The 141,423-nt window shown below is 51.7% G+C and overlaps 1 protein-coding gene and 3 long non-coding RNA genes across 5 annotated transcripts; 3 read left to right on the top strand and 1 right to left on the bottom strand.

The window, feature by feature from the left end:
* The first annotated feature begins 40,326 nt into the window (after positions 1 to 40,326).
* LOC125111554 (uncharacterized) lies at positions 40,327 to 47,933 on the top strand. The gene is made up of 2 exons (XR_007130888.1): positions 40,327 to 40,438; positions 46,855 to 47,933. It is a non-coding gene; the product is annotated as an uncharacterized LOC125111554 (long non-coding RNA).
* Positions 47,934 to 60,303: 12,370 nt separating this feature from the next.
* Positions 60,304 to 107,642, bottom strand: UBE2QL1 (ubiquitin conjugating enzyme E2 Q family like 1). Its single transcript, XM_047767395.1, has 2 exons — positions 106,746 to 107,642; positions 60,304 to 61,570 (listed from the first exon to the last, which is right to left on the bottom strand). The coding sequence occupies exons 1-2, from the start codon at positions 107,547 to 107,549 to the stop codon at positions 61,439 to 61,441; spliced, it is 936 nt and encodes a 311-aa protein (XP_047623351.1). The 5' UTR covers positions 107,550 to 107,642; the 3' UTR covers positions 60,304 to 61,438.
* Positions 79,282 to 82,743, top strand: LOC125119902 (uncharacterized). Its single transcript, XR_007133213.1, has 2 exons — positions 79,282 to 79,688; positions 80,992 to 82,743. It is a non-coding gene; the product is annotated as an uncharacterized LOC125119902 (long non-coding RNA).
* A 25,478-nt stretch (positions 107,643 to 133,120) lies between the features above and the next one.
* LOC125111550 (uncharacterized) lies at positions 133,121 to 140,154 on the top strand. Of its 2 annotated transcripts, XR_007130886.1 has the most exons (3): positions 133,121 to 133,182; positions 133,542 to 133,681; positions 139,989 to 140,154. It is a non-coding gene; the product is annotated as an uncharacterized LOC125111550 (long non-coding RNA). The 2 variants fall into 2 exon arrangements; XR_007130885.1 differs by having other exon boundaries at positions 133,133 to 133,681.
* Positions 140,155 to 141,423: the final 1,269 nt, after the last annotated feature.

The following is a 141,423-nucleotide window of genomic DNA, read 5'->3' as shown; positions in this document are numbered from 1 at the left end:
TACCTTCAGAAAGTATGGTGTAGGAGTTCCCGTTGTGGCGCAGTGGTTAACGAATCCGACTAGGAACCATGAGGTTGTGGGTTCGGTCCCTGCCCTTGCTCAGTGGGTTGACGATCCGGCGTTGCCGTGAGCTGTGATGCAGGTTGCAGACGCGGCTCGGATCCCACGTTGCTGGCTCTGGCGTAGGCCGGTGGCTACGGCTCCGATTCAACCCCTAGCCTGGGAACCTCCATATGCCGCGGGAGCGACCCAAGAAATAGCAACAACAACAACAAAAAGACAAAAAAAAACGAAAGTATGGTGTGGTCCTTGTCACCTGGCTGTCACAATTATTACAGTCTTACTAACACCCCTTCTTATTGCCCCACCCCACCCCTTTATTCTGAAGTAAATCACGTCTACCAACATATCAAAATGTAAGGACACGTTTTTTTTAAAATAAAAACCAATAACTTCACCTCAAAAATGGTAGCAATTCCTTAATGTCAGAAAGCTTATGGGAAAATTCTGTGCACTGAAAACCATAGCACATGGATGGAAAAAGTCGAAGTGAGTTCCCTGGTGGCTCAGTGAGTTAAAGATCCAGCATTGACAATGCTGTGACTCAAGTTGGTGCTGTGGCATGGATTTGATCCCTAGCCCGGGAACTCCTGCATGCTAAGGTCATGCCCCCCCCAAACAAAGAAATTGAAGACACAAAGAAGTAGATATTCCATGCTCATGGGTTGGAAGAAGTAGTATTGTTAAAATGTGCACACTTCCCAGTGATCTTAGATTCGATGCAAGCCCTATAAATATTCCAATGGCATCATTCACAAAAGTTGGAAAAAAAAAAAAACAACCCTAAAATGTATATGGAACTACCAAAGACCCCGAAGGCCAGAGCAACCTTAAAACAATAAGCTATAAGCACTGCATTCCTAACTTTGAACTGTGTTAAAAAGCTGTAGCCAGACAGCATGCTATTGGTATAAAAGCAGACGTGTAGATCGGAGTGGAAAGCCGGGAATAAATTACTGTGCACATGGCCAGTACTTGACCAAGGAAGCAGGACATACAGTGAGAGAATGCTGGTCTCCAATAAACACACGGACCCTCATCTTATATCATATACGAAAATGAACTCTGAATGGACTTGAGTGGAAGGCAAACCGAAACTCCCAGAATGAAACATGGGTGAGCTCCTTACAGGTGGGACTCCCTCAATGAAAAAAGCAGAGGAAACCCTAGAATGAAAAGGCAGCCTGCTGCGTATTTGCAACCACATAGCTGATAAGGGGTTAATATAAAAAACACACAGGGAACTCATATAACGGAAATAAAAACAAACGAACAAACACCATTATGGGTATAGGACCTTCGTGGGCCCTTTTTGAAAGATGACATCACCCGTCCTCAGGGAGATGCAAATCAAAGCCACGATGGCACCTCCCAACCTGTTCGGATGTCTGTTAGCAAAGAACAAAGGCCATGAGGACATGAGGAAAAGAGAACCCTAATCCTCTGTTGGCGGGCGTGGAAACTGGTCCAGCCACTGGGAAACAGCGTGGAGGTTCTTCAAGAAATTGAAAATAGAACCATGCGGTGATGCGGCGGCAGTCCTACTGGTGTTTATCCAAAAGCTGCCTCCAAGAGAGGACCTGCAGCCTCAGCTTTACCATAACGTGTGATAGCAGGATAGGGCAACAGGCCCAGTGGTTAACGAATCTGACTAGAAACCATAAGGATGCGGGTTCGATCCCTGGCCTTGCTCAGTGGGTTAAGGATCTGGTGTTGCCATGAGCTGTGGTGTAGGTCGCACACACAGCCTGGATCCCTCGTTGCTGTGGCTGTGGTGCAGGCCAGCAGCTACAGCTCCAATTCAACTTCTAGCCTGGAAATCTCCATATGCTGCGGGTGCAGTCCTAGAAAAGACAGACAAAAAAATAAATAAAACAGGAGAAATTCCGTTCTGTAGCACAACAGAATTGGCAGTGTCTTGGGAGCGCTGGGATGCAGGTTCCATCCCCAGCCAGGCACAGTGGGTTAGAGAGCCTGTGTTCCATGGCTGTGGCTTGTGTTGCAGCTGTGGCTCAGATCTGATCTCTGGCCCAGGAACTCCGTATGCTGTGGGATGGCCAAAAAAAGAAAAGAAGAGAAAAAAGAAAAATTAAACTCGTAGAAAAATGATTGCTGGGATGGGCAGAAACGAAGACTAACCCCCCGTCCCACAAATAGCTTAGTTTGATGTTCATATTCGCTGAACCTCAATTTGTTTTTTTGTTTGGTTTAGATGGACAGACCACACATTGCGTTTGGTTGATTTATCTGCTAAGTCTCTTGATTTTGAAATACTTCCCATCTCAGTAGGGAACTGCTATTTACCCTTCGTCTGAATTCCTGTGTGTGCCTGTGTTTCCGGATCATTTGAGTTAGTTGCAGACATGTTTTGTTACCCCTTAAAAGTTCAGCAAGACTTTGCCCAAAACAAAGGCACCGCTTACGTACTTGCAGCCCAAGCATTGCTGTCGAGACAAGGTGCCCCGCTAGCCCCTAGACCTCGTCCTGCCGGGTGGCCCAGCGCCCCTTCCGGGTCAGCCGTGCGCTGCGATTACGCTGTCGCGTCTTGAGTTCCCTCCCACCTGGAGCGGTCCTCAATCTGTCTTCTGAGGTGCTGACATTTTGGGGAGGGGTGTCGGGTCAGCTTACAGAGTGCTCTTGAGCTCGGGCGGGTCTCCTGTGTCCTCGTGACATTCGCAGTTCTGACCCGAGTGCTCAGCGCTGTTCCCCATCCCTTTCGCTAGAATCCTATCAAGAGGTCATGATGGGGCTGCGGCACTCTCTCCGTGATGGCACGTTGTGCTTCAGGAAAACCGCCTGTGCCTTTCTTCCCTTAAAAACTTAGTAGACATTTGCAAGGAGCTGCTTGAGGACTCTGTGTATACGCCTCTTCGTGACCAGCTTTCACTCTCGGCTTTAGCATCTCTTGGTAATTTTTCCGAAACCAGTTTTCACGGTGAGAGTTGCAGAGGCATCATTTCCAATCGTCTCGTTCCTCTACCTGACGAGTGTGTGTTCTCCGTTAAGTACGTCTCCCTGTTCCCTGTCTACTTCTTTGTTCATTCATTTATATCGTGTGCATGCGAGGATTCTTACTTTATTCGGGAAGGTATGTGCTACTGTCATTATTTTCCCGCCCACGCTGTCCTGGAATTGGCTGATGGGCGCTGCTTCCGGCCGGTTCTCGAGTCCTCTCACACGTCCCCGTCTTGCTCCTTTCTGGCACAATGATGCGCCAGTCCTGGAGTCACCCCTGGAGCCCTGGCTCCTTTGCCTGGAGCCCGGTGGTTAGAAACCAAGGTCTGGGGTTGCACGTGCTCAGTGCTAGTGGGGCATCGTGTCTCAGAGACCCTCTCAGCAAAGGGAGCTCAGAAATAAACGTGCGGGTGCACACGCCCTGCGTTCCTACATCTCTGCGTGTCCCTATAAATTGCTTAAAACCATGTCGCTCCAGCTCCTCCTCGCATACGAACCCAGCACCCGGTCCTCTTACACTTCCCGTCGTCTCTCCCCTCCACTCTCTCCCATGTAAGCAGCATAGCTCTGGTTTTCCTCACCGATTTTATTTGTTCAACCTTTGAAGGTACAGATTCCTTCTTTCATTGGGGCTGAAAGCCTCAGGCCCTGGCCCTTCTGACCCTCAGTGGCTGGGCCAGGGCCACCTCACCATCCTTCACCCTCTTCCCTGAAGACCCTTGCGGCCAGTGTGGGCATGAACTTCTCCACCAACCAAAGGGAAGGACGAGCTCTTAGTTCCCAAAGTTTCTTCTCCAGAGCTGCTTTAAAATGCAGGTCTTGGAGTTCCCGTTGTGGCGCAGTGGTTAACAAACCTGACTAGGAACCATGAGGTTGTGGGTTTGATCCCTGGCCTCGCTCAGTGGGTTAACGATCCGGCGTTGCCGTGAGCTGTGATGCAGGTTGCAGACGCGGCTCGGATCCCGCGTTGCTGTGGCTCTGGTGTAGGCCGGCTGCCACAGCTCCAATTCGACCCCTAGCATGGGAACCTCCATATGCCGAGGGAGCGACCCAAGAAATAGCAACAACAACAACAACAAAAAAGACAAAAAAAAAATGCAGGTCTCTCGGCCGACTCGGAGATTTGATTCCTTCCTTCCTTCCTCTCTCCCTCCCTCCCTCCCTCCCTCCCTCCCTCCCTCCCTCCCTCCTTTCCTGTTTAGGGCTGCACCTGCAGCATATGGAGGTTCCCAGGCCAGGGGTTGAATCAGAGCTGCAGTTTCGGACCTCCAGCACAGTCACAGCAACATAGGATCCGAGTTGCGTCTGCGACCTACGCTATAACTCACAGCAATGCCGGATCCTTAACCCACTGAGCAGGGCCAGGGATCAAACCTACATCCTCATCGATACTAATCGGATTCATTTCCACTGAGCCGTGACAGAAACTCCTTGAGATTCTATTTCTCATGGCTGGGGTGGAGTCTAAACCCCGTAGGGTCTGATGTGTGGCCAGGGTGGGGACTGTTGGTCTGCATAATCTTAGCTCATCTAATAATACGATACTGTGAAGACAAATAAGGATGCTTAGTGGATTTTTGTTTGTTTGTTTTGGGGTGTTTGGGGTTTTTGTTTTTGCACTGAAGATGGCTAACCTTTGTTCATTTGAGGTACGTGGCAAACATTCTGTGTATGTGTAACATACAGGTGTGTCGAGACCCGTGTGGAATGGCAGAGTCAAGATTCAAACCCAGGTCTGTCCACGCTGCATCATAGTTAATTACATGGACCCATTGGTCAACAAAACTCCCTTGAGTGTTTAGCCAGATTGTGTCTCGATGTGCCGTAGAAGCAAACCAAGGCCTAGGTAGTAACAGCCATCTAGCCGGGCAAGGTCTGCCCTTTACGAGTGATGTTTAAGTGGTTTATGTATATTGACTCACATCAGGTGCGACTGAGAAACCACATTGCAATTTAAGTGAGGAAAACTTTTTTACGATTTTTATTTTTTCCATTATAGTTGGTTTACAGTGTTCTGTTGATTTCTACTGTACAGCAAAGTGATGCAGTCATCCATCCATATACATATATATATATATATATTCTTTAAACTTCATGCGAAGCATTGCTCCCTGTAGGAGGGTAGGGGTGGTGAGGGGTGGGCCGGTGAACAGTGAGGAGCGTGCTGGAGGATATGGGCATGCCAGGAGGAAGAGCTAGCGCTGAGCTAGGGCGCCTCAGGGAGAACCCGCCACCCCGCCCGGGATTTGTCGGCGGGGCGGTGACCATGACTCACTGAATGGCAGAGAGGCTGCTGTGGTTCTGCATCGCTGGGACCCGCCGGAAATCTGCTCTCCAGGCAGCTGGGGAAGAGTTTTCACGGGCGGTACCTCGACAGAGCATCAAGAGGGTGCCGGGGAGGCTGCTGCTGCAGGTGCCACTGGCCATGGGCACACGGCAGGAGCCGGGCACCAGCAGTGCCACACATGGGGCAGCTGGGGATCCAGGGCCCCGGATCTTTCTGTGGCGTCTCTCTAGTGCCCTCTGCTGACAAAGACTAACAGCGCCCTCTGGCAAAATTATTTCAAGGGCTCAGATCTGTTTTGGCAGAGACGGCAGTGACAGGTGAGCTTGCAACGAGGAAACAGCAAATGGGACACTGACATGTGACTCATTCAGGGCAACAGCTTGATGGGGGCATTATTGCCCCTGCTTATAGATAAAGAATAGATAAAGCAAAAATTAAGCAGGTACCAGACATCACACAGAGGAAGTGACGAAGCCAGGACCCCACTTCTGTCCTGTCCCCTGCTCGACCAGTAGGAGCAGAGCCAGCAATCCTGCTGTGATTGGGGGTCTCCATTGAAGGAGTCCCCCCCACCTTTTGAATGGACAGTTGCATGGCAACAACTGCCTTTGAGTGATGGCACTTTCCTGATTTTAGCAGCTTTTCAAAATTGCCAGATAGGCGTGAACCTCCCGAGGGGCAGACACAATCTTAGCGTGGATTAGAATTAAGACCCTTTGAAACCTCTAGACTTTTTATTTCGGTCAGATATAAACTTACGAACTTTTCTCAAGACATGGGTTGAATCCAGGCATCTAATTTCACTGCTCCCCGAACCCTAGAGAACCTGTGGTAACCACATCTTAAACAGAAGCAGCGAAGGGAGTGCAGAAGCAACACAGTTTCAGAAGCAGGAAGGCAAACAGGTGTGATGAGAAAACCAAGACAGCAAGCCCCCGAGCCAGCAGTGAGACCGCCGAGCAGCCGTCCACCAGCCGCTGGCCACTTGTGGCCCTCCCTCGACTCCAGCACATTTGGGGCAGCCAGGCCTCAGTCTCTTGGTGAGAGATTATTCAAAGATTCTTCTCTGGAACCTGTCCAGCTCCAGAGAAAAGCTCTAAGGCTAGTGGCCTCTTGGTTCCCAAGAACGGGCCCCTCAAGTCACCCTCAGATGTGGCGCGTCTCCCCTGCGGTGCCGTTGCTTTGCCTTGGGGCCCTGGCTTAGTCGAGAGAAGACAACCTCGGACCCCAGGCAGCTGGAAACAGCCCCTGGCAGGGACCAGAAGGATCAAAGCAAAGAGGAAGCAGCAGCCAGGAAGGAGCACAGACTCTACAGGGAGAAGAAAACATCTCTTAAAAATCCCTTTTATTAAAAATAAACCAGATGATGATGGTGTAGGGCTGAGACTGATGAAAGCGTTTCAAGACCAAAACTAAAAACTAAAAAAAGGGTGTGCTTAATGTGAATGCTTGCACTGCAGGCTTTTGGCTGCGCGTCTCATCAACACTTGGATGAGGGTTTTTTTGCTCTGAAATGAGGGCGTCGCAAGAGAAGAGACAGACCAGGCTGGGTTTCTGGCCTGGACGCAGACACGCCTGTACGTACCCAGCGGGCATCTCTGCCCGAGACCCGCCGTCCCGAAGTGGCAGTTGCTTGGCTGCTGGTGAGACCACCTGGGAGAAAGAGTTTTCGCCTAAAAGTCTCCGTTTCCTTTGAGCTTTGGAATACCCCCTCGGAGAGGATGGAAGGATGCATTCCCTAGAAATGAACGACAAATGTGCAAGCCTGACCCGGCAAGTCCACTTCCGACACTTGCAAATGAGCAGAGGGCGGTGTCTATGTATCATTTGATGCAACATCACCGATGACAGCAGGAAACTGGGAAAACACGTGAAGGCCACGGCTGGGGGCTGAAGTTCGTGATGCCCAGCCACGCGGAGACACCGCTGCCGTTGGAGAGGCCAAGGAGCTGGCTACGCCCTGGAACACAGCGACCGCCCAGAAATGCAGTTAGAGATGTGTTCTTTCTGCTGCTGTTGGTGTAAAGAGGAGGAAACACACACACACACACACACACACACACACACACACGAGTGCTTTTGAATTTATGTAAGATAACCAAAGGATGGAGAGGAGACGGACGATGGGTTGTCTCCGGGGAGGGGATTGAGGTGGGCCGAAGCCAAGGCCAGGGGAGAGGTTTTGCATCTTGAACTTGGGTGTGTTGGACCCCATCCGTAAACCAGCGAGTGAAGCAAGAGGAGGCGTGTATGTGAGTTTGAAGGGCACAGGGCACTTTGGTGAGGGACGTCCCTGACCTCTGGATCATGTATGTTTCACATCAGTGGCAGAAGCCACAGGAAGGCAGCGGTTCAGGCCACTGCCTGCATAGACAGTTGAGGCTCAGTGAGGATGGGGGCAACACTCCTGAGACCCAGGTCCCCAGAGGCCAGGCTGGCATTCAGGCCTTTCTGAGGACAGCAGTCTCAGCCCTGCTGTGTTCGCTCTTTCCCGCCCACCTCCACCTGGCTTGCTTATGTCATGGTGTGACCGCCACGAGAAAGGAGCAAGGGGCTGAGGGCCAGCCTCTCAGGTGACACTGGACCCTCCAGGTGGGCTTGGAAGCCTGTCCTTCCTTGAGAGGACTGAAGCCTCTCAAGACACTGTGACACTGGAGATTCAGCAAAGACCTGGATTCTTGACCAGCAGAAACCACGAGACAATAAAGGTTTCAATCCACCGAATCCTGGGGGGGCTCGTTACACAGCCGTAGATCACTGACGAGGCCCTGACCAACTGCCTCTGTGACCCCAGGCAAGTGCCTTAACATCCCTGGGCCTCTGTTGCTTCATCTGCAAAATGGGCATACTGATGAGAGCTACCTGAAAGTCCTGAAGGCGCGATGGCGCAGGACATGGGGCAGCCCTTGACAGCAAGTGTTTCAAGGGGCTGCTTGGTGAGGCTGACAGCACAAGGCATTCCCTGGAAGCCCTTGTTTCTTTTCGCTCTTGGGTAAAACCTTGTGATCAGGGCAGGCAAACCAGCTGGGTGAAGTACAAGCTTCTTAAGTTGTGTGTTTTGTTCATACGTTCTGCAGCTGCAAAAGTTCTCCGTCTCAGGTGTGACAGACGGAGGCAAAGCCACATAGCATCACCTGCTTCATATACTCCTGCTCTCACTTTTTTTTTTTTCTTTTTGGCCGCCATGAGGCCAGGGATCAGATCTGAGCTGCAGTTTTAACCTATGCCACAGCTGCAGCAACACTGGATCCTTTAATCCACTGCACCAGGGGTTGCCCCTGCATCCTGGCTCTGCAGAGACACCACTGATCTGATCCTGTTGCGCCACAGCGGAAACTCCTCTCATGTCTTTTTATGGCTTCCGTGAGGGGGTGTTTCACCTCAGGGGTAGACAGCTCAGGAACTGGTTGCAGCAGGAAATACGGAACTGCTCGCGTGACCCAGCTCTGATTTCAAACACCAGTTTCCACCCCAAGCTCCTCCCGTCCTCAAAGCCGTGCTTTAATATTGAAGGTTGTTTTAAAGTAGTGAATGAAAAACTCACAGAAGCTGGAAAACATCGGCCTTTGCGTTAAAAGTGTTTGAGCACCTGGGAAATTATGCAAATTTTTCTAATTAGATTATTGTAAGATTGTCTTCGGTGTCGGGAGATGACTACACTTTTTAAACTAAAAACAAGTCTCTGCGGTTTGTTTTTCCAGGTGGATTTTGGTTGCAACCCAGAGCATTTCCCAATAACGAAGTGTCTCCGCACTTCAGCCAGTTTTAAACAGTGACAGGTACAAATAATATAAAGGGTTCAGAGGCTGCACTAACGCGACACAACCAGCACCAACGTTCACATGTGCCTCTGATAACCGATCGTCTTTGATTATTAGCACTGGACCGTTTGCACGGCCCAGTTTCGGGAGAGGCAGAGATGGGAAGTACATGTAAATCTGAAAGCGATCCCAGGCCTCGCCCCGTGGGTTAAGGATCTGGCATTGCCACAAGCCACAGCGTAGGTGGCAGGCTTTGCTTCCCAATGACGTCAGCAAATCAAGCCTGGTGGGGAGGGAAGGTCGGGCGCTGAGGGCCTGTCCTGCGTGGGAGAGAGGTGATGGTCAACTAAGGCTGCTCGGGCAATGTATGGCAATGCACGTCTGAGCCGGCCTCCCTGGGCGACGGCCCGGGGCTGGAGCTTTGGGTGGGAGGCCCTGGGAAGCAAGCAGGGCGGGGCCGTGTCGCAGGCACGGAGGCGGGCATCCTGCCTGAGGACCGGGCATCTCCCAAGCCGCTGAAACGTGTTTATCAACATGGTAGAGAAGCAAAGCGGGGACAGCGACTTCCTACCCACTGGAGGAAAAAGGTAACAAGACGTTACCAGTCTAAGGAGAAGGGAACGGGAGAAAGGATAGAAATGGCAAGAAAACACAGACACAGAAAACAAAACAGCTCAAAAAACGACAATGAGTTAGACCCAGGCAGACGCCCATGAAGGAGGGGGGTGTGAGTGTTTCGTTTCATTATTTTTTTAAGAGTCCAGCATCTGCGGCACTCGGGGCGTTGGGTCGGAATTCAGTTCAGATCAGCAGGTCCCCGCCCCCACCTCAGCCCCGCCGCCTTTCTCCTCTGGGCCGCCGGCAGCAGTCGTTTCCTGTTTATCCTTCCTGAGGTTTCCCCGACGGTGTTTTCTCCCTTGTACACAAATGTGACTTCTCTGTGGAATGTTCTGCTCCTAGCATTTTTTAAAAATTTAGTGAGGCAGCTTGGGGAGCTCCCGCTGTGGCTCAGTGGGTTAAGAACCAGATTGCGACAGGTCGGGTCGCTGTGGAGGCACGGGTTTGATCCCTGGCCCGGTGCAGTGGGTTCATGTATCTGCCGTTGCTGCAGGTGCATCTTGGATTCACTCCCTGCCCCGGGACCTTCCATGTGCCCAAGGTGTGGCCATGAAAAATAATAATAATGTCGCTTGGAGGTCATTTCCCATCACTGCATCAGGAGTTTCGTTCTTTGCTAAGGTTCAGAGGATCCCCCATTAGCCAAACCCTTGTGAACAGATCCTTGCGTTGTTTGCGGTCCTTTGTCACTGCTCCAGCGCCTGCAGGAAGAACCTTGTACCTTTCATTTCAAATACTGCGTGTGGCCTGTAGCTTAGAATAAATTCCTAAGGAGCAGTGATATTTCTTGGTCAGGGAGTATGTGCATTTTACATTATGGCAGATGTCAGATGTGTTGAGATTGATATCCAATAAAATAAAATTTGTTGCAAGACACATTAAGGAAAAAGAGAAATATATGTAAAAGAAATAATCTACCAAAAACCTAACCTAACAGCCTTTGACCTTAAAGCACCTTACAACTAAATACTGAAAAAGCAGAGTTCCTCTTGTGGCTCAGCTGATTAAGAACAAAACATAGTGTCTGTGAGGATGGCGGTTCGATCCCTGGCCTCGCTTAGTGGGTTAAGGATCTGTCATTGCTACAAACTGCAGTGTAGGCTGCAGATATGGCTCTGGTCCAGCATTGCTGTGGCTGAGGTGTAGGCCAGCAGCTGCAGCTCTGATTTGACCCCTGGCCTGGGCACTTCCGTATGCTGCAGGTGCAGCTGTAAAAATAACCAAAAAAAAAAAAAATTGAAAAAGCAAAATATGTTACCAATACAAGAAGCGATGGACAAATCCACAGTTTATATAAAGAAATTTTAATAACAGCATCTATCAGAAATTGACATGCAATGTAGAATTTAGGAATTTGAGTATCAGTGAACAAGCTTGAGCAAACACAAAGTAATGAAGGAGAACACATACTCACTCATTAGGGGTGACTGATAATTCAAAAGCTTTTGGAAGAGACAGATCTTTGGTAACTGCTCAAGGAGGAAAGAGACAACCATGGGGTTCCAGCTGTGGCGCAGTGGGTTAAGGATATGGGGTTGCTGCAGCTGTGGCGTAGGTCAGCTGTGGATCAGATTCAGTCTCTGCCTGGAAACTTCCACATGCTGTGGGTGCGGCCAAACAAAGGAAAAGAGGCAAAAAAGCAAGAGACAGTGAGAGAAGGCCGTTGCACTACAGCGTCAGTGTGCAAGGAGACACCTGTTGCTCTCGTGCCGGTGGATTCGAAGCTGTGGGTGAAATGAATACACGCAGGAATCATGTCACTGGCGTTGTTTCAAGAAGGGGAGAGAGGCCGCAGCAGGAATAACAACCACAGGCAGAGGGAAAGGCCGTGAGAACACGGTGGAGGATGATGTGAGAAAAAGGATGTATGTGCATGTGTGACCGGGCACTGTGCTGTGCAGAGGAAATTGACAGAACCCTGTAAGCCAGTTATAATGGAAATAATAAAAAATCATTATATGTATTAAAAAACAGGCAACGAGAGATGTGCCCACCGCCTCGCCCCAAACAGGCACAAGGCCCTGGGCGCTTTTCAGGGGAGCTTTGTCAGGTTTTTAGGAAAACACCTACTTCCTTTGTTAAATTCGTTTTGTTGAAAAGGTTAGACCATTTCCCCAGTCACTCCATGCTGGGGTACCCAGGAGACCCCAAGTGGCCCAGGGCACCTATAGAAAGGAAACCTGCTGTGGACACATCACTGCCGCTGATGGGAAAAACCTCAGGGAAAAAAGATGGGCAGGGAATTAAAATAGGAGGCCAGCCATGATGGATTCACAGGGCACAAGGATTTATGTTCTCTATATAATTTGTATTTTATTATATGTGGTAGATATTTATTATGTATTTATATGGTAAAATGCATTCTATATGAAGCTATTTATTGAATGTAATGACAAGGAATCATAAGGAATATTAAGAGATGAAAGGAGAATAATTAAAAATTGATGATAAAATTTAAGACAAATGCCTTACTTTAAAAATAACAGGAGTTCCTGTCATGGCTCTGCGGTTAACGAATCTGACTAGCATCCAGGAGGACGCAGGTTCGATCCCTGGCCTCGCTCAGCGGGTTAAGGATCCAGCGTTGCTGTGAGCTGTGGTGTAGGTCACAGATGTGGCTTGGATCCTGCATTGCTGTGGCTGTGGCTTAGGCAGGCAGCTGCAGCGAGCCTGGGCACCTCCATATGCCACGATTGTAGCCCTTATTAAAAAAAAAAAAACACCTCAGAATAAAAGGAAACTAATCTAACTTGATAAAAGGATACTTATCAGAAATCATGTATCAAACATCATACTTAATGGTAAAAACATTAGAAACGGGAACCAGGCAACAGACACTGTTACTGTAACAGATGCTCTTCGCCATCATCCCGGTTAATTCACACTGACTCCGGGCCACACGGCGAGGCCAAGGGAAGCAACGTGGGAATGAAGGGCCACCACTGCCATGATCTGCAGATCAGATAATCAACGCTGCATGAAAATCCAAGACCGGGAACGAGAAAGGTATAAAACCCCAGTTAAATAGTTCAGTCATTTGCTAAAGGTGAAAGAGCTCATAAAGATTTCTGCAGTGACCCATTAGGAGAAAATATTTGCCATATTTGTATAGATTACCCATCAGCTCCATACGCTGCGAATAGCTTCTTTGAATCGATAAGAAAAAGACGAACGCTTTAGAGAAAAGCAGACCAAGGAGGGACACGGTCATTTGCAGAAAAAGGCGTGCGAGAGACACGAGGCAGCCCGGCTCAGCTTACAAAATGAGAAGCGGCATCAGGGCATTTCAGTGCTGCTCTCACCTCAGGACCGAAGTCGAAGGAGTGATAATCCAAGGATGACGATGGGGAGGGGGCCTTCACGTTAGCCCCAGGGTCTTGGGAGGTGGGCTTCCTGTGCTTCTAGTTTGAGTCCCGCAGAGCCGAGTGCCTGTGACCTTGGGTTAAATGAGGTCGGAGTCAAGTGCAGGGATCTAGGTGGATCTCAGTTGCCCCAGGACCTGGCTCCCAGGAGCTGCAGAAAGCCAGGCGTCCGATGGATGAGGCTCTTCCCCGCCCTCTCTCGGGCTGGATGGTGGTCAGGTGTGTTAGGAGGGGACCCTGCAGAGGTGACAGTCCTGGGTCTTCACCAGCATCCTGTGCACAGGGAATCAAAACAAAAGCCACAACGGCGGGGTCAAGTGTCACCCGGAGTCTGAGAGCTGAGCTGTCCCCCACCTCCCTCAGCAGCGGAGGCCGAGGGGCTCCTGCGCTGTCACAATGAGCCCTGAGGGGGCGTTTGCACCTTCCCTCTCTCTGCTGGTGTGCTTCACTCTGTCTGCCTCCCTGCAGACAGCAAGCCCCACGCAGACAGGGAGCTCTGTCCCTCTCCCCAGTGCCTGGTGCCCAGAGAGCATTGCTTGAATGAATGCTGGTGAGCAGCCAGTAGCAGGCGTCCTGGGGGATAAATGGCGGCCTCTCGAGGGGACGCTGACTTCTGCATCCCTGCCTCAGGGTGATGGTTTGGAAAGAAGTGGACAGACTCTCCAGTCATCTCTAGGGTGCGGGGGTCTCAGCTTTGCCCAGCTGGTCACAGGACCCAGGGAAGGAGCTGGACAAGCCCCGCCCCTGCCCTGGGACACCAGCCTGTTGTTAAACTCAAGGAGTGGAGCCTGATTCAGGTGGGCGACTCCCCCTGGGTCCCCAACTCATCGCCTAAACAGCATCTGCTGAGTGCTTGTTGCCCCCTTCCCACCGTGGAGACCTGCTGCCTGGGGGCAGGATTGTCCAGCACGATTTAGGACGGGGAAGCGGGAGGAAGCTCTCAGAGAGCTTCTTGCTCAGGGACAGAGCTGGAGTTTCTGCCCTGCCTCACAGGGCAGCCCGTGGAGGGAGGAGAGACCCCTTCTGGGGTCTTGTGGGGAGGGAGTTTAAATAGCATGTCTACGCAGCATTATGAACATGAAGTTTACCCCTGAGCATGACACTGAGAACATTTAAAAACCATTCGTTGCCTAAAATTAAGCTCATCTGAATCTTGGCAGGTGGAGCTATGTAGAAGACTCCCTGCTTCCCAGCTTGGGGACCCCCCACCCTTGCACACAGAGTGTCAAAATCTCCAGGAGGGGGAGGGGCGAGGTGCCAAGTTTCAGCCACGGGGTGTAACGCTTCCCCCAGAGCTGCAGGAGGAAGGCTGGGTGGGTCTCAGGCATCCTGGAGCCCTTGACAGTCTCTGCCATCTGGAAGGGGCAGAATGGGGCGTATACACGCGGGACAAATGCTTCCACGTTTCTGTGAAACCTGCTGCCTGGGATTCCTACCCGTGACTGACCTGCACAGACCCGCCGCCTGGCCCCTCCGGTCAGCGCGCAAGTACAGTGGTAACTGGTGCATCTGCCAAACCCCACATCTCTGCGAACCAACGACAGCACCCGGCCGGGATGCTGCGGAGGCTGCCCAAAGGGCTCAGGCGAACGTGCTGCCCACGCGCCTGCTGGAGCCCAGGCTTGGCTTTCCCGGGCCAGCACCCAGGTTCTCAGCCCAGGGGACAGCAGGGGGCAGCTCTGAGTCGCGGCGGATGGGCTGCATTGGAGGAGGGACCTGTGCGCCAGAGGCTTCGGGGCTGCCCGTGGGGAGATGGGGGCAGGGTGATGGGGAGAAGGTCATTCAATTGATTCTTAAGTAATGCAGTGCCTTAGGCTGCATGTTCTAGATGGGAAAACTGAGGTCCCAGTTGGCTGGACCTGTGCTCTGGCCTTATCACGTGACTAGGGACTGCCTGATCCACCAGAGCAGTGACGACAGGCGGCCGACAGCACCCTCTCTGCACTCTGGTGCTTGGAGGCTGTGAGCTGAGCCCAAGGGGAGGCAGGAGGGCCCTGCTGAGAAGAGAGGCTCTGAGCCTCTAAGTGCAGGAGCCACCTCAACTCACCTGCCGACGGGCACCTGCCTGTGCCTGGACTGGAGCCACACTCTGAGATGCTGGCTATGAACTCAACAAATCTCAGGTGACATCTGGCCGGCAGGAAGGATGACCCCAGGGGTTATGCCCCAAGTTTACCCCAGACCTCCTCCCCGGCTGACTGCCCATCTCTGTTCCCCAAACGCTCGGTAAACCAGCTTCACCCTCCTGCGCCCTCTCATTGCCAAGTTCAGTGAATCCTCAATGAGTCGTTGATCTGTGGTCACTACCTCCTTGTCTCAGAGTCGTGTTTTGAAAGTTTTGGAATTAGACTTGGACCTTATGATGGTACACGTGTGCTCACCTGTGTAGAGCTAATCAGGCCATGCTTTTCATAAAAAATATTCAGCAAAAGTCTGACATTGTGAGTAGTCTACAAGCTAATATTTGTCCTCCAATACCTGCATTATTTTTATTTTTTAACTTGGATAGCAAGTTTAATTTTTTATTTTTATCTATTTATTTATTTATTTGTCTTTTTAGGGCCGCACCCACGGCATATGGAGGTTCCCAGGCTATGGGTCGAATCGGAGCTATAGCTGCCGGCCTACACCACAGCCACAGCAATGCCAGATCCTTAACCCACTGAGCGAGGCCAGGGATTGAACCTGCATCCTCACGGATGCTAATCAGATTCATTTCTGCTGAGCCACGACAGGAACTCCAAGTTTAATTTTTTGACTTCAAGTTTCAGCTCATTTCTTCCCTTTTTAAAGTTTTATTGAAGTCCAGTTGATTTACAACGTTGTGGTCACTTCTGTTGCATCTGCAGAGTTTGCGTATTTCTCTGCTGATGATCTTTTTCTTTCTGATTTGGAGGCACACTCTGAAAGAATTAGCCCTTGAGGAGTTCCCGTCGTGACGCAGTGGTTAACGAATCCGACTAGGAACCATGAGGTTGTGGGTTCGATCCCTGGCCTTGCTCAGTGAGTTAAGGACCCGGCGTTGCCATCAGCTGTGGTGTAGATTTGGCTCAGATCCCACGTTGCTGCGGCTTTGGTGTAGGCTGGTGGCTACGGCTCCGATTCGACCCCTAGCCTGTGAACCTCCATATGCCTCGGGAGTGGCCCTAGAAAAGGCAAAAAGACAAAAAAAAAAAAAAAGAATTAGCCCTTGAACTTGGTATGCCTTTCCATTTATCTCTGATAATTTGATAATTGTATAGGGGTTTTTTCCCATACAGGGGACTTTTATGTAGTTGACTTTATGAATCTTTTTTTCATGTTTCTAGGTTTGGGATCATCTTTTTAAAAAATCTTCCTCACCCCAAGATTATAAAAATCAGTTGACTTTAAATGCCCCCCCCCCACACACACTAGCGCACACAAACACACACACAGAGGCACACACAGGCACGCGCACACACACATACACACACACATACAGACACACACACACACACACACTATACTGTGTTAAATGTAAGCGTATGCAGTCGCTTTGCTTCATCTGCACCCACACCACTGCTGATCTTCAAAGCTGGACAGAGATCAAAGGTCAAAAGGTCGGGCCCCCCTGTTTCAGCAGTGAGGGGGCTGAGACCCTTGGCAGGACTGTCATCACCCGAACTCCCCAGGTGAGCTGACCACGTGGCTGTGTGAGCACAAGTCACAGGAAACCCACCCCCCGGGGCCCCTCCCTGGATTCTCCCCGCCCCGATCCACCTCCAGGCCCAGGGGAACCAGGGAAAACCTGAAGTGTGGCTTCCATTTATCCTCACATCCAGTTTCTGGCTGAAATTCAATTGAGTCTTAGTTAATGCAATGCCTTAGGCTGTGGGCTTGGCAGGAAGTTCGAGATACAGGTAAAATTCCAGGGAGCTGGGCCTTCGGTGACGCTCCCCTTGGTCCGTGTTGGTTCTGGAAACGCCCAGTGATATTTCAGGTGTTTACTTCTCTGGGCGAAGGGCTGTTCTGGGTACTGGGGGGGCAAAGACACCCGGACCCCAGCCCTGCTGCCCCGAGCCCTCGAGCTCCCTGTGGAGGCCCAGGCAGGGGCAGGTCCCCACCCAGCGTGGGAGCTCACGTTTGAGGCGGGTCATAACGCACGTAGTTTCCAAGTTCAGGGTCTTGCCGGAGGCCAGCTCCAGAGGCCAGGGAGTGTACACTTTCCCAGAGGAGAGGGACGGACGTCGGCTTTTGCATCGGAGACAGCCTCTTTGTCCCTTCTTCCAGGGCGCTGGACTGCTCAGATTTTATTGGCAACAGTGGTTGATTCTATAGACAGTTTTTCACTACAGATGACATCGCAGTGTTAAAAGCACATTGGTTAACTATTACATGGTACAGCAGCTATGCATCCTGTTTTAAGATCTTTGTTTCAGCTAAACTTAGTGGGTACAATTTAGGGGCAATTAAGTACAATGCATCATGTGGAAAGGAGGAGACTCAGTACAAATCATCCCATGGCCAGCCAAGTCTTCACAAGTTGAAGAGGTCACGGACACAAGAATTGGGCATTCACAAATCTTGTTTTTAGACTGGTGCTTATCTTTAAAGCATTGTGGCAAGGAGACAGTGTAAGTAAATATAAACCAACTTAACTAGCTATCACTTAAAAGCTTCTATAATTCATAGCTAGGTGTCTTTTGGTCAAGAATAATATATGTCTAACTTTTATGAACCTCATTAAAATCCTAACTCTGAAGTTTATTGTATAACTAGTTAGTAGCTAAACACTATGTTTTAATTAAGTTGGATTTGAATAGGGGGAAAGTCCTTCAGGATGAAATTTTTATTATATCATTGTTGTAATTTTGTTAAATCACAACTCACCACAGGAAAATAAGAATGGGAAATAAGAATAATAAGTAAATAATAAGGAGAGACTGAGGAAAACTGAATAACAAATAAAACAACAGGAGAGACGAGGTCACCCAAGAAACAGTCCATGTTCTCCGGCGCAAACATGGAAATTGTCTCCCCAGGAAAGCCCCAATTCTCCCCATCAGTATCAACGTGAGAGCCGTGCAACCTGAGGCCCGCCCTCGGCCTGTCCCGTGCAGGCAGGCTCTCATCCTGACCAGAGGCCCACCTTCGGCATGCACCGTTCAGGTGAGCTCCCTTCCTTGGGTAGGAACCTGCCTTCAGGTTTTTCTGCCATCAGGCAAGGTCCTTTTTTTTTTGTCTTTTTGCTATTTCTTGGGCCGCTCCCACAGCACATGGAGGTTCCCAGGCTAGGAGTTGAATCGGAGCTGCAGCCACCAGCCTACACCAGTGCCACAGCAACGCGGGATCCGAGCCGCGTCTGCAACCTACATACACCACAGCTCACGGCAACGCCGGATCGTTAACCCACTGAGCAAGGGCAGGGAATGAACCTGCAACCTCATGGTTCCTAGTCGGATTCGTTAACCACTGCGCCACGACGGGAACTCCAAGGTCCTTTTTTTTTTTTGAGTCCTTGCATCTCCTCGGCTCCCCGCAGGGTCTCATTCTGTAGCCCTGCTCTGCACTGCTTCCAACTCAGTGGTGTCTCCCAAAAACATGCAAGTTTTAATTGATGTCCTGTTCCTTTGTCTCTTGATTCATCAGTTTAAACTTTTTATTATGGAGAATTCCAAATGTACAAAAGTAGGGAGAATGGACAGTGACCCCTCCCTGGGCAACCTTTGCTCAATTCCACCAAGTCACACTGGGGCTTGTTTTGTCTGCAGACCCCTCCCCCTGACACACGTGCTCGCGCACACACGCACGCACACACCTCCCACCCCAGATGAGTTTAAAGCAAACCCAAAACCGTCTATTCATTCATAAATTTCCAGGAGAAAAAGATGTGCTTTCTCTTAACACACAGGGATACAATTTTCTCACCTAAAAAGTGTAAGAGCACAGAGTTGAATCCTTGTGCTCCAGTTTTAAAAAAAGCCAACAAAACCCAAAAAAACCCAACAGCCAGGATCTGAGCAGCTTTCGGGACATGTTCTGCCGTTGTCCCCAGGCTAGAGGTGAAATTAGAGCTGCAGCTGCAGGCCTACCTACCCCACAGCCACAGCAACGCCCGAACAGCTTGTGACAATGCTGGATCCTCAGCCCACCGAGAAGGCTAGACCTGCATCCTCATGGATGCTAGTCAGGTTCTTAACCCTCTGAGCCACAACCAGAACTCCCCCCGGGGGATCTTGTGCACAACTGGCCGTGTCTCTGGAGGCCACCCTCGAGGGCTCTTCGAGTCCTCGTCTTCTGACACTGACACCCCAGACACAAGCCACCCTGCCCCCGGCCCTTTGAAGGAAACCAGTTCTTACTCAGCTGCCTTCCCACCTCCTGGGGGGCCCCACTTCCCGCTCTAATCCACTGAGTACCCTTGTGAGCAGATCAGCTCGAGTTCTCATTGTTATCTTATCAGAGCGTTTTCCCCAAATGATTATCTACGCCAGTGGTTCTCCGCCCGGGCCGCCCGTAAGCACCAGCTGCGCAGCGCCCAGAACATGCTGGAGGATGTGACGTGGCCGGTCTGGGTGGGTGAGGCCCAGGCACAGGTTTCTTAAGGACACCCAGTGGCTCCCAGGGGCCGCCTCCCGGCACTGGCAGTGTCCAGAGCAGATGGTCAGCAGAGATGACTGTTTCAAAGGCCTGAAAACATGCATTTGACCCAGATTTTTACCTTCAAGTCCAGGCAACAGCTGGAGCCAGATGCTTAAGCCGGCAAAGCGCAGCTAATTGAAAACCACACGGGACTCCCTTTCCCGGAGGGAGGGAGAGGCTCACGCTGGCCGATCCAGCCGCCTGGGTCTTGCAAAGGATGCTCATGAGGTCTTCAAAGCAGGCTGGGCCCTGCAGAAGCATAAAACCTCATTTTCCTTATCCCTTCTAGGTCTCACAAAAAAACTTCCCGGGAGGCTCTACAAGCCAAGCGGAAAACCTCAGTGGAGCCACCTGGTTATTGTAGATTAAAACAGATTCTAGTGGTATTTCTAGTATGCGTGGGCAGGGACGGCTACTCTTAAGATGACCTGAAATTCTCATCCCCTGGTGGCCGTGCCTTTAGACTCCTCCTGCCCCCAACTGCAGGCAGAAATCGTGACTCTGATGGGATTCATGCCTGTGAGCAGGTTACTGATCGCTGACCTTGAGTTAATCAAGTTGGGGGGCGGGGAGTCCTGGTGGGCCTGGTCTAATCAGGTGATCCCTTCAAGGGCGTGGGCCCTTCCTGGAGTGAGAGGTTGGAAGTGTGAGGGGGCCTGTGGAGGGGGCCACATGGCAAGGACCTGAGGGCCAACTCTAGAAGCTGAGGGTCTCCCCTCACTGACAGCTAGCAGGACTCTGGGAACCCCAGTCCTCCTATGACCGCAGGGAAATACGTTCTGCTAACAACCTGAGGGCGGTGGAAGAGGAGCCTCCCAGTCAAACCTCTAGAGGAGAGCACAGTCGGCCAACAGCTTGGTTTCAGCCTGGAAATCAGGGACTCTGCTGATAGGCGCTCGTGCTCATGGAACCGTGAGATAATAAATTGGGGGGTTCTGTTTGTTTAGGCTTATTTTTGGTTAAATATATGTAACATGAAGTTCACCATTGTAATCATCTTAAAATGATTAAATTCATTGGCATTAAGTACATTCACAGTGCTGCGCAAAGATCACCACTACTTCCAGGAATTGCTCGTCGTCCCACACTGAACCTCTGCACGCATTAAGCGCGAACTCCCCGTTCCTCCCTCCCCCAGGCTGGTGACCTCAGTTCTGCCTTCTGTCTCTAGGAATCTGCCTTGCCTAGCGTCTCAGATACTGGAAATCCTACAGTATTTGTCTTTTTTGTGTCTGGTTGATTCCATTTAGCATAAAGTCTCAAGGTGCAGCTCCATGTCGTAGCATGTGTCAGAATTTCATTCCTTTTTAATGGCCGAATAATATTCCAGGGTGTAGAGAGATGGCATTTATCCATTTATCTGCCAATGGACGTTTGGGTCGTTTCCACCCGTTGGCTACTGTGAGTAATGCTGTGGTGAACATGAGTATACACGACTCTCTTTTTTTTCCCTTTGTCTTGTTTTTTGTTTTTTGCTAGGGTTGCCAGCCTACACCACAGTCACAGCAGCACCAGATCCAAGCCACATCTTTGACCTATGCCACAGCCCCAGCAATGCCAGATCCTTAACCCACTGAGTGAGGCCAGGAATCGAACTCATGTCCTCATGGATGCGAGTTGGTTTCTTAACCCGCTGAGCCAAAACAGGAACTTCAAACATCACAAGCATTTTGAACTCAAAAGGAGAGTTTGCTCCTAGAAACTATTTCTGCAATGCACGCCCAGCTGGCCAGCGGATGGCTCTGACAGCTGCCAACATTTCTACAGTAAATTTCGAGGGTGTCAGGTTGGCTTCAGAAAATCGAGCCCCTTTCTGGGCTCAGTTCGGAGCCTCGAATGTACCCCTCTGGATCCAGGAAGGGCAGACAGGGCACTGCCTTCTCCAAGCACCTTCCACCCAAAGTACTTGGCAGAGGGCACCTCCTGGACAGTGTTCTCCCCCCAGTCTCGGTGCACGCGCTGCAGGTAGCGGAGAGCCAGGGCGGGGCTCTGATCAGAGACCGCACAGTCAGGTGGGCAGTTTGGAAAGGTCGCAGCTGCAGCATATGCAAGTTCCCAGGCTAGAGGTCGAATCAGAGCTACAGCTGCCGGCCTACACCACAGCCATAGCAAGGCTGAGTCCAAACCATGTCTGCGACCTACACCGCAGCTCAGGGCAACTCTGGATTCTCAACCCACTGAGCGAGGCCAGGGATCAACTCTGCGTCCTCATGACTACTAGTTGGGTTCTTAGCCTGCTGAGCCACAGCGGGAACTTTGGTGGGGCTAATTGGTGCCCCATACCTCTGTGTCTCACATCCCTGCGAGTGGGGACAGCAGTGGCCTCAGTGGGTCAGCAGGTTCCGAGGCCCGGGTGTCTGGGCTCAGAGCCTGGTCTTGGTGACTGGCCTGCAGATGAGCGGAGATTGAGTTTGCAGCAAGTCAGAGAAAGTCTCGTCTCTGCTGTGGGCTCCTATCCTTGTTTATGTCAGTGCGTCCAGCCGCTCCGTCTCCTTGGGCCGTGCTGGCCAGGACAGTTAAGTCAGGCTCGTGAGGACAGCTTGGTAGTGGCAAAGATGAGGGGTGGCAGCCATCCTTCCAGCCGCAGGCGCCGGAAGCAGGAAGGGCTCTGGGTCCTGGTTCTTCATCTGACTTGCCAGGAGCCCACCCTTCCAGCACCCCCGCTCCCCACCGCTCGGCGGACTCCCCCTCCTGCTCTCCTGGACCCCGAGCCTGGTCCTTGCTGTGGTCCTAAGTGCCTTGTGGCCCTCTGCCCACTGGAGATGCTGAGGTTTCTGGCACATCTTCAACAGGGGTAGGTAACACTTGACATTGTATAGCGCACATTTGCTGAATTTTTTTTGATGCAACAGGTACTTTTCTAGAAACATCTGCGGTTGTTCTGTTATGTCTCCGTTTATAAATAACAAGCTAAGCCTTGAGGTTTGCCAGCTTTGCCCAGAGGGACGGCACAGGATTCAAAGACTGTGTGGTCCTAAGTCCAAGGCCCTCCACAGCAAGCTAGAGCAAAAGGGACCAAGCTGAACCATGTTCTCAGAGAGGGGGCGAGACGGGCACCCAGAGAAGGGGCTTCCCCTGAACTTGGGTCCTGGGTCTATGCCTGACTGATGGCCTTTAGCTCTTGAGGGGGTGTGTGCTGCCTGCCGAAACTGGAGCTCACAAGCGGATTTTTCCTTGTAACAAAAATGCCAAATAAAATAAGCTACTCTGTAACTGTCCCATCATATTTTGCCTTTTTTTCCTTTGGCTTAAGGACTTCCTGTCACAGAGTGAAATACCATTGTGCACCTCCGTTTGGCAAAATGATGAACTCCGATAGTGCCAAGTACGGGAGAGGAGGCAGCTCAAGAAATACTGTCTACCTGCTGGTGGGAGTGTAAATTGTTACCACCACTGTGGAAATCGATCGTGTAAATTTGAACGTGCGCCTACCCTACACTCTGGCAGTTCTCGTCTGAGGAATCGTTGAGAGATGCTTGTTGATAGACATTTAGGGTGTTTCCATGTGTTGGCTATTGTGGATTGTGCTGCAGTGAACATGCGAATGCATGTATCTTTTTGAATTCTAGCTTTGTCTGGATATATGCCTGGGAGTGGGATTGCTGGGTCTTGTGCGGTGGCTGTATTTGGCTGCCTGAGGAAGCTCCGTACTGTTCTCCCTGTGGCTGTAGAAAACAAGGTCCTGCCATATAGTCCAGGGAAATATATGTAGTCTCCTAGAATAGACCGTGATGGAAAAGAATGTTTAAAAATGTATATATTTATGTGTGACCGAGTCACTTTGCTGTACGGCAGAAATTGGCACAACATTGTAAATCAGCTATAATTAAAAAAGAGAGAGAGAGGGAGGGATGCTTGCAAACACATATAAGACTCAAGGAACAAAAATGTGCATATAGCAGAGCTGTTCCCAGTCGCAAGACACTGGAAGCATCCCAACTGCCTGTAGAAACCGGGGTCTCCTCGCACAGACTTCTGTAGAGGGATGAAAACGGAAGGAGCTAGAGTCACAAGGAAAACCCGATGCTTTGTGATGGTGTCGCGTTGCGTGAGAAAGCAAGTGCCAGAAGACTTCGTATAAGAGGAGAGCCTTTCCCCATAGCTTTTAAAATGCACAGCTGGAGTTCTCCGGTGGCTCAGCAGGTTGAGGATCCGGTGTCGTCACTGCTGTGGCGTGGGTTTGATCCCTGTCCTGGGAACTTCCACATGCCAGAGGCATGGCCAAACCCCCCCCCAGGTGCACAGCTATACAGAATACTTAGTTCTACATGTATGTGTCCTAAGTTTTTTAAAACACAAAGTAATGATGAAGCCCAAATTCAACTACGAGACAGTAGTTGCCTCTGAAGAAAGAGGCAAAATGCCAGCGGGAAGGAGCACAGATGAAAGCATTAGTCATCCGCAGTGTCCTCATGCTCGGGTCGGCGGTCAGGTGCAGGATGTTTTTCATAGCAGACAGACAGACAGACAGACATAGTAAAAAGGGCCATGCGTAGATGAACCACTGATGAGATTATAACCTGAATCTGTATAAGCTCTGTGTGTCTGAGGTCCAATTTAAAAAAAAAAAGAAGAGCGGAGAAGAGAAACTTTAGTTGAGTTACCACATGTCAAGAAGCCTAGGAACAAATGCATTGTTTATAAAATCTTGGGGTTTGGCCTCAGGTTCCAGATCCACCTGCCAATGTTGAAAGACACCCTTGACTCGGGGGTGTGTTGGGAAAGATCGAAACGAGAGATCATTGAGTCATCAGTTGTCAAGCTGGTGGAGTAGTTCAAGGAGCCAACCTGAAGGTGATACCCAAGCCGCGTTATTGACCCAGGAGACGTGTGAGAGGCAGAGGAGGGGCTGGGTAGGCAGCACCAGGCGGGGCTCAGGTGGCTCAGCACTGCCTGGGAGCATCCTCCTACGGCTGGGAGCCCTGAACCTGGAGGGCCGGGGGCTCAGGAAGGAGCGGGGAGGGCCAGGAGTGGAACAGGGTGGAGTCGCAGTGGAGACCAGAGCCTCAGACAAGCCCCCGGTAAGCGGCCACCGAATGGGGGGCTCTTGTGCAAGAGCGTGTCTAGCTTAGGCGGGGCTTCAGCCCTGGGCCGCTGTTCCCTCCAGAAAACCGCCATGCACCAGCTGGGCACCGCGAGACTGGTATGGGGACGGGTGCACCCCCCGTGACGCCCACCTGCCTGTGGTCTAGTCTGAGGGACCACGCTTAGGATTTTGGCCTGAAAACAGACCCTTCGGACACCAGAGCCAGCCCCCCATCAAGTGAGGTGATGGTGGGGGGCACGGAGGAGGCCCGGAGCAGGGCTGGCGGGCAAGACCCAGGCTCCTCTCCACGAGGGGCCCTGCTCCCTCCTCTGGGGCTGCGTCCACAGCCCCTCGTCCTCGGACATTAGTCACCGATTCACTCCCTCCCCACCCGCACCGCACGAGCTCCCCCAGCGCCCTCACCTGTGCCGTGTGAGTCTCTCTCTCAGTGTCCTGAGAGGGCAGACGGCCTTCCCTGGGCGTCTAGGCTCTGATCTCTCTCCTGTTCCCCGTTTGCAACCTGAGGTCACTGCTGAAAAAGCTCCACACTTCCGGTGTCCCTCTCGGCGAAGGTGGGGGGTGTGGACCACCCCAGAGAGGAAGACAGGCCACCAGCCCCTCCACCAAGTGCCACTGGGCCCCTGGGCCCGCACTCTCGGCTGGCAGGGCTTCAGTCCAGGGGCCAAGGCAATGGGCTCCTGGGCACACATCCGCCTCCATTGCTCACAGAGGGAGGGAACCCAGTCCCTGCGGGCTTTTGGCGACTGGTCAGGGTTCCCTTCCTCATAGTGTGCCCTTGTGGACCATGAGCCAAGGTGTGATTGCCAGGGAAGCCAGGCATCCGAAGGCTTTGCTGCAGGGGAATCCTTGCGTGCAGGTGGGTTTCAGCGTTAATTGCCCTTCAAAGTGTCACCTGGCTGGGCCGAGCGGCAGGACGGCGGTTCTCTTTCGTCCCTGCCAAGAAAGCCACAAGCTCCTTTAGAAGAACAGCTCATGTTGGACAGAGCCTGGCATCTAGACAGCGGGCTTGCCAGCACCCTGGGCCTGCATCAAACAGAAGGAAGCGGGTGGCAGACGGGTTTGTACCCCGGGTGCCCTTGGCGCAGACCCGCCGGTAACCCTGCCTGGTGGCCTGCCTCCTCTCTGGGGAACAGGTGCCCTCCACCCATCTCTGCTGGACACTGGCTTAGACAGGAGGGGGCTCAGACCCCCCCCCCCATGTTAGCAGGAAGCTTCTGGACACAGGCTCCTTTGGGGCTCAGCCAGAGCCAGCTTTTCTGGGAGCCCCCAGGAGGCTGGCTTCCCAAGGAAGGGGTGCAGGTAGGGAGCGGCCGCTCCGCCGCTCTGGACCACGTGGATGGCAGAGGAGGCAAGAGTGGTCCTGGGGGCTGGGACTCCGTTCCCTCCCCAGCTCCCCCGGCTGCCCCGCGCTGCGCTCAGCTAAGGTGGCTCTGTGCCCCTGTGGGGACCAGTCTCCTCTTCCTCCAGTGGGAGGCTTTGGCCTGCAGGGAAGTGGGGAAGGGCCTTTGCCCTGAAGACCCCAGCCCCCTTTCCGAGGCTGACCTTTTCCTAAGGGTCCCACAGTGTGCCCAGCAAGAGGCAGAGCTGTCTCAATGAGGCCATTTGCAGGCTGGGGACAAAAGGCCCCATTCTCGTCATGGAGTGCCACCGTGGGGGGGAGCCAGTTCGCAGCTGGGACAAGACCTGTCCCGCATGGGCTTGTCCATGTCCACAGCTGGGACAGCCCTCAGCCACATGGCCTTGTCCCTGTGGTCAGCTGCCTGCAGAACTGTGGGGAGGGTGTGGGGTCCCAGCAGGCCCACCTGAGCAGAGACCCCCTCTGTCTCCAGCCCCTGGCTTGCTCCCAGGAGAGGCAGCCTCTGTACTTCTTGGCCTCCAGCCTGAGCTAGGAGGGGCTGCAGGAGCAGCTGGCAAGTTCTAGAACAGCAAGGAGTCAGTCTTGACCCTCCTTTCCTATGGTCCCCCGGCACAGGATACAGAATTGGGTAGGGACACCACAAACCTCAGCTGATGTCTAAACCTCAGCTGATGGACTCCACGGCGTCGGTGTTAATCTCCAGGTGACAAGAGGCCGAATGTCCAGGTCGTTGACTATGTAAAGGAGACAGACAATGTCCCACTCGGGGGCCACTGGGCCCAGAGCCGGATCCAGATGGTGCTGGAGTCTCCGGGGGGTGGGGCAGACGGCCTGTTGGCACGAGGTCACCCCTAGAACTTGAAGTGTGTGGTGGGACCAGGGGGCAGGGTGCTGCGGGATTAGGGAGCCATAGACCTGCTCCCCTGGCCTGTCCCATCCTGTCCTGCAGGACTTGGCCACCTCTGTGTCCTGTCCAGGCCGTTTGAAGCATGACACCTCCGGCCCTTTTCAGCCCCTTTGATTCCCAAGGAAGCAGGATGTGCCTCATTCTGGCTCCATCGGACTCTGCCCGCCAAGGCTGATGCCTCCCTGACTCCACGCAGGCACGGAAAGCTCGGCCTGTTCTGGCTCCCTCCCCTGATGGGCTCCCAGGACGTCCCCCTTGCCATGGAGCCGAGGGTCCCCTCTGCTCTGCAAACGCCATGGGGGCTGCTTCACCGGTGCCTCGGCTCTCTGCCTGCCTCTGCCCAAGCCACTGAGTCTCCTCCTCACCCCTCAGGTCATGGCACCTGCATTCTTCTCAGGTTCTCAGCCTTGACCTGCAAACTCCCATCTCGGTGGGGACCCGTCGTCACCGACCCCCGCTTCCCCCGGCCCAGGCCCTTGATTCACGTGTTAAATGTTCACATTCCCAGCCGATCCATGGGTCTGGTCTCCAGCCTCGGGTGTGCGGTAGCCCCGTGTCATGTCGCTATAAAACTAGCTGCTCCCTAAGCTTCGGGGAGCCCGAGTTCTCTCTGCTCAGTGCTCCCGGCCACTCTGCCGGTCGATAAACCTGCGTGCGATCTCCCTGCTCCTGTCTCTGCCTCCTTCTTCCCTCGCTATGTCTGACACCCGGGAGTGGGTTCTGGTTTTCAATGGTTTAACCTATGCGCTGTTTTCCATTGCGGCTGCACCAATGTACATGCCCACCAGCAGCATGCGAGGGTGCCCCTTTCTCCACGCCATCCCTGCATCCTTTCTGGCATCTTTCTTATCTCTCTTTGTTCTTGTCGCACGTTGGAAACAGGTGGGGAGCTGGCCTACAGGCCAGGCCAAGGGCAGACATGGTCTGCAAGCTCCAGACGCACAGGCCCCTCTTCCTTGACACGTGAGAAGAAAACAAGACGCCAAGATGAAAGCTCCGGCTTCTGTGTTTCCTGCAGGGTTTCTGTCCCTAGCAGCGGGATCATGAGCTATTGATCACTGCTAGGCCTTCCCCTCCACCAGTGTCCAAAGGGGTTCCCAGGATGAGGAGTGAACATCCAAAGAAAGCTGATTTCCTAGGAAAAAACGTTTTTCCCTTGACTTCCTAAGCTGTGTTCATAGCTGCACGAGAAAAGGAAAAGTACTCAATTTGGAAGATGTTGAGGAAAAATTCCAATTATGCTCCAATTATCCAGTTTACCCTAAAAGTTTTCTCTCTCCTTTCCTCTGCTGCTGCTCTGAAAAATGTATCATTGGAGCGGGCCCGGTGTGACCTGATGTGGCCATTTTATTAGCATTTTTCAAAGTCATTGACAGATACTAATGCTTTGTGATGCCTTTTTCATCACATTCTCAGCACAAACATGTTGTGGGTAGACCCGCTCTGAACACTCATGTACACCTTTTTTTTTTTTTTTTCTTTTTATGGTTGCACCTGTGCATTTGGAAGTTCCCAGGAGAGGGGTCAAATCGGAGTTGCAGCTGCAGCTGCAGCCACAGCATCACCGGATCTTGTGACCTACACTGCAGCTTGCAGCAATGCTAGAACCTTAACCCACTGAGCAAAGCCAGAGATGGAAACTCGTGGACATCGTGTTGAGCTCTTAACCCACTGAGCACAACGGGAACTCCACAGAGATGTTTTTGCATGGACACATGTTTTCATTTCCTGGTATACACACACCCAGGAGTGGAGCTCCTGCGTCCTAGGGTTAAAGGAGTAAACTCTATGTTCACTCATTTAAAGACCACCGGATGGTATTCCCATGTGGCTGTACCATTTCCATTCCCACCAGTGGTATATGAGGGCTCCATTTTCTCCGAAGTGACGTTTATGTATGTATGTATTTATTTATTTATTTTTTGGTCTTTTTAGGGCCACACCTGCAGCATATGGAGGTTCCCAGGCTAGGGGTCAAATCAGAGCTGTAGCCACTGGCCTACACCACAGCCACAGCCACTTCCACAGCAACACGAGTTCCAGGCCTCCTCTGCGACCTACACCACAGCTCACGGCAACACTAGATCCTTATCGGACCCTTAAACCACTGAGCGAGGCCAGGGATCGAACCCAGGTCCTCGTGGTTACTAGCTGGGTTTGTTGACCACTGAGCCATGATGGAAACTCTCCAAGAGCTGACTTTTAAATACATCAAATACTCGTGGCCTTGGCCAGTGTCTGAGTCACAGTCCTCCGACCTCGTGCTCAGGCGCCTTCCCCGCCATCCTGCTTCCTGCGGCTCCGGGGGCCTTTCGGCTGATCCCCGCCTGCCTCTCCCCGCTCCAGTGTGTGACCCACTGAGCCTCCGTAATCTAGGCCAAGGTCACCCCAAAGCTTCCCTTCCCACCCCGCCTCTTCCCGATGTGAATCTTCACCCCGAGTCCATCCTCACACTCCCTACGTGGTGTGGTGCGCGCGGGCACTGAAGCCGTCGGGTCTCCGGTCCCCCCACAACAGCCCCCTTCAGTGAAGACCGCGGCTTACAGACACCTTCCTCCTGTCCCGGTGACGCAGAGTGAATGCAGTGAGTCTGGAGTTGATGTGAATTGAGTTGGATTTCACCAAAATGAGCTCATGTCACCCAGGAGAGCCCCAGACAGAGCCCGGTCAGAGGCCACTAACATGGCCAGGCTGGACCTAGAGATGGCCGCATGACGTGAAGTTAGTCGGACAGTGAAAGACAAACCTCCTATGATGTTACTTATATGCAGAATCTGAAAAAAAGGAAGCAAGCAAACTTATTTGCAGAACAGAAAGAGGCTTACAGACTTTGCAAACAAACTCATGGTTGCCACAGGGGACAGGTGGGGCGGATGGACTGGTTTGGGGTTGGCAGCGGCACACTGAGCTATGTGAGATGACTGGCCACTGGGCCCCGCTGTCCAGCACAGGGAGCTCTACCAAGATTCTGTGGTCGTCTATGTGGGGAAAGGATCGGAACGAGACCGCATGTGTGTGTACGTATGAATGAGTCACTGTGTTGTACAGCAGGCAGGATCACAACCTTGTCCATCAAGGTGACTTCAGTAAAACCTGAAAAAAGGAAAAACAGCGGGCGGATCTGGGAGCGCCTCCAGTTGTGGCGATGCAAAGGGATGTGGGAAGGGGTTCACATCTGTGCTTAACCCTCCTCTATCTTCCGCGGGGCTGAGACCCAGCTTGACCTCCCCGGCTCAGCCCAGATCACACGGCAGCTCACCACCACCCCCTGCAGGAGCTCGGGACATGTGCTGACCCCCCTGAGAGCCACCAAGGCCATCCAGGCGCCCTGCCCGCCTTCTTGCTCCTCCAGACCCCCCCGCAGGGTCAAGTCCAGGCTTGTGGGACAAAAGGGATTCTGGGAAGGATGCCAACCACTCCCGCACCAACAGTCACAGCGACTTGGCTCCTCGCAGGAAGAGCAGGTGAAGCAGGTGAGGCCGAGAAGGATGCTTGTGGCCAGCTCACAGCTGCAGGGACACCCTGCGCCCAGCGTTGGCACGTGGCTTAACTCCTTTAACACGCATGGCACACAGATGAACTTCCTTATGTGCACAGTGGTTCCAGGCAGGGCTCATCTCAGCTGCTCTTACAAATAAGGGAGCTGAGGCACGCAGAGGCGCAGGCACAGGGAGCCTTTAGAATACTACCCGGCCCGCCCTGCCTCAGACCTACCTTCCTGGGCCTGGGAGAGGCCTGGGCATCAGTATTTCGGCCAGGACAGGAGGCGTGGCTGCACAGACCCTTGGCCCCGCCAAAGCCGCAGTTAAGACACTGGGCCAAATTTTCCATCATCTGGAAAACGAGGCGGCTTCCCCAGGTTGGGTGATCTTGATTGGCAAGGGAGAAACATCAATTTGCTTATTCAACCAGTATTTATCAGCCATCTCTTAGAACAGAGCCCTGTGCTGGGGCTCAGCCTGGGAAGCACAAAGTGACAACCGGTGTCCACACAGGGGTGCCCACCGGGGGGTCCGCTGGGTCCCCTCCACAGCCCCAGCGCTGTCATCCCCACGCCCCCACCAGGAAACTGGGAAATCCTGGGGAGTTCAGGGCCAGCCACAGTGAACCCAGGGGCAGAGCCGGTGGGTCAGCAGCTCCGCTCCTCCCCCCACAGTTGACAGCTCAGTAGAGACGGGAAGGTGACTCCAGAAGAATTGCCGACAATCTGCAGGGAGTGTGGCGTTTATTTTCCTGAGACCACAACCCTCCAGCCCCTGGTCCGATGGGAGGATGGCGGGAGGAAGGGAAACCGAGTGGGAGGGAGGGAAGGTGACCTGAGCTGGCCTGGCAGGGTCACCGAGGGAGCAGCCGGCCCCTCAAACAGCAGGAGCCCAGGGACTGGGTCTCTGAGCTGCCGCAGCCTTCAGGGCTGAAGGGGAGGTGCCTGACCCCAGAGGAGTGGAGACTGGCCCTGCCTCCCAAGTGGATGCGAGGCCTCTGGTTCCCCAAGCCACACCCCTCCTGCACCCCGCTCCTGGCCCCGCCCCCGCCCCCTCGCCGGCTTTTGACGCTCAGAGCTCTGGATGACTCAGCGCGACTCTCAGCCAGACAGCCTACCCCCCTCCCCGCCCCCAGGGCACTTCTGCTCCAAGGCTGGGCTCCCAAAGTTCTGCTTCACTTGTGGGTGTCCAAAAGGTACAAGACGCTTTTTCCATCCAAATCCTGAACCTCTCTTCCAGGGCCAGACCAGGGCCCCTCACCTGGCTAACCCTGAGACACCTGGGGAGAGCCCACCCCACTTTTGATCCCTGGGTAGGAGGAGAGGGGGCTGGGGATGGAGCCTGGGAATGCCCAGGGGGCTTCGAGGGAAGGCAGGCCACACTGCCCCCCACAGGGCACTGTCCTTAAAATCTGCCCCTTCCCCTAGGGTGGGGAGGGGAGCATCAGGTGCCCCCCGGAGCTGAGGATTTGTTCTGTCACTGTGCCCTGAATCAGCCTGAGCCTGGCAGGGGCGCTTCTGAGCAGGTTCCCCAGGGGTATGGAGTCGGGCAGGGGACCTAAGCCTTGGCAAAGATCACTTGGGATTTCACTTTCCTCTAGAAAGCAGCAAAGCAGCCAAAGCAGGCGGCAATACACGAGGTTCCCAGCACCACTGCTGGTAGCAGCCCAAAGCGGGGAGAAAGCCAAATGTCCACCGACCCCCGATGGGCAAGTGGACAAATAAAACGCGGTCCGTCTACACAATGGAATAGCACTGGGGGTAAAAAGGAAGGAAACCCTGATCCAATGTAAATGAACCTTGAGAGCTCTGTGCTCGGTGAAGGAAGCCAGACACGAAAGACTATGTATAGAATGACTCGTCACACGAACCATCCAGAAAGGGATGGGGGGTGGGGGGAGTCTATGGAGGCAGAGGGTACATTAGCAGGGGGTGGCGTCGGGGGCGTGGGAGGCCAAGGGCATGGGGTGTCCTTTAGAGGTGATGAAAATGTTCTGGAATTGGCTGCAGTGAAGGTTGCACATCACTGCATACACCAAGGCCCCGCAAAGTGTGGCACATAAAGGAGTGGATGGCACGCATGAGAATCCATCTCGATCAATGCTAACGAACAAACCTGCGAGCATCTGGGGCGCAGTGCAGTCTCCGCAGCTCAGTCCGATTCCTCAGCTTTCTGTCTACACTTCCAGCACCACCGATCCCACAGGCCCTCACAGGACAGGAAGATGGGGAACTCTGGGGTATGGGGGTGAGCCTGCCGGCCCCCTCGCCCATCTGCACCTGCAGAGTGGAGACCCACGGAGCTCCTGGAGGTTTCTGGTCACTTAAAGGGCATCCTCTCGCCATTCCTTCCAGTGTTACTCAGGGCCCACCAGGGCCGGGGACCCACCCTGCCTGCGTTTTGTTCCAAAGCTTTGTGTCTGGAAGCCAGGTGCACAAGCGGGGATCCTTCAGTCCCCGCATCTCCACTGAGAGCCCCAGCAGATACTCCGCTCAGCTGCCCGAGGCCCTCGGGGAACACGCACGATTAGACACCCGTAACCCTCTCTGCTTCTAAAAGTAAACTGAGGACCGTGATCTCAGGGCACAGTCTCTGAGCAATTAGCCTGCAGCTTCAGAATACACAGAAAACGGGGTCTGCCATAGATGATACACCCCCAACAGTGAACAGCAGCAGCAGTAATGTCACTTGACTAAATAAAAAATTCCTCAGAGGAAGTTCCCGTGTGTCTCAGTGGGTGAAGGGTCCGGCGTTGCTGCCGCGGTGGCACAGGTTGCAACTGCCGTGCTCAGTCAGTCCCTGGCCGGGGAGCTTCCAGATGCAGCGGGTGTGGCCCCAAAAAATTCCTTTGAAAAGGGATATGCATGTTGGGGGAACACAGGACCCCTGGTCGTGTCCAGGCTGGCGGCCATTCCCACCCCTGCTCCCTGGCCCAGGCCCTGAGGCTCCAGATCTCAGCAGAGGCAGCGCCTGGAGGCCACAAAGACAAACCTGCCAGCTTTACATGGTGGGATTCAGCAGCCGTGAGGCTGGCAACTGATTTCTGAGGTGGGAAATACAGATCCAGGTAGAGAATTGAGGTGGGTGAGGGCAGGGGGCGGGCAAGGCCTCATGGAGCAGGTGGGCAGAGCTGTAAGGGTGAGACAGGAGGCTGAGGAGTGCCAGGAAGAGAGCAGAACAGCCATGGCAGCAGGGATGAGCCAGGGATGGCTCAGCAATAGGGTGGGGCCTCAGAGGCGGACAAATGTGCCCTCAGTCACTGGCAGCGGCACAAGACACAGCTTCTGATGTAGGAGGTTAATCACGCTCCGTTCTCCAGCCCAGGTGGGCAGAGGCCAGAGGTGTCTTGCCCTGAGCTAGCTGAGAACACTGCTGCTGGCGCTGTTGCTGTTGCTGCTGCTGCTGCCACTAATGATGGTGCTAATGATGTGCTGTTGATGCTGATGCTGATGTTGATGCTGATACCGATGCTGGTGCTGGGTTGATGCTAATGATGTGCTGTTGATGCTGATGCTGACGTTGATGCTGATACCGATGCTGGTGCTGGGTTGATGCTAATGATGTGCTGTTGATGCTGATGCTGACGTTGATGCTGAGGGTGCTGGGTTGATGCTGCTGCTGCTGTTGATGAAGACGATACCATTGATGTTGGTGCTGCTGCTAATGATGATCCGCTGCTGATGCTTGTTTTGTGTGTGTGTGTGTGTCTGTTGCTTTTAGGGCTGCACCTGCAGCATGTGGAGGTTCCCAGGCTAGGGGTCGAATTGGAGCTGTAGCTGCCGGCCTACGCCAGAGCCATAGCAACACCAGAGCCGGATCCGAGCCGTGTCTTCAACCTACACCATAGATCACGGCAACACCAGATCCTTAACCCACTGAGCAAGGCTAGGGATCAAACCCGCAGCCTATGGTTCCTGGTCGGATTCATTTCTGCTGCGCCTCAATGGGAATTCCTGTGTGTGTATTTTTGACATAGATGAGTCCCCCCAGCTTTTACTCAGAGCCTGTTTATGACTTTGACTTCTCGTAAATTTCTGATACGTGTTGCACACTGCTTTTTAGGCTACCACAGGCTGCATGCTGGAAATCAGAAGGGGACAGAGGAGGTAGATTCAGACCCCAAGTTGCAACGAGACATGAGATCCTGAATCATTCAAAGCAGACCAAGAACTCAAAAAGTTGCAGCTGCCTGTGTGCCAAGGCAGCTGCCCACAGAGCGCCCATCACTGGAAGGTGGGATTTGGGTGGTGTTGGGACAGAATTGTGTGAGCAAATAAAGTCAGAATTCTAGCGTGTGGCCAGGAGCAGCCTGTTTGCGAGCCTACATCCAGGATACCTGAAATCCTTAGAGTTCTGTCTCAACATTATTCAAGAATTTTTCTGGGAGTTCCCATTGTGGCTCAGCGGGTTAAAGACCCGACTAGTATCCATGAGGTTGCAGGTTCGATCCCTGGTCTCGCTCAGTGCGTTAAGGATCAGGCATCACTGTGAGCTGTGGTGTAGGTTACAGATGTAGCTTGGATCTGGCATTGCTTGGCTGTGGTGTAGGCCAGTGGCTACAGCTCCGATTTGACCCCTAGCCTGGGAATTGCCATATGCCACAGGTGCGGCCCTAAAAGGGAAAAAAAAAGATATTTTGGGGGAGGGAGCCCTAGAAAACCACTTCTGTGTCTCAGTTCGATTTGCAATGATGCTGAAAAATAAGGGGTCATTGAAGGTGAGCTCAGAGCTGGTATACCAGGATAAGTCCAAGGCTGCCCTGGTGAATGTTCCCGTTTCTGGAGGAGCCCATGATTCCCTGGTGACCCCTGAGGGGTGGGAAGGCCAGCGTAGCCCTAGGAAAACTCAGCTGCTGTGACTCCCTTTTCCTAGCCAGACTGACTCTGGTCTATACCAGGGAGTCCTGAGTTCTGTGGCCACTTGGATTGTGTCTGCAGCAGAGCATGGCCCATGGCCCATGTCCAGTCTCTGTCCGCCTGCTTCCCCGTCACCACTCTGCCATAGACCTGCGCCCTTGCGCAGGTGCACAGCAGCACACACGTGAGCCACCGTCTGCTGCCGTAGGCAGGTGCCAACAAGATCCACTGAAGATGCCAGCACTGATCTGAGAGACCAGAGGGCGAGCGTGGAGAAAAGAACCAGAGTCCAGAGTAACTGGGTTTCTTGGGCCACCCACACGTCTATGCATCATCTATCTATCTATCTATCTATCTATCTATCTATCTATCTATCTATCTATCATCTAGTGAGAATCTGCTCGGCCTGGAAATTAGACAAGCTGGCGTTTTCTCATTTCCATTAAACAACAGGGGAAACAGGGCCTCTGGTGCCCTCGGTGACTGTACATCCTCATGAAGCCAGGCCTGGATAGGGAGGTTGGAGAGCTGGGCCCGAGTGCTGCCTGTGGACCACACGTTCTCCGTGGGGCACGCGGTCACAGAAAGCAGGATGCTCGCGCTGTAGAACTGCCAGCCGGTGGTGGCGCAGAGGCCCTGCTGTGGCTCAGGGGCCCGCTGGTCCTCTGCCCCCAAAGACTGAGTGATGGAGCTTGTTCAGAGGCCCTGGTGTTGGACTCAGGCACCCAGGCTACTCAACCAGACCTGTGTGTTTCTTATTCAACCCAATTTGGCTGAATTTTTCAATTTCGAATGAACTCAATATGCTCACCACCTTCTTGTGATGACTCATGATTCATTTATGCATTTAATAAATATTCATTGAACATCTCGGTACTGTGTGTGGCACCAGGGTGATAAAAGGTGGTCAGGCATGGGTTCCGTCTTCTCTAAGGAGTCAGGTTCATGAATAACTTGAACAGAAGACCAGTGATTACAAATTATATGATCATCTTACAAGAAAAACCAAGAGAATCAGAAAACGATCGCAATAGAAGAAAGTTAAGCAATGTTGCTGGATACCTAAGTTGACAAAAATCCGTGTTTCTGGAGTTCCCATTGTGGTGCCGTGGAAATGAATCGGATGAGGATCCATTAGGATGCGGGTTTGATCCCTGGCCTCGCTCAGTGGGTCAGGGAGCCGGTGTTGCTGTGAGCTGTGGTGTAGGTTGCAGAGGAAGCTCGGATCTCGCGTTGCCATGGCTGTGGTGTAGGCTGGCAGCTGTAACTCCAATTCAGTCCCTACCCTGGGAACCTCCATGTGCTGTGGGTGAGGCCCTAAAAAGCAAAAAAAAAAAAAAAAAAAAGTATATACGTGTGTGTGTGTGTGTGTGTGTGTGTGTGTATACACACCTATATATATGTATATATGACTGGGTCACTTTGCTGTACAGCAGAAATTGTCACAACACTGTAAATCAACTATACTCTAAGAAAAAATAAATTAAAAATGAGAAAAAACATTTCTTGACATCTGAGATAATCAACATGGAAATGTAATTAAAAAGCAAGACATTACTTGCAATAGTAATAACAAAAACTATAAAGTGGGTAGGAATTATCTAAGGCTGTATGAAACTTCTATGGCAAATACTTAAAACTCTAGTGAAAGGCCTAGAAGTTGCTATGAATAAATAGGAAACCACCCAGGCACCAGGATGGAATGACAATATTACAAAGAAGACGTTTCTCCCTAAATTAAGCCATACGCCTATTGCAAGCCCAATCACATTTGCAGTGGAATTTTTTTTTTTTTTTTTGTCTGTTTAGGGCCACACCCAAGGCATATGGAGGTTCCCAGGCTAGGGGTTGAATCGGAGCTGTAGCTGCTGCTTACACCACAGCCACAGCAACGTGGGATCTGGGCCGTGTCTATGACCTACACCACAGCTCACTGCAACGCTGGATCCTTAACCCACTGAGCGAGGCCAGGGATCGAACCCTCATCCTCCTGGATACTACTTGGGTTCGTTTCCGCTGCGCCAAGACAGGAACTCCTCTTGAATTTTTTTTTTTTTCCTGAGGTAATTGATAAACTTACTCTAAGTTTTGTTTGGAATCTCTAAAGTCTTCAAAAAAGAGCAAAAGGAAGGGAGGATTTGTCTTACCAGACATTCTTCGAAGATGTAGTAATGAAAACAATGCTGTATTTTCGAGGGAAAGGAACAGTGAAACAAGACAGAGCTCCAGAGAGACCCGTGTACACGTGGGACTACTGGATAAAGTTGGCATCTCCTGAAAGCAGCAGGAGTATCTTAGTAACTAGAGGTGGAGTGTTCTTATTAAATAAATCCCCCATATACTGTAAGACAAAATAGACTGGTTTATTTTTTTGTCTTTTTAGGGCTGCACTCATGGCATATGGAAATTTCCAGGCTAAGGGCCAAATGGGAGCTACAGCTGCCAGCCTACACCACAGCCACAGCGATGCCAGATCTAGCCACATCTGCAACCTACACCCCAGCTCATGACAATGCTGGATCCTTAACCCACTGAGCGAGGCCAGGGATCGAACCTGCGTCCTCATGGATACTAGTGGGGTTCGTTAGGTGCTGAGCCACGATGGGAACATCCAAAATTAAGTACTGATGAGTTTAGTGAAGGCTTGATAAAGATTTCTGTTCCGAGCTTGTGAGAAAAGATGTTTATCATGGCTAAACCCAGAAACTGAAAAATAAATTATACGAGGAAGCACTGAAATTAATAAGAAAAGGTCAAGAACCCCAATAGAAAAATGAACAAAAATGAGGCAATTTACAGAAGAAGGAACTTCAAAGACTTAGAAAAATCGAGTTGTGCTTACCCACTTACAATGAAAGAATCGCACGTTGAAAAACACCATCGCTTTGCACCCAGGAAATCTACCACTCAGCACCCATCAGACTTGCAAATATTTGAAAAGTGGCTAATACCCTTTGTGTCTGGGGATGTGCCTTTGCCCTAAAAAGATGAAAAAAAGGAATTCTACCTGTGGACAGACAGCCGCTCCAGCCAAATCCAGAGCTCCTGCCTCCCTTCCGGGCAAGAGCCCCACAGCTGGGTGAGCCAGCTCCTTGCACTGACTCTCTTCCTGTGTATGTGTCTCCTGCTGGTTCTGATTCTCTGGTGGAGCCCTCTCCGTACACACACCACCAAGGCGCTGAGGCAGCCAGAGGCCACAGAATGTCTCTGCACATGGCTATGGGTCCTGACGACAGAGGGCTGGATGGAGAAGTAAGAATCAGCACGAGACTCTCAGCCGAACACACTTAAGAAAATGGCCTAAGAATGCGTACCACCAAAACATCCACTGTGTCTTACTGGAGCCTGCAAAGGACAGGATTGCATCACTTACACGGGACTGTCTGCCTGTGTATGTGTGAGAGAGAGAGAGAAAGAGAGAGGGAGGGGGACAGAGGGAGAAGGTTACGAGGATGATCGGAGGTAAATAAACTCATCAAATAGGACAGGTGCTTACCTATGATGGAGAGAGTGAGCCAGGCGCAGGTCTGCACCTGAGATCCACGGAGTGGGCTTAGGTGCGGTGGGAGTGGGCTAGAGGGAATGGCGGGGTGAACGGACAGGCAGGAACCATGGAGGGGGCAGGTGGGGAGAGGGGAGGGGACGAGACCAGCCAAGTCATGTCGCGTCTGCATGTCCAGTGAAACAATGGAGAAAGACAGAGACAGAGACAGAGAGGGAGAGACTGAGACAGAGGGAGAGACAGAGACAGAGAGAGAGAGAAAAACAGAGAGGAATAATTTTACCTGCCCTTTTCCCACCCCCCGGGACACAGTTCATGGGAAGACACACATCTCCTGGGCACGCCCAGGTATAGATTTGTGCCTGCTTCTCCAGGTAGGCATCTAACTAAACTACCCATAACTCTAATCTTTTGTTTCTTTCTTTGAAAAAAACACAAGGCCCTTAAATATAAGCTGAGTCCTTCATTCTGATGCTCAGTTGAAGAAAACTACAATGGCTGATTGCTTCCCTAGATCTAGTCTCCCCTTCTCCCACAGTGACAGACCCTGATTTTGTTTGGGGCATTACTAAAAGACAAACAGTGTCAACTTCTATTACAGTCATGTTCTGGACCATAAGATATAAATTGAAGTCTTATGTGAAGTGTCCAGGGACTATCTTTAAAGACAGGAAACATATCCTTCTTTCCTCTCATCTTTCCTATCATCTGGAATGTGAATGTGATGGCAGGAGCTTAAGCAGCTATTTTGGAATATAAGGTAAAGTACTGAGGACGATGGAGAAACTAGAGTTGGCTGGTCCCTGACACCCATGAGGTCACCATATCCACCCCCCAGATAAACTTCTGGTGTGAAAGATCCAGACTTTTGATGCCAGAAACTAAGTTTGGACTTCTGCCGGAGACTAAACCTCTTAGAGTTATTATTATTATTATTATTATTATTAATCAGAAAGAAACCTCATGTATCATTTTTGTTGTTTGGAGGCTTTTTGTTATATGTAGCTGAGCTAAACCCAAACATGCTTAGAGAAGGGAGATTAAGACTGGTGGTGATACATCCTGGCAGCACAGGACACAGGTCTTGATGACTAATTGCTGTAGGAGGTGTAAGGAAAAGAGAGAGAGGTTTGATGACAGGTTTTATGCCTTAGTGCTGGGAAGGCGATGGGAGGGGCACATTAGGAAAGATCCCAAGTTTGATTTGGGGCAGAGAGCGCCCAGGCTATTGGAGACGGTGGTTTAGATACTAAAGGACGGGCTGGGAGAGAGGTTACAGCAAAAAAATTAGGTGGAATCATGATCAATGGGAGGACCCCAAGCGCTCAGAGGACTTTAGGGGTGAATCGTTGCAGCCAGCAAGCAGGAAGGGGAACTTCAGGAGGGGAGCAGAGAAGCAAGAGGGGGAGGGGCAAATGGACAGGGAGCCCGGAAGCCTGGGATGGAGGGACTGGGGACCCGTCAGTGACATGGATGCAGCAGTTATAATCAGCTGACCAGGTTATGTCACTTTTATTTTCTAGCAAAACCCCAGAGCCCCAGGGAGTTACGGAGAAGAGAGACGAGTACCGGAAACCAGGGGAAACGCAGAGCCGCCGAGGTGCTGCTGTCAAGAGCGGAGCCACAAGGTCTCGGGTGCAGGTGAGTGGGGAGGAGGGTGCAGCTCAAAGGGGCCCAGGAAGAGGGTGTCCCGAAGGGCAAAGGCTGGGTAGAGGGTGATGCAAGGATGGGACCAGGGTCTGCGGGCGGAGAGGGAGAAGGGGGTGGGTGGAGGTGTGCAGGGTAGGTCTGGGCTCCGAGTTCCAGAGCTTAGAAGTGGACACTGGTGTGGCCGCCCAAGCCCAGGGCTGTGCCTGGCACCAAGGAGGGAGGCCGCGGAGAACTGGCTTCTTTTCAGATGCCGGAGATCAAGGGCATTTGGGGGAGGGGGTCGGATCAGGGGCAGGTTGCCCCTCTGGGGAGCTGCAGCCGCAACTGGGAAGGCCACTGCCTTCCTCTCAGTAGCAGCCGTTCGTTCAACTAAAAACTCATTTTTCCAAACTTTGTTTTGTGGAAATGTCAGTCCCTCATAAAAGCAATAAGAATCGCAGCCCTGGCAAGAACGTGGTCGGGCCTAGAGCCTCCTCCCCGCCTCATCCTCGTAGTCAAACCCCGCCGCCACCCGGGTGAGGGCTTCACGGGCCACGCCCTCAAGCCTAGAGCATCACGGACCGAAGCTGCTGATTTCATGGGCTGGTTTTTTTGTTTGTATGTTTGTTTTCACCTTTTATTTATTTTTTTTTTCTACTGTACAGCATGGCAACCCAGTCACACATGCATGTACACATTCTATTTTCTCACATTATCAGGCTCCATCACAAGGGACCAGACAGAGTTCCCAGTGCTGCACAGCAGGATCGCATTGCAAATTCATTCCAAAGGCAATCAATAATTTGTATCTATAAATCCCAGACTCCCCGTCCATCCGACTCCCTCCCCCTCCCCCTTGGCAACCACATGGGCTGTTCTCCAAGCCCAACAGACTGACCCTGAGCGGCTGTGGAAGAAACTCATCACAACAACTTGTATCCTAATCTCTTTGGTGCCACAAACTGGGCTGCTCCTTCCTCCTCCATCCCTGCGCCTCTCTCTTCCCCAGGGCTGGGCGTCTCCCTCACTGCCCTCTGCTGCCTCAGGCCCTCTGCGTGCATCTAACCCCTGGCTCTGACCACTGAGCCGCCTTCCCCAGGCCACATGGGTTTTCCCAGCTGGACCTGTGACCACGCTGACACCAGCCCAAGCCACACCGGGTACTGACCCAATGCGATTTTGGTGGGAGGGGTGGCATCTTGTCGTTCGATCTCCAAAAGGCTGGCGGGTGCCAGGCACTGCCAGCCGGGCCAGCTTTGTGTGTGCTCAGCGCTGTGGCACCAATGTTAAGAGGGAACTGTGGCCAGAGTGCTTTTTAAAAATATCTTTGTTGAGCCATAACACAGACCACACAGGCTGTCATTTAAAGCGGGTGTCAAGGGTGTGATGGAGAATTTTTTGTAGGGAAGGGAGCACCTCGAGCCAGATTGAATTCAAGCCACAGCTGTGGCATCACCAGGTCCTTCAATCTTCTGCTCCAGGCTGGAGATCAAACCCCAGCCTCCCCAGCAACCCAAACCACTGCAGTCAGACTCTTTTTTTTTTTTTTTTTCTTTTCAGGGCTGCACCTGCAGCACATGGAGGTTCCCAGGCTATGGGACTAATCTGAGCTGCAGCTGCTGGCCTACACCACAGCCACAGCAATGCCAGATCCTTAACCCACTGAGCAAGGCCAGGGACTGATCCCACATCCTCATGGTTCCTAGTTCTGTTTGTTACCGCTGAGCCACAACGGGAACTCCTGCCGACAGATCTGTAATCCACTGTGCCACAGTGGAAACTCCTGTGACGGACAATTTACATCAGTTTGGCTGGGCCACCATGTCCAGGTATGTGGTCAAAGATTTTTCTGGGCATATCCGTGAGGGTTTTTTGGGGGGGGGGTGAGATTGATATTTAAATCTGTTGAGTAAAGCAGATTCCTTAAAATAAATCTCTCTCTAAAAAAGACCAAAAAAAAAAAAAAAATAGGAGTTCCCGTCGTGGTGCAGTGGTTAACGAATCCGACTAGGAACCATGAGGTTGCAGGTTCGGTCCCTGCCCCCGCTCAGTGGGTTAAGGACCCAGCGTTGCCGTGAGCTGTGGTGTAGGTTGCAGACGTGGCTCGGATCCCGAGTTGCTGTGGCTCTGGCGTAGGCCGGTGGCTGCAGCTCCAATTCGACCCCTAACCTGGGAACCTCCATATGCCGAGGGAGTGGCCCAAGAAATAGCAAAAAAAGACAAAAAAAAATCTCTCTCTGTATTTCCATGTCCTGCTGCTTCTGTTCTCTGGAGAACTCTGACTAACACAAGTGGCTTTTGGTATATTCATGGGTATGTGCCATCATCACCCCAGTTTTAGAACATTTCACCCCCCCCAAAAGAGACTCTGTACATTTTATTTTATTTTATTTTATTATCTTTTTAAGGCCGCACCCCCTGTATGTGGAGGTTCCCAGGCTAGGGGTCAAATCAGAGCTGTAGCCACTGGCCTACACCACAGCCATAGCAACCCAGGATCCAAGCCACATCTGAGACCTACACCACAGCTCATGGCAACGTGGGATCCTTAACCCACTCGGCAAGGCCAGGGTTCGAACCCGTGTCCTCATGGATACTAGCCTGGTTCATTAACTGCTGAGCCATGACGGGAACTCCGAGACCCTGTAATTTAACTATCAGCTTTTCAGGTTCCCTAATCCTCGCCAGCCCCTGACAACGCCTCATCTCTTTTCAGTCTCTAAGTTTTCTTATTCTGGACATTTCCTGCGAATGCAGTTGTGGCCCGAGTGGTCTTGTGAGGCTGGTGGCGTGTTTGCATGGTCCACTCATGTTTTAGCATCCTCAATAGTTCAGTGCTTTTTGTTGCTGAATAATGTTCCATTGTATGGACCTGCCGCTTTTTAACTTCATCCATCATTTGGTGCATATTTGGGTTTTTTCCACCTTCAGCTCTTAAGCACGGTGCTGTGAAATGTTTTGCATGAGCGTGTGGTTTCACTTCCACAGGGGGTAGACGCAGGAGTGGAACTGCTGGGCCGCTTGGTGACTCTGTTTCACTCTGAGGAACTGCCGGACTGTCTTCCCAAGTGGCCGCACCCTTTTATGTCCCCGCCTCCCCGGCAGTGGATGAGGCCAGACTCCTAATGACAGAAGAGGCCCCGAGGATGCCCTTGGGTTCAAGTGTCACTAAATTACTCCTGAGAAGCCCATGGTGCCCCAGGATGTGTTGGGGTATGTGTGTGTCAGGCTGTGTGTGTATGTTGGCGTGTGTGTGTTGGGGTGTGTGTATGTTTTGGGGTGTGTATGTGGCATCTGCTGGCATCTCCGCTCCTGTCAGTGCCTCGTTGTCCTGGGGCCCCCTTATGATGGGACTTGCACTCTGCACACGTCCCCTCCATGGAGCTGAACTTGCTCATGGTGAGGCCAGAGCACTCAGGGTCAAGGGGAGAAACCTGAGTGGTGACACAGCCTCCCACCTCCCGGCAGGAGCATCCCAGGTAGGAGGCGTAATTGAGGGCTTGGCAGTTCCAGACAGGGCGAGGCACCTAACTGAGTTTAGTTGTCTTATTGTGACCATGACACCTGTGACCCCCCAAGATGCTCACGGCGGCATCTTGTAGCTGAGGGGCTGCTGCAAAGCCATGGCTGTTTCTCATGCTCCATCTCATGGCCATGCCATGCCTTGGCCGCCTCATCACTCTGGGAGCCAGAGCTCAGGGCAGTGTCTGCACCCATGGCCTGGAGAATTTAAGCCCAGGCAGGCCAAGGCCAAAGGCCGCAGACCAGAGGCACCTGTGTTCTCATGTGGCCTCCGGGGGAGGGCTGTTATCAGTCAGCTGTCACTGTGTAACAAATTACCCTATGACTTCGCTGTTTCAACATGCTCTTAATCTATGACAGTCTCGTTGGCTGAGAATCAGCAAGGCCTCAGTCACCTCAAGCTTGACATGGAGAAGGACTGGCCCCCAAGCAAGCACCCAGGGCGGTGGTTGGCAAGGTCCAGTTCCTTAGGCTGTTGGCCAGGGGCTGCCCTCATGGCCTCACCAGGTGGGCTCCTCCAGAGCCACAGAGAGGCTGCCCGCGAGATGGAGCCATAGACTTTTGTGACCCAGTCATGGCAGTGACCTTCCCACAGTGTTGCTGAATTCCTCAAAGTGATCGCTTGAGGGAGGGGTTACCCTAGACCACGGGTCCCCCGCAGGCAGGCATCTTCAGACCATCCGCGAGGCTGCCGCCTCGAGCCTTAGGGCAGGGCCGTCCATCAGAAAGACAATGCAGGCTGCATATGTGTGACTGTAAATTTTCCTTAGCTATGCTACACTAAACTGGTAAAATTAATTTGAATAATATATTGTATTTAATTGAATGACTCCAAACATACGATTTCCACATGAAATCAAGGTAAAAATCGCTAAAGGGCTATCTGACACTCCTCTTGGCAGCTCCGTTTGGACTGGGCCTGTGTGGCTCACGGCTGCTGCGCTGAACTCACATCGGGCTTCTTCCAGGGGTGAAGTGGTCAGTGGGCTGAAGTGGGATCCAGGGGCCCGGGAGAGAGCCCAGGCCCCCAGTCCCAAGGGGTCCCCGGCCTGGGAGAGCTCACTCCTGACCTTGGCCTCAGGCACCCACACCAGCCCCTTGTCCATGAACTTACCTGGCAGGTGCTTACACCTCTTGGTGGTTTTGGCCTAATTGTTGCTCTCTGCTTGGTGGCGACTCCCTTCCTTCTGAGTTGGAGTCACCTAAAGGCGCAGGCGGTCCTTGTGACAGTGGGACTCTTCCCAAGTCAGCCTCTTGGCAAGACTCTGGTGTGCTAACCTGCTTGGGTGGCCTGGGCCAGTTTACCTTTCAGGAAAGGGTGTGATGTGGTTCTTAGTTGAAACAGCATCACACTTGTGATGGAGGCGCCAGGATGTCCCGTGTCTGGGACCTGCTGGTTCTTCCTTCTCCACCTCTGGGAACCAAGTCCGCCTCTTCTGTCCAGGGGGAGTCCCCATCAGGCCACCTGGGCCCAGCAGTCCTGCTGCTCGAAGTAGGCACCTGGCCCTGCAGGGTACGTCCTGGCACCTTCCCTGGCACTCACGGTTGCTGTGGAGTTTGGCAAATGCTTTCCTGATATTTACTCTGTCGTCCCGTCTCTCTGGGAGATCACCAACCTGCCCAGAGGGTGTCAGAGGTCTGAACAAAGTCCGCCTTTCACGGTGCCACCCGAAACCCGGGGTGACTCCACCGAGGATCCCTGCCCTGGGTGGCCCCCTGCCCTGCCCTGTCCCTTTGCCACTAGCCCACCCAGCTTCTCTCTTCCTCACGCCTGTCTACACTGCCCCTTCTCACTGCACCAAGGAGAAGAATGTAAAATTGAAGTTCCAGAAGCAAAGGCTCCAAAAATGCCAGAGTCCGTGGGCTCTGCCAGCAAACTCCCTTGTCCTCGTGTGCCCAGAACCACAGCATCTGGAAATCTGGGAATGGATGGCTGTCGCTGACGGACACTGGGGCACATGGGGCCTTCTTAGACTCTGCATACATTCTTCTTAAAGTAACATAAAATCATCTTTTTTTTTTTTTTTTTTCTTTTTTGGCCGCCCCTGTGGCATATGGAAGTTCCTGGGCCAGGGATCAAATCCGAGCTGCAGCCATGCTGGATACTTAACCCACCGTACTGGGCTGGGGATTGAACCAGCACCTCCACAGAGACAAGCCTGATCATTAACTCACTGCGCCACAGGCAGAACTCCATAAAATCATCTTTTGTTTCCATCGTAGGGTGTGACTACATGTCATTAACTCAGCGATGGTGACATTCACAAAATTAAATATCCAGTTTTCTCTTTGGGTCCAAGTGAAGGTAGGCTGATTCCCCCCAGAGTGTCCCAGGCTACGGGCCCCTGGTTGTAGCGGCCTCTCCCTCGTCCTCCCTCTGGCATCTCCAGCTGGGTGCTGCTGTCCCAGGGGGTGACAGTCCCCCCCGAGTAGAGATGCCCAGGACAGAGCACGATGGGGTTGTTCTAAGATGCTTCTCTTCTCCAAAGCTCCCATGAGAGTGATGTGGAGATTTTTATCATCATTTAATATTATGTCTCTGTGCCAATTACAGAACAAGGAAGATGGATTTGATACTGCGAAAGAAGGATAAATAGGAACCCACTCACACACACACACACACACACGCACACACACAGAGCTTTATTGGCAGCTCTTCGCTCAGCTGCAGTGAGATAGACCTTATGACGGAATAGTACTCAGTCATCAAAAATGAAATAATGTCATTTGCAGCAACATGGTGGCCCTAGAGATTCTCATACCAAGCAAAGTAAGTCAGAAAGAGAAACACAAATGCCACATAATCTCACTCGTATGTGGAATCGAAACTAGGAAACAAATCAACGCATCTATGAATCAGGCCAGTTTCCAGGCGGTAGTCTGAGGCCAAATTCCTTCTTTTCAAGGAGGAAGAATCCCAGCCTTTGCTCCGAGACCTTCATTTGACCGCATGAGGCCCCATTCGGGAGGGCGACCAGCTCTACTCAGCGTCCACTGCTGTAAATTTGAGTCGGATCTAAAATACCAGCAAGACTGAGTCTGGTGTCTGGTGTCTGCTGTCAGGATGGAGTCTGGTGTCTGACGAAACAGCTGGGCCCCACAGCCCTGGCAAATGGAGGGAAGCAGAAGCCGCTTTGAAAGCCTCAGGATTTCCATCCATTATCTCACGTTCTCTGTTCTGCTCGCGGCTTTACAGACAGCGGGGGCCACGCGGGTCTAACCGCGTCTGCATCGTCTGCATCGTCACTCACCACCCCTCCCTCAGCAGCCCCGCCCCTGGACACACCCTCTACGCTGCTGACCAATCATCTTTCCTTTGACCCCGTCCTCTGTCGCGCCGGGCCCCGCCCTGAGCCCCACATTCTCTGGGAATCGGGCTGTAAATGCACTGGTTTTCGAGACCCCTCTAAGCCTGGACACCCCTTCTCCTCTCCCATCCCCACGTCTTGTGCACCTGTGGCCCTCCCCCACCGACGATGTGGGGTCCTGCCTCTTGGTGATGGCGGAGGCCTCAGGCCCACAGTGGAAATCCATCCGATGGGCATTCCTGGCGACCCAGCAAGCTCCAGAATGCCCTGCTCCCCCTCTGGTGCCCTGGGTGCCCACCCAGTGTCTGCTGGCTGGCCCGGCCCGACTCCTGTCCCCGAGGACCCTGCTCCCTCCCTGCCGCCCAGCAGGTGTCTCTCCACGTCTACCAGGTGGGTTCTCCTCCTCCACCTGTACCTGCAGCTGGACACCTCCGGGGACAAGAATTATCAAGAGTCCTGGGGTGACAACACTGGCCTAGGGAGCTCTGCAGCCACCAGGCAGGTGGGAGCTCAGGAGCCACCGGGCAGTTCTGAGCTCTGGAATGAGTTGCAGGCTGCAGATCCCAAGGGGCCCTGGAGGCATGGTTCACTCACGTCTCATTTCCCAGGTCGCCCTCTCCCACTGCTCCCGACTCTGGAAGGTTCCCTGAGCCAACATGAAGGCTCTTTGGAGACCCTCACTCTCAGAGTGCTCTGGCGACATGAGGGTCCTGCTGGGAGGCCCAGGGAGGGGCAGACCAGCTTGACACTGGGTGTGGGGACTGGAGAATGCGAGGCCGGGTTCCGGGGCTCCGGGGAAATCGCACCCACTCCGAGCCAGAAGAGGCTCAGCCTCATAGCTGCTCTGCTCCCGGAAGCTGCAGAGGCTTGGCTGCCCATCTCCTGCTGGATCCCAGGGCCGGGGGTCTCGGCCTTTCCACTGAGGGGGCACGGAGGTAAGGGTGGGAAGCAGGGCTGGTGCCTGTTCTTCTCAGCCCACCAGGCCTCCTGCTCCCAGAGTCGTGAGTCATTCTCCTGAGTCATCCCCAACCGCGTCTGAGAAGCACTTTCATCGGCTGCATGGGTTTTTGTTTTGTTTTTTTAAACAGAGGTTAGGGACTTGCCATGAGTCCACATCCTAGAGGCGCCGGCTTCCCTGGCCCGTGACCCCTTCCTGAGTCACCCCGGCTTCTGCCTCTGTCCTCACATCTCCTCTGACCCTGACCCTCCTGCCTCCCCCTTATAAGGACCCTCGTGATGACATTGAACCACCCCTATAGCCCAGGGTCCTCTCCCATCTCAGGGTCCTTAACTGGATCGCACCTGCAAAGTCACGTGGTCACGGGTCAGGGTTGGGGGAAGGTGCTAGGATGCCATCAGGACATCTCTGGGGTCATTAGTCTGCCAGCCACACTCGTTCAGGCCTGTTTTCACCACCCTGGCAGGTGGTGCCCGACACATGGTACAGGTGTGTCCCACTGCGCAGCATCACACCTGTTCCCGAAGGCCCAGCTTATTTGTAAGCTGTCTGGTCGGATTTGTCCTCATCACTGAGGATTCAGTTCCTGGGTCACCTGGAGTAAGGTGCTCCTGGGTCAAGAAGGTATTGGGGTCCCCAGGCCAGCCTGAGAGAGCTGAGGACACCCCCCCCCCCGGGTTAAACCCCCCTCCTCCTGAAAGGCACACCTTGGGCTGTGGCTCCCCTGCAGAAAGGCCACCTGGAAACAGGGGGATGACTCACTGGAAACTTTCTTTATCCCTGCCTCACCCCCATCCCACCTTCCAGGTAAACCAGGGGTCTGTCCCCCCCTGTTGGCCTGACACAGCCATTGCACCTTAAATATTTTCATTTCTCCCCCTCCCGCCTTGCTCACAGGGATTCTCTCAGACCATGAATTTCCCTTTTCATTCTGTTTTCTCGTCTCTTTTTTTAATTAAAAAATTATAGGAAATATATGGCTTTCTCCCCCGGCTGAAATGGGAAAAAAAAGAGCCCTCACGAACAGAATGTGAGGGAGCTCAAGAGGGCAGCTTGGGTCAACCTGTGTGAGCTCGTCGGCTTCCGGGCCCCACAGCCCCTGCCAAGGCTTCTTGGTCCTGATGGCCCCACAGGGCCTGAAATGTGGCTGAAAGGTGGAGCCTGGCCAGGCACCTGGGCAGGACGCAAATCTCATTGATGCATCTCCCGGTTCCATCCGTTCAGAATTGTGGGGAAGGACAGGAAGCTTTTGAAAGAAAAAAATATAGTTCTCCCTCTGATGGAGAAAGTAAATTGTAGGGTGAACTCCAGACGGATATTTTTGTACAGGTTCTGCTTATGTGGCTGGTTGGTGTTCCCTCTGCGGTTGAGAAATGCCAGGTTTCTGTAGGCTTGGCATGAGAAGAGTCCTCCTGCAAGCAGACACCCCCTCTGCCCCCCACCCCAATCCTTGGCGAGACATGCACCCCTCCCCCAGGGCTCCAAGCAGACCTGGTCTATGGGACCATCAGTTCCAATGGAAACTGCCAGAACCAGGTCCAGTGGGTCCCCATAGAGACTCTGATCTGAGGGCAGTTTGATTATTTCACACACGGCTCGGTGCCTCCCGGGTCCCAGCCTGGATGAGCCCTGGGAAGAAAAGTCATCAGCATCTCCTGGTACCACCCACACGCTGGAACATGCAGTTCAGAAGCTGCCAGCCTGGGAGGAGGGGGACGCCGCGGGGCCTCTCTCCCGGCCCGCTGTTCCCTTCTCCCTCTAATGACAAGCTTCGCTTTCCAGTTCTCTGTCTGCAGACCTTCCAGCATCTGCGAGGCCCCGTCAGACAGAACTGTGCTGGGCTGGATTCGGCGGCGGGGGGACAGGGAGAAGTGGTGGAATAACCAAGACGGGGCAGTTTAGTGTTGGGGGCAGACCCCCTACAGGTTCGTTTGGGAGAAATTCGAACCTCCAGCCAAAGGAGGGAGAGGCGCCAGGACCCAAGGGGACCAGGACACTCCCAGGAGGGGTGGAGGCTTTCTCCGTCCCTTCAGGCAGGGCTGGGAGAGGGGGGCGGTTTGGGGGGATTGCTCCCCAGAGGGCGGTGGTGTTTCTTCACGGTTGGCGATGAGGTTATGGGGCTGGGGGGATGTCTCCCTTCCTGGAGAAGACTTACCTTTTTATACCCAAATCAACCCCCCTTTCTCTTCCTCACGCTTCCTGCGACCCGAGACGTCAGCTCAGCCAGCAGGTGGAGACAGTGAGTCAGGACCACGGCGGGGGCGCGGGGAGCAAAGGCAGGACCCCCAACGGCGGGACCCACTGGTACCTACAGTACACGGCTCCCTGCAGGGGTTCCTCATTTGGAGCAAATCTGACCGAGGACAATCCAGTTCAAGGGCAAAGGTGCCCTTTGGAAGCTGTGGTTCCCTTGCCCGGAGGAGTCGGCGTGGGGCTTCCTACCTAATAAGATGATCTGACCTGGAGGTGCCCTCTGGGGGCCTCAGACCAAGGGGAACCACAGCAGCCTTGCCTCCCTTCTCCCCAGAGTCTCACTGGAGAGTCAAAGGCCCTTGTGCCCCTCCCATCGCAGGGCTTGGGTGACCCACTGCTGAATGGGGCCGGGACTTGCCAGCTCTGCCCGGTCCCCTCCCCAGGGCCAGGATGCTGAGAATAGGAGCTCAGGGTGGAGGGTGGGGGCTGGAGGAGGAGCAGGCAAGGAGGGCGATCTCTGGGAGGGGCTCGGCAGACCCCAGAGGAGGGGGTGCTGCCCAGAGTCACAGTGTGTGTGCAAACTTCCACATGGAGGAATCTAAAATACAGCATGAATGAACCTTTGTTCAGAGCAGAAACAAACTCATGGACATAGAGGAGAGACTTGTGGTTGCCAAGGGGGAGCAGGAGGGAGTGGGATGGCTGGGAGTTTGGGGTGAGTAGATGCAAACTATTGCCTTTAGAATGTAATGCAGTGAGGCCCTGCTATACAGGGAATGATATCCAGTCTCTTGGGGTAGCCCATGCTGGAAGATAGTACGAAAAAAAGAATGTATATACATGTATGACTGGGTCACTTTGCTGTACAGCAGAAATTGGCAAAATATTGTAAATTAACTATATTTTAATAAAAACAAATTTTCAACATCCTTGGCAGTGACACTGGAATGGGTTGCTTGGCAGCTTCCCGAAAGATACGCCCATGTCCTTCACCCCTGGTGCCTTATTTGGGAAGAGGGTCTTTGCAGGTGTAATTGAATGAAGGATTCTGAGATGAGGTGGTCCTGGGTTGTCTGGGCCCTAATGACAAGTGCTCCTATAAGAAAAGGCAGAGTGGCTTCTTGCGCCAAAGGAAGCGGACATTGGCAAAGTGTGGCCACGAGCCAGGGAGCGCCAGGAGCCGCCAGCAGCTGGAAGAGGCAAGAAAGAGCTTTTCTGAGAGTCGTGAGCATGGTCCTGCCAGCACCAGGGACTTCCGGCTTCTAGAATGGTGAGAGGGTAATTTCCATCCACCCAGCTTATGACGACCTGCTATGGCAGCTCCAGGAAACGAATGCCCAAGGACCCCAAAGAAACCCCCACTTAACATCTGGGCCACTGTCCTTGACCAGAGCCTTCTCTACACCACGGAGTTGGACGTGACCGGGTGGGGGCAGACAAGGACAAAAATGTGAGGTTTGCCCGGTGTGTTAGTGTCTCATTGCTGTGTGACTGTTCGCAGTTGAAATCACATGCACCTGCCATCTGCCGTCCTGAGGGTGCCGGGTCCGCTGAACTCTGTGCAGGTAAAGACTGCTCAGCATTGTGCCGTCAAGGGCTCACCCGGGCTGGGTTCCCTCCTGGAGCTCAGGCTCTTCCTCCAAGCTTGGGCATCTGAGGGCAGAATTTAGTCCCTTGCAGCTGTAGGACAGGGGCTCTTTTCTTGTATCAGCTGGGGGCTGCCCTCAGCATCTAGAGACCCCACAGCCTCCCATCACGAGGTCGCCGAGCCACTTGGCAGTGTACTTGTCCGAGGCCAGCAGAAGCATCTCCGTTCTCAGGTAAAGGCTCAGCTCGGGCTTCATTCTTGCGGTGAAACATAACATGATCGGGGGGCGTCTTGTCCCCTTTGCCATGTTCTCTTGGTCTGCCCCCCACTGTGGGGGGGCATTGGACAGTGTGATTCACCGGGGGGTCCCCTTCAGGTGTGGTTTGCACACCTGGGCATCTTCCTTCCTGGGTCTGCTCTTTGCAAGCTTTCAGTTGCTATCCACTCTCCCTTCCTTACCTGCGACCCCTGAACTTCACACCACTCTGACCTTTGCTCCCACGGGAAGAAAGGGCCAGTGTCACTAAGTCTTGGCACTTCTGTTTGGGAGATTTAAAAAGAGAAGCTCAGGGAGTTCCCATTGTGGCTCAGTGAGTTAAGAACCTGCCTAGTATCCATGAGGAGGTGGGTTCCATCCCTGGCCTTGCTCTGTGGGTTAAGGATCTGGTGTTGCCTCGAGCCGGGGCATAGGTCGAAGATGCAGCTTGGATCCTATGTTGCTGTGGCTGTGGTGTAGACCAGCAGCTGCAGCTCTGATTCAACCCCTAGCCTGGGAACTTCCATATGCCTCAGGTGCGGCCCTAAACATGAAATAAAATAAAATAAAATAAAATAAAATAAAATAAAATAAAATAAAACAAAATATAATAAAATAAAATAAAATAAAATTAGGTTGTATTCACAGTTCTGGAGGTTAAGACTTGGACGTGTCTTTTGTGAGACCACTATTCAACAAACCACTATATATATTTAAATTTATACATGTTTATATTTTGCTATACACAGATGGTAAAAATATGTATTTTTTTCTTTTTTTCTTTTTTTTTGTCTTTTTTAGGGCCACAGCTGTGGCATATGGAGGTTCCCATATCCTTAACCCCACCGAGCGAGGCCAGGGGTCGAACCTGCAACCTCACGGTTCCTAGTCAGATTCGTTTCTGCTGCACTCCCAAAAATATATATATATTTTATGTTCCAAGAATATGCCTACTTCTTAGATGCAGCGCGGGCATGTGCACAGGTCGATGTGTCTTCTATGTCTAAGAGAACATAACTGGAAGTAGTGAGGCCCCCCTCTCGGGTCCCAGGCTTACGCTGTGTTCGATGCCACCCCTGGGCTCTGAATTTAACTTCCTCTGCCTTAAAACACCCTTCTGAAAAGTGAGGTCTCTAGCTTACTCTTCTACTGTCATAAAGAGTCCTGTCACTATGAGACGTCCTTGGGACAGGCTGGTTTTAAAGCCTATGTGATCAGAACAGGCTCTGAGCTGAGGACTCAGCCTGGGGCCGACGGACGCAGATGAAATGACAGGGTCGTTCTCAGTGGCCACTGAGGTCCATTCCAGTTCATTTACTAAATAAACAGTGGGCGTGAAGATCCGAAGGCAGAGCCTTTGCTTTTATTTCCAACACTAACTTTCCAGAGTAGACCTGAGCAAGCTCCTAGTCCTTGCTAAAAATAGCTTCTATTCCCACCATTTGAATGTGGGAAAGCTGGACCCTGGATGCCATGAAATCCAGGGCTCGGGGACAATGGACAGAGGACACAAGCCCCCTCGCAGGTGAGAACGGAGACACCAGAGGCTCCAGGTAGCAGAAGAGAGAGGAGGAGGTGCCGCCTGGAATTTGTAGTGTTTCAGAAATTAATGTGTTTTATGGAAAAGTGACACCATAAAATGGAGAAACTAGGGAAAAGGCAGACAAAACCCATGAATCAATGAGAATAAGTTTCCATAAATCAGGTGTGTGTGTGTGTGTGTGTGTCTGTGTGTCTGTGATACACAGAATTTGGTAAAAAAGAAAAAAAAGTTCTGTCAAGTGCAAAATGACCTGTATTGTTTAAAAAGGGTAAATTTTGGAGAGTTGTAGCTAGAACTATGCTTTGAAGATAGAGATTTAAAAGCTTTTAGGATTCAGTTAATGTAATGTTAAGTGACACCGGAAAGTAATTGACTATGTTTCAGTGAAATCGGATTAGAAAAATCAATGAAGCTTTTAATACCTGTTTCCTATCAGGAAGTTCTGCCTCGTACAGCCTGGGAGTCCCCCTCGAAGCAGTGCCCACGGAGCCGATTGGAGAAGATAGTTCTGAAAGGTCTTTAATAGTCACCTCAAGCTGTCAGCGTGACTGTACCGGATCCATCTCCTTGCTGTTTTCAGAAGAATGCATTGAGCATCCCTTACCGCCAGGCACGGGGCTTCTTGTTCCTCACTGTGGCTTGGCTTGTCCCAGCAGCCTCAACTGTGATAGTGTCTCAATAATTTCGAGGGCGGGAATGAGCCTCTGGGAGGCTAAGTTCCTTGTCCACATGTGACGAGAGCTTGAGGGGATTCAAAGCTGTTTGATTCCAAAGCCTTGGCCTCTTCAATACAGAATCATCACGTTTTCAGATTTTTTTGAAGAAAAATGTGGAGGTCCCATTGTGGCTCAGCTGGTTAAGAACCTGACCTAATGTCTGTGAGGATGAGTGTGTTATCCCTGGCCTCGCTCCATGGGCTAAGGATTTGGTGTTGCCACAAGCTGTGGCATAGGTCGCAGGCGAGGCTAGGATCCTTGGTTGACTGTGGCCGGGCCACATGCCGGCAGCTGCAGCTCTGATTAGCCCCCTAGCCTGGGAACTTCCATGTGGCACAGGTGCAGCCCCCCGCAAAAAAGAAAAGAACAAAGAAAAATGTGCTCTTAGTTGGAAAAGTCTCAAATATTGACATAAGAGCCGAGACATTTCTTTGATAAACAGTTTAAAATAAAAACTGAAAGGCAACTTATATACTAGTGTGAAAAGCTGGCTGAAGTTTATTTCATTTAAATACATGGAGCTCAGGTTATGTGAAAATTGTCCCTTTCTGGAAGTACTACTCTATAACGGTTTTCCTGAGACGTATCTCTCTCATTCAGCTTTGGTTTTGGCTGAGCCCACAATTTCAGTTATGTTGAGAAATTTTCATGGGCATCTTTGGCAAACCTGTTTACAAGTTGTTAGAAGGCATATGGCAGCTGAAGGAGAAATCTTCTAAATCACACAGATACTTAATTTGATTTGGTTCAGTTCCATTTCATTGATTTTATAGAAACTACCCAGGACGTGCGTCAAAGCCTTCCCCTGGCAAACCACAAAGAAATCAAAACCCCAAACAAATCAGAGGGCACCACACAACAGAAAGCGGCCCGCTGTGGACCACAGAGGAGATCACGTACGGAAACCCGGAGAAATTCCAGCAGATGCTGAGCACAGACCAGGCACGGATGCAACGAACATTCCATGGAAAGACACTGATTGGTTTTAAAGCCTTTCTTTTCAGAATTACTATTTTCCCCTTGGACATTGCCTCTAGATGACATAAGACAGGCGGTCAAACCTCTTCCAAGAGTCACCACTTCTTTCCTATTTATTTTACTGCACAGGCCATGTCCCCTCTCTCCTCCTCAGGACCGCAGCCTAGGACAACTTCAGAACACGTAGACGCCAAAGCCTCGGTGTACTCGTGGTGGTGATGGCGTGGACATTATCAGTAGCCCAGGCCACGCTGATTCGCATCCTACCCCCATCAGAAGGGTGATCCTGTTCGTGAAATAAATCCCATCGGGAGAGGGGGCCAGGCAGGAAGGAAACAAGCATATCAGTTACGGCCGTTCTATTTTAGCTCAGTGTCGTCACCAGTGACAGCCAAGACCTGGAGATACAAAGTGACCGCCTGTCTACAAGCAAGGATGGCTGCTCCATTCACCTCCCGGAGAAGAAAGCGGGCTGCCCCTCCTGGCTTTCACTCTGCAGAACAAAGAGGGCAACTCTGCCGTGAGAAGACGTACAGGCGGCTATTTCCTCACCAACTACTGCTCTACTGACTCAAGAGGGTGACCTTGGAACCAGACTCCCCCTGGATCCACTCGGCTGTTTTTCTAGCCCAGTCGTGGCCTTTCGATAGAATCTATCTTACTTTGGGATCTGCACTCTATTCAAATACTCTGCCTCGATTTTGTCCCTTTGGCCAGCGTGCCTTGCTCCTGTGTTTCTTCTGGAACTGAGCTAACATTGCTCTGGCCTTTGCTGATGACAGCAGTGTTTGTTTGGCCTTTCCGGTTGGCTGGTCGCATCCTGCATGTCAGATCGGCCCTGTGATTGAGGGATACTCAATACTGTGGAAACCGGAGGCTACAAAAATCAGAGAAGGTGGAACATAGCATCTTGGCATAAAGCTAAGGAATGAAGCTGCATCTTCATGTCTTTGGAGGGGGAAGAAAACGTATTGATTGTGGCCACATGGACTGAGCTCCAAGGGCCTCACCATAGCTCCCCAAACAGTAGTGAGTCGAAACTGCCCTTTGGACCAGATTTCTTCCTCTCTCCCTCCCCTCCTCCCCTCCCTCTTTCCTTTTTATTATTTTGTCTTTTGAGGGTCACACTGGTGGCATGTGGAAGTTCCCAGGCTAGGGGTCAAATCGGAGCTGCATCTGCAACCTACACCGCAGCTCATGGCAGTGCCAGATCCTTTAACCCACTGAGTGGAGCCAGGGACAGAACCCAAGTCCTCATGGATGCTAGTCAGGTTTGTTACCTCAATGGGAACAATGGGACCAGCTTGCTTTCGACACAGGGTGGGTTGCTGTGGGTGATTCCCACCAGCTTAGAAGACCTGCGACTCTTCTGACCCAACAGCGGGCTGAAAAGTGTCCTTGGATATGGGCCATGAGACTTGCCATATGGTCCACAGGAAGCATCACGGAGGATCAGAACGCATCTCGGCTTTACCTCTCCGGTTGGCTTTGGGAAGCCCCTCAACCTCTCTGGGCTTGTTGCCTCCACTGTAGAGTGTACAAAGTGAGACTAGGCGGGGAGTTCCCTTGTGGCACAGCGGGGTAAGGATCCCGCCTTGTCACTGCAGCAACTCGGGTTGCTCCTGTGGTGAAAGTTCGATCCCTGGCCTGGGAACTTTCACATGTTTCAAAAAACAAAAAAAATTTGGACTCAGACCAAGTGCCCCCTAGAGTCCCTACGTCATCCCTCACCGTAGCTGGGAAGCAGGCCTGCTTCTCCAGAAAGCAAACGCCTTTAAAATTCTGCACAGGCGCTATTAGGAGGGTTCAGATAAAACCCGGAAACGGGATTCTTGGGGAAGGGGCCAGCCCCATAGGGTTAGGCTGTGAGGCTGGACTGTGTCCTGTCTCCTGAACTCAGATCTACAGACAGGGTCCCTGCAGGTGGAAAGTGACAAGTAGTGGCCCAGCTCCCCACCCCAGGGCCAGTGTGGACCCGAGATCACGCCTGGGCTGTCCCTCCGGTCCAGCCGTGGCTCCAGGCTGCCTCACTCTGGAATCTTCCTGAGGCATCCGCCAGGAAGCTTCCAGCCTTGTACGTGTCCACACTCCTGCGACGCAATTGAGCATTTGTCCGCCTGCGTGCTATTTTAGTCTTATGAATTCCTCCAGGAAGGTGACGTGTCTTTCACTTCTATATTCCCTGCATTCGAGAGGGTAGAGAGACGGTCACCGAGCTTGGCTGATGGACCGACAGTAGGAGACGGGGGCAGAAAGCCAGCACAGGAGGACAAGGTCGTTCTAGTGGAAGCCTCTAGTTGCTCAACCTGAGCCTTTAGTCAAGTGTGTGCTAATAAAATCCTGTGCTGGTAACGTCAGTTTCCCCACGCTATCAAGTCACGTGTAAATCTCCTATGACTCTGTCTGGTCCCCAAGCACGTGCCTTCACTGTTTAAGTCAATTCTCACACCCACCCGCTGGGAGTTTACCGCCGAGGACACTGAGACTCAAGCAGGAAAAGGGAATCACAGGACACTAGAGTTGTTTCTCTATGGTGGGTCTTTTTCAAGAGGCCGTAGATTTTTCGCTCCTAACACAAGGTTGAATTGTGATAAATGGGGTGAACTTGGGAGCTGAAAAATTGAGGCCTGTCTGAACCTTGCTTTTTCCTGAGTTGACTCTTTCAGGGAGTGTGTGTGTGTGTGTGTGTACGTGCGCACACACACACAGTTGGGACTTTCCTGCTTACAGAGAACTTCCTAAGCATGAGTAATTCTTGATCTTCAGAAAGGCAATGAGCAGGTGCCATGCACAGCTCTCAGCTTGCTGTGTGTGTGTGGGGGGGTGTCACCCAGGAACAAGGGTGGTCAGTCCAGGAAAACCACTGAACAGAAAGGAAGCACACCTGATTCTGTATTTTCTCCTCTCCTGGTTCTATAGCCACTGGCTGGATTCAGGTTCCCGTGGATAAGTGGGGCTGCCGAGCTGGAGGGCTGCGAAGGGCTCCAGCGATTCCCTTGCTGTTGCTTTGAGGAGGGATGGATTCTTGGTCTGTGTGGGCCCCTGAGCTCTGCCTGCCGGGCTCCAAAGGCGGGTGGGCCCCACGTGTGCACGGGTGTCAGGAAACGTCCAAAAGCCTGGGTTCCCAACACTTCCACACTTGCCTCCCACTCCTGGAAAGGGAGTTCTTGCTTCTGACTCAGAGTCAAAGCCTCAGCCGAGTTTTAGATTATTCCCTGCCACGTTGAAAATGAGCAAGTCTTGCCAATTTAAGTGAATAATGGCATTTCTTTCACCAAACGGTATTTCTTCTGTAACTTCCACTTTCTAACCAAACTAGTTAGAAGTCACGTTCAGGGTGTACAGAGAGGCTGAAATGGAGCCAAGGTTCTCCATCGCCCTTGCTGTTGGCAGTAACCTCGCCTGCCCTTCGGTTGCAAGTCGCCTCCTGGCTACACCAGAAGGACTGTGACCAGACCCTTCAATCAGCGCATAGGCAGCATTGCCCCGAACCTGCTTTGGGTGTGTAGATATACCTCCAAATATGTACACACGCGCCGAAAGGAAAGTTGCTTTTATTTAAAATTGGGAGAGGGGAGTTCCCATCGTGGCTCAGCGGGTAACAAACCTGACTAGTATCCATGAGGATGTGGGTTTGAACCCCGGCCTCGCTCAGTGGGTTAAGGATCCGGCGTTGCTGTGGCTGTGGTGTAGTTGCAGATGTGGCCAGGATCCCACATGGCTGTGGCTGTGGTGTAGGCCTGCGGCTACAGCTCTGAAAGGACCCCTAGCCTGAGAACCTCCATGGGCTGTGGGTGCGGCCCTAAAAGATAAAAAGACAAAAAAAAATTGGGAGAGGGCGCTCTGGAAAGAAAGAAACGCAGCTGCCCTCCCTCGCATGTGTCTCCGTTCTGGGGCTTCACAGCCACCGGCTATCCCGTTACAAGGCGGAGCCCCAGGGCCGGAAGACCGTGCATTCAACGTCAGGTTTCCAGGATAGCGAATCCCGCCGCGGAGGATCAGGTGAATGGATGCCTGAAGTTCATTGTCATCGAATGTCACGATGATGGTTCCTCCGAGGGAACTCGAGCAGAGGTGGAGCCTTTTGGCCGGACGGAGCTGCACGTGGATCTGGGGGCGCAGAAGGAAGCCGTCAGAGTATAAAAGGAGCCAGGAGGGGTCCATCGGGGAGGGACCAAGCCTGTTAGGAGAAGCTGACCCCCGTCCTTTGAGGAGGGGACTCTCAGATCTCCGATCACCTGGGACACAGGTCTGCTCACCTGTGAGCAGGTCTCTGAGGACCCAAAACCACCGGAAGAATTTCGCATCATTGGCAAAGAAAATCTCTCCCCTTCGGAGTGGTTAGCAATGATTGGCAGCATTTGAGTTTGACCCAATCATTCTTTAATGCTCCCAGTTGGTTTCTGACGCCTTCCCTGGTTATTTCTGGGAAGCATTTTAATCCACTAGATTTTTGCACAGACCACGGCATCCTAAGACTTCTTTCCTGCCCTTTGTTGTAGTATTGGATTTAAAAAAATTTTTTTAGGGCTTCACCTGCAGCATATGGAAGTTCCCAGATTAGGGGTCGAGTCAAAACTGCAGCTTCTGGCCTATGCCAGCCATGGCAATACCAGATCTGAGCCACATCAGTGACCTACACCCACTGAGTGAGGCCAGAGATCAAACCCACATCCTCATGGATACTCTGTCGGGTTCTTAACCTGCTAAGCCACAACGGGGACTCCTGAAAAATTGTCATTTTAAAATAGGTTAAAATAATTCTATTTTAAATGGAAGCATAGCCCACAATGACTGGATTCTAGAGGCAGTGTGTCAGGTATGCATGATTTTTATTTAAAATGTGTCCAATAAGATTTTTCCACTTGGAATGAACCTTTTACCTCTTACCGCATATTATTAGAAACAGTGTTGCCTCATTCCATGGAGTTTCTTAGAAAGTTCTAAGTAACTTAACAGAAGAGAAAAAATGAACCTGTGGGGAGATTAAATAACAGAAGTTTATATCCTAGCGGAGTGCGTGAGCACCCCGGCCTTGGGGACACACAAGTGACGAGTGGGCCATGCAAATTGTCGTCCGGTCACTCGGTCTCCTGGGGCAGTGGTGGCATTCATTCCCTGTCACGAGCACACATGAGAAGAGGAGTCAGGTGACATCAGCGAATGGGACATTGTCTTTTGCTTTGGGGGGGCGGGCATCAGAGAGAAGACAGGAACACAGATGTCGTGGGAGCATCTCAGGATCCGGGAGACTGTCCACGTCTCACCACCATTGCTCTGAACACCAGCGTGGCCCCGGCATCCCCGCCTTCCCTCACCCCCACCCCCGCCGGCATCGGCCTTGGGGACACGTTTGAACCAAGAGCGCAGTTGTTGGCTTAAATCACTAGAACCTGGCGATATTCAACTTTTGCTTTCCTAAGCCAAAGGTCAGAGCACAAATGAGGTCACAGAAAGACAGTCCCCGAGTTATGCTGACCTGCCGGAGGGGCGAACAGAGCTACGGAGCACAGCGGACAGGTACTGGCAATGCAGGTCGGTCCTAGGAAAAGGGAACGGTGCCATTACACGTAAACGGGTCGAGCCTGGGGCAATGGGTTTCCTGCCTGCTCTTTGGAGCTGCTGTCATGGAAAGAAGCTAAGGGCCGAGGGATGGGGTGGGCGGAGGGGCAGGACGGCAGGGGATGGTCACCTTCTCGACATTTGTTCTAAAGTGACTTAAAGAGAGGATCATTCATTTATCATCGAAACCTAATCCCGAACAGCGTTTGCTCCCTCTTTCTCTCTGTAAACACATCTGATCATAAATAACTTAAACGTCTCCTTGGCATTCGGGATGCAGTTCTGGCTGGAGTAAAAAAGGACGAAGGATGCTCAGCGTGGAGGAGGAGATGTCGGGTATCTGTGTGTGTGGAGAGGCGGCTTAAGCGTCTAAAGCACGTTGCAAACATCAGCCATCAGAGACGGGTGGGGTGACCCAGCCGTATTTTTCATGAGTCTTCACCAAACTCTTAAAGGTAGCTTCAGCTTCCTTGCGACTGAAGGACTTTTTTGATTTGCCGGCTTTTCTGCAGATCCGCCCCTGCGGGAGAGGAAGAGATAAACCAGGTTAGAATCCGGCAGTCACCCCGATTCCTGCCCTTTCTGTTGAGGACGCACCAAGCCGTGGGGATTTCTGATGTCCGAAAATCAGCGTCATGTAAGGAGAGATACAGAATCACGGTTTGGGGGAGTTCCCGTCGTGGCGCAGTGGTTAACGAATCTGACTAGGAACCATGAGGTTGCGGGTTCGATCCCTGGCCTTGCTCAGTGGGTTAAGGATCCGGCGTTGCCGTGAGCTGTGGTGTAGGTTGCAGATGCGGCTTGGATCCCTAGTTGCTGTGGCTGCGGTACAGGCTGGTGGCTACAGCTCCGATTGGACCCCTAGTCTGGGAACCTCCATATGCTGAGGGAGCGGCCCAAGAAATGGCAAAAAGACAAAAAAAAAAAAAAAAAGAATCACGGTTTGGGCACAAAACAGAGGCAGGAGTCCAGTGGCCCCAAGCTTTTTAGGGAGGGAGAGACACGCGGGCTGCTGTCGTCACAAACCCCAGTGCTCCCAGTAAGACGCGCATCGTGGCTGGAAGGACCAGCTTTATCCAAAGAGCATCCACGTGGGACGGAGCGCCACGTCCTGGAGGCAAATGCTGTCCTGCCTTCTCTTCCCCCGCCACACAGTGCCTTTAGTGTTTATAGTTAGATGCGTGTATTTCTGTAGCCACACTCACACATTGTAAAACCCGACTTTTCAAATTCAAGTTCAGGCGCCACTAGTGAATTTCTTGTCATTGTTGTCACAAGGGAACCGGGTCCTGAGAAGACGGGGGAGCCATTACCAAGGGGGTGGAAATCTATCATGAGTCCCCAGTGCGGCACGAGGGGAGGGGGTCAGTGCTTCCTTGCACCATCCCCAGTGATGGGTGGGGGCCAGGCCGGGAGAGGCCCGAGGTGAGTTCCCCCCACCCCCCGCCCTGGCAGTGACCAGTGTTCTGGTCTGAGGGATGGAGCCGCCTCTGCGTCTGCAGTGCCAGAGAGTCTGATTCACCTGAAGGTGGACACAGAGGCTCAGACCCCAAGCCAGAAGGAGCCAGCAGACACCAGTGAGTGGCCAGGTCCCAGGCTGTCACCACCCCTCCAGAGAGCCCTGGCATCAGAGGGAAAGTGCGCACTTGGAACTGTGAGGCGCTGGTGGTGCTGGACCCTCAGTCTAGCTGGGGGGCAGCCCTCTACTCCTCCAGGCTCAGCCTCTCCCCACGACGCATCCTCCCGTCAAGGGAAACGCCCCCTTAGCCCGAGTGTCATTGCCCTTGACTTCCCGCCGCCCGTCCTGGAAGGTCTGCTTGTCTTTCCGGCCCTCTCGTGCACGTATTTTGTGGGCGGGATGGAAACGCCCTGAGTGTCACCCACTAGGGTGCCTGCACACACCCTGCTCTCAACCGTCTCCTGTTGTTTGTGAACGGTCACTAAGGAGGATCTCTGAACAGGTCCTTTGCGTGCCTCCATTCCTCGCAGGTGACATTTTTGTCCCAGCACATGGTGGGGATGTGCCATCTCTGCAAGGGGACCTGCTGGGAACCAGACCTCACCACCCACAGCCTCCCCGGGTCACGCTGCACACCCGTTCCCTCAGCCGGGCATGGAGGGCAGCAGCCACCCAGGCGTGCGTGGCTTGGGGGGCAAGATCCCCCGATCTTAGCGCTCTCGGATAAACCCACTCATCACTCCCGTGGGAAGACAGCTTAATCCATGGGGAAATGGCACCGGATCACCACAAACGGGGAACGGAAGGCTGTGCCACGTACTTAAATCCCAAGCTTCTGGATCCTTTTTCCCAGCTGGCTTTTCCACAGTGGCGACTCAGGACTCAGGTCGGGACTGAGAAGCCCAGAGCCACTCCCGCTCTGGCTCCTCCTGACATCTCTCTGCCTGGACTTTTCCATCCGCCAGTCAAGGGCGGTACCACCTCTTCTAATTAGCTGCCTGATCCACTCACATCAAATGAGCTGCTGAAGGGTGAAGGAAACTGGAAAAGAGGCCAGGAATCCACCATTTACTCACGTCTAGAAAGAAACTCCCCCTCGTCTCCCCCAGTTTGCTTATGTGGTGTCGTTATACCTGATAAAAAGGGACCACGAAAAGCTGATATATTACGATAACCATCCCGTGGGTCAAGATCAAAGTCCAATGTTACGTCATTAAACATAAGCCAAGGGCTCTGTGCAGGGACTTCGGCGGCATCAATTTCTACATAAGTGGGAACAAATGTCGGGGCTTTTTTTTTTTTTTTGGCATAAGATGCAAATTCTAACCATCCCGGTCATTCTTTTCTATAACACTGAAAATTTCTGGTATGATTTGAGAATTCTGAACTCAAAGCAGCCAGACAAATACAGGCTTACAATAATCTTGGAATATTCTGCTGCTTTTGGCATGTACACATACTTTGCTTATTCTTCGTGAAAGTCTCACTTGTTTCAAAAAACAACAGACAAAACCCCACACGAACAGACCAGTTTTTGTTGCCTCTTCTTCCCGGGAAGAGTTATGAACATAGACACCCAGCGCTCAGTCAATTCAGCAGCCGGGAGACAGAGCCCGTGGAAGGCAGTCAGCAGTCTCCGAGCCTTCCTCGCACCCAGCTGGCCACAAAGAAGCCCCCTCGGGCCAGCCCCTCTCGGCCCCTGTCTTACGCCCAAGTCTGCAGTCAACAGATAGCTTTTCAGAGATTGCCTGTCCTTCTCTGATAGGCTGTCTAGGCATCAATCACCCAGAGACACACGGCGCTTGAAAACCAGGGCAGCTGAGCTGTTCTTGCTGAAATGCTCTCCCGGTGCCACCGCACCAAAAAGGCGCGGGTCACTTGGTGCACCTGGGGCCCTGATGGTCCAGGGCCACTAATGCTGAACCAACTTCGTTCTTTTTTTTTTTTTTAATTGAAGTCTAGTTGATGTACAATCTTGCGTTAATTTCAGGTGTACAGGAAAGTGATTGAGATACACACACTTATGTGTTCCCCTGAATGTAAGGTATACATATATCACATATATGCTTTTCCTTTGTTATTATATGATGTTGACTAGAGTTCAATATCTTGTACATCTATCTTATATATAGTGGTTTATATATAGTCTCTATTAATGCCAAAATCCTAATTCATCCCTCCCCCTTCTTTCCCCTTTGGGAACCACAGCATTGTTCTTTTTATGTCTGTGAGTCTGTTTCTTTTTTTGGCTACACCTGCAGCATGTGGAGTTCCTGGGCCAGGGATCAAACCCATGCCATAGCAGTGACACCATATCCTTAACTAGTTAAGCCCCTGGGGAATGCTCTCTGTTTTTGTTTTGTAAGTTCATTTGTATCTTTTCTTTTCTTTTTTTTTCTGAGATTCTACATGTAAGTGATAGCATATGATATTTGTCTTTCTTTGTCTGGCTTACTTCACATAGTGTGATAATTTCTAGGTCCGTCCATGTTGCTGCAAATGACATGATTTCGTTCTTTTTCATGGCTGAGTAGTATTCTGTTGTATATATGCACCACATCTGCTTCAACCATTCCTCTGTCACACATCTGGACGCTTGGGTGGCTTCCACATCTTGGCTATTGCATATAGTGCTACAATGAACACTGGGCTGCATGTATCTTTTCAAATTAGAATTTTCTCTGGATAGATACCCAGGGGTGGGATTGCTGGATCACAGATTAGTTCTATAGTTAGTTTCCTTGAGGACACTTCATAGTGGCTGCACCAATGTACATTCCTACTGACAGTGTAAGAGGGTTCCCCTTTCTCCACACCCCCTCCAGCATTTATTGTTTGCAGGCTTTTTAGTGAAGGCCATTCTGACCTGTGCGAGGGGGAACCTCACGGTGGTTTTGATTGGTGTTTGTCTAACACTCAGCAATGGTGCCGCTCCCATTCTTTCTCCAGGGCACAGCTTCCCGGAGTCCGGACCTCCGGGAAGCCATCAGGCAACTCCTCTGACGCTCTGCGTTTTCCTCTACGAATCAGGGACAAAACCCACTTCACAGCATCATTATGAACATCAGATAAGATACTAAATTTGAGGAGCTTCTGCTGTGGTGTAGGGTGCAGCGGCAGCTCAGATTCCTGGCCCGGGAACGGGCAGGTACCACAGGTGCAACTGAAAAAAAAAAAATACTGAATTTGAAAACACACTGAACATTTCTAAGTGCATCCAGCTAATGAAGAACAGTTTTTGTGTGCGTGTCTTTTTGAGGCTGCACCCTCGGCATATGGAGGTTCCCAGGCTATGGGTGGGAACTACAGAATCAGAGCTACAGCTGCCGTCTACGCCACAGCCACAGCAATACAGGACCTGAGCCGTGTCTGCGACCTACACCACAGCTCATGGCAATGCCAGATCCTCCACTGAGGGAGGCCAGGGATCCAACCCATGTCCCCACGGATACGAGTCGAGTTTGTTCGCCCCTGAGCCATGACGGCAATTCCAAGTTTTTCTTATTTTCCTCACATTGACGTTTCTGCCTTATCTATTTTCATTAACTGATACTCAGAGAGTCTTTTTTGGACATTTTCCTTCAAATAACTCATTTTTCCTGAAATACCTCTACTTGTATTTGATGCTTAAGGGCGTGGCTGTGTACCCAGCCCCGGGGAGAGCTCTGTGCTGTCATGAAGCGATGAGAAGAGTAAACTCTCTCCCCAGCCACGGATTGTACATGTGGGGTTGTGTGCACTCCGAGGGGTCTGCCCTGACAGCCTTCACAGTGGCAGAGTTTCACTGTGATACTGAGGCCGAGCAGTGCTAATGAGAACAGTTCTCTGTGGCTGCGGCTGCGGAGAAACAAAATCATGAATTGGGGCTTGGGTTTGACCTTTCATTTTTTTGCTTATGGCTTTGGGGGCCAATCACAATGATTAACATGAAAACAGTTCCACACAGCGAACAAGCAACCCCAGACTTGGGTCCTCAGACCAGCTGCCTGTTTTTGTTTTTTTCTTGTTAGGGCTGCACCTGCAGCATATGGAAGTTCCCAGGCTAGGGGTGGAATTGGAGCCACAGCCACAGCGACAGTCATGCCAGATTTGAGTCACATCTGTGACTTTACACCACAGCTCACGATAACGCAGGATCCTTAACCCACTGAGCGAGGCCAGGGATCGAACCTGCATCCTCAGGGATACTAATCGGGTTCTTAACCCACTGAACCACGACGGGAAATCCCAGCTGCCCAGTCTTACTGTGGCTTTGTTACCCCAGTGTGTACACTGAGTGTCAGTCTGGCTCCGGCCATTCCGCACACCTCTTCTTGTTCATTTAGTCCTGCATTCATTTACTCAGTATGTTGGGTTCTGGGTGAAGAAAGACCTGGTACCTGGCTGCAGCACTTTAGCATCATTGCGGGGAGAGATTGCGATGCTGCTGAGGCAGAAGGGGCCGTCAGCATTTTAGCCCCAGTGCTATGGACAGCATGGTCTGGTAACTCTTTGTTGGAAGGCTGTCCAGTGTCCATGGCCACCACCTCTTAGGTGCTAGGAGTACCCCCGAGCTAGGACAACCAAATTGTCTCCAGATATCACCCATGTCCCCTCAGAGACAAAATGCCCACCCCGTGCCCCCTCCCCCCCTGCAAGGTGAACCTCTGGTGTCTGGAATAAATATGGCCCAGAGCAAGGAGGAGAAGGTTCACCTCTATTCATCCAGTAAATGATGCTGCAAGTTCTCCCCGAGTCAGGACCTGTGCTGGTTACAAGGACTGCAGGGCTCTCCTAAGTGGAAACGATGCTGGTCCTGGTGGAACTTACTGATCAAAGGAGATGGATTCTTTCTGGGGTAGAGGAAGAGAAAGGGGGTGGTGTTGTGTATTCAGGAAGATTTCCACGGCTGAAGACACTTGAACTATGGGCGGTGGAAATTCCGGCTGTGGTGCAATGGGATTGGTGGTATCTCTGGAGCACCGGGGTGCAGGTTCCATCCCTGGCTGGGCACAGTGGGTTAAGGGTCCTGAGTTGCCACAGCTACAGCGTAAGTTGCAACTGCAGCTCGGCTATGATCCCTGGCCTGGGAATTTCCATATGCTTCGGGGTGGCCAAAAAAGGAAAAAAAAAAAAAATAAAAGAAGAATTATAGGTGGTATTTGTCAGGCAATGGTGGGTGAGGATAAAGATTCTAACGTGGAGGCTAAAATATGCAGCTATGTTCAGAGAAGGACAGACAGACACTGGATGAAGCTGGGGTGCAGTGTGTGTGGAGGGGGTGGTGCAGGTGCAGATTTCAATAGATCTGGGTTCAAATCCCTGCTCCAATACTTTCTGGCTGTGTGACCCTGGGGGAGTTACTTAACCTCTCTGAATCTCAACTTCCTCATCTGTAAAATAAGCATAATAACAGTACCATATGACACTGGATTTTTATAGGGGATTTAATATGTTAAAGCGTATAAGATGCCTGGACTGTGCTGGGTGCAGGATGAAGACAATAATTGTGGATTTTTATGTTTGGAACTCTCAGAGAGGGTCTTATTCTTTGGCAAAGTTTCTTTCTGTCCTCTTGAAAAAATAATGCACATAATTCTCTGTGTTTCCATGGATATTATGACTTGGCTTCTTCGGTCACAAAAACATTTTCAGGCAAATCCAACATTTTGCATTTATAGGGCTAATTTCTCAGCCTTTTCAATAACATCGTTTTAATAGGTTGACATAAATTATTCATTTAATATCTCTCACCTGATTAGATTTTCCTTCTTACTATTTTTTTTTCTTTGCAAACATACTTTCATGGTGTTGCTGGGTTTCACTTGTCCATGAATTACGGGTTTCTGCTCCTTAAAAAATAGTTAGATTTCCAGACACACACAAAAAGCTCAAGAAAAGCTTTGAGGCTCCTTCTCTCATTTCCTGGGCTGAATTGCAGAGCTGCTGCTACTTGTTTTTAAAGTCTTTGAACGTATAATTATTAGTCTAAAAGCACTCATACGCACCCTCACCCCTACCAGAGAGGGTTTCGAGCCTGTGCTGTGCTCAGTTTAGATTCTTTCTGGGACACTGGGTCTGGAGGAAGGGCTCAGACGGACGCATGCTTGGCTCGAGGAAGACACAGGTGCAGGCATTTTTGAAAGGTCTGCTCGGAGAGACAGCAGCAGTGATTTCTTTCTTTCTTTTTTTTTTAAGGTCTGCTGTTCAAAGCAGATCAACTTACAAATTCTAAAGGACTGATAAGACTCTACAACTGGCGAGGTGGCTTCAAAGAAACTCGTTCCCCAATCAAAGCAAGGACTCTGAGGCCACTGACCAGCGAGGGAGGGATGTGAGCTGGACCTGGTCCAGTGAAGCATCAAAGAGAAGAAGAGGGGCGCAGAAATGCACTAATTCCACAGCCCTTACCAGGAGTCTCAGAACGTGTGTGTGTGTGTGTGTGTGTGTGTGTTTTCCCGTGTGCACAGACTTGTGTGTTTTATGGACATGAGCATTCACACATGTGCATGTGTGTTTGTATGTGCATGTGTGTTTGTATGTGCATGTGTGTGTGTGTGTGTGTGTGTGTGTGCGTGCACGCGTGCCTGGCTGTAGTGGTGATGTTTAAACTGTAGGGAGAGATATGAGGGTCCTGTGGTGACTGCAACCCAAGAGTACCCTTGAGAGAAGCCCCAGGCCTCACACATGGACCTGAAGGATGGTCAGTTTATGGGGGGAGACCCGCTGCCCGTCAGGGACCCCACCTGGCACCAGCCAAGTCAGGGAGGGGAGCCTAAGGGGGTGAAAGAGCCAGGGGGGAGGGGCAGAGTGACGGGGTGAGGCCATGCAGTCTGGCCAACTGAGCAGCTAAGGAGCTCTGGCTGGTGTTTGTTCTGTTTTATTTTGTTTGCTTTTTGGTTTGTTTGCCTTATGGTTGCATCCATGGCAAATGCAAATTCCAGGGCCAGGGATGGAATCTGAGCTGCAGCAACGCTGGATCCTTAACCCTTTGCACGGGCTGGGGAATGAACCCCCACCTATGCAGCGACCTGAGCTGCTGCAGCTAGACCCTTAACCCACTGTGCCACAGTGGGAACTCCCTTGGTTTAGGTTTTGACAGACATGAGTGAAGTGCTTCTGTCCACAAGTGGGATGGCATCTGATCCACTTCCAGGAGATGTCTGGGGATGTGGCCACAGTGTGGCCACCTTCACACACGGTATCTCATTACATTCCCCAGACATTAAATTCTACTTCAATCTGACTGTCGGGGCTGCTCAGGAAAGTGGACCTCTTCCCTACCAGGCACAGCTGCCCCGCCCAAACTACGGGCGAGTGATGACCAGAGGCCCCCAGAGGGTGCAGGACCGAGAAGAGACACAGCATCCTAGCTGGGCATGCGGGAAGCAGAGACCCCGCCTGGGAAAGGCTCTCCTGGTGGGGGTGGAGGAAAACACGCCAGGCGACCCTGGCTGTGGATGGGAGTCCACGCAGACTGTTGGGGAGCATCCGTGGTCCAGCTGCCAGGAAGGAGCCATCATCTCAGAAGTGTGATGCTCGCTTGATTTATAATAAAGCCAGAACTTTAAAAACGCTTCCTGACCTTGTTTTTTAGCAATCACTGCACGTTAAAAAAATCTGGCAAGCGCAGCTTAGCTACGAGAAACTTCCAAAAGAGCAGCCTGTGTTTCCCACAGATACACTAAGTGCCTCAGGGAACCAACCTCACGCAGGTGGCTGAAGACACCAGGTGAGGCCAGGCGAGCGAGATGTCCCCGGCTAGGGGGTGGCAGCAGTGGGGATGCCTGAATGCGACCGGCTGGACTCATGCTCCCTCTCCAGCAGGACCACAGGCCAGCTTTCCACGGCCTGGACTGTCATCAGGGCCAAGTATGAGAATGATGCCCAGGATGCAAAGCCACTTTACTCAGAAAGGAATGTTTCCTTGGTGGAACATTCTAGCGTTTTCCATGGAGAAACCTTATATAACCACAGACTCTCCATTACAGTCTGTAAAATAGTTTCCCAACTATTGGGCGATAAATCTCCTCAGCTGGTCATTCTCTCTTGAGTTCAGTGAACCTCTCAGGATGACAAAGCCAGAATCAGTTCTGCATAAACCTCGATAACATTTAATAGAAATGAAAGTGAAGCCACATCATCTAACGCAGCAGTCCCCTGCAGCCGCAGTTTCACCTTCTGTGATTTCAATGAACCATGGTCTGAAACTATTAAATGGAAAATTCCAGAAATAAACAATGCCCAAGTTTTCAATTGCACACCGTTCTGAAGAGCAAGATGAAGTCTCATGCCCAGGCAGACCTTGGCGATAGTGTGGCTTTATTTCCAGACTGTCGCAATAAAGGGAATACCCCAAAAGAGGGAGTCACACGAACTTTTTGGTTTCCTGGGGCCTTTAAAATTATGTTCACGCTGCACTAGAGTATATTAAAGGAGGCACAGCATTAAAAACGTCTAAAAAATCTAGACACTAAAAAACAGTATTAAAGTTAAAAAGTTGCTATTGGGAAAAAAATGGCACTTACAGCTTTGCTTAAGCAGAGTTGTCACAAACTTTCAATTTGTGAAAAAAACACAGTATCCGCAAGTGCAGTGAACTGATCCCACTCCAGCCCACCAGGGAGGCAAACTGTCCCTTTGTCCAGTGTTTCCAGGTACAGGAAAAACACAGCACATGGGTTCCGTACTGCGATTTCAGGATCTGCTGAGCGACTTGGGAAGGATCCCCTGACGATAAGAAGGGATAACTTTGTTACCATAAAGATCCTCAAGCCATGGGCAGACCCAGAGGCACCATTTATATGTACAAACAGAATGATGCCCAGGATGCAAAACATATATATATTTGTCTTTTTAGGGCAAACATCCATGGCATATGGAAATTTCTAAGCTAGCGGTCTAATCAGAGCTGTAGCCACTGGCCGACGCCACGACCACAGCAACTCCAGATCCGAGCCGTGTGACCTACACCACAGCTCACGGCAACATGGGATCCTTAACCCACGGAGCAGGTCCAAGGATCGAACCTGCGTCCTCACGGATGCTAGCCAGATTAGTTCCTGCTGAGCCATGACAGGATATTTTGGACTCTTGCAAAATATAAGCATCTCTTTCCTCTCCATCTTAAAGAACGTCCTAGCAGTTATGAAATCCATTTTAAGACATTATGTTTTCTTGGAAGACGTAAGCAGAGAAAAAGGCACTTCAGCTAAAACTTCAAATTAGATCAGATAAACATTTCAAAATTATTTTTTTTCTGGAGATTCCACTAATTCTCGGACCTCTGCTTAAGTGGCTGGGCCCCAGTGGGTTTCACTGGCTGTGCGGGGACCCCGTCAGTGGCAGCCGGGTGTCCTCAGGCCCCCAGGATGGGCCTCGAACAGATTCCCTAAGCCTTCCCTGAAACCCCAACCCGGTGGGCTCTGCTCTTGTCAACCCTGATTTACGGATGAGGAGACAGACAGAGAAGTCGATTGTGTGCTGGAAATCACGCAGGATTCTAAACAGGACTGGAGGCCACGGGCTGGACCCCCAAGGCTGGGTGGCTCTCCATGTGGAGAAGGCTCGCGGGTGTCAGCGAGGGAACAAGATGCTGACCCTTCGATGCACAGAGTGCCACTCACTCTGGCCTTCCCTCACTGGGACCCCTCCCAGGAGCCCCCCATCCCTCTGCACCGCACCCTCCTTTCAACATGGAGCTGGGGGGTCTCCATGCCATGAGCAAACACCTAGGTGATCAATGCACCGAATCTGCCTTTACCACCAGGAGCCTGGTCCTCTGGCCCCAGCCGTGTGGACCTTGGAGCCTTGCCCTGCTCTGGGGGCAGCCGTGCCTTCCCCAGCCCCACCACCCTGGACACCAGCCACCTGCAGTTTCCATTTCGCTACATGCAGGCTGCAGGAGGAGCTGCTGGCACCAGCGGAGCCAAGGGCCACGTGTTCCGTCTTCAAGGCCTGTTTAACACAACACAGCCACCGCTTCTGGCTTTTCCACTTGTGAGCTGACTCCAGCCGCCTGGATGTGGGGTTCTGGAAAAGTCTGAGAGCCCTGCCGGACCATCCCAGAGGGGGCACCTCATCACCACGGACACGCCCCCACCTGCTCCATCAACAGCACGTGGTCATCCATCCACCTGCCTGGGGACAGCCCCGCGCCTGCCCTGCACCCCCTGAACAGAGCGGCATTGGGGGTGTTTTCCCACCAACCTGCCCTCCCAGGTCAGACCCCAGGCCAGCCCTCTGCCCTTCACACGTGACTTTCGAGGGCGCCATCTCTTCCTTTCCGGGGACGCATTTTGAGAAGGACGAGAATCTGGTTCTTCCCCACCGCAAGCCCCTGGTTTTGGAGTCCAGGCGTTCATGCCCGGCGACTGAATCCTTCTGGCAGACCCCCCCATTCTAGGGGTGGACCCTGCTGACTCTGCTGCGGCCACCCAATCACGGGGCCCCGCGAGGTGCCAGGCTGCCCCGTCTGGCCATGTGGCCTCAGTTTAAGAAGGAGGCACTGGGGAGGCAGAGGCTTCCTGCTGCTGCGCGAGGATGGGGGCAGGTCAGGTGGAATAAGGGGTGCACAGGGATGGGGGCTTTGCAGGAAAGGCTAGGGCTTCCTTTATCGCAGGGTGACCAGAGCCCACTGCTGCCGGGGAGAGGAGACGCCCGCTTTCCCCCCCTCGTGCCCTTTGTCCCTCCCGACAGACACAAGGGCCTCAGCCCTCCCTGCAGCTTCACCCGGCGTGATCGGGTGCGAGAGACTCTGCCTCCAGCCAGATGCCCTTCTGGGTGGTGTGCTGTTGATTTTATGACCCTTGGCAGCCCCGGAACCCAGACGCTCATCCACTCCCATCAACAGAAGCAATTCCGTGTGCGCACAGACGGTAGGTAGGGCCACTGCCTTGATGGGAACCCCAAAGTGCCAGCGGAGACTGAGAGTGTCCCCAAGAACGGGACAGGAATCCGCGCCGGGATCCACCTGTCACAACAGAGGACAGCCGCCTCCCGCCCTCGCCCCCGCCAGCAGAAGCTTCCTGCTGGGGATGAAATAATCCTACACTGGATTGTTCTGGAAAAACTACATCACGAAGTAACCTGAGATTTACACAGGCAACCAAGGTCACGTAAGCTTCATTCTCAAGACGGTGTCTAGGGTCAAGAGGCCTGCCTGTCTTTGCCTTTTCTGGGGACATCTCCAGTGCCCTGCCTTCCATAGGACAGGGACAGCAGAAGGGCCCACCGTGTGCCACAGCCAGAGCAGGGACGTCAGACGCTAAAGGAGATTCTGTGGTGTTAAATAAAAAAATGAGATTCCGAAGACTCTGGAAGGCCTGAGAGATATTTTGCCCCAAAATTCAAAAGTGAAAGTGTTACAATGTGGGCACAAATTCTCTAAAATACGTATTACTTTTGAGACGAGTCTGTTTTTGCTCTAAAAACACAGCAAGGCAAGGACTATGTGAATGAGTTTATTCTTTACGACTTTACTGATTTTTAGTAAAGGAGCAGCGTTGATAAAGACGTGAACTTTCAGTTCTGACCCCTGGGAAGGACCCCATTCCTGCCGTTCACTTTGTTCCAGCAGGACAGGCCTGAGCGGGCATGGTCTGTCGTCAGCATGGTTTTCTTCTCTTTCCTTTTTTTTCCAAGTGTGGCATTTGCAAATTCCCAGGCTAGGGGCTGAATCGGAGCTGCAGCTGCGGGTCTACACCCCAGCCACAGCAACACCAGATCTGAGCCTTATCTGTGACCTACACCACAGCTCATGGCAACGCCGGATCCTTAACCCACTGCACAAGGCCAGGAATCGAACCCACATCCGCATGGATACTAGTGGGGTTCATTAATGCTGAGCCACGATGGGAACTCCAGCTTGGTTTTCTTTCTTGATGTGCTGGATAAAGATGGACGCCCTCATGAGAAGGACATGGACAAAGCCTCAGACGACAGCCCTGGACACTCAGCTGGTCTCTGAGGAGCCACACGGACCTGGCCTCCAGCCCATACATCTTGGTCACACGGGCCCTGTGCGGGGGACTCTGGAATCCACACCTCAGCCCCCACCCCCACCCCCAGCCACCAGCCACCTCCTGCTGGACCCGTGCGCCAGGCGGTTTCCCTTTAATGTCAGTGTTCTGAACAAAGATGGACCACTTTCTACTCAACCATTTCTCAGAGGGCCCCTCCCTTGGCCAAGGAGGCCTGCTGGGCCAGCCCTTCCGGTTTTGAAGGTAGGAGTGGAGGTCACTTGGGATCCCAGTCACACCTGTCCTGGGAAGGAGAAGGGGGGGGGCACCTTCCTGCAAGCCTCCTCTTAGCCAGTGCACCTGCAGCACATCGCAGCAGGGCGCCCCCAGGTGAGACTCTGGGGCCAGGGTACCAAGAAGCTCTACTGGGGCTGAAACCGGGGGAGCCGTGAACTTGGCCTGAGATGGTGGACCCTGCTACATCAGTTAGGCGGGAGGGGCGCATGACCTGGGCCAAGCTCTGTCTGTGAGGCGGGGCTGGGGGGCGGTTAGGGGGTTTGGGAGGGGAGGGGTGAGGGGAGGGGTGTGGGGAGGCCTGGCGGGGATGAAGAAGCACAGGAGATGGCAGAGGGGCAGATGGTGACTCAGTCTGACGCAGGACGCTGTGGGGGGGTTTAAGCCGGGGTGGGGGTGGGGCACGTGGGAGGGTCTGGCGCTGTCCCCGCCACGTGACGGTTGCCCTCCAGCACTGCTGTGAGCTGAGGTCCCAGAGCTCAGGCGAGGCCGCCAGTGCAAGGATGCAGGGCAGGGGTCTCTGAGTCCTTGGGGTGAGTGGGGAAAGATGTTTCCAGCTCTCTTGAAAGGAAGAGGGGCCACTCCCGCCTTGCAAAGGACACATCATTATCCGTGGCAACTAGTGCCCAGTGAGGAAAATTGTGGTTTGTTTGTACAAACGCAAAATCTGTTTTGCTGCTGGGGAGACTGCTGGCAGGTGGGCATGGCCAACAGGACGTGTTGCTCCAAGTAGTGAAAGGGGCCAGAGGAGCGTGACCAGGAACGGGACACGCATGGGGACGCTGCATCCTCAGCACATCCGCTTACACTGGCCCGGGTGGGGCAGGTGTGGGACGATTGGGATGTGCAACGGGCTCTCTGCACGGGGCGGGGGGGGGGGGGGTGCGAGTCCATCCCATAATGAGTCACGCGTGGGCGGGGAATGTGCCTTGGCTGCCTCCTCAGGCCCCGCCCACTCGGCTGCTCCCTGAGCCCGGACCCCGCCCCCTGCCCCGCCCCCGCCCCGCCCCGCAGGTTTCAAAGGGGGTGTTTTCCCGCCTGGGCAACGTGGCCCGCTCTGTGCTGAAACACTGTTAATAGGCAAGCACGTCGTACTTGAACCTCGCCCTGTGTTCAAGAGAACAGGATTCTGACTGTTTGGTGTGCAGGCTGCTGATGCGGTGCAGGTGGGGGGCAGAGGCGGCAGAGGGAAGGAAGGGAAAAGCCGCAAAGAGAGTGAGGCCAGCCCCCCTCCTCCCCCAGATTGCAGAGACCCCCGCCCCAAGACCAGAGCAGGAGTCTCCCCACCGTGACGTCCGAGCACCCCAAAGTGTTCCGAGCCGCGTCAATGGGTGTAAAGACCTTATCCTAACACGGGAATCCTAGGTCACCTGACCTTAAAAACGAAGTGTATTTTGGAGTTCCCATTGTGGCTCAGGGGTAACCAACTAGCACGTTGGACCCCTGGCCTCGCTCAGTGGGTTAAGGACCCAGCGATGCAGTGAGCTGTGGTGTAGGTCGCAGGTGCAGCTCTGATCCTGAGTTGCTGTGGCTGTGGTGTAGGCCGGCCGCTGCAGCTCTGATTTGACCCCTAGCCCGGGAACTTCCATATGCTGCAGGTGCAGCCCTAAAAAACAAACAAAACAAAAAAACCAAAAAAATAAGTGTGTTTCATCAAGTACACTTTCTGGAGGGTCCTGGGGTGAACGCCAGCACTGGTAACCAGGCGCAGTACCCATAACGTTGGGGCAGGTGCTGGAAGCCTGTGCATTTCTTCCCCGTGAGCATCCTTCACACGTCAGCGTTTTGCTTCTAGGGCTGGAGTCTGCTGTGCCTGCATCACAGCCCTGCCTCCCTTGGCCTCCCCGGTGTCCCCACACCTGCCTCTTACACTGCCTTGTTTACACTATTTTCTTGTTAAATTAAGAAAGCAGTAGGAGTGGGAAGGGTCCATCTGGCCCAGTGCTATGAAAACCTGGACAAGAGTAAGGAATGCAAACCATTTCAGGGTTGCACACTGTCACCTGTATTTGCAGGTGTCATCATACAGGTGACGGTCCCAGTGCAGATAAAACCCAACACACACTCGTTCTGTTTGTAGGAAAATGCAGGCAAAGACATGGCATGAAATGTCTTGCTTGGTGTTGAGAAACAAAGGGGTGGAAGATCTTTCTGGAAAACGTGATGTTTTGTTACCATAAAATAGTCTCAGATTGTAATCAAGAAAGGACGTTGGTTCTAAATTCAGCTTTCTAGTCCTTGTCTGAAAAGCTTACAAAACTGAGGGGCTGATTGTGGCTGACCTAATAAAAATGAAAAAGAGATTTTCTATAAGCACCTGGGACGGCTATTATTACTTTCAGGTCATTACTTTGGGGATGTTCTGATTTCAGTTCTTCTATTTGTATAAGGATGTTGCTACAGTATCTTTTAAGTCAGAATTAGAGTAAGTCAAGAATTTAATCAGTAAGCTGTAGAAACATCACGGGAATCTGTAAACAACACAAACTTTGTAACACGGTATAGGTAATGCTTGTGCCTGTCACAGTTCTGAGGGTTTTCCTTGTGTAAACTCACTTGGTCCACACCACAGAGAGCCCGCTAGAGCTCTAGCCTCCATCATGATCAGGAAACTGCCCATGAAGTGAAATTCAGTTGTCTGAGGTCACGCGGCAGGTAGGTGCTGGAGCTGGAATTTGAACTCACGCAGTTGGTGAGTATAAATACTGGAGTTCCCGTCATGGCTCAGCGGAAATGAACCTGACTCGTATCTATGAGGTGGTGGGTTTGATTTCTGGCCTCACTCAGTGGGTTAAGGATCCGGCATTGCCATGAGCTGTGGTGTAGGTGGCAGATGTGGCATTGGTATGGCTATGGCATAGGCTGGTGGCTACAGCTCCCGATTCGATTTGACCCCTAGCTTGGGAACTTCCGTAGGCCGCGGGGGTGGCCCGAGAAGGAAAGAAAAGAAAGAAAGAAAGAACATATAAATACTGAGTGGCTTACTTTAGTGGTTTACACCCAAAATATACCTAGATCGTCCGCAGGTTTGCACAACTGGTCCAGTTTTTAATTAAGCATTTCACAAGCGTATTTAAATGCTAAATAGATTTTGAGGCAATAAACCCAATTGTACCCATCCCTTAAGAAAGAAAGTCATTTTCTGTACTTATATCAGACAATGAGGTCCCTTCCTAGCCCCACCCGCTCCTCCCACCACATACTCAATCAGGATTATATTCTAATCATTTCATTAGTTCCCCAAATTAATTTTCCTCTTTCATATAAGGGCCCTGAGCTTTGGGGTCAGAGGAAGTCTTTCCCTCCCTCCCGTCCCTTCCGTGGGGATAGGAACCTGGAACCGAGCACAGCAGGCGTGGGGGGGTGTCTTTACCCGAAGCCCACGTGAGTGCTGAGAGCAGCAGCCACCGACCAGAAGGCACTCGTGGGTGACACACCCCTGCTGCGGAGCCTCCAAAGCACAAAGGGCAGGCATTGTAATGGAAATGGGGTGGCCAGGCTTGCTTCTGCTCCCCGGGGGTTACTTCTGCTCTGCTTCTGCCCCACCGCCTGGAAGGGACCCCAGGGTGTTTGTACACGTTGACAATGACCCCAGCAAACTTGCTGGGTCTCCATTACTTTCAGCTGATCTTTCTCAGGGGCATCTCGCTCCTTGGCGTGGCAGAGAGAGCAACTGCTACCGCCCCTGATCAAGGGGTGGAAACAGATGCTGGCACGTGAGGAACCTGGTCATCCCACTAAGAAATGCTGGAGTCGGGATTCGAACTGGATCCCCCTCAGACTCCTCAGCGTTCCTTCCACATTATCTAAGACAGTAAACAGCAGTCTCTGACATTCCACCAAACCCCGCAGATTTGGGGAATTTGAGGAGTGGGATGAAAAGGAACGTTTAATTTCTCCATCATTAGCTGTATAATCTCAATGTCGAGACGATGGCATGACAAGTCCAATTACTTTGTTTTCCTTATTAAGATCGAGTTGGGTAACTATTTTGTCAATATCACTGTACACAGTACCAAGTAATGTAGCCAAGAAAACTGATGAAGCCACAGATGGCCGAATGGTGTCTCTATAAAGACACAGCCTTTAAGGAAAAACAAATTCTCTAGCTACCGTTGCAGACATGATGCAAATAAATGGTGTGTTTCACAGAGACAGGAACTTTATTTAAATGCTAGACTTGATGTGAAGCCTAATCAAAACGACATAAATTGCACTCAAATATATTCTCAAGAAATCGAAAATGGAGTTTGCTTAAATAAAGCAATTTTTATAAATAAGATTTCCGATTAGACAACGGCATACATCAAATATTTTAAAGGATCTTAGATTTAAGTTTTTGAGACCGAGCAGGACACCCTGGGGCCTTTCTGAGGACAGACTCCCCCGGCAGCCCCCCCCATGTCCCCTCCCTCCCATGTCCTCTCCCTCTTGTTTGTAGAAAAGCTTAGCCTCCTAAGCTTTCCCAGAGTTCCAAAGAATGAATTTTATCAGAGAAGTGAAAAAAATGCAGAAACTAAGGAAAAGAGTCAAGCAAGACAAAATAATAACAGTTTAGCCCTCAAACAAAGTCAAGGACCTTCAGTTCCTCCTTGAAGCTTCTAGATAACATCCTGAGCCATGTCCTTGAGTTGCTTTGCAGACATGGAAACCCCCCACCAGGTGGAAGAAGGTGACTGCGTAGAGCCCGGGCTGCCTGGACCCAGAAGGCTGGTGGTGTTGACTCCGCAGATCCTACCTGGTTGTCTCACCACCAGCCCATCAGAACAAAGTCCAGAAGCTGATCACACGCCCTGCCACGCTCACCCTTAACGCCGCCCTTGAAACCCTCCCCTGACAGCCTTGGAGACTTCGGGTCTTTTGAGCACGAGCTGCCCATCCTCCAGCTCGGCCCCTTGTTGGATGCTTTCCTTCCTGTGTCGGGACACTGGCGTCACCGCGTGAAGGTGAGCAGACCCAAGTTTGGCTGGCTGACCTTTGGGCGGGAAGCGAGGGAAAGCCGTATTGGTTGTCAATTACTAGCCTGCTGTATGTTAAGGGAATTAGATTTCGATCTGATCCATGGATATAAGCTATGGATTTAGTTTCTTCGGGGGATATAATTAATTTTAACCGTGGATGTACACTATGGATTTAGTTTCTACGGTGGGTTCAGGTCAGCTATGGGCATTTAGTTTATCCTGACCCTTGCGGATTTTCATATGCCTGTGAACTTAGGGCACAGACCTGGGGGGAACAGAACCACGTCTCAGAGTGTGTCGGGATGAAAACGTGAGGCTGTGGCATCTCCGCTCACTGTCTCGGGTACTCAGGGCCCTGTCACCAGTGAGGCACACCTGCATGCCCAGCACCCGTGGGTATCCCAGCAGGCGGCCAGAGCTGAGAGGGAGGAATCCGGTAGAAGGGTCAGCACGAGCCGAAGACTCTTTAATGTCCCGGCCAGAACTCCCGACAAAAGCCAGTAGGGGGGCTGCCACTTCCCAACCATGTCCCACACGGTCCTTCAAACATTAGCTGATCCTCACCCAGGAGGTGGACACACCAGTAATTTTGTGAATGAGCCAGTGGAGAATGAAGGGGCAGATCACTTACGCCGGGCAGTAAATGGCAGTGTCGCCCAGCACCCCGAGCCTAGGGCTGGAATGAGAGCTGGAACCCACGGTGCCAAAGTCTGCATTGCTGAACCGTGTCTGAGCTTCACCGAGACCTCTCCCCATACTCTTGGCTCTAAGAATTGTTAAGTTTTATTGAAGTGTAATTAATTTACAAGGCTCTGATAATTTCTGCTGGGCAAAAACATACAAGAGTAAAACAATGAAAAATAGAAACAATTCTCAGGAGTTCCCATTGTAGCTCAGGGGAAGCGAACCTGACCGGTATCCACGAGGATGCGGGTTTGACCCTTGGCCTCACTCAGTGGGTTAAAGAGCCAGTGTTACCGTGAGCTGTAGTGTAGGTCGCAGACTTGGCTCAGATCTGGTGTTGCTGTGGCTGTGGTGTAGGCCAGCAGCTGCAGCTCCAATTCGACCCCTAGCCTGGGAACCTCCATATGCTGCAGGTGCAGTCTTAGAAAGACCAAAAAAAAAAAAAACAACTCTGCTGGACAACAAAGCCACGCAATCATGCATATACACATATCTATTCTCTTAAGAGTTGTTAATGGTTCTGAGTAAGCTGGGATGTGCCAACCTTATCTGACCACAGCATACCCCATTCCCACCATCCCACCCCTGCCTGACCCGTCCTTAGGAAGAGCCGAAGAGCCAGCACTCCGAGCTGGACAGGCGATCTCCACCAAGTCACGGCCTGCGGGGGTTCCAGCCAGACACGTGAGCACAGACCAACCTCATGCTGACTCCACAGACGGAAACCAACCAGCACGCCACTTCTGACCACGGCTTCCCACTAAGCATCTTCAACAAGGTCAACGCTTTCAGAAGACCGATTTCCAAGTAAAATCTTCCACTTTTACTGAACACATCTCATGCAATGGGTGGTGTTTATAGTCATTAATTTCCGGGGAGGGGTGTACTTTGCTGGCGTTGATAAGACATCAATGAGAATGAAGGAGTCAAGCATCAAAACTGCCAGGAATGGGAACATTAATCCCAGGCACGGTTTGCAGGGATATTTTAAATGGTACAAAGACATTTTTCAACATTTCCTGGCTTTGTCATGTGGTATTTATGCTGGCTTGGGTTAAGATTCAAATACACAGGGAGTTCCCCTTGTGGTGCAGCGGAAACGAATCCGACTAGTATCCATGAGGATGTGGGTTCCGTGCGTTCCACGCGGCATTGCCGTGAGCTGTGGCATAGGCCACAAATGCGGCTCGGATTCCGCATTGCTGTGGCTGTGGTGTAGGCCAGAGCTGTAGCTCTGATTCATCCTCTAGCCTGGGAACTTCCATATGCCCCGGGTGCAGCCATAAAAAAGACCAAAAAAAAAAAAAAAAAGATTCAAATGCACAAAAATCAAGTTTATTCAATCTTCATATTTGAAGTGGCAAAATTAGTAGTTTGGGAGCTCCCGTGTGGCTCAGTGGCTTAAGGACCTGATAGTGTCTCTGTGAGGATGTGGGTTCAATCCCTGGCCTCCTTCAGTGGATTAAGGATCTGGTATTGCTGTGGCTGTGGCCTAGGTCGCGGTTGCAGCTCCGATATGACCCCTGCCCCAGGAACTTCCATATGTCACAGGCACCGCCTGTAAACAGAAAAACAACAGTTTGGCCCCTGCTTTGTTCGCCTGCCTCTCCCGGTATTGAGGGTTTTTCTGTGCCACTAGGATGCAATATTCTGCTGACCTCATTACATGCAGAGGATAGAAACACCTACACAGAAATTCCTGGAGTCTTAGCAATTTTTTGAGGTATGATTGACATGCAAAAGGCTGCCCAGATGTAGCATAGACAACTTGATGAGTCTATGGGGTGGCTGTTTGTGAGGAGCCTGAGGTGGCAGAGGGCATGAGCGTGCCAGAAACACCCACGCGATGCCTCTACGCACCCACGTCCCTGGCATGGGATTGCGGCCACGTGGCTGGTTCCGGCCAGGGGGCGGTGAGAAGTGCGCATGTCCGTCCGGCGTGGGGACGGGGCAGCGCTGAGCGCGCCCGCATCCTCAGCCTCCCACGCCGTGACTCCGGATCCGCGGCACGGGCTCCAGAAGAAGCCGATGCAAGATGGGGTGGGACCCCCCAACCCCATAGGCAGGAAATGCACGCTCCCCGTGTGACCCTGAGACCTCAGGGTGTGGGCTCTGTTGCGGAGACCAAGCTCCCTGCCCTGAACACGATTCCTGACAAATCACTGCAAACGATTTACCCGGAACGGGAATGATCCACGACCAGCTGAGATGAGCAGATGTCCCACCCAGTGTTAGACAGACCGAGGGGTCCTATTCCCAAGACAGAGTAACATTCACGCAGGAGCAGGGACATATATGAGTGGAGCTGAAGAGACTCGTATTTACGTTGGGACCTGTCCATGCAAAAATGCAAAAATGCAAAAAAAAAAAAAGAAAAAAGAAAAAAAACAAACGGCGGTCAAAGAGGGCCAGGTGGTTGGGTGGCCAGGCTGAGGGGCCCCCTTCGCTACACAGAGAAGCTGGCTCCTACCTGATGGCACTCATGGCAAATGGATTAACCTTTTTATTTTCTTTTTTGGCCGCCCTGTGGCATATGGAGTTCTTGGGCCAGGGTTCAGATCCAAGTTGCAGTTGCAACCTATGCTGCACCTGCATCTGATCCTTAACCCACTGTGCTGAGAGGGGATGGGACCTGCTTCCCGGTGCTCCAGAGATGCCTCCGATCCTGTTGTGCCGCAGCGGGAGCTCCAAAATCAACTTAAAATACAAAAGTTAAGGTTAAAAAGCCAATGGAAGAACAGGTAGGGGTGGATCTTGTGATATGATGGTGAGGAAATGGGTCTTCTTACAGTTCTTGCTGGGAAAAGACTGATAAATGGAACTACTCCAAAATTCGTTGTTGTGTTTTTCTGATAAAAGATGAAAGACCGACTGGTGGGCCATGATTGACCTCATTCTCTTTGCGGAGGAAGCACAAGGAAAAAAATCACAATAAGGATGAGGTGTCGGGGTTCCCACCGTGGCGCAGTGGTTAACGTATCTGACTAGGAACCATGAGGTTTCAGGTTCGATCCCTGGCCTCGCTCAGTGGGTTAAGGATCCGGTGTTGCCGTGAGCTGTGATGTAGGTCACAGACATGGCCCGGATCCCGTGTTGCTGTGGCTCTGGCATAGGCTGGCGGCTAAAGCTCTGATTAGACCCCCAGCCTGGGAACCTCCATATGCTGCAAGAGCGGCCCAAGAAATGGCAAAAAGACAAAATAAATAAATAAATAAATAAAATAAAATAAAATAAAAATGAGGTGTCAATTGATACGCACTTATATAAAATACATATGAATAAGAAAATTTGCTAGTTTTCCTACATATCAATATTAGCTGTTTAGAAAATGTAATGAAAAAAGGCCTGTTAACAAAACTAGCAAATTCTGCCCATCCTGGGATGGGCAGCCTCTAAGTTGGCCCCGAAGACCCCCCGCTTCCTGGTGTTCATGCCCCTGTGATTTGACGATGGGTGAGACCTGTCACTTGCTTCTAAGGAGGAGCCTGTGGCAGAATTGATGGGATGTCCCTGCTGAGATGAGGCTTCTGTGCAAGGCCTTGTTCTGCCAGCAGCTCCTTCAGAGGAGCTCCAGGTGCCCATGCAGAGGCCCGGGTGCAGGGAGGCTCCAGCCAGCAGCCACCAAGGACCACGATGCTGCCAATGCCGTGAGTGACCTTGGAAGCTGACCTTTGGTTATGGACGAAGAAGGTGGGGGAGGGATAAATTAGGAGTTTGGGTTTAACATATACACACTCCTTTATATAAAATAGATAACCAGCAAGGACCTTCTGCATAGCACAGGGAACTATACTCAATTTTTTGTATAATCTAAAAGAGAAAGGGATCTGAAATATATACACACTTATATACATATATATGTATAAGTGAATCCCTGTACTGTATGTGTACCTGAAACTAACACAACACTGTAAACCAACTAGACTTCAATTTAAAAAACCCACAGATTAAGATCAATCAATCAATCAATCAGCAGTTAAGTGTAGGGTTTAAGAAAAAAAAAAATAAGCTCTGTTTTGCCACGGAGATTAGGGAGTACTGACTGGAGTGGGAGGCCCCCAGCCCAGGCTGCTGGTGGGAGTGCAACCTGGCATAACCTTGGCCTTGGGCAATTGGACAACATTATCCCATCAGCAAGTAGGGTGTCCACACCCTCTGATCCAGGGACCCATTTCTGGGAGTCTCCTTTCTGGTAACACAGGCACAGGTGAGCAAATCCGATGGACAGGAAGATAAGAGAGACAGCTGCCAAGAGGACAGCTCAGCAACCCACGACTCCACACCTGGGGCGCTGGGCAGCCTTTGAGAGTGACCTTGATCTAGACCAGCCGACCTAATGCCAAGACATCCAGGGTCGCCGGTGAAAACAGATGCGCAAACTTCAGACCATCAGGAAGGGCATGATCCCATTACTGTGAAAGTTTACACTGGTGTAACCATGAGCATGAGTGTGTGTGTGGGTGTCAGAAGTTATTTCTGGCAGGTGGAATCCCAGATCTGTTCTTCTCTATTTTGTATCTTCAGGTACTGCATGAATTGTGTACAATAAGCATGAACTACTTTCCATAATCAGAAAAAAAAACTGTTAAGCCTTTTATGTGTTAGAATAACACACAACATTAAAATTTTGTGCCTTATCACCAACTCTATGCTTTTCCTGGCCCCTTCTGCAAATCATGAGCCTTTGGTATGCATGGCAGGAATCAATTTAATGATGATGATGACAAAAGCTGTAATAGCATCATGTAACTGTCTCATAGCAAGCTCTTTGTTGAGTGGACAAAAGCTGTTCCCAGAACTGCCCTCTGGGAAGGACAGTCTTCTGGGGGCTATCTTTCACTTTGGGGTCAAAATCCTCACACCATGTGCTGTCTCCTATGGACCTTGAGTCTCTGACGCCAGGGCTGGTGCAGAGAAACACACCTGCACCTTGGCCATCCCAACAGCCCACTCCTGGTAGACCTGTGATCACCACGGACCAACCCAAGCTCTTGCCTAAGTCTCTTCACTGTCAGTGGGAGTGTAATCTGGTGCAGCTACTATGGAAAAGAGTGTGACAGTTTCTCAAAAATCTAAAAATAGAGTTGCCTAGTGATCCAGCAATCCCACTCCTGGGCATCCATCCAGAGAAACTCCAATTCAAAAAGACACATGCACATCGATGTTCATAGCAGCGCTATTCATAACAGCCAAGACATGGAAGAAACCTAAACATCCATTGAGAGAGGACTGGATAAAAAGATATGCACATGTATATAAAATGGAATATTACTCAGCCAGAAAAAAGAATGAAAAAATACCATTTGCAGCAACCAATGGATGGACCTAGCAATTCTCGTACTAAGTGAAGTAAGTCAGATAGAGAAAGACAAATACCATATGATATCACGCATATGTGGAATCTAAATATGACACAAAAGAAATTACCTACAAAACAGAAACAGACTCATAGACATAGAAAACAAACTTGTGATTGAAAAGGGGGAGGGGTATGAGTTGAGAGTTTGGGTTAGCAGATACAAACTATTTTATATAGAATGAATAAGCAATAAGGACTTGCTGTATAGCACAGGAAACTATATTTCAATATCCTGTAATAAACCATAATGGAAAAGAATATGAAAAAGTATGTATCACTTAACCAATATATGTATAACTGAACCATTTTTCTGTACACTAGAAAACAGGTACATCATTGTAAATCAACTATATTTCAATAGAATAAATTAAAAATAAAACAAAATTTAAAAGTCTCCTGTTCTCACTTTCACTGCAGAAGGGCATTTGATTCCACCTCAATAATTGTTAAATTGAACTGAATTAGAGCCATCTACTCGTCCAATAAATCATTATCATCATGGGGGCAGATCAAAGTCGGCAGCAACAGAGAAAACCCATCTGTTATTTTCCGCTTAATGGGCGTTTTGTGGTTAAATGCATTTAGTGGCAGGAAAGAAACCCCACAGATCATTTTAATTATGATTCTGTAAAAGTCAGGAGTATCACCCTGAAATTAAAATGTAAACATTCAAGTGTATGCTGTTTGAGCTAGAAAATTACCTTACTACTTTAAACCGCATTTATATTGGATAAGAAGCCTTGGATTATAGGGATAAAGAGCTTGGTCTTGGGACATTTGGTTTAGGTTTAGACTCTAATATTTGTGATGCTTCTGGAAAAATCCCTCCCCTCATGTAACAGGTGGGGTCAGGTGGCCCTGGTGATCCATCAAGGAAAAGATGCTGAATGTCACCTGTGAAGCGTTTCGTCTGGGCAGGCAGAAGTAACACCATCGTGACTGAAGAGATGCCAGGAGGGCTGAAAAAGTGTCACTGACCTCTGTCAATGTTGGTGATGAAACCCAGCCCTCCCTGCTCTACAGAGTTCCAGGTTCCAAGGAGACCAGAAGTGGGAGGGACTGTTTGGGTGGACTGGGGCTGAACAAGAGGGGTTCAAGGATGCAACGGGGGGCGGGGGATGGCGGTGTGCGTAAGTTACATTGGCCTCTGTCCGCAATTGACACGAAGGTCTGTCCCAGCCTATTCTCAGGCCAGTAGAGATACGTGGGGAGAGTTTAATAAAGTCCTCTACTGTTGACTAAAACATGCATGCATGCAAAGTGCAAACGATGGAGTAAAATTGTTCTCTCTGATAAACCTTACGAGCTGAGGTCTTCCCCCAAACTCATAAGTATGTGTTTCAAGCCCCGTCAATCAACTTACCAAAGAAGAAGAGTGTTCTCATGTAACTATAAACGGAATGAACGAAATGACCAGAAATATGGAAATGAGAGCTTTCAGAAAGCATCCTACCTCTAAGTCTGGTAAAGACACCTAAAATGATAAAAATCACTCCTGATTAAGAAACGGCATCCGCTTGGGGGTATCAGCATAAAAACCAATTGCATTAAAGCACATTCACCCCAATTTCGATCTCAATGGCTCCTTGAGTAAGGACTTCCAGGATCTCTGACTCCCAGGCAGTGGTTTGCAATCCTCCTCAACAAGCAGCCCCTCTCCCTTCTGGTCCACCCAGCATGTCTACACCGCCTGCCTGACACCAGCGCCTCTGCACCCTGGGTTTGTCCAGAATCCTCTTTCGCTGTAGGCATCCAGGGAAAAGTACAGAGCAGAAGGTCCCTTTTCCCTGCCACCAGTGCTGAGGTGACTGGGAGAAGAAGAAGAAGGCACAGGATGCTGGTGAAGTGGAGGGGAGGAAATACTGAACCAGAGAGAGTCAAAAGGATGGGCAACTGGACCAGTGTGGAGAGGATATTGGAGGCAGGGATGGCAGGAAAGAAAGGAGAGAAAAGAGCTTTCTGGTCAACCTTGGACAGCCTGGAGGGGCAGAGCGGGAGCAGGGGAGGAGAGATTTATAGATCGTAAAAAGGAAAAGGGGCAAAAATTATAAGGGACACAGGAAGAAAGAGCAGATGAGGAGACCCGATCGCCAGTTTCAATAAAGCAGAGGGAGGAGCCCGCAGCCAACAAAGCCAGAGGGAATCCTTCAGGCGGAGAAGAAGAGGCAGGCATGAAAAAACTAAGGCAGGAGCTCCCGTTGTGGCTCAGTAGTTAACGAATCCGACCAGGAACCATGAGGTTTCAGGTTCAATCCCTGGCCTTGCTCAGTGGGTTAAGGATCCGGCATTGCCATGAGCTGTGGTGTAGGTTGCAGAGGAAGCTCGGATCTCACGTTGCTGTGGCTGTGGCATAGGGCGGTGGCTACAGCTCTGATTCGACCCCTGGCCTGGGAACCTCCATATGCCACAGGAGCAGCCCAAGAAAACGGCAAAAAAAAGACAAAAAACAAAAACAAAAACAAAACAAAAAAAAACCCAAGGCAAAGACAGCCACTGGGAAGAAGTGGAAAAGAAAGCCATTCCAGGAGTTCCCTGGTGGCCTAGCGATTAAGGATCCAGTGTTGTTGCTGCTGGGGTGTGGGTTCGATCCCCAGCCTGGGAACTTCTGCATGTTGCAGGCCAGGCCAAAAAGAAAAAAAAAGTAAAGGGACCTGAAACAGTGAAGATAAGCAAAGACACTTGGGAAACCTAACATGCCTGAGGAGGCAGGTGAACGGAGGAGGGGGAGGGGCTGGCAAGATGGAGAAATACCCCCTCGGGGCCTGGAGGCAGCAGGGCCGAGGGGCCAGGATGATGGGAAGATGGGAAATCTGAGATCCATGTCACAAGAGGAAAACAAACGGCCCAGACTCATGTGTGTTTGGAAAGAAAGACTGTTCACTGGCGATGGAGGGTGACGGAGGGTAATGTGAAAAATAAGCGGGTGTATATACATATGACGGGGTCACTTTGCTGAGCAGCAGAAATGGGCAGAACACTGTAACTCCACTATAATCTTAAAAAATTGAAAAAAGACTCTGTCACAGGCTCAGCTGTGTCCCCCAGTATTTGTGTGTTGAAGCGCTGCCCCCCCCACCCCGTCCCCCCTGTGGCTGTGGGGAGACAGGGTCTGTACAGAGGTAATTAAGGCAAAATGAGGTCATTATCTTAATCCAATCTGACCGCCTCCTTGTCGGAAGAGGCAACGAGGACACAGACACACCCAGAGGGACAACCGTGTGAGGACACAGCAGCCACTGCCCCAAGGAGAAAGGCCTCAGAGGAAACCAGCCCTGCCGACACCCTCTTCTTGGCCGTCCAGCTCCAGGACGGTGAGGCCCAAGTGTCTGCTCTTCAGCCACCCGGGCTGTGGCCCCGTGTGGCTGCAGCAGCCCTGCAAGGGTAGCAGTGATAACACCGGCCAGAGGATGTGCTGATAGAATCACAGTGAGGGGAGGAGGGGGAGGGGGGGGAGAGGGAGGGGGAGGAGGGGGAGGGGGGGAGAGGGAGGGGGAGGGGGGGGGAGGGAGGGGGAGGGGGGGGAGAGGGAGGGGGAGGGGGGGAGGGGGAGGGGGAGGGACCGGGTGCAGAGGGCCCCTCGGAAACGTCCAGCCACCCGAACACTGCAGAGAAGCCAAAGAGAAGACGCTGACCGGTTAGCGTGTCAAGGGACACCCCGCATGTTACAATTATTTGACAAAATAAACACCAACCCCCACGTGCTGACTGACGGAGGACAGCAGGCAGGATCCCTCCCCCGTTACCTCCCTCTTGACCCTAAATACCGGCCCGCGTCCAGTGCCCACCTGGTGTGCCTTCTGGCAGAGAGAATGATGACATTTCAAGGGCACGTGATGACATACAAAACCTCAAAACCCCGATTCTCATTTGCTAAGACGGCAAGAGCAGTAAGGTTGGTGTTTAGAGGCAAACCCAAAACTCACATCACATGGGACGCACGCAGTACGAGGGGGGACATTATTTGGGTCCCCGTGTCAACCAGAAGACACTTTTGACAGAGTGTCTCTTTGTTGCTTAAAAGTGTCCGCGTTCCTGACGCGGCGACTGCAGGGCGCTCAACACCCGTCGTCTTTCTTTGATGATTCACGGTCTTGCGGTACCTGAAGGTCATCAGGTCAACCTCTTTCCACAATAGCTGTGGATTGGCTACGAGGGGCAAGGGCTGGGCTCGTCCCCGTGGGCCCCACATGCCCCGTGGGAGCCCCACCAAACTGCTCCCCCTGTGGGGAGGTGCTTCCCCTGTGGGAGGTGTTCCCTCTGCGGGGAGTTGCTCCTCCTGTGAGCAGTTGCTTCCCTCTGTGAGAGCTGCTCCTCCTGTGGGGTGTACTCCCCCTGTGAGGAGCTGGGGGCAGAGTGTTCTGGGGTTTTCGCAGGGAGGGGCACTGCTCAGCCAGAGCCTGGGCAGGAGGGCCCAGCAGAGCTGTGGGGGGCGTAAATGGAGATGGGCCTGGAGGGAAGGGTGGGGTGCCAGCAGGCTGCTGGGCCTTGGGACACTGAGAGGGGACAGTACCCCTCGCTGTTCACGGCCTCCTCACAATCACCAGGGGTGTCCTGGTTGAAGAAGAGGAAATGGGGTGGAGAAGAGCGGCCAGCCCTGCTGCTGAGACCCCAGCACTGTTTCCCTGGACCAGCACTGCCGTCCAGGACCCAGGCAGGGAGGGGGCATGCAGGGGAGGCTGCCTTAGGGCCTGACCAGAGCGAGGGAGTGGCTGGTGCAGGGGGCACGGATGACACATCGATGGAAAGAAAGAAGTGTATGAGCTGAATTTTCTGCACAGGGGCCAAAAGACTTGAAAGTGGGGCGTGACAGTGTCAAGGTTGCGTGGTCCCTGAGGCTCAATATGGGCCCGGCAGGCTGGTCACTGGTGTCTGGAGGCCAGTTCCTTAGGCGCTCATGGTGACTGCCAAGCAGGGAGGGAGCTGGGGTCCTGGGCTCTGGCGGGGCCTCCTCCCCACCCCACACTGAGTCCCGGGGCCTGGGGGAGGGGCGTGGGCGCCTAGAAGCATCTCAGAGTCCTGCCCCACAGGACTCTGTCCTGACCGGGGTGCGAGGTCGCCCGCGGACACTGGGCAGTGGAGCCCAAGGTTGACAGCACAGGTTAGGAGAGCGTGACTTTGTGAAAATTGTTTTTTTGCTGGTTTAACAGGTCTTCTATGACAAAATTAAAATAGTCACTCTTATTTAGACAGAATCTAAATAGTGAAGCCTGTGGCGAAAGCAGCTGCATGGGAAAAGCGTCCAATCCTGGTGACTGTCGGGCAGGAGACCTCGCCGGCCAGAGTGGCTTCTCACCGGGCCCCAGGACAGGTGGCCGTTCAGCGCTCTGAATGCCTCTGCCGGCACCTCGTTAAAACACCCAGAGCAGAAAAAATGTGCATCCAAGCCCAAACCAGTCTCCATTTCCCAAGCATCGTCAGGGCCCAGAATCCTCCTGGGGGTGACCTGAGGCTTGGCGTGGCCCTGGGGACAGTGCTGGGTCCTGGCAAAGGCCCCTTCCCAGACCCTGGACCCTCGGGGCGGGGGGGGGCCCTGAGGGAGGGAGGGCTGGGGGGATGGGGACGCCGACTGGCTTCCTGCTTTCTCTCGGACCTCTGTGTGACCGGTTCAGTCCAGCTTTCACTCAGAAGGGCCGCCGGAAGTGGCCAAGAACCCTCACACATGCCAAAGTGTAATCGGCCCCTTCTGATAAAGGCCTTCAGAACCTTAACACAAACAAACGGAGTACTTAGAATCACTGAATCGTTCTTCTGGAACTGCCGGGGGCTGCTCCCCAGTTCTTTTCCATTGATGAGACCACTCACCACCTTGACTGTGGAATCTTATGTGATGCAGGATTTCAGTTCCGTTGTAGCCTCCGTGTTCCTAGGGCAGAACTGGAAACCATACTAGGTAGGGGAGAGAATTTGCTGTGAATGGCAAGAGATGCCAAATGTTACACAGCTCAATAAGCCTCGCTGAAATCTGGGTTTACAGGTAAACCTTTTCCCCAACCCTGCTTAATCAGGAGATTGCACACTTTTTCTTAAAATATCTTAGAATATTCTGGAACAAGATTTTATTTTATTATTTTATTTTATTATTTTTTTGTCTTTTTGCCTTTTCTATGGCTGCTCCTGCGGCATATGGAGGTTCCCAGGCTAGGGGTCGAATCGGAGCTGAAGCTGCTGACCTATGACACAGCCACAGCAACGTGAGATCCGAGCCACGTCTGCGACCTACACCACAGCTCACGGCAATGCCGGATCCTTAACCCACTGAGCAAGGCCAGGGATCGAACCCACAACTTCATGGTCCCTAGTCGGATTTGCTAACCACTGAGACATGATGCGAACTCCTAGAACAAAATTTTAGTCTAAAATCATAGGGAGTTCCCTTGGTGGCACAGTGGAAACAAATCCGACTAATATCAGTGAAGATGTGGGTTCGATCCCTGGCCTCACTCAGTGGATTAAGGATCTGGCGTGGCCGGGAGCTGTGGTGTAGGTCGCAGACGCGGCTCAGATCCTGCTTTGCTGTGGCTGTGGTGTAGGCCGGCAGTTGCAGCTCCGATTTGACTCCTAGCCTGGGAGCTTCCATATGCCGCGGGTGTGGCCCTAAAAAGCAAAAATAAATAAATAAAAAATAAATAAAATCATGGCACAGATGCGAAGCCGAACTGGCTTTTGGGAGATTTTTGGATCAAGGCCTGATCATGGCCTGAGGGCCAGGGAGGGTAGCAGGGGGTAACAGACACACTGCAGGCCTACAGTTCTGCAGTCTACACCAGCATGGAGAAACAGAGGCACGCTCCACCCAAGGCCCTGCGCAGAGGAAACACCACCCTTCTCGTCATCGATGGCTTTCTCTTCCGTCTGGTCACTACCAAACCCCGGTTCCTTCCCCAGGCTGTCTGCTGCATGGGGCTCTGAGTCCCTGTTAAGTAAAGTAAATTACTAGACTCACTGGATGATAAACTGAACACTCGGTACAGGCTCAAAGGTTGCAAGAAACATGTTTTAAAGAATTTACTCACCCAACCTCAGACTGAAACCTTCTTGAACATGCTGAAGTGTTTTCTAAAATGCTGCTGATCTGCAAATATTATGACTTCCTGACTTAGAAGAGTTGCAGAAAGTAGTCGGATAAGTGAGACTGGCAGGAAATGAAAAAAATGCAGATGGGGTGTAATGTACCAATATTCACCGTAATTCTGCAGCGCGAACAACAGGAAAAGATTAAGTAGCAAATACATGGATGATTTAGACATTCATGCTTCTGAAAAATTCTCCCTTCTTTTCATTTATTTTATTTTATTTTACTTTTATAGTTCCACCTGTGGCATACGGAAATTCCTAGGCTGGGGTCAAATCTGAGCTATAGAGCTCAGGCCTACACAACCCTGGATCCAAGCCACAGCTTGCGGCAACACCAGATCCTTAACCTACTGAGCGAGGCCAGGGATCCAACCCACATCTTCAGAGAGACAGTGTCAGGTTCTTAACCCGCTGAGTGCCCACAGGAACACCTCCCTTCTTTTTTATCACTCAAACGATGCTTGACTTATAAGACTAGGTGATATCTCTGCACTGTTCTTTTAAAGAGCAAACGAATCCCCCAATTCACTGGCGGTTTAGAAGGTGGACATGTCAGAAACACTTCCTTGTGGCCGAAGTCTTATTGCTCTCAACCGTTTGGAGCAATTTAATGGCACAGTAGAAACGGAAGTTTCTCCTGCCTCTATGGAGACCGTCCCACAGGAATTTTGGACAAGGCTCTTTCCGTCCCGAATCAACACTAGGGAGGAAGGCCTTTTACTTCCCTGAGTCCTTGTACAAGCTCGTTCTGTCCAGCCCTTTGTGGTGGACTGTCTTCTTTCTAATTAGTGGTCCCTCAAACTTGAATAATGGACAACTCGTACTTAATGATGCTGCAGAATGAGACCACAGAGACAGAAGATGCCTCTTGGAAGTTCTCACAAAGCCCCTGGTTCCTAATTGAGAGGTAATGGTCTGGTAATCACATTGCCTTTGGGAGCTCAAGAAAACCTCGCAGATAGAAGAGCTTTGGAAGCGGTAACGCTGAATGCAAGCATCGCTCTGGGGTGGGGTCTTTCTTGCTCACCCTTGTCACAGGCCCCATCAGCACCTCACTCCCTTTGCCTCGCAGACCTGTGCCTCTTCCATCTTCCCATGGCCGGCATCCTTCATATACCTCCTCCCACATCTGGGTTGGGAGTTTGGGGCTGTGGGCGTCTTTCCTGCTTGGGTGCTAACCAAGACCCAGCACTGAAGTTCCTGTGGGGACCTTCTGTCCACAGAGATGACGTGAGACCCTCTATCAACCCTCAGACCATCTTCAACCACCCAAAAGGGTTAAATAGGGGTCACCTGCTCTTGGGCAGTCCTGTGCTGGGTGCACCCTTATCTGAATAGGGAACCCGGAGGCCCCGGAGACTCTAAGTGGTATGTGCTTGGGGCCAAGCTTCAGATTGAGGGCCTTTGAGATTTCTCTTAGGGTACGGCGACCCAAATGATCTCAACCAAAAGATTCAGTGACAGCCAAATCATCAGTTTACAGGAAGGAAAAAGAGACATAAATAAATATGAAAAAAACAAAAAGAGTCTGAGCAGTGCTAGGCAGAACCATTTCTATTTGCTGCCAAGGATGCTGAAAACATCACTAGCCTCAAGTGGTAGTTATGGCAACAGCATCCAGGCCCACGCACTGATTTAGATATTGTTACAAGACTGCTTCCACCAAGGAGATTATACCCCTTCTTAGAATGATACACTCTGCAGGCTGAGAAACGCTGGAGACAGGAAAACATTTCATGCTTCTAGTCTCAGAGGTTGACTTTCAGTTTTCGATATTGCTAAACAGTGTACAATTTCCAGTGGCCTGGAAATCCTGGAGGAACTGTGTCACCTTCCCTGGTCTTGTGAGAATGCTGCTTCTACTCCTCTGAGTCTTAAGAGTTGGAAAGAACCCTGGAGACATCTAGTCACTCTCCCACCAAACGCAGGATGCTTTACCCTAGACTCCAGGCCAGTGCTCAGGGCCATTACGTGACTAAGCAATAAGAGAAGATTGGTTCATTTGTGATTCGCCTCCTATTGTCATAATATTTTATATACATATGTTATGTCCAACACCTCCACTAGATTTCTCTTGAATTTCATTAAAGAAGAGACCTTTTCTAATGCTATCAGTAAGGCAGAGGATAGCTGACTGCCGTGAAATTGTCTTTCAGTTGTATGAAGGGAGTCTGTGTGACCTGTGATAACTGTTGGAAGCCACAGCTCTCGAGAACATTTTAAATTTGATTTCTGGACCCAGCCTTTCATTGTGAAACAAACTGGTATCCCCAAATTTTTCAAGTGGATATCATATTCTATAATAAAGAATCTCGATAATATGTAATGAGACCAAGAGATGATAAAGGTAAATGTTTTATTTTTATTTTTTTAGGGCCGAACCCATGGCACATGGAAGTTCCCAGGCTAGGGGTCGAATCAGAGCTGCAGCTGCTGGCCTACACCACAGCCACAGCAACAGCAGATCTGAGCCACATCAGTGACCAACACTGGATCCTTAACCCATTGACTGAGGTCAGGGATTGAATCCACATCCTCATGGATGTTGGTCGGGTTCTTCACCCACTGTGCCATCATGGGAACGCCAAATGTTTTAAATAATAATATTCTTTTACGTAACTTTCTAATTTAGCATCAGCAAAAAAAAAATTGTTTATTTATTTATTTGGTCTTTTTAGGGCGGCACCTGCAGCCTATGGAAGCTCCCAGGCTAGGGGTCTAATTGGAGCTGTAGTTTACCATTTATTAAGACTTGTTTTTTAATTTCGTATTTTAGTTTATCACTAAAAATGTGATAACTGGGTTTTTTTTAGGTATGACTGTTGTCCTTTGAAACCTACAGGTTGAATTCTGTGAGCTTAAAAGCATTATTCTAAGGAGGGATCACAAGACACCCCCAGACGCCGAGGGGCTGTGCAGCCCTCCAGGTGGCCCTGTGGGGTCAGAGGTGGCGGGAAGAGTCTCCTAGGCTCTCTCGTTCCTCTCTGACTCATCTGCAAGACTAACCACCAGGCGTCCATCTCTCCTGTCTATGAAAAGGCAGATGCCAGAATTCCCTTTCAAATACAATTACTTTTTTTTTAAAAAATCGCTGTAATTCAATCCAGAAGAGTTCAAAGTCACTTTTTATTAGATTAGTTTTTACGTACGAGTTTAAATAATTTCTTTTATGCTCTATGCAATTTTACTGGTTGATGCTGGACTTAGAGAAACTGTGTCTTTTACAGTCTTTCATAATAGACATTATACAAGAGATCCAAGGGAAAAGAAGCCGTGAGGGGAGGGATGATAGCAGCCACTCTGGGCAGCTGATGTGTGTTAGCTTCAGGCATTTTTCACTGGATGAAGTGGCTTCTCAAGGACCCTAACCTGCAGATGCACAGGGCTCTGCCTTCCCCAGGCCAAGCTCGAGGGGCTTGGACCCCAGGGGAGTCTCTGCCCACACCCATGAGATGCAGAGTAAGCTTCACCTAGAAACAGGCCCCTTGTACAAAGTGAGATGAAAGAAACTATGATTTAATATTTTGAAGACTTTTTAAAAAGTGTATTTTATTTAACATTTTCTTTTTTCCTTTTCTGCTTCCATTTAAAAAAAAATTATAGTTGATTTACGATGTTGTGCCCATTTCTGCTGTGCAGCAAAGTGACCCAGTCATACGTATACATACGTTCCCTTTCTTATACTCTCTTCCATCCTGGTCTATCCCAAAAGACTGGATGTAGCTCCCTGTGCTGCACAGTAGGATTTCATTGCTTATCCATTCTCAATGCAGCGGTTTGCATCTACTAACCCCAAACTCTCAGTCCCTCCCCTTCTCTCAAAACGGACATTTTAAAGGCTTAGGTCAACCTGTTACAATGAATTTAAGCTTGTAACAAATTCGGGTCCCCGTTTCCTCCATCATATTTCTACTGGCTGGGAAGCAGAGTGGAGTAGGGTAAGCCTAACCCTGGAAAACCCACCCAGGTTAATCCTTGCAGCAATTAATGCTTATTTTGTACAATTACATCCAGTTTCTGACCGGTGGCTTCCAGGAAGCACAACAGGCACCCGGCCTGACACTCAAAATCACCCAAATTCGTGTGAATCAATAAGGCAAAAGTAATGGTTTTCTTGAGCACAAAATGTCCAATTTTATGAAAGAGGAATAGCAGCCTTTTAGCATAACCAGTGTATAATACAATTTGTAATTCCATATTCTGATTTTTGGAAAAGTCTGATTTTCAGGATCAAAAAATGGAAAGTACTCCCTGAACAATCTTTTTTTTTTTTTCCTCTCTTTTTCTTTTTCAGGGCCACACCAGCAGCATATGAAATTTCCCAGGCTAGGGGTTGAATAGGAGCTGCAGCTGACAGCAACACGGGATCCGAGCTGAGTCTGCGACCTACACCACAGCTCACAGCAACGCCGGATCTGTAATCCACTGATTGAGGCCAGGGATCCAACCTGCATCCTCATGGATACCAGTTGGGTTCTTAACCTGTGGTGCCACAAGGGGAACTCCCTTCCTTAACAATCTTTTTCTCAGGGAGTTTTTCCTTCAGTTCCCAAGTGAGCAGAATACCTTTTCACTCTAAATGTAATCTGATCCATCATAAGATATAATTTTCTTATCTCTCTCATCGAAGAACTCTTTCTTTCTTTCTTTTTTTTTGTCTTTTGTCTTTTTAGAGCTGCACCTGCGGCATATGGAGGTGTCCAGGCTAGATGTCCAATCGGAGCTGTAGCTGCCGGCCTAACCACAGCCACAGCAATGCCAGATCTGAGCTGCATCGGCGACCTACACCACAGCTCATAGCGATGCCGGATCCTTCACCCACTGAGCGAGGCCGGGGATTGAACCCACGACCTCATGGTTTCTAGTTGGATTTGTTTCTGCTGCGCCACGACAGGAACTCCCCTGAAAAACTCTTAATTAAAAAAGAACCGTAGGAATGCTTGCCAAATATTGTGCTAGAGTTATTACGTATTTTACAGAAATTATTTTTAAGGGTGTCATTTCTTCAATCTGAGTGGCTTCGCCTATGTAACAGTTACGTCCAAAAAGCATTCCTTTCTCCAGTTATTTTCAGAATCTTTAAAAATGCCTTTCCCTTTTGAGTACAGAAGAAGCAAAGCAGTTACCATCAGCTTTCTCCCACAGTTTGAAAGAAGTAAAACATTCTTCCATTCCACAGAAGAGATGCACCCAGCTTCTGGTGGATTTGGGCCAGTGGAGTTGCTCAACTTTGCGGGTAACGCAGCACCTGTGTTAGCTTGGATGGCACGTCGTCCCTCCCTTTGTGAATTAATTCTGAGCGCTGCAGCAAAACCAAGCACAGCACCCTTGCAAAGCTATCCCTCAGGAGCATGGGCGACCCTCAGGGAACAGCCAAGCTGCTCGTGCTACTTGGTGAGGGTGGTTGCCCCTTGCCAGCACGACAGCTCATTGGACCCTGGTGGCTCTGACACAGCCTGCCCGGGTGACATCTCTGCTCGTTACCAGCCATCTGCCTCGGGCAGAGTTAGCCTCAGGGAGCCCCGGTTTCCTCCTCTGTAAAACGGGAACGACAGCATTCACTTCACAGGCTGTTGCAAGGACTTAGTCACGTGACCCACTCAAGCCTTGCGCACAGTCCCTGGTCTAGAGTGACACCTCGGTGAGTTCACAATCCTATCACATTTCAAGTAGGGACAAGAGGAGGGGGTGGTGTGTCTGTTCAGTTGCGCAAATCGTGCAATGGACGCTTTTCTTTGGCACATGCCACCTGTGCGGCATCGGGCAAGGCGACAGAGGAAATGCAGCTAGAAACAGGGAACTGCTGCCCAGTGTAGACAGGATCAGTGTAGACAGGAACATCTTCCAGAAAATGCAGGGGTGTTTCGACAAAGGAGCCACTGCCATTATTGGAGGTGTGACCGGGGGTCTTCTTCGGGAGTTAGGGTGTCCCGGCAGGATTTGGGAGGACGGCAGGGGCTTGACTGATGAATGCGGGGGGAGACCCGCCAGATGGGGGCCAGCCTGTGAGCTCAGCAGAGGTGCAGAGCGGCTGATGTGCCCTGGATGGGAGGGGCTGGTGAGAAAGGGACCTGCCTGGGGGCCGTGGTGGGTGAAAGAGTGGCCCATGGGGTATTGGGTGTACTCCCTATCAGGACAGTGAGAAAGCCAGGTGTGCCTTTTAGGCGAACCAGGAAGGTGGCAGCAGGGGACAGAGGCTGGACAGGGGCACTGCAGGAACCTCAGCAGGAGAAAATGAACATCTAAGGAGGCAGGAGGGCAGGTGCAGAGGCAAAGCCAGGCTTGGGAACATGGTGGAGGAGCCCCAGTTCGTCCTGCTCCCCGACCACACCACACCGACACCTGCTGCGACCTGCTGGGTGGGGAAGGGGTTCCTGCACCCCCCTCCTCTCCCCCTCCTTGGCCGCCCAATTGGTTCCAATTCTGCTTCCTCCCCAGGCGGTCTCCATCTGGGGTCCTTGGTCCTGCCTCTGGAGAGGACCAAGAATAGCACACAGAATGGGGAAGGGTGGCCTTGGGAGTGTCAAAGGCCACGCGCCTTCAGCACCCAAGGCGCAGTAGACCCGCAGCCAACAGGTGCAGAGTGAATGAAGCGGGGAGGGAAGTACGTGACAATGTGAGGAATTCAACAGCCAAACCTGAGCCTGCTGTGCTGACTCTGCCAGTAGACAGTCCTGGGACCCTGCCTGCCAAGACGACGACTTCTCTGTCTGTTTTGGGAAATGCCTCATCTTTCCGTTTATTAGCAGGGAAACGATGTCCAGAAGGACAAACCGACCCTCCAGGTTAGTCACACACCTGCAAGGAGTGCTCCTTCCAGAAAGGTCGCACCTGTGGCATGTGGAAGTTCCCAGGCTTGTGGCTGAATCAGAGCCGAAGCCGCGGGCCTACCCCACAGCCACAGCAATGCCAGATCTGAGTCGCATCTGGGACCTACACCACAGCTTATGACAACGATGGATCCTTAACCCACCGGGGGGAGGTCAGGGATCGAACCTGAGTCCTCGTGGACTAGTTGGGTTCTTAACCCCACCCCCACCCCGAGCCATGACAGGAACTCCCACGCAGGAGTTTTAACAACCTTCCCGACCCCAGGACTTCGCCTCTCCCACGTCTCCATTGTATACGCAGGCCACTGCCAGGTGTCCAATTCACATGTACCAGTCAGTGGGCACTCACCCAAATCTGGAGCTGAGCTGCCTGGCACATCAAAGGCACACTTGAGCGGGTTTTACCTTCTTCCTGCTAGATGGTCAGTTTTCCGTGGCTGGCACTTCTGTCAGTATTTTTTCCCCCCAAACCCACGGCATGCAGAAGTTCCTGGGCCAGGGATCAAACTCGGGCCATCACAGTGACAACCTGGATCCTTAACCCACTGAGCCACCAGGGAGCTCCTGTCTGTGAATCTCATTCGCCAGTGGGCGCCCAGTGAGTGTCTGGCTCAGAGCAGGCACCCAGTACCTGTGCAGCTGGAGTCACACCGCGCCTCTGACCTTCACAGCGTGTCTGATCCCAGGGCGAGGAACTCTTTTGAGCACGTCTCCTTTTCCAGGGCTGACACTCCCTCTTGGTGCAGGAAGGAAGGAGTTTTTGGATAATGGTCTCCTGTGCAAAACTAGGGCTTTGGGGATGGTCAGGGTTGACATGGGACAGTGAGTCCATCAGGTGGGAAGGGGAGGGAAGGGGCCATCGCACTCACCCCCACCTGCAGCTTGCAGGAGACTTTCCAACAGGCCTCTATCAGGGCCTGATCTTTGCCCCAAGAAGCCTGAGTCTCTGCGGGTGGGGCCTTGGCATAATGGGACAGTTGAAAGGCTCCCAAAGCATCCAATTAACTGGGGGCTGTGGGCCCCTGGCAGAGAGGAAGGTAGCAGTTCCTCGCCCCATCCTCCGTGCATCTCCCGCTGCCCTCGAAACCCAGCAAACAGCTAGGATTTAGGAGGCTCGAGGAACCCACTCTTAGTGGCTACTTAAAAAAAAAAATTGAAAGCCATTTGGCTGGTTTCTTAACTGTCCCCAAAGTGGTACCACTGAGGGGCTGCCTTACTTCTCTCTTTTTTTGGGGGGGGCGTGCACCAGCCGCATATGGAAATTCCCTGGCTAGGGATGGAATTGGAGCTATAGCTGCCGGCCCACGCCACAGCCTCAGCAACACAGGATCCAAGCCAAGTCTGTATCCTACACCACAGCTCATGGCAATGCCGGATTCCAGCCCACTGAACGAGGCCAGGGATGGAACCTGAATCTTCATGGATACTAGTCGGATTCATTTCCACTGCACCACAGGGGAACTCCCTCTTTTTTTAAATTTTACATTCTTTTTTTTATATTCTTTCCCATCATGGTCCATCCTAGGAGAATGGCTACAGTTCCCTGCGCTGTACAGTAGCCCTTACTGCTCATCCTCCCTACATGGAAGAGGCCACCTTACTTCTAAAGCTGGAAGCACACGTGCCTATTCCTGGGGATGAGAAAGGGCAGGACTTTGGGTTAAAACAAACTTCAACGTACTGTCCATGTTGGCACGTTCCATTAAAAGGCCACCAAACCATCCTCAAACTATGCTGACCCTTGAAAAGGGAAAATCAACGTCACACACCCCTTCCTAGAACTCAGAGGCGTAAACAGAAACACGTTTCCAGCTTCTTTTTGCAAGTTTCGTTTCTCAAAAGTCGACCACCCAGGGTAAAGTAAGTCACCACTATTATTAACCGTACCATCAGCTCTGAGATGAGCAGCCTCGCCAGGAAGCGAGCGTGTGGGAGCTTGCCAAGTCGGCGTGGGACTATTTTTAGGATGCAGCGTCCCGTCTGCGTCCTCCTGCCAGCCCTCCTTGCTAGCAGAGCAAGTACTCTTCTATCCCATCAGTCAAGCGCAGGGAGCCCTCAAGCTGCAGAGTCATCCTGGGTGGGTCGTTGCCTTGGTCACCTACCCTCGGGCGCAGGACACAACAGGGTGATTCCTGAGATCCAAAACCCCGCTCCTGGGCGAGTCACTTGGCAGTGTCCTGCCCGCTGGCTGTGGCATTTACACGCCAGTCTATCCCAGCATCCCTCTAAGGGGGCCACCGGCTCTCTGTTCCCAGTTGGCCCTGGGCGCGTGGGCCTGCGTTCACATGACTGGCATGAGTCATGTCCCTCCCTCTTGGCAAACCACTCGGAGCCTCTAGAGACACAAGAGGTCGGACGGGTTAGGAAATTCCTGCTGGGGCTTGTTCTGCCCTGTGATCCCACAAAGCTCCCATGTTGGAGTCTTACTCCCAGCACCCCAGGAGGGGACGCTGCGTGGGGACAGGGTCTCGACAGAGTCACCAGGCTCAACTGAGGTCACCCAGGTGGGCCCTGATCCCGCAGGACGGGTGTCCTTACAAGAAGGGGAGATTGGGACAGACACATGGGGGGACGACAGGTGAGGACACAGAGAGGACAGGATGGCGGTCTGCCAGCCAAGGAGAGAGGCCGGACACACCCTCTCTCCCACCCTTAGAAAGACCAACCCCACTGTCACCGTCACCTTGACCTCAGACTTCTGGCCTCCAGACCTGGGAGAAGGGAATGTCTGTCCCCCTGAGGCTGGGGGACGCTGGGACAGCAGCCCTCGCAAACTCACACAGGGCTTGTGTGAATTACAAGTTTAGAAGCCGGTAAACTTGAGGAACCCCGGCGCTGTTCATCTTCTTGACTTTTTCTGATAAGACCTGGAGATTGTGTAGTCACAGGTGAAAAGCCATCTCCAGGCCGAGCACTTGTGAAGAGGTTCTGAAGATGTGTGCGTGTGTGTGCGCGCGCGCGTGTGCATGTGCGTGTGTGCGCACGTGCAAGAGTCTCAGTGACGCCCAGGGTGCAGAAGCCTTTAGGTCCTAATGTTGACCTTGACGTGCACTTTGTCATCAGCCAGAGCTCATCCGCACAGCCTGTTACCTCGTCATCACATGCGGACAAGTGGCCACACCTGCCAGTTTCCTATGTTCAAAAATCCCCCAAAGCAGCACGGGTAGGAAGCAGAACTCTCCCGGACTCGCTTGCTACTTTTTAATTCAAACCCCAGGAACCGAAGACGTTGTGGCGCCGTGGTTCTCGTTCTCCCCCCGACAGCCCATCGATGCCTGTTCTCTGCGGACACACAGGATGACCACGCAGGTCACCGTGAATGGACCACTGGCCGGAGACAGCAGGCGCTCAGATGGCCCGGCTGTGACTTGGCTAGCCCGACAACGGTCACTCATTCGCACTGGTATTCAGAGCCTTGCACTGCTCGCATGAGAACACGAGGCAGTTGCATTGATGTCACGGGCCTGCGTGGGGCTGCGGTTTCCTCATGGGCAGCGTGACCATGGAACTCCCAGACCGGGTAAGGCGGAACACCCTAAGCGCTTAGCGGGCCTGAGCTCGGCAGGGAGAGAGCACGAATGTTAGCGGCGGCGGCTGCGACTGCCACATCGTCCTCATGCCAGCCCGAGTCGCAGGCCTGGCACCGAGGGGATCGGAGGAATAAGGAACTTTCTTTCCAGTGCCATCTGGTGCCCTGCCCCGGGCGATGTCCAACTCATTAAAAAGGGGGCACTCAGAAGATGAACTGATGTGAAAGCGGAGCCCGGAGTTAGGGCGCCCTCAAGCCCCTTTGGGGAGGCTTCTGCCTCCTGCAACTGCAAGGAGAGGGTCTCTGTCTCATCATCGGTTAACGCAGGCGTATCCACCAAGGCTAAGACCCTCCCAGAAGGGGGAAGGTTTCATCTGATGGCTGGAGCCAAGTGCGACCTCAAATGTCTCTTTGTAAACAGTCAAGGGAAAATGCGGTAATAAACAAAGAGGCAAGGTACGGTTGTCGTACACAGAATATCCCACATGAGAAATTCAGGTTATGGTAAAACCACCACATTCCGCACGGCGGGGCACAGGAGGTTTTGACAACCTGAGCTAACCAGTCACTTAAAGGTCTGCTGAAGCGACTGCATTTGTCACAACCATGTGATGAACCCAAACTTTTCATACTGGACCCCGAATGGTGAAGCAGATCTTAAGATCACCCACGAAACCCTGAAAAGTATTTCATGATTTCTCTAAAGGTACAGAAACGACGTGGACTTAGCGCAGTCTCGATTCAGAGGGCTAAGCTGAGCAGTTATCAAAGGGGAAATGTGTCACATAAGAACAAGGAATCCTAAAAAAGAAGGGCCAACAGACGGGGGACCCTTACTAGAATGGAACAGTTCTTTCTTTTAAAGTAACTATTGGTTTGGAAGCACTCCTGGTTCTCTCTGAATACAGAATCTGGTATTTAGCTTGCTTTCTCAAAGTCTATTGCCTTCAACTATGGAAATACTTCGGTAACTTACAGTACCTGCCACGGAGGACCAATCTGCAGGTGGGAAACGCACAGAAGCAAGAAAGACACCATGAGGCTCAAGCTCCTGAAGCAGTAACAGAATCCATTCCTGTAGCAGCCCGGACAGGCGCGTGTCCTGTTCTCACACTGCACTTCAACTTGTTTGAGTGTATCCTATACGACTGTCTTTTGGATGCTGAAGTCAGCATGAAACATGCACAAAAAAATGAACTGGTATTTTTATAATTTGCTGAGGGTTCACTTTCTTTTCAGATTTTTTTACACTACGATGTAGACTAGGTCATAGACCACAAGAGGCCAGGTGGAGGGCCCCAAATTGGCTAAGATTTTGAAATTAGTAAATAAAAATGTTGCTAATTACTTTCAACAATGAAGTCTCTGATGGGCAAACCCAAGGCAAGACTCTCAATTTTGGTATATGTATATCTATAGATAAAGCATGGTTTATCTATATATAAACCAAACACACAAGCACGCGCGCGCGCGCACACACATGGACCTGTCCTATTAAATCAAAGTGCATAGGCACCAACAGAGCTATCATTCAGAGCGGTAATATCAAAGTGGGAAACATTTAACTTACTAAGATGTATCTCTTCTAAAAGAAAGTCCTTAGCTCTCACTCGAAATCTTTCATTTCCTGCATGTTTCAAGATGCAGGCTGTGGTCCAAGCGACCTCTGGGATCGCTTCCCAACCGAAATACTATGATTCTGCGGTTTTCAGGCCAAATGACAGTCCTCTTCCCCTGATGCCCAAAGTCACTGCTGTGAAGAATGAAAGAAGTGAGGAGACTGTTCCAGAGAGTTCTGATTAGCAACGCTTTCAGAAACTAATGACAGACACGTCTCTCTGAAATCCTCTTCCACGCCACTTGTATCAGTCTTGCTAATCACAGAAACTGGGACCCCCGCGCCGCCCCGCCCCGCGCGCCCCTGTGGCTTGACTCACAGGCATTTATCATCCCAGCCAGCCTGGAACGCAGGCTTCAGAATGATCCTTAACTGATACTAAAGCATTAAACCTTGCTCAGTTACAGATGTCTTTCTAGAGCTGCCACAGCCATCCTATTTGGAACTCAAGAAATAAGCGGATGCTAAACCCCAGAGAACAGGGACCAGCAGGTTAGTCCCTTGGTGAGAGCAGACATCAGTCAAGGCTAAGTGCCTTTCTCCACTGGAGTCATAACGCTTTCTGCTTGGAATCTCTGGAGCTCCACCTCTAGTGACATTGGCGGAACAAGCATTATTTGATTAGTGGGAAAGATCCCGCAGTGAAAGGGACAGAGGCAGGTGACAGGGGACTGATGGCTTCTGAAATACTGGCTGTAGAAAGATCAAACTGAGGTCATTCAGGGTCTTCCAGACAAAACAGCGATTCTTCATAAAGCTAAAAGACACCCATATAAACTTAGGATTTTATTAAGCAATGCTTAATAACGATTCGAGAAAATGCTGAGCCACTTAAACATGATCAAAGGCAGATAATATGGGAAGAGAAAAGCAGTCCCTCTGCCTGCAGCGGACGAACTGCAGAAGATTCCATCATTCTCTGCTCTCAAGTTCTCTGGGGTTTCTTTTCGGTAAAGCTGCCACCTGGGGCAATAAGGCAGAAGATGCAGGCATCCAGCTTGCCCTTGATTTTCATTTTTAGTCAAAAATCTTTAGCCCCTCCCCGGGGGGCACGAGGAAACCAAAAGGAGAGACAGGTCTGAGGGAGCCCCAGACCTCGAACGACTACTCCAGAGGTGTCAGTCCTGGAAAGAAGCAGGCACCAGGCCTTTCCCTGACCAGAGTCTGGTCTTGTCACTTAAGTACCATTCAAACCACATCTCCGCCTTTCCAGTGAAATTTCTCAAGAGCAAAATTTTCGCTTCGCACTAGGTGATGTTTTGGAGGAAGCAGAGCAGAGGGGCAGATTCACCAGCGGGAGCCTGGCCCTCCGCAGAGCTCCCCACTTACAGAGCCCTCCCGAAATGCTGGTGGGGGGGGGAACCTTTGTGTGTGTGGCCGGACAGGTGCCATAAACTAGGCTGGACTTTTAGATTCTGAGGTCCACGCAAAGTTCCACTCTGCGGGAGATGACAGGGACAGTTGATGGGAAGAAACCAAGGCGAGGTGGGGGGCGGGTAGAGGGAAACGGGAGGGGTGGGGGAGAGGAGACGGGGGGGGGGAACTGGGGGGGCCCGAGATGGAGGAACATGGGGAGGTGGCGAAGGGGGGAGGGCAGGGGGAGAGGCGGGCAGCGGGTTAGGACTTGAGCACAGAGGGTAGAGGGGTAGAGTGAGAGGGGCCATAGGGGAGAAAGCGGAGGAGAAAAGAGCGAGGAGGGTGTTCGGGGATGGAGAGGGCACATTCTAGAGGGATGGGGAGAGGGAGCAAGAGGGAGACCCGCAGGGACTGGGCAGCGCACGCGGGATGGAGAGGTGGAGAAGGAAGAAGGCGCTCCGGGAGGACAAGTGGAGGCGCCGAGGACCGTCGCCGCTTCGCAGGCAGGTTTGGAAAGAGCGCCGCGCGCACAGCCAGCCCCGCGCGCCCACCCCCGGGCGCCGCGCGCGCCCCCAGCCCCCTGCCCGCTTACCTGGCCCTTGACCAGGCTGGCGGCGAACTGGCGCATGACGGCCTCCACGGTGTAGGCGCTGGACCAGCCGCGCGGCGTGAGCAGCTCCATGCAGATGGCGCCGCCGTCCAGCACGTAGCCGTTCTCCAGGCGCGGGCTGAGCACCCGCATGAAGGGCGGCGAGAAGGGGAAGTTGTCGGGGAAGGTGAGGTTGAGCAGGATGAACTCGGTGTTGGTCTCCTTCATGTCCTGCCACAGCACCGAGTCCTTGTCCACCTGGTGCAGCTTCACGTTCCAGTCGAAGAGGCTCTCGTCCACCAGCTCCACGGAGATGAAGCGGTCGCTGAGACGCGCGATGTCCTGCAGCTCCTTCATGAGCCGCCGGCTGCGCACCTGCGTGCAGTGCTGCTGGCGCGCCGCGGGCACCAGGCTGCCGCCCCCCGCCGCCGCCGCCGCCGCCGCCGCCGCCACCGCCGGGCCCGGCCCCGCCCTGGCGCCCGCCGCCCGCTCCCGGGGGCCCCCGGCGCCCGCCGCCCCCGCCGCCCCCGCCGCGGGCTGCGGCGGCTTGTCGCGCGGGGCCAGCTCCGCCGCGCGCTTGCTCTTGCCCTTGCCCGGCCCGGGGCTGGCGTCGCCCGCGCCCCCGGCGGGGTGCTGCTGCTGGGGCTTGTGGCCGCCGCTCTTGGCGCCGCCCTTGCCGCGCAGCGACGCGCTCTGCTGGCCGCCGCCGCCGCCGCCGCCGCCGCGGTGGTTGTGGTGGTGCTTGGGGTCCTCGGTGTCCCGGTTGTGCAGGCGGATGAGCCCGATTTTGCGGAGCAGCGTGGCCATCTTAGGCTCGGCGCCGGCGGAGAGCTCCCCTAGGCTCCTGCTCCCGGATCCCGAGAGCCGGGGCGGGGTGGGGGTGGGGGGCGCGGGGCGGCAGCGACCGGCGACCACTCAGCGGGGCGCGGCGCGGGCCACGCCGGGCGCCGGCGGCCGTGGCGCAGCCGAGCGGGCAGCACGCGCGCTCGCCGGCTCCTGGGTCGCCGCTGTCATATGACGGGGCCCGCTCTGGTTCGGGCTCCGGCCGCCCGGGACGGGAGGCGTGGAGGGGACGCGGCGCGTCTGGCCGTCCACCGGCCGATCCCCGGACGCAGCCCCGAGAGCCCGGTGTCCGCGGTCCTTTGTGCGCGGCCGCAGCCGGGCTAGCTTCGAGTCCGAGCGCCGCGCCGGGGCGCGCAGAGCCGTCCGCTGCGCCCCGGAGGCAGCGAGGTGGCCGCGGGCTCGCGCCGTGCGCGCCCGCCGGGCCGTGCCGCGCTGGCGGCTACTGCGGGGCCCGGGCCGCTGCCGCTGCCGCTGCCGCTCGCGTCGCCGCCGCCGCCGCCGCCGCTGCGGCTGCTGACATTGCAGAGGCGGCTGCTCGGTCTGAGCCCAGCGCGGCGCGGAGGGGGCGGCTCGGCTGGCGGCGGGGGGGGGGGGGCGCGGGGCGGAGCCGCGGGCCTGCCTGCGCCGTGCCGCCCCCGCCGCCTGCCCGCCCGCCCGCCTGCCGCCCGGCTCCCGCGGCGACACGCTCGCGGCCGCTGGGGGGAGACATCGGCGCGCGCCCGGGCGGCCGGGCGCCGGGCTGCGAGGTAGCGGCGGGGGGAGCCGGCAGAAGTGGGGCGAGGGTGGGGAGTGGGGTGAGAAGGGGCTCGCGTGTGCGCAGGTTAATGAGGGTCTCCGTGGCTCCCGGTCCTTCTGCCCGGGATCCAGGCTCAGCCCCCGGCCCGGCCTCCGATCTCACTTAACCTGGTTAGAAAAAGCCGGAGGGAAAGGGTGTCGGAGAAGAGTGGAAAGCAACCTGTTTATTGATTCCCTCGCACCCGATGGAGCCCGGTGTCCTACACAGTAACCCTAGGCCGGGGTCTGGGGAACCAGCGCTTTCCCAAAGACAGAGCAAAGAATCAGGGCCTGGGGATGAGGTCGCGGGAAGCATCCCCGAGGCAACCTCGAATCACGACACTAAAGGGTGACCGTTCCGCGAATTCACCCCTGCGGCCGGGCCAGCTCCTAGGCAGCCCGCCACGCCGGAGGGTTCCTGAGTTCCGAAAAGGGGAAGACGTGGCCGCGGGGCATTGGCTTGCGAGTCGTTTCCAAGAGGCGGCGGGGAAAAGCGTCCAGTGCTGGCGCCAGCGGATGCTCAGGGCGCGCGGCTGGGCTTCTGAGGCCCCGGAGTCCCCATTACCCGCGGGTGACCTCGGGGCCCGCCGCAGAAGGAGTGGGGATCCTCCCTCAGCCTGGACGCTTTCATCACGCGCCTCCCTTTCTGCCTTTAACCGATTGAAACTTATTTTTATCTGGTGAAATTTCAAGCACAAAGCACGTTTAGAGCCCCAGAAGCTGGAACATCCTGGCAACAGGGAATCAGTTTGCAAGAATCGCACTGCTGCGCACGGTCCCGAGTCGTGGCCCAAGTGCGCAGTGGGGAGGAGTGGTGAGCACCGCGGCAATGTAGGAAGAATCACTCCCAAAACCGAAATGGCTTAGGATGGACCCCAGACTTCCCCGCGGTTTCTGGTTTGGCTTTCACCTTGAGAAGCCTCTATCACCAGACCTTGTTCACGCTGCTGTCACCGTGACAATTGTTTTTAAACGTCTTTACCGGTTTACCGTCTTTTTCCAAATTATCAAAGATGTGTTCACTGTGAAAAATAGCTCTTCAGGCCACTGCGGAGATAGCGCAGACCTAACGGGTTTGGTTTTCTGGCCTTGTCTCCCCGAAGAGCAAGGGGCCAGCCAGGCCTCCAGGGCTTGTGGCAAGTGCTTTCACCCTGGGACACCCGCCCCTGGATTGCCCGCTGTGCCGCAAAGGTGCCTTTTCTCAGAGGCTGTTTTCCAGTGGCTGGGATTGTTGGGCAGGGCAGCGGCTTGGGCAGGCGGGAAGGCTGGTGACCATATCTGGGCTGTAGCCAACTGAAATCTAGTTGACCTGGTCTCATGGGCTTTTTTGGGCACCCTGTTCTATCCAGCTCTGATTTTTAAAGAGGTGTTGAGCAGGATATGACAATGCCTATCCGTTCCCTGAGTTCATTTAACCTCTGGGAAGAGGGATTCAAGAAGATCCGGAGGTGACAGGCAGGCATAAATGTTTCATCATTTCGCGGCCACAGAAGCATCTTGGGTTTTATCTGACCCACTTTGTTGGTGAAGAAATTGCGTTTCAAAGAAGCACAGCAGTTGGCCCAGCTCAGCCATGCACTGGGACCTGCAGCCTGGTCCCTGTGTCCTCATGCCTGCACTGGGGTTGACCAGTTGCCCGGGACAGCGGCCTGCATTGCGGGGTTATTATTGGGGTGGGGTATCAGTCCCAGTCCAGGAGGTGGAGGTGAGAAGGCCTCCTCTGCAGGTGTGGCCATCAGCCCACAGACCAACTGACCTTGGGGGAGGCCTTGGAGAAACGTTTCCTGTGCGAAGCAGGTGTGTCATGCAGTGTGGCTTGGGAATGGCTTGGCTGAAATCCCAGCAGCTGTCTGCAAGGCCTTTAGTTCTGATTGGAGAATTACTAGGTTGATCATATAATTTATTCTCTAAATGCAGGGGTTTTTTTGGGTTTTGTTTCGAGAGTGAAAGGATCAGGTCATACGGATGCTGCGACAAGAGGCCAAAACAGGACCTGCCAGGTGAGATCGTGGCCATCTTATTTATCATCTACCCGTCACATTTTCAGCATCTCCGATCAACTCTTGAGAGGGCTAAAGGCAAATGCTAGCTAAAAATTGGAACCAACCTAAACTGACAATAACAGGGGACGCGGTAGGTAAATTATACCTAATCCACTTGAGAGAACATTTTATGCGGCAGTAATAACATTTTAGTTCTGAAGATTTTATAGTAAAATGAAAATATTTAGGAGCCACACAATAATTGTAATTGTAGGTAAGAAAGCAGAGTGCAAAATTATACCCATATTTTGGATCTCTGATGTCACCATCCTATAGCTACCATGACAAAAAAATATGCATAGGAACAAAGACCAGAAGGAGGAAATTTGAAAGGATAACAATTATTATACTAGTACAGGTTAAGTGTTCTTGACTTAGCCTCTCCTCACACCTCCAGCCCAGAAACCACAAATATTTGCTTCAGGGATGGGTTGGTAGCCTCAGGGGTAGAAAGAAGGGCCTCCTCTGTCTCCTATCCCAGGAGATTCTAGAAAGTTCCACGTCGACAGTGGCGTGAATGGGTACCTTCCCAGCCCAGCCACGTGGAGAGGTTACATTTTGTGGTTAAAATGATTCTCCTTTATTTGCTTTTCAAACACTCCAAAAAGAGAAAAAAGCTGTTAGCCCGTTTTTAGAAATTAGCTTGTTGGCAGTGAAGTTTACAGCATTAGGACAGTCAAACTGAGAGTGTTTAGTAAAAGAAAGTAATCTCTAAGGACGGCTGTGGATCTCTAGCTCCTCCTCCCTTCTCCGGGAGGGAGGGGTGAGAGGGGAATGGTTAGGAGTCTCTGCAGAGAGAGCCGGGGCCAGTCTGCCAGGAAAGGGAGGAAGGCAGGAAGGGAGGCTGCTTATCACAGTCGCAGATCATCTGGCAATTTCGTTGTGCCTCCCAGTGACGCTCCCACGAGGGGCCGGCTTTCTCCACTTGCAGTTTTTACAAAGAGGTGCGGAACTGGGTTTGCCCAGGTAGGCTTTGTCTCAAAGGACTGCATCCCAATTTTTTCCAGTGGGTCCTCTTTCTCTAGGAGCCCCAAAGCTCATAAAGGCATCAACCAGAGCAGCTCCAGATATCAGCACCCAGTTCACACACATGGTTTATTTCCTTGAATGAAGGTGTGAAGTTCGCTGTTAATACTCAAAAGCACTTTCTGTCAGAAGTCGTCACTGGAAGGCAGCAGAGTGTGGATCTCTGATGTCACGAGGTCACAGGACCCATTATGGCATTCGTTCTTCCGTCATCAAAGCCAGTGCTTAGGTGGCATTTCATATCTCAAGTGTCCTCCTAAGCGTTTTATGTATATGTGTGTGTCTGTGTGTGTGTATATATATATATATATATATATTCACTTCATGATCATTAAAAACCCTTAAGAAGGTAAGGTGTGTATCCCTATTTTATTTATTTATTTATTTATTTGTTTATTTATTGCTTTTTACGGGCCACACCTGAGGCATATGGAAGTTCCATGACTAGGGGTCATATCAGAGCTACACCTGCTGGCCTCTGCCACCACCACAGCGACTCGAGATTGGAGCCATGTCTGTGACCTACACCACAGCTCATGGCAATGCTGGATCCCTGACCCCCTGAGCAAGGCCAGGGATCGAACCCACGTCCTCACAGACACTAGTTGGGTTCATAACCCACTGAGCCACCACAGGGACTCCCTGTCCCTGCTTTATAGAGAAATTAACTAATCCAAAATAATGCAGGGACTAGTCAGGAAGCCAGGATTCCAACCCGGACCGACAGCTTCAGATGGTGCTCCAACATGGCTCTGCAAACACCTGCTGCAGACAGTCACTGCCGAGACAGCAGGGAAGCAATCCTGCCCTCCTGGCCCTGGGTTCCAGGGCCACCATCTCCACTGCCCTCCGAGCTCTGAGTAGTGAGCTGCTCTAGCAGGGGCTGAGGCAGAGAGCTTGAGGACCTCCCTCCTCCCCTGCAGCGGATGCCTGCGTTATTTTGTTCTTTAGTGAAAACTCGCCTTTCCTTTGACAGCACGGACCCTGGAAGTCTCAGCAGGGAGGTCCTGCTCAGAGTCATAGGAGGTGGTGGGGGAGGGGGCCTGGAACCCTGGCCTGATGCCGGTATTGTTACGGGGTCTGATCAGGAACACAGAGAGAGGCCAAGCGTCTCTACAGAAGAGATTTAGTCCAGATCATTGGTTCTGAAAGCACTGAAGTGTTTGAGAAATAAAGGAAGAAGCGAGGGTGCCGAGGAAGCCAGAAGAAAGAGGGGTACTACCCTCGGGTTTAGCCAGTCACCTCCCACAATTGCCTTCAGTGCCAGAGTAGCTGCAGAGGTTCTGTCTCTAGATGCTGCCTCGGCCCACAGCGGTCTCACCTGCTGTCACTGCAGCCACCGCCAGGGGCTGGCAGAGCATCCTAACTCTTTTGTTAACTCATGACCTCCCAGAGTCAGGTGGTCCAGTCCACACAGGCGTCAGTGTGTGGACTCCCTGGAGGGCCTGGGGGAATCGTCCCTGAGAAGGTCTCTAAAGACTTGCTCTTGGGCTCTATTTAGCTTTTTTGAGCAGAGAAGAAAGAACTCGAGGTAGCTTTTGGAATTAGGGAATTTAGGTGTTCTCTGGCAGTTGAAGGCATGCTTGACTGATGAAATGAGTCATGCATTCTTTTCTGAAGAAGAAACTGCTTGGTCCTGGAGAGCTTTCCAGAGATAATCATCTCGTTTTTCCCTGTCCTTTTCATCTTTGCTTGAGGCAAAGACAGTTACTTTCTGCTTGTGTGGAAGTGTGAAATGACAGCTGATGTTGTGTGTCAGGGTGGTATCTCTATTCACGGCTACCTTAAATATTAGGCTTAACTATAGGGCCAAACATGGTATTTCGGGGAAGGAAAGTCACTCCTGCTTCCTGGCACAGCTGAGGGGTGGTGAGTGAAATAGTGTAATTAGCTGAAACTGAGAACATGTATTATATTTATTTTATGCACATTCAAAGCATTAGAATATAATGGAATCGTCTGAAGCTTTTTTGCTGTTTATCCTACCAGCAGTGTATGACAATAAATGTCTTAATTGCTCTCCATGTCAGCTTTGAAAAATGTGTTTAAAAATAAACTCTGCAAATTTGGTACTCAAAAATAGTATCTTATTTCCAAAAAAAAATTTAAATGGAGGATTAACTTACGTGCAGTGAAGGGCACACATCTTAATTGCACAATTCAGTGGATTTTGAAAAATACACTGTGTAACCTATACCCCAAGTTTCTCTACATTCCTTTGGGGTCAAGCCCATCTTATCCCTCCACCAAAGGCACTTTTTCTTCCTTTCTTTTTAGGGCCACACCGGCTGCATATGGAAGTTTCCGAGCTAGGGGTCCAATCAGAGCTGCAGCTGCCAGCCTACACCACAACCTCAGCCACATGGGATCCGAGCCTTGTCTGCAAACTACACCACAGCTTGTGGCAACATGGGATCCTTAACCCACTGAGCAAGTCCAAGGATCCAACCCACATCCTCATGGATGGATACTAGTCGGATTCTTAACCTGCTGAGCCACAATGGGAACTCCTCCAAAGGCACTTTTTGTTTCGACTTTTGTCACCATAAAGTAGTTTTTCTTGGTTTTGAACTTGATAGACATGTAGTTACACAGTATGTACTCTTTTATATCTGGCTTCTGCCAATCATGAGGTAGTCAGTTTATCATCTCATGGGGAGATCCGGCCATGTTGTGTACGTGTTGGTCGTTCGTTTTTGTTACTTGGTAGTTTTCACTGCATGAATGTACGTTTATCCATCTTCCTGTCAAAGGATGCTTGGGGTGCTTCCAGTTTTGAATACTGCGTCTCTGACGCCTATGCACACCGAAGAGCGAGTCTTCGACTGTGCCTGTTCCTCTCTCAGGCTCGAGCCAGGAGTAGCTGGGCTGCGTCAAAGGCTAGGCATGTGTTCAACTCTGCCAGACACTTGCAAACTCTTTTCCAAGTCAATTGGACCGTTGCATACACCCACCAGTGTAGCTGCTAGGAAATAAGAAAGAAGATCCTCAGTGGACATGAAATTTGGAGTCTCCTTGATGGACTGAAGCACATGATTATCAGAGAAGGCTGTTCCGTGAATCCACCGCGTGAACATTATGCCCGGAGGTGGGAACTGTTTCAGGCTGAAGATGAGGAAGAGGATGGAGACTGCGAGAGGACTCACCAAGGGGAGTCTGGCTGTGCCACAACCCGCAGCGTTGGAAGCTGCATCCACACGTGGGAGAAAGCATGTGTGCAGCTGGAGCTCCCCCGGGAGTGGATTGGAAGCTGCTTTACCTGGGTGGCTGGTACCAGTCTGCTCCTTCTGGATGTGTGCCCTTCACCCTCGATCACAGAAGACAAGAAGTGCAGAATCAGTCTTCCCCAGGGGGCGAGCGGGGATTCCTGAGCAACCATGTAAGCACAGAGAGTAAAACGTCACCAAACATTTGAGGAAAAGCAGCCCTAACCAAAGAACTAACATCTGAGCGCAAAGAACGCAAAAGAGATCTTAAGATATGGAACAAATACCTTCAAAAGCAACGTGAGATAAAAATCTCTTCTGCTCTTTCAGTGGATGGTGTTTCTGAATATATTTTTCCTGAAGGATTGACTGTATGCATGAGTGAATGGGGCTGGTAATGGCTATTTAAATAGAAAAGGCTGTGTGTTGATCAAAGCATTCCCCACCTGTGACGCCGCCTCGCCAGAAACATATTTGCGGGATGGTCCTTGCGGAGGAATCCAGACGCTGCAGACAGGGAGGGGCCGCCGGCTCATCTTGTTTCTGTGATGTATGCTCCCCATTTGCTTTTGAAGCAGGGGATGCTGCCTCAGCTTGGGGGGCCACCGCTGAGACACCCCATGTTGCTCTGTGGGGTGTGTCCCTCATGGAGGGAGCTGTGACCACTGCTCGTCAGCCATGACCTGGGCCATGTCACAGGGTCTCTGAACTCAGGTGATTTCCCGGAACCCCTGACACAGGGTTTAGGAAAGGGTTTTATCCTAAAGCGTGTGGGACAGGAGCCCCTTCAAAAGACAGATCAGATGACAAGAGATCCCAAACATGGAGTTCTTTCAAGTAGGAGAAAGGACTGGGAGTGGAGGGCACGAAATGAAACTCTCGCTTAATTTAGGGTGAGTGTGCCCTAGGGAAAAAAGCCAAGGTCAGACGTGGTGGCGGTGTTGATGGAGCACAGCGGCCCTAACAAGGACACGCGACTGTGACGGTCCCATCATGATTTTAGAGACTCGTGTAGGGCAATGTGCAAGATTGTTTAACCAGATGAAAGCAAGGTGTTGGAGGGGAGGAGTTCCTGCTGTGACTCAGTGGGCTAAGGACCTGATGTTGTCTCTGTGAGGCTGCAGATTCAGTCCCGGGCCTTACTCCGTGGGTTAAAGATCCCCTGTTGCGACAAGTTGTGGCACGGGTCAAAGATGTGGCTTAGGTCTGGTGTTGCTGTGGCTGCAGTGTAGGCTGGCAGCTTCAGTCCCAATTCGACCCCTAGCCTGGGATCCTCCATATGCCATGGGTGTGGCCCTAAAAAATATTGGAGGGGGTTAATGCTGGTGGTTTGAGACATCAAATGTTTATCTCAGGAGCGAGTGATATTTCTGAGTTGTCTCTACCTCTGTACCCACTTTTGGCTTCATTTTTGTTCTTTATCTTGTCAAAAAAGGTAAATTTTAATTATGAACATTTCTGCAAGATGTTGATGTGTTTTGGGCACACAGATATGTGAGTGGGCTCTAACGTACATATCAGCAATGACAGGAAAACTCTACAGCAAAGTCACTAGCAGTGAATGGACTCTTTCGGAAATCATCTCAAATGTCCCGTCTCCATGGTGGCAAAGGTGCATGTTTCAGTGCACCGTAGCACTGTGACCATCCTCTTCCTCTTTGCCGTGGGCTTGCACCTCTCTTGGGCCCGGCTCGCGAGTCAACAAACAGAAGCAGAGTGTTTGCTGTTCTGGAGCAGCGAGCAGAGACCGCGCGCGTCCCCTTCCGACCGAGACAGTTGTGCCCCGCAGAACTTCCTGGTCCGTGCCATGATGTGACACTTCGTCTCAAGGTCACCTTCCAGCAATTCCAGTGCTTTTGGTCTTAGCATAAATGGCTCAGGGGCAGCACGAGCCCCTTCTGCCCAGAGGGCTGGTGACGGGAGTGCGAACACCCAGAGCAAATTCTTTCAGCCTGGGAGGGCTAAGGGTTCGCACAAACACATTTTTGTGCAAGACAGTGGGATTCTTTTTTCTTCCTCCCTCCCTCCCTTCCTTCTTTCCTCCCTTCCTTTTAAATTCTATTGGGCCATGGTTGACGCACGACGTTGTGTTAATTTCAGGCATACAGCAAAGTGAATCATTATACGTATACACACATCGTTCTTTTTCAGGTTCTTCCCCTGTGCCCTCGGAGTACTGAGTGGATGTCTCTGTGCGATACAGCAGGTCCTTGTTGCCTACCTGCTCCATGCTGAGTCGTGTGCAGATGCTAATCCCAACGTCCTAATTTATGCCCCTCCACTGGGATATCCTCCTATTTGTCCTGCCCTCATCCAGGCTAGTCTATTCTATGACTGACATTTTTAGAAGATGCTAAATTGACTTTGCTCTTTTCTAATAAGTTTTGTGGGTTTTTCCCCTTTTTTTCAATTTTATTTTAAAGTTTCAAATTACAAAGACAGCAAATTCTTCCCAACACAAATAACGCCTGTTATTTGTGGGGGGTTGGGATGGTTGGGGGGGAGGGGAAGGATGCCCAACTGCGCATTTTCCCATTTTATTACACAAAAGGGAAAGACTGTACAGGTTTTTTCTCCCAGCTCCCGGGTGTGAAACAGTAAGTACTAGTCCTCGATGTGAACACACACACACACACACACACAGACCTAGCTCTGTAAAACTACTTAGCAATTCAAAGTCGACTGCAGTATGTCTTACTGTCCACTCCCGGCCCCCTCCTCCCCCATCTACTACTTAGCTTCTGCTACTAGTAAAATGTAACCCCTCTCCCCCAACACACCATGAAATATTTGTTTCCATGAAATATTTTTTTATGGCCACACCTGCTGCATATGGAAGTTCCTGGGCTAGGGGTCAAGGGGTCAAACTGAAGCTGCAGCTGAGGCCTACACCACAGCCTCAGAAATGCCAGATCTAAGCCTCGTCTGCGACCTACACTGCCGCTGGCAGCAACACTGTATCCTTAACCCTCTGAGCAAGGCCAGGGATCCAACCCACATCCTCATGGATACTAGTCGGATGCTTAGCCCATTGAGCCAAAAGGGGAGCTCCAGCCTTGAAGCGTTTGATAGGGAGGAAAGCATTGGCAGGAGCTGGGGCTGGAGCACTTGAGAGGGAGCCACCTTCTAAAGAAAGAGGGTGGTCCTCCCCTTATGACTCATCACCCCGGGGCTTCTCTGAAATGCCTGGAACTGCCCCATCCCCACCTGCCCAGCGTACCTGAGCCCAGGTGGCTGAATAGCCAACAACTTCACGGCTGCTCGTTGCTTTCGCAGATCACTGGGGAGCAAACCCAGAATGCCCTCCTTCTAAACCTCTCACTTTGCAATCTCATCTTTTTCTGAAAAAATATCCTATATTTTTAGTGCTGCTATTTCATCTAGGCAGCAATATTTTTCTTGAAAAGAAATTTTATTCAGAGTGAGCCTCTGCAGGATAAAAAATTAGGCAATTTAAGAAGATAGATATTACTTCCTCCAAACAGATAACTTAAACGGATAAGCCACGAGTTGTGCACATATATTTTTTTAAAGCAATTACCATCTGCCTGATAGAGAAAAATAACTCTGTTGGAATTGAGGCTCATTGTGTAGCTTTGTAATTAGGGTGCCTCGGAACAGAATAATATCCTTATCAGAATTCATGAAGAACGTCTTCTCATATTTTTCTTTTATTTTCTAACTCGTTACATAAACAATGTTTGGGGTTTGGGCTAGAGGAATTTAGAATGTAGTGTTGTCTTGCAGGGGACAGCGTTTTTGCAAATGTATTTTTGGCAAGGTGGAGGCACCCCTCAAGCTGAGGTGTGTGCCTTTTTGATGGTTGCCTGTTGTTTCACTCACATCAAACGTGTGTGTTGAGGAGTTCCCGTCATGGCGCAGTGGAAATGAACCTGACTAGGAACCATGAGGTTGTGGGTTCGATCCCTGGCCTTGCTCAGTGGGTTAAAGATCCGGCGTTGCTGTGAGCTGTAGTGTAGGTTGCAGACGCTGCTCGGATCTGGCATTGTTGTGGCTGTGGTGTAGGCCAGCAGCTGCAGCTTCGATTAGACCCCTAGCCTGGGAACCTCCATATGCCGCGGGTGCATCCCTAAAAGGACAAAAAAAAAAAAAAAGTGTGTTGAACTACCAGCCTTGTCCAAGTGTTCTCGGGTGGCTGTGGGATGAGAACGCTGACCCCTAATCACTTGATGTTTGTCCCCAGAACTTGTCCCTTTGGAGGAAAAATTTGGCCAAGAGGCGGAGGGTAGTGAGGCAGATAAGAGTTTATTTAAAGAGCGAAGAGAGCCGTGGAGGAAAAACGGGCAGGCTGGTGAGAGGGGGTGGAGCGGGAGAGAGAAAGACGGAGAGACAGACAGAAAAAGCAAGAGAGGACGAGAGGAAGAGAGTAACTGTTCCTTGGGGGTCCCTTAAATCATTTGCATGGGGCGGTCCTTCCTGGGCTCCTCTGGCCAATCATCTTGCTTCTCTGGCTCTGGCCTGACTCCCGGCCCTGCCCTCAGGAAGGATTTTAGCCCTGGGGCCTCTGCAAGTTGCTGGGATGGACTGTGTTCTTGCCCCTCCCGTCTCCGACCCCTGAGGAGGGTTTTTGCGAGCGGGTGGTTCCAAAGGTCTCCTTGACCTCAGGAATGAGACAGGGATGGTCTCTGCCTTTTATCCAAGCAGGACGCATCTTTCATCTTGAAGTTACCTGTCCACAGGAAGCAGGTTCCAGGGGCTCAGCCTGGGACCATCTACCTTCTGCTTCAGGAGCACCTGGGCCAGGCCTGGGCTGAGGCAGTGCAGGTGGGATCCAGCCCTCCTTGGCCCCCTGCGCCCCTTGTCCCCTCCCTCCTGCCAACTGGCTCTGCCCCCGGGCTTCGGCCTGCCCCCCGCCCTGACCCCACGTGTGTCCTCTGTGCCCGAGAGCGATCCCTCCTTCACCCCAAGAGGCTCACTGGCCCCTGAGATGCCTTAGCTCACCTTCTGCAGTTACCTGCGGCCCCCGGGGTGCCCGTTATTTGGATGAATCAACAATGTCCCCTGAGCACAGGTACAGGGGTGGGGGGGTGAGGAGAAAGCTAGATCCTTCCCTCTCCCCAAGACACACGTTCACAGCGCCCCCGTTGTGACGAGGCCGCACTGTGTCCCCAGCCCCTGCTTCCCACGTTCAAGTCCTAACCCCAGCAGGTGACAATGTGACTGTCTGGGAGACAGGGCTGTAACAGAGGGCATTAAAGTAAAACCAGGACCTTAGGGTGGTTCCTAGTCCAATATGCCTGGGGTCCTTAGCAGAAGAGATTAGGCAGAGACGCCAGGCACAGAAGGGAGGACCCAGGGAGAAGGCGGCGTCTGCGAGCCCAGAGAGGCCTTGGGAGGCACCAGTCCTGCCCGCACGCTGGTCTCAGATTTCTAGCATCTTCTAGTGGGAAAGCATGGTGCTTTGTTAAGGCAGCCTCAGTAAACAGGGAAACACTTGCCCTGAACCCCCTACCCCCCCAGCCCACCCCCAGGAAGTCTGCTGGCCCTCTGCCCCTCTGCTGTGCCGGCTCAGGGCAGGGGCCCTGAGCACAGAGTCATGGCCGGCTCTGCACGGCTTCTAGTCCCACCTTCTCCAGCCGGTTTGGGAAGCACCAAGGCTCACTCTTAAGTCCTCTGGAGCACACGTTTCATTGGTCCTAAAAACACTATTATGGGAGTTCCCGCTGTGGCTTAGCAGGTTAAGAACCCAGTTAGGATCCATGAGGATGCAGGTTCGATCCCTGGCCCTGCTCATTGGTTTAGGGATCTGGCATTGTCATGAGCTGTGGTGTAGGCTCCAGATGCAGCTTGGATCCAGCATTGCTGTGGCTGTAGCATCAGCCGGTAGCTGTAGCTCTGATTCGACCCCTAGCCTAGGGACTGTTGTATGCCGAGGGTGCGGCCCTAAAAAGACAGAAAGGAAGGAAGGAAGAAAGAAAAAGAAAGAGGGAAAGAAAGAAAGGAAAGAAAAACTGTTATGGGCAGTGGTTATGTGCTCAGACCGTCCTACGGTGGCCTTTGAAACCTTAATATGTGGAATTATTACCTGGCCGATCAATCTGTGCCTTGTCTCACAACCTCAGGCAGGCGCACACACACACACACACACACACACACACACACCCCATCCCCGCCCTGGAGGGCTCGCTGCTTTCTGTGTTGTGCAGTTTCTGCACCACTGCAGTTTCCTGTGGGCTCATCCCCAGAGCTGGTGCTGGGGCTGGGTGAGACCCAGGTGGGACCTGGGACAGAGTGAGCGAGGGAGGGGGACCTACAGGCCAGCATCCTGCTCTTTGAAAGCAAGTCGCTTTAATGGGTGGTTCTGCTCATACTTTTCTGCAAGTGGGTTGTGAACTGCCTGCCTATGAGCTGACCCCACCTTCTTCTCTGTAGCCCTCAAGGCCCAGCAGAGTCCCTGGCACCCATAGGTGCCCACAAGGAGTCCAGGGGTGGTGCTGAAAGGGGCTGTGTCCTTAGGGAGAGTGCGAAGGCAGAGGGGAACTTCCAGCTTCTTCTCGCCTAACGTGGACACCTGCTCCCAACGAGAGAAAATTCCTTTTCTCCCCTGTCCTCCTGCACTGTTACTCAGGACCTTATGGCTCTGTAGGGAAGGAGCGGACAGCGTAATGGGGAGGGGAGAGGCTGGCACCCGTCAGGGGGGAAGAGGCTGGCACCTGTCGGGGAGCTCTCCTCCCGGCACCTGTGGGGAATTCTCCTGGCACATGTCAGGGGGAGAAGCTGGCACCTGTGGGGGTGAGAGGCTGGCAACTGTGTGGGTGAGAGGCTGGCACCTGTGGGGGTGAAAGGCTGGCACATGTGAAAGGGGAGAGGCTGGCACCTGTGGGAGGAAGAAGCTGGCATCTGTGTAGGGGGCGAGGCTGGCACCTGCTGGCACCTGTGGAGAAGGAGAGTCAGCTTCCTAAACCAGGAGCTGCTTGCTCCTCCATCTCCCAGTGAAGGAGCCCCCAAAACACTTGGTGCTCAGGAGACAGGCCTTCCCAGGCAGAAAGCAATGTAGTTGCCTGGGCCCCTGTTAAGTGCAGGGTCCCTGAGCCCCGGGCTGCAGCAGGCTGGGCAGGGCTCCGCTCCCACTCAGCCCTGCGCCCCTCCAGCCTGGGAAGCTCTCCAGGTGAATGCAGCAGCGAACAAGGAGCCGGCCCAGGCATGGAACCAGAGGGAGCTATTTTTAAAAGTAATACACAGAAGCTCTGTCTGTGAGATAGAACTAGTCTGCACGCCACACGGGAAGTGTGAGCCATCTCATGACGGTGTGCAAACGTCGCCCCCCCTGAGGTTAAAAGGCACGCGAAACCTCCCTGTTAAAGATCTAGGACTTGCTGAATTTTGCCAAAGCGTAAACGTTTTAGATATTCAAATTTGGAACCAATATGAAAACATCCAGATATGAAAATAGTTGGAGTAGAAATACGTAAATGGAGAAAGTCCTGAAAACATGCCTGCAGATAGAGCCCTGTCTTCGAGGAGCTTTCCTGGAATTGGAAGTTAGGACATGTTTATGGAGCTACCCCATGTCTGCTGCTCCCCACGCTGTGTTCATCTGCATCAGTTTAATTTTTTGTTCCTTTTTAAATTTCAAAAGATTTTTGTTTTTTTAGGGCTCCACGCGTGGCACATGAAGGTTCCCAGACTCGGGGGTCAATCAGGCCACTGGCCTACAGCACAGCCACAGCAACACTCTCTTCCTCTCTCCTTCCCTCTCTCCTTTCTCCTGGCAAAGGAAGCAGTGGGAGTGGCAGCTTGGACTGGAAGGGGCACGGCCTTTAGAGTTGGTCCGACCCTATTCTTCAGCCTGATGCTAGGATGCCCAGCTGTGTGAGCGGATGTGCTCCTTTAAATGTCCTCTTAGTCGCTGCGTGCAAGTGGGACTAAATTTAACCTACACCTTGATTTTGTGGAGGGGTTGACCCACCAGTGGCTACAGCTCCCATTTGACCCCTAGCCTGGGAATCTCCATATACTGTGGGTGTGGTCCTAGAAAGATGAAAAGATTAGCACAGTTTGAAGATTTGGAGAGCGTTTGGGTGCAGCATAGCCACTAAAACATCCCCCCAAAGAAAAGTTTTGAGTGCTGTAACAATGTATCGTTACATGGGATTTTATCAAATTGTAAAATGCGAAGCTGGAAAAGCTGGTACTTGGGTAGCTCAGTCGCCTGTGGGTATAATTACCCACCTCTCTGTTGGCTGACATTGAATTTTAGTGTCAGCCGACACTGACACTGATTGTCACATGGGCTCTTGCTGTCATTGTTGATGTGAGACTCATCAGAAAACAGGCCAAGGTGACAAAAGTCAGTGAAAAGAAGGCTCATCTTATTTGGTACCTAATATTTTATTTGCATTATGATGTGACAAGACTGTTTTTTTTTTGTTTGTTTGTTTTTTTGTCTTTTAGGGCTGCACCCGTGGCATATGGAGGTTCCCAGGCTAGGGGTTGAGTCAGAGCTACAGCTGCCGACCTACACCATAGCCACAGCAACTTGGGATCCAAGCTGTGTCTTTGACCTACACCACAGCTCACAGAAATGCTGGATCCTCAGTACACTGAGTGAGGCCAGGGATCAAACCCACAACCTCATGGTTCCTAGTCGGATTCATTTCCACTGTGCCATGATGCGAAGTCTGACAGGACTGTTTAACTTTGATAAAGGCCAACTGGAAAGGTAATCGTTACTCGTTTCCTTTCTGTTTTCTTCCATGACTTGTTTTGGTCTCTATCATGTAGTTATTTACATCCTTCAGCTAAGAGCGTCTGGTTTGGTTGAATGAATCTGGGGTCTGAAAACGTGGTGACAACTTAGAACCTGAATCTGTGTGGTGTGAAGGCAGGTTTCTCAGCAGGATCTCCCTTGGGGAAGGGTCCTTCTGAGGGGGGGGAGTTGTGTGTGTCCTGTGTTGTAGGACATTTAGCAGCATCCTGGTCCCCTACCACCAGATGCCAGCAGCATCTCTTTTGGTTGTGACAATAAGACGGGTCAGAGTTCCCATGGTGGCTCAGCGGTAGCAAACCCAATTGGGATCCATGAGGGCACAGGTCTGCTCCCTGGCTTTGCTCATGGGTCGGGGATCTGGTGTTGTCTTGACCTGTGGTTTAGGTTGCAGACGTAGCTTGGATCCAGCTTTGCTGTGGCTGTGGCGTAGGTCAGAGCTACAGCTTCAATTCAACCCCTAGCCTGGGAACTTCCGTATGCTGCAGGTGTGGCCCTAAAAAACCAAAAAAAAAAAAAAAAAAAGAAAAGAAAGAAAAGAAGTATCTCCAGGTGACCTGGTGAAAAGACAACATTGTCACAGTTTTGAACTTGTGGGTTGTAGGAAGAGGGTGAGGGATTATGCAGGTTTCAAAGACTTAAGGCCAAATGTGAGGGACTCGGAGCTGCTGATAACAGTGCCTCATGCTGGAGCATCAAGGAATCCAAGCACATGCTTTACTTCTGAACAGTTCTGCCCTTCTGAAGTCAATCATCTTGTTTATTTTCCCAGGGTCCCCCCCTGCCTCCTCGGGTCTGTGCCCGCGTGCATGCGGGGAAGAATTTCAGGATTCATACTGGGGTCAAAAGAAGGGTTTATTGAGAATAGAGATGCAGCTAGTGGAGCAGGACAACTTCCTGATAATCAGGGGGCGCCGTGGTCCTGTCCTTTTACAGCCCAGGGAGAGCAGAGGTCTTGCTATACAAGAGGGGTCTTGCGGGTTGATTGGGGCTGTACTGCCCCTAGAGGGGACAGAAGAGGAATGGGTCACATACCTTTCCTCATAGGGGGCAGGAAGGACGAAGCCAGGTGGCTCAAGGGAGGAGAAGGGGCATCACCAGGAGATGGCGGGGCCATGATAAGGGTCTGGTAATTCCTCTCTGGACCAGAGGCTTTGAGGTCAATCTCCTTGAAGGGGCCTTGGAGCCCAAGAGTTGACACATGGACGTCAAACACAGAGGTATGGATAAAGCAGGAATGATTAACGCTGTTAGTTTGGGGGACGGCCATCACAAAAAGCAAACAAAAACCACAGATAAGGCAGCTGAAACAACAGCAATGTATTTTCTCGAAGTTCTGGAGGCTGGAAGTCTGAGGTCAAGGTGGGCGGCTGGTGGACCGCTCTCCTTCCCTTGCTGGTGGCGCCGTCTGGCCGTGTCCTCACACACCCTTTCTGTGTGTGCTCAGAGAGCAGGGATCTAGCGTCTCTTTTCTTCCAGTAAAAGGCCAGCCCCTGGACTAGCCCCTCACCCCAGGACCTCATTGAACCTTCGTCACCCCTTGAAAGGCCCTGCCTCCAAATACAGCCACGTTGGAGGTGAAGGCATCAACGTACGAATTTGGGAGCAGACTGCTCAGTCCAGGACAAATGCTAAAATTGTAATCCTGTCCAGAGATTTTCTGGGTACAATCCATCACAGGGAATCAGGAGAAAGGGCCCTGGCTTTAAGTAAGGTCCGCTCTTGGAGTTCTCGTTGTGGCTCAGTGGGTTAAGATTACGACTAGCCTCCGTGAGGATGTGGGTTCGATCCCTGGCCTCACTCAGAGGCTTAAGGATCCAAGGATCCAGCATTGTTGAGAGCTGTGGTATAGGCTGGAGATGTGGTTCAGATCCTGTGTTGCTGTGACTGTAGCTCCAATTCGATCCCTAGCCTGGGAACTTCCATGTGTCGCAGATGCAGCCCTAAAAACAGCAAAGGTCTCCTCTTTTTAGTGCCCCCTCTCTGTGATGGCATTTATTCATGCCTTGCTGGGGGCTCGCTGACCTCCAGAACTGTGGCACGTCCCCTGCTTTGTGTTTGATCATCTTTTTTTTGGGGGGGGGGGTCTTTTTAGGGCCACACCCACAGCATATGGAGGTTCCCAGGGTAGGGGTGGAATCGGAGCTATAGCCTCTGGCCTACACCACAGCCACAGCAACGCCAGATCCAAGCCAAGTCTTCGACCTACAGCAGAGCTCGAGGCAACACCGGATCCTTAACCCACTGAGCAAGGCCAAGGATAGAACCTGTATCCTCATGGATGCTAGTCAGATTCTTCTCTGCTGAGCCGTGACAAGAAATCCCATTTTTCTTCTTTTCTTGTGTGTCTGTGTGTGTTTGATCATCTTGAGCAATAGCAAGTCCAGGTGGAATGAACCCAAACCCAGCAGCCCCGCCCACTGTGCAGCCGCCGTATCCCTCCCCTGGCTCCTGGTTTTAATAATTGTCCCTGTCCAGCCATAACTTCCTGCGTCCCCTTTGATTTCGTGTTCAGTGCATCTCGCCTGGTAGAGGAGGCTGCCAAGGTGGGAGAAAGGACACGTGTCTCTGGAGCAGGAGGAAGAGCCTTGCATTTACCTGATCATGGTGCCAGGCTCTGGCCCAGCCCCGCAAGGGCAGGAGAGAGCCACCCAGCTGCCAGGGCCTCAGCAGACAGAGACGAATCAATCACATGGGGATCAATGGCTCCGGATGCTGAGTGATGGGCAGAAAGGTCAACAGAGCGGGAGGTCCCTGACCAGGGGTTTTGTCTGCTTTGGGGGAGGTCAGGGAGGGCTTCCTGGAGGGAGTGACAGTTGAGTCCAGATGCTTGTAAGAAGAATTTGCACACTTGTTTTAGAAATTTAAATAGAGGCCTTGATTTCCTCTGGGTGATTCACATCTGCCAGGGCACTTTAATTATGGTGAATCTGGTGACGTTGAAACGAAAGTTGAGATTATTTATTTAAAGGATTTTAATGAAATTTCCCTAATTAAGGATGCCGCTGAATACAAACAGGGAATCTTCTCATAGAAGTGAGGATACCCTGAGTGAAAGAGCTCTGCCCAAGGGACCAGCCAGGAGGCTGAGGGGCCAGCCAGGAGGCTGAGGCCCCAGGAGGCATTTCTCGTGGGGTCTTTGATGCGCTGAGACCCAGGGTTCCAGCACAGGTACAGGAACCCAAGGCTCATTAAAATGCCACTCCAAAGGGGTGGTTTGTGCAACTCAGACCCAAACCCTCTGAAGCTATTTCAAAGAGCATCCAGCACTTTTCATCCAGTGTGTTCAGGGCAGAGCTCCTATGCGACTGCTCTGACCGCAGCTCCTGTGCTGTGAGCTCCCTGCACGACCAAGCAATTCTGAGTCTCCAGGTGGGAGCCTGCAGTTCGACCCACGTCTAACACCACAAGGACTTCCCCTTGGGCTTCAGTGGCTTAAAAACCTGACATAGTGTCCTTGAGGATGCAGGTTGGATCCCTGGCCTCGCGCAGGGGGTTAAGGATCCGGGATTGCCTTGAGCTGTGGTGTAGGTCGTGGACGTGGCTCAGATCCCATGTTGCTGTGGCTGTGGCGCAGGCCGGTGGCTGCAGCTCCAATTCGACCCCTGGCCTGGGAACTTCCATAAGCCATGGGTGTAACCCTAAAAAATAATTCTACCACCATCCGTTTGGAGATAGGGTGGGATCCCCCAGGCTGAGGGCTCAGTCCTTCAAGAATGAACCCTCCCCCCTCTTCGAGTGGCAGGTCACTTGTGCCTCTGACCTGCCGGCTGTGGATCCAAGATGCCAATAACCTCGGAGTCCCCCCACCCCCACTACGGCCTTGGGTTTGACGAATGTGCTGGAGCGGCTCACAGAACTCATGTTACTTACTCCATCTCCTGATTGTTATAAAGCAAGAGAACTCGGAGCTGGATGGAAGAGATGCAGGGCGAGGTGTGGGGCAGGGACAAGGAGCATCCGGGCCTCCGAGCACCACTGGCCCTGAATTTTCACCTGTTTACCCACCCAGAGGCTCTCCCAGCCCTGTCCTTTTGGGTTTTCATGGAGGCTTCATTGTAGAGGCACAACTGATTAAATCACTGGGTCTTGGTGGTTAAACTCCATCTTCAGCCCCTTTCCCATTCCTGGGCATGGGGTGGGGGTAGGGGATTTGGGGGGAAGGACTGAAAATTCCATCCTCTAAAACACAAGCTGGGTTCCCCTGGCTACCAGCTCTCCTCCTAAGTGCTGCCAAATTCGTGAACGTAACAAAAGAGACGGAAATGCTGAGAGCCTTAGGAGCTCTGTGCCAGAATCGGGGTCCGAATAAGCCCCCCTTACTATAAATCGCAGTATCACCACCCCCAAGCCCAGTTCTGAGCTAACTCAAGGTCAACTTGGGAGAGGATTGCTGCTCCTACCCAGATGAGAATGGGGGTGTTACGGGGCCTTTGACTGAAACTGCCCACCTTGGCCAGGCATGCTGGCCTGAGCCGTCTCCCCGCAGGAGGCCCCGACGAGGAGCTTGGTGCCACCCTGAGGGTTAACCTGCAGATGTGGGAGGGGCCAACGGGAAGGAGGAGACCACCAACCTCCCAGCATCCTTGGCGCTGGAATCCATCTTGGCGGAGAGGTGTGTGTCCCACCAGGAAGGACGCCGAGCCAGACCATTGGCCAGAGACAAGCCAGAAACTCAGCCCATTCCCATAGAACCTGAGACTATGAACCACACGGCAGAGCAGCTCTCCTGGGTCCCTTGCTCTGCTGCCCTCCGCCCGGGCGCCCCTTCCCAATGAAGTCTTTTGTTTTGTCAGCTCCCTGGACCATTTGTTTCTGAGTATTAGATGAGAGCCCACACTCGGACCTTGGAAGGGGTCCCCCTTTCTGTGACAGGGCATGGGTTCTCAACCCTGGTTGCACAGAAGAATTATCTGAAATAATACTTTAAAAATAATTCAATGAAAATCTCTGAGACCTCGTCATGATTCTAACCTGCAGATAGAACAGTAAGCCCTGTTCTAGAACAAACTTTGGAGAATTTGGAGCCTAGAGTATTTGGGCCCTAGGAGTCACTGCAGGACATGGGCTCAGAGCTTCTGGTGGTTCCCGAGCAGCAGGCTCCCAGCATCACTGCCCATCAGAATCACCCGAGGAGTTTTGAAACCCCCGTGTCCATGCCACACCCCATGTCACTGGATCATAAGCTCCACAGAAATGACATTCTTGTGACACGTGAGGACCAGGGTTGTAGACCAGGGGTCCTTACCCTTGAAAGTGCTTCCAAGGGCCCCCTGAAGGTGTGTTACCATCAGGTCACTCCCCCTCCCCAACCCAAGTTTCTGATTCAGTCAGTGCATCGCTAACCTGTTCCAGGTGATGCTGATGCTGCAGGCACATCCTTGCAGAACCACCTCCTCGGTCAAGCTCAACCTCCTGGCTCCTGGTCTTATTTTTTTTTTATGGCTGCACCTGCAGCAGATGGAAGTTCCCAGGCGAGGGGTCAAATCGGAGCTGCAGCTGTGACCTATGCCACAGCCACAACAACACTGGATCCGAGCCACATTTGTGACCTACGCCGAAGCTTGTGGCAACACTGGACCCTTAATCCACTGAGCGAGGCCAGGGATTGAACCCATATCCTCTTGGATACTAGTCAAGTTCTTAACCTGCTGAGCCACAGCGGGAACTCCTCTACTTCCTGGTCTTCAACCTTTCTGCTGCTGGTTCTGCAGCCCCAAGAGAGGAGACCAGAACATCCAAACGGGCAAATGTCTACAGTGCCCCAGACTAGTTAGATGTATAGATGGCAGCTTCTCAGCTTGAGAAATGGAGCCAAGGTATTGCTGTGTCTACAAGGGGACCAGCCTGTGGCCCCTGGTTGGAAGCTCCTTGGTGGCTTCAACCTGTCTCACATGATCTTGGTTGTGGGCTGTGACTGTCGAATGGCCAAAGCCAATAGGACGTCAAAGAAAAGAACTCCTTCCAGCCATGGACCGCCCCCCTCCTTCCTCCCCAGCCTCCAGTCATGCCCAAGAAAATTAAGCAAGAATTAAATTATTCAGGATAAGAAGGAGAGATAAATTACTCAATGGTGAGTTTGACATTTAGAAAGCTATTTATAAAAATGATCATTTCTCAAGAAAATAAAAATAGTGAGAAAACTCAAAATTGGCAATTCTAGCAGAGGGAGATAATGGAATGCGGGAGGCATTTTCAGGGTTTCCTTAAAACATAGTTTGGTTTATTCACTGTTCTTTCTCCTCACTGACATTCAGTTACTCCTCTGGCAAGACTCCCCAATCCTACTTATTTTTTTATCCTGTCAGTTGAAAAAACTGCTCATTCATTCCTTGTTGGATCCCCGTCCATAGCGCTGGCAGCTTCCGGGGGCAGTCGGCTCCCCTGAGTTGGTCCTCCCTGGTGCTGGGTGCTGGAGGAGGAAGGGCTGGCACCTGTGCTTCACGAGTGGGTGTTTGGTCGCATCACATCAGAAGTTACGTGGCACCGCACAGACAGGAGGAGTTTTTTAAGCTCTCGATTCAAGTAAGAGGTGACTCCTCTCTAAAAGAATTTCAGTCTCCTCCCTCCCTCGCTCTCTCCCTCCTGCCCCATGCCTGGTTGCAATCTATCAAGGACGCAGCTGATGACCCCCCCCCCCTTCGGAGGGGCCACAGACAGAGGATGGTGGGAAGGAGACGTGGAGAACCATGCGTTTCCTTCTCCTGGTTCCCAAGTGAAGGCTGTGCGTGGCCATGGTTAACAGGCATGGGGCCACCAGGCAATGGTGCCATCCACCAGTCCAGACCGTGTGTGGCCAGAGTAACGGGGATCTCACAGGTCTGGCTCCAAAGGGGTGCTGTCCATCCTGCAGTTAATTCTTTGAGGGCTTTTTTTTTTTTGTCTTTTTGTCTTTTGTCTTTTGTTGTTGTTGTTGCTATTTTTTGGGCCGCTCCCGCGGCATAGGGAGGTTCCCAGGCTAGGGGTCGAATCGGAGCTGTAGCCGCCAGCCTACGCCAGAGCCACAGCAACGCGGGATCCGAGCCTCGTCTGCAACCTACACCACAGCTCACGGCAACGCCGGATCGTTAACCCACTGAGCAAGGGCAGGGACCGAACCCGCAACCTCATGGTTCCTAGTCGGATTCGTTAACCACTGCGCCACGATGGGAACTCCAGAGGGCTTTTTTTTTTTTTATCAGAATTCACAGTGTATCATGCTCAATTGGCTATGAGCTATACAAAGAGCCCATTAATACTGTTCTTTTTTTTTTTGTAGTATCTCATTATTTTAAATTTAATTTATTTATTTTTTGCTTTCTTTAGAGCCACACCCGCGGCATATGGAGGTTCCCAGGCTAGGGGTCTAATCGGAGCTGTAGCCTCTGGCCTATATCACAGCTGCAGCAACACCAGATCTGAGCCGCATCTGCCACCTACACCACAGCTCATGGCAACGCTGGATCCTTAACCCACTGAGTGAGGCCAGGGATTGAACCCGCAGTCTCATGGTTCCTAGTTGGATTCGTTTCTGCTGCGTCACGATGGGAACTCCCCAGTTTTTTTTTTTTTTTTTTTTTTTTTTTTTTTTTTTTTTGGCTGTGCCCCTGGCATTTGGAAGTTCCTGGGTCAGGGATCGAACCCGAGCCACAGCAATGACAACACTGGATCCTTAACCTGTTAGGCTATTGGGAAATTCCTCCATAAATACACTTGCAAAATGACATGAAGCCCAACATTGTCAACAGAGTCTTTGGGTTTATAAAGCTTGGAGTCAAGGTTCCCCTTGGACTTTTATGCGAGGTGGGTCCCAAGTGCCCCCAAACTCATCCTTTTGCAGACCACAGGTGATCAAAACGTCAGTGGCACAAACAATTCTTGTTCAGTGATATAAGTGACCATGACAGATGTTGGCGCTTGGTTCCCGGGGACACGTGCTGCGGACACGCTGTGACCCTTGAGCCAGTGGGGTGTCCTGACAAAGGCAAAGGTGGGGCTTCGTGAGCCCCAGGGGGTGGCCTGCTGCCCTCTCCGTCTTTCAGAGAACTGCACTGACCACTCCCTGGGGTAAGGCGCTGCCCCTGCCTGAGACCTACCTGGGAAAGGGAGCCTCCCCGACAATAGGTAGACAGTGGCAAGGAACGAGGCGACATCACCAGACAGTTTCCTGAATGAGGGTGGAACTGACAACCTCCTCTTTCAAAGCTGTAATTAAAGCAACCGTGGAGAAATGTTATCTTTCCCGCGGCTGCGCATTCAAACGTACCTGTCGCAGGTCCATTGTTAAACTCTCCCTCAGGTGTCAAACACCTGCTTTTGAGATCATTTATTCCCGAGTGCATTTGCTAACAGAGCCTTTTGTCTTTAAAGGGCTGTCCAGGTCTGGGGGGCTGGGCCGTGACAGTTCCAGTCCACTTTCTGTCTTTATCAGTTGGTTCAGTCACCTGTGCTGGGAACACTCTCCTTCAGAAGCCAGCTGTTTTCGGTGCATTTTTTCCTGTTGGGTTTTTGCTGGGGTCTGTCCACGGTCTTATCAAAAAAATGGCCAGGGGTCTGGAAGCGGATTGTGCTCAGTCCAGGGAGCTCCTGCTGGTCTGGTCTCATTCTTCTTCTCAAGTCAGGTTTTGCTCTGAAATTGGAGTATTGAAAGGGATCCAATCTAGACACTGATCTTGAAGAGACAGCAGGGAGTGATGGCTTGAAGCGAGATCTTGGATGAAAACCAGGAACCCTCGCCACTAGACCAGCGAGAGATGGAAAGCAGAGTTGCCTGATTCTTGCCCCCCATTGAGAGCAGGGATGCTTCAAGGAAGCAAGACTGTGAAAACAGGTACCAAGGTTATTGTTGGAGACACAGAGAAGTAGTTTCTCTAAGACCGAAGTGAGGCGGTGATGCCGAGCCAGGGGAGGGCTCTGGGTGAGGGCGTCCCCCTGAGTGATGGGGCGCCAGCGAGGTGACTTAAACCACTTACATAGGAAAGTCCTTCTGGGTCTTTGTTTTCCTTTGGCCCATTATCTTGTTTTATTTCTCACATCTGACTGGACACAGGACCCTCTCCAACAGGTGTGAGCATCTTTCGGCCACGATGGATCCCAGAGCCAAGGGTTCTGGGACAGCATCAGGACTCATTATGGCCTGGCACCCTCTCCCTTTCTGACCTCCAGGAGGAGTCTTACTGCGCATGTGTAGTTGGGGAGCTTTCCTGGCCCCCAGGAGAGATGGACGGGGTCGTCTTATCTTTTTATCCAGCAGAGCTCAGCTCCTGCCGTTAACTTTCTCCCTGACGTGTCGGCGAGAAACAAGGCCCGATGACTCAGCCAGACAAGTCCCCACTGTCCTCAGCCCAGGGGCCCAGCTACCTCCCACCTCAACATGACCGGGTGAAATCTTCCCGGGGGCCACCGGATGGGGGCGGCGAAACCAACCTCTCGGTAAGATCTGCCAAGTATCTGAGGTCACAGGTCCTGGGGGCCCCTTCCTCCCTTTCCAGGATCCCTTCTTACTCCCTGGTCCCACCTCATCGGGGAGCTGACGTGTCCCTCTGCCCCTGCCCCCCATGTCATGGCTCTGTCCTGGCCCCGGCCCCAAGGTGCTGAGGTCAGGGGTCGCAGGGCGCCCCCGGCCCGGCCGACCCACCGTCCTGTCCGTGCACCAGGGCTCAGCAAAGCTGTGCTTGGAATTGTGTTCATTCCTTTCCCTGAAAACACACCCCTTTCTCCCTTGTGACCACTGGCTCGTTCCCCAGAGTTTTCTGGGCTGATATCAAAATAAATACTCCTTTCGCATGAGACTCTAGGTCCTTCCTGGAAACAGGACCCTGTGAGCACAGAAGGAAATTAAGGTGGGGAGAGTTCTAAGAGGCAGAGAAAGAACGGGGCCCAGGGCTCTCTGTTCTCAGCACTGGCTCCTGCCTGACCTTGGCCTTGGTTGTGGAGTGGAATCGGGTCACTGCCTGAAGCGCAGTTTAACTGCTGGCTCTGGTTTAATCTGTACTTTTCCTGGGAAGCTTCTGGCTTGGAAAGGGCATTCCTGGGGGCTCTGGAATTGAGAGGGGGTAGGAAGCCAGAGGCCAGACTGCCTCTTTGGAAGGGTCTTTACTGAGGAGCGGAGGGGACCACCGCTAAGTGCCCTGCAGGGACGATGCCAGCCCCGGGAAGCCGGTGTTGTCATGAGTTATGCTGCTGTGTTCCTGTAATGCAGCCGTCACAGAGTCGATCCTGAGGACCATGGAGGGGCCGGGTATCGACCAGACTCGGTCAAGGAGGAATCGGGCTGATTACCAAGACCCCTGCTCACCTGTGCTTGCGTCACAAAGTCACCATGTCACTTTCAAAGCGCAGGTAGGAGGGTCCCCGGATTGTGCTGGAGGCTTTTAACTGAACTTATTGAAACAAGATTACCCACCCGTGTCATGTAGCTGGACATGCCTATTCACACTTCTGGTGTTTGCAATTCGATATCAACATCATAATTCAAAGATAAGGGGAGTTCCCGGCGTGGCGCAGGGGAAACAAATCAGGCTAGGAACCAGGAGGTTGCGGGTTTGATCCCTGGCCTTGCCCAGTGGGTTAAGGCTTGGTGTTGCTATGAGCTGTGGTGTACGTCGCAGACGTGGCTCGGATCTGGCGTTGCTGTGACTGTGGTGTAGACCAGTAGCAACAGCTCTGATTCGACCCCTAGCCTGGGAACCTCCATATGCCACAGTTGCAGCCCTAAAAGGACACAAAGCAAAAAACAAACAAACAAAAAAAGGTAAAATAGGACCCCGGGCTATATAAAGACTGAAGTTGACACAAATGCTTTTCTTCTTCTTCTTTTTTTTTTCCCCCCTTTTTACAGCCACACCTACGGCATACTCACTTCAAGCTCACTTCACAAATGAGTGAGCTGAAGCCCAGGGGAAGGCAAGTGACCCACTGAGGCTGCCACCCGTGAGGGTAGGGCAAGTGCTGCCCTTCCCAGGATGGCCATGGTGACATGGTCATTTGTCCAGGGAGAAGTGGGCCCCTGTTGGCCTCAGAAATGCACCCCTCAGATGGTTTGGGCCCCCGCCCCAGCCCCTAACCCAGTTATTCTCAAAGCTCCTTTTCTTCTCTTCTCTTTTTTTGGGGGGTCTTTTTAGGGCCATACCTGCAGTTTATGGAAGTTCCCAGGCTAGGGCTCAAATTGGAGCTGCAGGTGCAGGCCTACACCACAGCCACAGCAAGGCGGGATCCGAGCCTCATCTGCAACCTACACCACAGCTCATGGCAACTCTGGATCCTTAACCCACTGAGCAAGGCCAGGGATCGAACCGCATCCTCAAGGAAACTAGTCTGATTCATTACTGCTGGGCTTCGATGGCAACGCCCTCCTTTACTTATATCCTGAGATGTTCCTCTCAGAGTTTGATACTCAGTTACTTCCCAGCATTCCTAGGAATGCTGTGCAGAAGTAGATCGGACAGGACATTCAGAAGACCCAGCATCACCGGTGGCCTTTATTATCACTTAAAGCTAATTCAGTCCTGCTCTGAAACCATTTATGCCAAATCCGGACAGTGGGAAGGGTCCAGGTGGCTGGAAAGAGGAGCTTACCTGTGCGCCGTTTGATTTGTTTAGAAAATAAGAGTTCGGGGGTTCCCGGCGTGGCGCAGTGGTTAATGAATCCGACTAGGAACCATGAGGTTGCGGGTTCGATTCCCTGGCCTTGCTCAGTGGGTTAAGGATCCGGTGTTGCCAAGAGCTGTGGTGTAGGTTGCAAACGCGGCTCGGATCCCGCGTTGCTGTGGCTCTGGCGTAGGCCGGTGGCTACAGCTCCGATCAGACTCCTAGTCTGGGAACCTCCATATGCCACGGGAGTGGCCCAAGAAATGGCAAAAAGACAAAAAAAAAAAGAAATTAACAAGAGTTTAAAGTTATTAATGGAACAAACGCCCATGTACTATGTACTCAATAGTACTGAATGCTACTATATACTAAAGAAATGCTAAATAATTCTAAAAATCATCAATTAGGATCTAGCCACATGTCTTCTATATAATTCCTTTTTTTTTTTTTTTTTTTTTAAGGCTGCACTTGCAGCATATGGAAGTTCCCCGGGCCAAGGGGTGAATCTGAGCTGTAGCTTCGACCTGAGCCATAGCTGTAGCAACACCAGATCCTTTAACCCACTTGCACCCGTCAGGGATTGAACCCTCGCCTTTGCAGTGACCCAAGCCGATGCGGGCAGGTTCTTAACCTACTGTGCCACGTTGGGAACTCCTCCTATATAATGTTAATTAGCCAAAGATGACCCTGGCGGCTCATGGTTCTGCACCATTTTTTTCCTTTTTAATGGTCCACGTGTCTCTGGAAGGAGCAGTCTTGCCAAGGGTGTGAGTGAGTGTTATCCACATGGCTGTATTCTCATGGCTGGAAGCCCACAGAAGGGCCAGGCCACAGCGCTTCTGGCCTCTCGGGTTCAGCGAGCTGTGCGAACTCGGTCAGCTCACTTGGATGTTCTGTCCTTCACCTGCACGGTGAGGGCATCAGGATGCAAATCTTGAAACGTGATGAGTCTTCAAGTCTCTGCTCCTTCTCCAGATCCTTCTCGATTGCTTCTAAGAGCTCCAGGAGGAATCTTGGAGAACAATTTGGCTTCCCCAAATTCCCCTACGCATTCAGACAATCATAGAGTGGATTCAAGGCAATATGACAGGGTGACTTCCCTGCCCTTTGGGAACACTAATCTTACACGTCTCAGATAATTCTGGTATCATACAGGGTCTGCTGGGATCTAGAACACCCCATGCTTCTGCTGCCAGGACTCAGGTTCACGTATTAACTAATCAGAAACACATCCCAGGCAATTGGTGGGCCAGGCGACACTAGCCAACCTGGAGCCAAACCCAAGTCTTCTCATGCCAACCTTGGGGCCCTTCTTCTTGTGCCTTCCTCCAGCGGGTGGTATGACCTTGCTCTCTGAACTTTAAAATGTTCCCTGGGCTTTCGTTTCTTCATCTCTAAGTTAGAATTTAAACTAAGTGACGACTAAGATGGTCCCACCTTTGAGATCCATACTAGCAAGTAAGCCTACCTGGCTTCATGGAACGTCACTTAAGGAGTTCCCGCTGTGGTGCAGTGGGCTAATGAATTGGCTTGTCTCCGTGGAGGTGCAGGTTCGATCTCGGCCTGCACGCAGTGGGTTGAGGATCCAGAGACCTATTTGATCTCTGGCCTGGGAACTTCCATATGCCACAGGTGCAGCCGAAAAAGGAAAAAAAAAAAGACAGTCACTTAAGTGTGTACTCAAGCAAGGCAAGAAAAGGAATGGGGGTCCAGGAGAGAGCGAGTCCCACCCAGCAGGAGAGGACAATGGCATGGCCGGGAAAAGCAGACCCAGGCTAGAAATGTGAGGATGGGGAGCCCCTAGAGATCATTTCAAGGGGAAGGGGGACTTGACTGAATAGAACAGATACAGGAGAAGAGAGGTGGGGGTGTGTGTGAAAAAGGCGCATCCTGAAAAGATGTTAGAAACTCAAGGAAAACAATCAACAGTATAAGAAAAGAAAGGAAATCAAGGCACACTGGCTATGCAGTAACACGCTTTCATGTTTTAGGAAGGTACGTTCAGAACCAGCCTTCCGGGTGAAGATTCACTGGGTAGGGGGCTAGCAGCCTATACACCTGAGAGTCGGGATGTGTGGTTTATACCAGATGGAGTCATCGCTCAAAGTTACAAAGAAACCAACAAGAAGACGACAAATAGTGAGGTGCTTGTTGGGAGCAGTGGTGGAGTGTAATTAAGCTAAGCCCTCACCCGTCAAACAGAAAATCAGTATATAATTCCTACACTGACAGGTTGAGTAATGACACAGAGTTATGGTGGAAGCACCAGAAGAGGAAACAACGGAAGGGCGGGGGTTGGGGAAGCCGGGGCCAAGGACACTGCTCTCTGCAAGGCCTCCCCTGCTTTCTGAGTTTTTAATTCATATAGTGTATTATTGATAACAAGTGGAAAAGGTACGCACTAAATTAAAAAACAAGCAAGGGACTTTCACCAGTTTGCCTTGGGCTGGGTGGGGAGCAGATGCGGGATGCTCTGCTTTGTCCTGGAGATTCTGCTCTGCTCGGATTTTCGGTTCTGAAGGCCAAGGCTTCGCCGTCTCTCCCCTCCTCTGCCCCAGGAAATTCCCCACCTCTCCTGCTCTCCCCCAAGGAGGCGGGCCACCGTCAGTTTCGCAAGAGAACGTCCATCCCCTGCTTGAATTTCCAGATGTCCAAGGGGTCGAGCCTCTGGTTCATCAGTCTTGCTGATGAGGGAGAAAAAACCTTTAAAATTATAATATTATTCCTCTCCAGGTGTTTAAGGCTCTCTCCACTCCGAACATCTCCATCAACACACAGAGTTGCATGAACCGTATCACAGGCACACACCTGGGCACACATGCCGGGGCCTCCCAGGACATGACTATGGGGCCCTTGCAGAGCGGCATCTTCCTCTAGACCAAGGAGCTTGCCCGGGGCTCTGTAGAGCATCCGCAGCAGAAATTGATCACCTGTGAGTCTTACAAGCCCAGCACTCCCGGAGAGGTTCTGGAAAATCCGTGGAGAAACCACTGTTTCTACCCAGAGGGATCCCCTGAAAAAAGACCCCATTGCGGAGAAAAGAAAAGAAAAAAGTGAGGCCAGGGAGCTGCACCCAAAAGTTATTAGAAGGAAAAATGAATTTCTAAAATTAATTACCGTGCCATATGTAAAAATGCCTGCCAGGGAGTGGTTCCTTAATACTTGTTAGCATAAAAAAAAAAAAATTCCTGTCCCCAATTTAACATCCATAAATAGTACTGAGCTTTGCGAAGTGTTAATTCGCCCTCTCAAGGAATGAGAATTCATATGCTTTTTGGGAAAATATGGAATTTAAACCCCAGCAATCATTACACAGCTGGGACAAAATCTATACCTTAGAGGAGATTCTTTGTCACTGTGGTTTATGTGCTGAGCACACAAGTCCTTTGACAATTTAGTGGCCAGTCGTTTTTTCATTTAACTTACTGTCATGATTATGCAAAAAAGTTATTTATGCTTTTAATCAGAACCAAAGCTGGATAATTTCTGCGATGATTATGCTTGTAAAATATGTTATACTTAGATCGACAGACTGGAGATTAACATGAAAGAGTGAAGGCTTAGAAAACAGAGCTCTTGAGGGGATGATGTCTGGCTGAGGATATATATACATAATTCAGCAGAGCAGACACCACGAATAGACCAGGAGAGTAGAGGTATGCCAGTGGCTTAGCAATTTTGCATGGCTAACATGTAACAAGAGCTCTGGGTAAGATTTGGAAAAGGTATGGTATTGAGATGAGCCAACACCCAGCTCTTAACTCCTGGGGCAACCACCACCGCCCATTCAAAAGCTGTTAGGGGATGTGAGGTCCTATGTGCAGAGGGGACACTGTGACCTGGCCTTAGTGCCTTGGGCACATTTCAAGTCCCAGGCCAGCAGTGAGGACAGGAGGAGGTCTTGAACAAGCCATCTCTGGCTGTGTGGCAAAGAGTCATCTCAGATGATAAGAATGGGTTTAAGAAATGGGAGTGAAAGTTGCATAATACCAAATTTTTTTTTTAGTAAGCCTTTGACCCTGAGCAAATTCTGCTCTGGGTCACAGCCTTGCTCTTCTTGCTAACGGGTAAGTCTGTGCAAAACCCCACCTCGCCCGAGTTCATAAAAATCTCATTGTTCTTGGTGCAATAGGATGCCCCAAAGTCCTAGAGGGACATTCCAAGCTGAGTGCTCTGGTTTGGGATTCCTGTGGCTTGTGGGATTTTAAAATACTGTCTGGAGACCCTACTTCTAGAATTACAGGTGTGGTAAGAGCAGCAGGGATGGCTGTGCGTCAGGGTTAGCAGAGCATGAACTTAGGACACACCCTGGAATGTCCTCCATGGTTAGTTTTTTCCTTTTGTCTTTTTAGAGCCACACGTGCTGCATATGGAAATTCCCAGGCTATGGGTTGAATCAGAGCTATGGCTGCCGGTCTACACCACAGCCACAGCAATGCAGCATCCAAGCCATGTCTGCGACCTACATCACAGCTCACGGCAATGCCAGATCCTTAACCCACTGAGCGAGGCCAGGGATCGAACCCGCATCCTCATGGTTAGTAGTCAGGCTGGTTACTGCTAAGCCATGACGGGAACTCCCATGTCCTACCAAATGGTTTTGATACGAATGTGTTATTTCCTAATGCCTCCATTACAAATTGCCACATATTTAGGCCTTAATACAACAGAAATGTATTTTCCCACAGTTCTGGAAGCCATGTCTCAAATCAACATGTCTGGGGAGTTCCCGCTGTGATGCAGCAGCTTAATGATCCAGGTGTCTCTGTGGTGGTGCTGTTTTGATCCCCCCGGCCTGATGCAGCGGGTTAAGGATCTAGTGTTAGTGCAGCTGTGGTGTAGGTTGCGGCTTCGGCTAGGATTTAATCCTTAGCCCAGGAACTTCCATATGCCGCCGGTGCATCAGGAAAGGAAAGGAAAGAGACGAGAAGAATCGAGAAGAAAAAGACTTGTCCGACTCTAGAAAAGGGTCCTTGCTCGTCTGGTCCAGCTGCTGGAGGCTTCAGGTGGTTCCTGGCTTGCGGCCATGTCACTCCAATCTCTGCCTGTGTCTTTGCAGGGCCTTCTCCCCAGTGTGTCTCTCTCCTTGAATTAAAACTCTCGTCCTTGGATTGAGGGTCCACCCAGCTGGGCCTCCAGCTTGCAGACAGCAGATCATGGGCCTGCTTGGCCTCCTCAGTCACGTGACCCGGCTCCTTATAATAAACCTCTTCTATACATCCATACATAGCCTCTTGGTTCTGTTGCTTCAGGGAACCCTAACTGGCAGCTTCACCCCAGGGCTCACTGCTTGGTGGACATGCAGGTGGCCTCTGGCCGTCACCCCTGCCTGTCGCTCCCTGTGTCCAGCCCTGACCACAGGTGTGATTCCACACCTTCGTCCTTTCCAGCAAGTGCTGGAACAAAGCTTTCCTGCCAGGCTCCTGCTTAGGGCAAGTTATCTGGGGGAGTCCGGGTTCACTGCTGGGTCTGGCAAGGCCTTAGGATTCCAGCCGCATGGCACCACCTGTCCCTGACCATCCCTCAGGGCAATAAACAGAAATTGATGGGAGTGATTCCTAAGGTATCCTCTGCCAGTGGCCCGCTGGAGAGAGTCACCTGTCCCCGTGCTCAGCTGACTCCGTTCTTAGTGCCAGAAGGGCTGTTGTCCCCAGGGAGCTCTGGTGGAAGGGACAGAACGCCCTTGTTCAGACATGCTGTTTGAGTGCTGGTGGGATTTGACATCTCAGAAGCAGTATTGCAACAGCTGAAGTATTGGGCTTTCAGGTAAACAAATGCCAGAGGCGTGAGTTATCACTTCATTCATTCAGTAAACACTTGTTGAGCTTCTTCCCTGCGTTAACCACTGAAGATAAAAAAAATGGCAGTCTCTATCCTTGATTGCTCACAGAAGGATAACTAAACAGCCACCTCTACTGTAACGGATGTTCTATCATAAGTTACTGAGTGATGGCCTAACTTGGACCACAGTATGTTAAGCCCTATACTTGTATCAGCCCCTCTAGTACTCCCAAGAACCCTTTGAGAAAAGGCTCATTATTTCCCTCACTGTGTAAGAAATAGAGAAAACTGGGGCACGAAGAGGTTAAGAGACTTGCCCACTATGACCCAAGTGGGGAGCCTGGTTCACACCCACATGTATTAGTTAGTGCAAAGTTAAGATGCTGTAACAAAGAGCCCCCAAGGTTTGTAACAATAGCTGACCATTACAGAGTGGGCTTGAGACCTTAAGAGTTTTACATTATTACTTCCTTTCATTCTCACAACAACCTGATATGGCGTACCCATTGTCACCGCAGGGCTGGGATGAGACACCTGAGGTGTGAGGACCTTAAGTGACATGCCCAGTGTCACCCAGCTACTGAGTGGCAGAGCTGGAGCTGGAACTCACAAAGTCACCCTCCAGATCTGCCATAATCCTCAGGCCACAGGATACAAACCGTCCCCCAGACATTGACTTTTTTCCCCTCTGTCAACCGTTCTGAGAAAGGAAA

Source organism: Phacochoerus africanus, chromosome 1 (genome assembly GCF_016906955.1).
Source record: "Phacochoerus africanus isolate WHEZ1 chromosome 1, ROS_Pafr_v1, whole genome shotgun sequence".
Classification (NCBI taxonomy): Eukaryota; Metazoa; Chordata; class Mammalia; order Artiodactyla; family Suidae; genus Phacochoerus; species Phacochoerus africanus.
The sequence above is the reverse complement of the archived record's forward strand: the minus strand, read 5'-3'. Positions and strand labels throughout refer to the sequence as shown.

What these genes read in the sequence shown, in the direction of transcription:
- UBE2QL1 (XM_047767395.1), bottom strand. Translation starts at nt 107,549, where the DNA reads ATGGCCACGCTGCTCCGCAAAATCGGGCTCATCCGCCTGCACAACCGG. An exon ending in CCAGCCTGGTCAAGGGCCAG is followed by an intron (nt 61,571 to 106,745) that starts GTAAGCGGGCAG and finishes CCTCTCCCGCAG; the next exon opens with GGGCGGATCTGCAGAAAAGC.